This window comes from Seriola aureovittata, chromosome 3, assembly GCF_021018895.1.
Source record: "Seriola aureovittata isolate HTS-2021-v1 ecotype China chromosome 3, ASM2101889v1, whole genome shotgun sequence".
Lineage (NCBI taxonomy): Eukaryota > Metazoa > Chordata > Actinopteri > Carangiformes > Carangidae > Seriola > Seriola aureovittata.
Window position 1 is genome coordinate 29,095,495 of NC_079366.1, and position 105,276 is coordinate 29,200,770.

At 42.2% G+C, this 105,276-nt stretch overlaps 2 protein-coding genes across 2 annotated transcripts; one reads left to right on the forward strand and one right to left on the reverse strand.

Annotated features, from left to right (window-relative positions):
• Positions 1-661: 661 nt before the first annotated feature.
• Positions 662-79,128, reverse strand: lcor (ligand dependent nuclear receptor corepressor). The gene is made up of 7 exons (XM_056370962.1): positions 78,983-79,128; positions 33,686-33,751; positions 28,756-28,835; positions 24,100-24,232; positions 15,542-16,033; positions 11,270-11,360; positions 662-5,758 (listed from the first exon to the last, which is right to left on the reverse strand). Exons 1-7 carry the CDS (start codon positions 79,077-79,079, stop codon positions 4,612-4,614), a joined length of 2,106 nt encoding a protein of 701 aa, XP_056226937.1. The 5' UTR covers positions 79,080-79,128; the 3' UTR covers positions 662-4,611.
• A 2,559-nt stretch (positions 79,129-81,687) lies between these two features.
• On the forward strand, positions 81,688-97,613 carry LOC130165948 (MORN repeat-containing protein 4-like). The gene is made up of 5 exons (XM_056371150.1): positions 81,688-82,603; positions 84,061-84,135; positions 91,798-91,912; positions 94,197-94,306; positions 95,846-97,613. Exons 2-5 carry the CDS (start codon positions 84,069-84,071, stop codon positions 96,001-96,003), a joined length of 450 nt encoding a protein of 149 aa, XP_056227125.1. The 5' UTR covers positions 81,688-82,603; positions 84,061-84,068; the 3' UTR covers positions 96,004-97,613.
• The last annotated feature ends 7,663 nt before the right edge of the window (positions 97,614-105,276 follow it).

The following is a 105,276-nucleotide window of genomic DNA, read 5'->3' on the forward strand; positions in this document are numbered from 1 at the left end:
CTCAGTTAACAAAAAAAACACCGTGTTCGTTCTCAGACCAGGGTGGGACCAACGTGACTTGTTACCTCCAGGGTGAAACCAGACGACTGAATCCCAAAATGTTTTCACTTCCAGAGGAAGAAATGAAAGGTTTGCAGCCCTCCAATGCTAACCCCAACCACTGCTAGGAACAGCACTAGCTACAAGCTGTATAATCCCCATGGGTCTCTTGTCTTTTTTTTTTGTCAATCTGTGTGTTGCTCATTATCTACGTCCTTCTGTAAGATTTTGTTGTTGCAAAAAAAAAGAAAAAGAAAATACCTGAAAAGGTAGGTAGGGTGGCAAATATTGGTCAGTCAGACACTTGAAGCGTCTCCCTCCTCCCTTCGCAAGAGGGAGGTGAAACAAAGAAAAGAAAAACAAACATAATAAAAGAAAAGAAACAGCGGAGGATACTATATTTCCCAGAGTATCGGCTATCCCTTCGCCAGGCTCCCAGGTAAGGGATACATAAAAGTACGAGGCACGGAAAGGAGTCATTATTCTGAGAATGAGGTATAGCACTTGGTCTCTGCTGACCAAGCTGACATATAGTTTATATATATGTATATATATATAAATATATATGTATATATATATATATATATATATATTATATATATATATATGTATACGTCTATAAATTACATCTAGTTCAGGTAGTTAAGTCTGCGCCATTTTTCCGACTGACAAATATTGCTGCCCTTCCCATTGGCTCGATCCTGAGACATTTACAGTACTGAAGGCTACTGTCGCACGCCCGCGTCAGGAAACAACTGCGTCTCCAGCGCAAGCAGCGCAAAGTGAAAATAAACGTAAAAAGGATAAAAACAACAGTCTGTTGAAAATGAACTGACAGTGCCATCTTGGTTTTTTTTTTTTTGCAGATCACTGTTGTGGTGGTGTGATTTTGTAAGTTTAAGATAATCATCTCAGTTCATTACTACATTTACCATTTGAGTATCTGTTAATATATATATATAAATAGATATATACTGCTCTCTTAATTATATAATATAGTATGAGGTTTCTTTAAAAACTGCAGTGAGACTCAGTTGTAAGAAGGAGGACTTTTTGGACAGGGGGAGCTGTTAACCACATGACTATAAACAATCAGTAGAACCCAAGAAAGAAACAAATGGAATGAAATAAATAAACCTTAAATGGCATGCACCTCAGTAGATAAGATCAGGCTGAAAATGGGACTTTTTAGAATAATTTTAAAATCACTCATATTTTTAGAAAGCAGTGAGAAATTTATAGCCAAATGTGCAGTCAGGGTCCAGACTTTATGGAAGGACAGAGAAAATGTTTGTAAATGATTTAAGGATTGGTGTGAATTATACACAGAGATCATTTGGCCCTCAAGGAATTGCCCATCAGGGGAATCCAGCCTAAGTGCTGTTGGAGTTTATCCATGCAAACCTGTGCATTAAGTTCCAATTGCATTATATTTCTACACAGGGAAATCCATGCTTTACATGCATTACATGACACAGGCAAACAGGCCGATTGCCATGGTTGGTTTGTTCTGTCTGCGAGAAAGTCACGTTTATGTCAAACTGATATTCACAGCTGGCTAAGTGGAGCAGCTATCATGCCTTTTTATAAGAGGCGTGTTCATGAGAAGTGCTTTAGTATCAACACTGGGGCTTTGATCCTGTTTTAACTATCAGATCAGTGCATTGTCCTTCGCTGGGTCCGACTCAACGCACACAAAAACCCTTTAGACACTTCAAATGCTCAGCATTGTCAAAGTGTTAGTCGCATTTAATGCATGACGACCCCCGGCAGTATTGTTGTTCCAGGGGTTGTTTTCTAAAGCTTTTCCCATTGGCCATGCATACCTGCCAATCAAGCCAATGGAGCTACAACAAGGGGGGAAATAAAGATTGTATACAACAGGTAGTCAATGAGTCTAATTCTCAACGATTCGAGCGTCTCTGGCTCAGGATTTATATATCGAGTTGAAATCCTCTCAACTTCAATTCTTCAATTGGCCTGACAAAATCAAAAATCAGCCATTAACGTGGTGCATGCCATTTTTTTTTTTAAAGGAAAATAAACAAAGAAAAAAAAAAATCAAATAAATAAAATATACAATACATTTCAAAAGGAGTGAATCATCATCATTTCAATCTGAACAGAGAGGTACAATTCTCATGTTAAAAATCTCACAGACTGGGTGAGCACCAGGCAGTGTCAGGAGCGAAGAGCAACATTTACCACAGAGCAGAAAAACATGACAACCAAAAGCTTTTGTCATCTCCTTCAATCTTTTCCTGATAGAAAACTCTTTTTTTTTTTTCTTCTTCTTCTCTTTTCACCTGTGTCCTCTGAGGGATTTTCATTCCCCGTCTGGCAAAAAAAACAAAAACCGTGATGATAAGTTTTTCTACCCCTGGTGCTTCAGCGACGAGGGGAGGGAAACCGACAAGACGACACTACACAAAAACTGAACTTGTTCAAGCTGTTGACTTTTTCTTTTTTTTAATCTGTGGAGGTAATTGAGAGGAAAAAAAAAAAAAAAGAGTAGTTTGGGTCCAAGCTGCAGCTTTCTGAAAGTCTTTACACACTAAAGCTTTTTTCTTCCATCTCTCTGCCCTCCTCATTGTTTCCTGCTCCATATCCCTCAGAGAAGATCTACATCACATGCATAACCTCAAACAGATTTCTCTCTCTCTCTTGCTTTTTTTCTCTTTTATTTTTGAAAAAGTGCTATTTTAGAAGTTCAGCGCCACAAGTTCGTTCCCCCCCGAAACCCCAACGTCAGTGTTTTCTGTTGTTTTTCCATGATTGATTAGCGGGTCTATTTGCCACGGCGCTGCTGTATTTTTACTCACATGGCCCATCCATTAGCAAAACATTAGTGAGAGATGTGTGTTGTCCTCCTGTCTGTCTACTATAGGTCCAAGAGGAAATCGCCATATTTGAAACCCACATCATCTGTCTCAGCTACCCTGAGTTTAAAATGAGGAGAAAAGGACATAACCCAGAATCACGGATTGGCTTTTACATAATCAGTCATAATAACTTATAATATATTAAAATCTGCCTTTCCCTCACCTCTATCTACTACCCCTCCCCACTGCATATTGCCCACCCACCACCCTGAATGAACACCCCTCTATAAATGCACATTGTTGTAGTAAACTGCCTCTAAAACTGTCTTTGACGTCTGAGGGAGAAGAATTTCTTTTGAAACTCATCAGCTAAGCTGCTTCTGCTTAGTTTGATTAGAAAAGGAAAAAAAAAAGAAAAAAAAGAGAAAAACATCAGAAATGTATTGTTGTTAGTGAAGACTAGCTAAAACTCATTAGCTTAGGCTAGCTAAAGCCTTGTATAGGAGCTAGATAATCATAATGGATAGCAGCAGAGTTTCACATTCTGATCCTAAAAGGCCTTCATCAGGCAAAAGATCTCCATGAGGGGATGAGCTCACTTCAGTTGCCGTTTGGAGGGCAACCTGAAGGCGTTTCTGGCATTCCAGGATCAGCAGTGAGACACTGACGGAGGTCCATGAGGTAGCATTCCACCTTAAAAACAGCTGATCCATCATCAGATTACCCCTCAACTTGTCCATTGGCAAAAAAGAGGGTTAAAGAGCCTCCCAGATCTGATTATGGATCAGCATATGCAGGCGACGTGCACCCCCTGACCCACTGAGAGGTTGCGAATGGGCTTCAGAGACAGACCATAATAAGTGCATGATGCAAGGGCAACAATGCCGAGGTAACCTGGTCTGTAAGCGCTAGACCCAAAGTGTAGTGCAAAAGAAAGCAAAAAATAAATCAAACGAAAAGATAGAAGAAAAGAAGTCAATTATAGAAGTCAGTAGTGTCCACGAAACTCACAAACATGCATCCCTGAATGACTTTTGTGTGTCTTTTTCTCGTTCAAAAAGGACGGGTTAATGTTGCTTTCATCCGCACAGAGAGTAGCAGAATATCTTAAGGAGGAAAGAAAAGGTTTGTAGTTAAAGCGTCATGGCTACCTGGCAATAAGAAAATGGGGTTTTGATTTGGAACCCTGGTGATGGATATCGATGGTAATGATTAAACCTTACAGTTCAAATGTAATAGACAGTTCACTTACCAATTTTTTCAGCTAGTAATCCATGAGAGAGGGGAGCGATAAAGGGATTAATTTGTGAGTTTTTTTTTTTTAAGGAGTTAATTTTCAACCTTCCCCTCATTTTCTCCCCAAATTGGAATGGTCCAAAGCCCGAACTGCATTTATAAGCAGAAGTGGTTCAGTGTATCAAGTTCAGAAAAAGGGGCGATTGGGTTTTTGGGCAAGGGATTATCAGCATGCTTAAGGAAATTTCATCAATTGTCATTTAACTAATGTCTTTATCTGCATTTGTTAAGCCCCTGGATATAAAAGCTAAACAAATGCTTGTACGGCGTCACTCAAGAGACGCTTGTTAAAAACCGTCCGATTAGTTGTTTCTCTCCAGTTTAAGAATCCTTCTCATATTTATCCCTGCGTTTGTGCTCACCCAGATACTGCAAAGTAAATTGGCACAAATAAAGCCCCATCCGTTTTCAAATTACTTAAGTCATTTGACTGAGGTTTACATGTGTAAGTCGTTTAGTCGATTGGTTTGAAATTGTCATCAATCTCTTCTTTTACATTGTCCTTGAGCTCTGCAGCTGCCAGTGGCGGGCCGTCGTCTCGCGGGGTTGAGGTGGGCGTGTTCTCCGACTCGGTGGGAAAATCCTGGCCTCCTGCTTCCATCTTCATCATCAGCTTGAGCTTCTTCTTTGGGGGGTTCTTCAGGGTTCCCATGCGCTCTTTGACCTTGTACTCCAGGGTGCTGTGCGGGATGCCGTACATGTTCTGAGCCTTGGACACGCTCATCTTCCCGCTCATCACTACTGCTATGGCCTCCTCCAGGATCTCGCTGTTGTACTGGCGATAACGGCCGCGCTTCTTCCTCGGCTGCTTGGAGTTCGGGTCCCCTTCCACGTCGGAGGTGGAGTACGCTGGCCCAGAAATGGAGTGCTCCAATTCAGAGCTCCAGTAGTCAGATGCCCCATCCAGCAGGCTTCCAAGACTTCCTCCCCGGCGGTTCTGCTTAGGCAGGATGGCTCTCAGCTTCCGGCTCAAGGTGTTGTCCCCGTGGCCACCACCCCCGACCCCCATGGTGCCAAAGCTGTACAGCTCAGAGGCATGTGAGTCCCAGGAGAGATCCATGCCCCTAACTTGCGGGATCTTCAGGTCGACAGGAGGTGAGTGGCCCTGGTCTCTCTTGCCCTCATTGTGGTGGTGTTGGGCCTTGGAGACCTGATTGTGGTGATGGTGGAGGGAACTCTTGATGGAGAAGGCTCCGTGGTGGTTGTGGTGGTGATTCTCCAGGAATGCAGGCAGGTCTTTGAGGTCACTGAGGGCCCCGCTCAGAGCTCCACTGGCCTGTTTTAGCTTCATCAGGCTCTCCAGGTGGGCCTTGCTTCCCCAGAAAGAGGAAGAGCCCTTCTGGCCAAGCAAGGAGTGGGACTGCCCGTGATTGAGCAAGCCGGCTGACTCTAGATTAGCCAATGAAAGAGCAGCAGGTTGGCTCAGGAGGCGGTGCTTCTGGCTGAGGAGCTCCTCCTTGATACGCAGCGAGCGGGCCAATGGGGGCTTGAAGGAGTTGGAGCTGACATAGTTCTCCCTTAGTCCGTCCTGCAAGCTTCTTTGCAGCAGGCCATCCTCCTCATCCACCTCTGGCAGGGTATGCTCCACTTTCAGTGAATGTCTGGATGGAGAAAAAAAAAAGAAAAGAGGATTTATTTCAGTGACAGAGTTCATGAGACCAGGGTGCTGTTGAGAATTAAATGAATAATAATTGAACTTTCTACCATCGTAGCTATGGTGGCAAAAAAGGACCTTTGCTTAATCATTAGTTCAATCAGAGTTCACCAAAATCACTAGCAGCAAAGCAAAACAACAAATGAATTGCATTTGAGGAACTCAAAAGCAGCAGCACCTCTAAAGTTAAAGATTGTGCTGTCATTACAGCTGTATTTACCTATAAAATGATCACTCTGTCTCTGCCACAAGAGTAGAGCGTCGTCGTACCGGCAGCTCTCTGATAAGTAGCCAAAGCTTGTCAAAAATGCCACTCGATTTGTTGCTAGTTGCTTTTTTGAAAAGAAAAAACCTTGCATCAAATGAGCTAAGTTAGAAACCCTGTGGGCTTTAAATGGCCCCCTGTTAATAGCCCTCTAATAATAATAATTCACTTTAAAAGGTCACAAGCCAAAAACCTGAGAAGCCTGCATTAACCTGTCCCATGCTTTGTGATTTCTATGTTAATTTATTGTTTATATTTTTTAATTGAGTTTTCTAAGTTGCCCCATGTCAGATGAATAAAGGTGTATTGAGATGAAATTAGAACATGTAATGCGTCTTCATGGCAACAAGCACTGGTCTGCAAGCATCTTGCATTTCAATGTCTCAAATTTCTGAAAACCATCTCTGCCGCTGAAACATACACTTACATGCAAAGTGCCTCCACTTGAACTGCTGCAGCCAGTGCTCCTACTGCTAAGTAACTATAGCAACAGTGGAAAGGCTCTTTAAGAAAATGTTCCCTTAGGTTCATAATAACAGGAAATAGCCTGTCTGTCAAGTCAGTGGACGGCAAAGGAGGAGAAGAAACTTGAGGGAAATGCGGTATCTCTCTTTCGGAGACACATGGTGAGCTACAGTGCAGCTGACAGTGCAATGTGGGGAGTCCTCAGCACGAGCTTTAAGGCAGATTATCACAGTGGGCGGTCTTGAGCTCATTGAAAACAATACAGGGTTAACGAGAGGCTTTGGAGTCTACACGCTAATAGAGTGTTCTGTTACAGTAAGCATCCAGTCGTCGAGGGACGCTGCGCCAGACAGTAATGGTGGATCTGAGGATTCAATGTGAGCATGCATTTGTGAAAATAAAAAGACCAAAGAAATGCACATAACAGAAGGGAGATCCCCAATGAGATGGATTTAAAGAGAGTCTCAGCATCTGGGTGTATGATCTATGTTCCCCAAACAACAGCGCAAAGTGCTGATGCTCAAATGGCTGTTGAAGGATGTTTAGTTTTATCTGGGAGCTGATATTCAGTTCATGAAAATTTGTTTTTGTACTGTAGATTGTACTGTATTCTTGTTGTTTGGGTAAAGTCAGTATTTACACCACCATAGGACATCAAAAACTACTCTTTTTCTTTTGGTTTGCACCTCCTAAATACCTCATGACCAACATCCTGAATAACAATAATATTATGAATTACTACAGATATTTTTTCACATTTTCATGAAAACGTAAAAGAATTTTAAATCAAAGGCGACTGACTTGTAATGCACACACTAACCCGCTGTGTGCTCTGGGGATTGTTTGGCTGTCAAAGACGAGCTGGTGTTGGTGGGGGCTGAACTACAGGCTCCACCTCCTCCTATGGTAAATATTGCATGACCTGATCATTAGACACTCGCAGGGAGGCTTGGGGCCTTGGGTCCTTTGGGGCCTTAAGAACCCTCAGGCGGGAGACTGAGTCTTGTCCTGAGGGGGCTGAAGGTACGGTTTCTAATTTAGATTTTACACCGATTGTGGAAATACTTCAACAGGCAAAAGGTTTTACCTGCGGGGCCCTCGCAAATGGAGTGTGTGGATGCGGCTAAGATGTTGTGTTGAAGTAAAAAAGAAAGCCTGTGTGTATAAATAGCTATTTCTACACAATCACAGTCTCTTAAGCACCTGTCTACAAGTTGACTCCATTAACTGGCCAGTAAAATGTCTTTTTTGTCACTCTTACAAAACCTTCACTGATACAGAGTATTCAATGCCATAACAGATAAGAAATTCACTAGGTTTATCACAACTTGGGTCTTGGTTTAGTACTTTTGACATTACAACACTGAGATCTGGAAACATGGCTACACCCCGACACAAAGGTCCAAGGTAGCAACACCAGCAATCAAACTCAATCAAATTGAGCAAATCAATGTGAAACAAGGACATTGTGTGTCTGAAATGGATCGATCTTTACAACAGGGATGACCAATGGCTAAAACACTAAAAAAGTAAAGTGTAATAAACCAGAAATATACAGTACTTTAAAGCTCCCAGTTAAATGCCAGCTCCATGACTGAAAATCCATGGCAGCTGTTGCTCCATTGATAAATCTCCGTCTGTTTGTTTCAATCTAAAAGTGTTGTCGTCAGCACTGTTTTGTAGCTTTGTATCTGCGCAGCTTTAGCTCTCACCAGGAAGAGCCACTCATGTGGTGGTCCTTTGAGGTGCTTGTTAACTGTAATGTCAATGCAACACTTTTCACATCTCAGTTCAGAAAGCAGTTGGAGGTGTATTCACCGCTGGATCAAAGAGGCGCTGCCCACATGGTGGGCGCAGGTTTTTCCGTGCCCACACTGCAGCCTTGCCGCACTCCGGGGTTTGGGGCTACTCTGTGTATCGAACCTCCTCTAATCCATCTTTGACCTACAGATCAAAAGTATTCCTGGAAATGGCAGCCTCGACTAGCGTTGATTGTTTATTCCCTCCTTGATGCAAGAAACGAGTATGATGACTACTGATTCAAACATGACTTTAAGGCAGAGTAGATGTTCATCAATAAAAGATCAGACTGCAACACAGAGCTTTGTCAATTAAAGCATTGACGTGGAGACAAAAAAAGAAAAGCAGTCAAAACCTCCGCCATGTGCTGTTGAACTCTCACTCTGGGGGCTGAGGATAGGGTCTGACTTACAGATACCTGTACAGAAGTATGTACAACCTTGCCATGAACTGATGGTAGCGTAGGTATCGATCAGCTGAGCGAAACCAATATATAAGAGATGAAAGGTGGGAGGCATCGGCAGGACTCACTCGAGGTCAACTGCAGGGGGATCAAAGTATATGCCCCCAAAATGTAGGAAGACGTACTGTGGGCAGGTTGATTTCAAGACCTGCAGTCGATTCTCTTTAAGTCAACACTCCCAACTGCCAACAGGTTGTTTATAGCCTTTCAAAACAACATTTGATTAGAGTCATAGAGAGATGTACGATGGAGACAAAGGAGAAAAGATCAAACCCAGTTCAACAGTTAGTATCATTCCTTTATCAGTTTGCTATCTTCTGCAATTTTATCATATAAAGTGTCTGACGATTGGGCTTCATTATATCCCGGACTGTTGTGATTAACCCATACAAGTGTATAAAACCTTAATTAACCGAACTAACCGACATGAGCAAGATTACGATTAAGAGAGGTTCTAAATGTCGGTTTTGATTCTTTTTCTGGTTAATTAATTGCCGGGCCCCAGCTGACAGATTTTTACTCTTTCAGTGGTTTGGAATAAACATCTGCAGAAAGTCAAACTTCATTAACAGAAAAACTAAAATCCACCAACCAGTCAAGTTGCAGGAAATATGCTCACAATCTCCCCTTCCTGAATTACAGCGAGTCACATTAAACAATGGCCAGAAACGTGTTTTTGTGATGTCACAGTGAAGTTCACCTTTGACGTTCTGGATATTAAGTGTCATCACTTCGTCATTTTTATCCTCATAGACATTTGTGTGAAATTTAGTCCCAATTAGTGTACGAGTTCTTGAGCTATGGCCGGAAACGAGTTTTGTGAGGTCACACTGACCTTGACCTTTGACCTTTGACCACCAAATTCTAATCACTTCAGCCTTGAGTCCAAGTGAATGTTTGTGCCAATTCTGAAGAAATTCTCTCAAGGCGTTCCAGAGATATCGCGTCCGTGGGAATGAAATGAACGACTGGAAAACCCCAAAAACATAATGGCTCCGGCCACGGTTGTCGTGGGTAACCATCACAGTATCTACAGAGGAAGAGCTATGTGGCTGATAAACATGAACATCTGCGACAGCTTTTGTGTCTTTTCTGTACACACACACTGCATGAACTAATATCCATGGCTAGAGAAACATTTGCATGCATCTTTCAGTGAGGTATCTGAAGAGGCGAACAGAACACTTGCAGATGTGGTGCAGTGTCCATCTGTTTGGTGGTTTAACTCGCTCCCTGCGGAGCTGAAACTCAGCAGCCGATTCACTGTTTTGCTCATCTTCACTTCATGCATCTTTTATGAAACTGTTCAAGGATCTTACTGATGCTTTTGCATCCTTACTCCTGTTCAGCACATTTGATTTGTTGTTTGATTTGTGCTGAAATGCATTCAGGTGCTGTGAATAGAATATCAGACACTTTAACGACTTGTTTAAAGGAAAAAGCGACGAAATTGAAATGATTTTGTTTAACAACGTTTTGCAACCTAAATTTTGGATGTTCCCCACCAGCACTTGAAAGCACCACAGACACCGCTACACAGAGGCAATATCCTGCATCCACAATCATGTGAACTGGCTCTCAAAGTCAAAGTTTACATTCAGAAGTGGCGTACATTTTGAACACTAGTTGACAGACCTGACAGTCACTTTACAGCTCTAATCTTTTATCGCCCTAAATCAGAGCTATTCATTTGAAAAATCACTATTCAAACGTTATTGGTGACATTTGGTATTAGGTAACACCTGAAAACAAGGCTGTCTTACCATAACTACACCTGAAACTGTACACTGCAGCTACAGTGTAAATACAGTACAACACCTTGACTGTTCCCCTAGAAGCATAAGGCACATCACTCTCTTTTCCCAGTCTTTTTTAACACAACAAAAAGACGTGTATAAGACAGTAGTTTCCAAACTTCTTTACTTGTGACCCTTTGAAGTGTAGAAATCTCTACTTGCGATCCCTTTATTTTCTTTAAAGGGATGTATGTGAAGTGTAAGCAGTCTAACCAGAGAGCCTCTTCTCAGTTTGTTTAGTTTGAGAAGGTCTAGAGGTCTGGTCACGGTAAAGCTTTCCAGTATTTCACAAGCAAGTGCTGCCAAAATTTTTTTTTTTTTTTCTTACATCCTCATATAAAACCCCTTGGAGGTTCCTGGAAACTGAGGTTGAGTATCTACATCCCCATCTAAATCCTATTCACAAACTACATGAATTACTAATGGTTGTCATCTCCTCAGTGGTTGTTGGCTAAAAACGAGAAGCCTGACTGCGTTTTTTTTCGGCATCTGGAAACTGATCAGAATCATCAACGGCTCGGGCCAAATCTCCTCACAGCATTTAGCCTTAAACTGACGAAAAGCTCTCTGGGAGGTGCGGCACGGCAGCAGTGACCGCTTTAACCTCAGCGCAGCAGACTGCACCCGCTCGGCTCACTGTGGCCAGTTTGACTAATCCTGTTGTCTTACCCTTTGACCCCAGACGCAGGGGAGAAGCCGGGGAAGGTTTTGAGGCTGTCTGCGCTGTGGGTCTTCTTGGTGGAGAGGTCCAGGACGCCGTCTGAGGACGAACACACACAGGGACAAAAAAGAGAGCTTCAGAAAAGACATTAAAAAATGCAGGAATTCACATATAAATGCTTCTGATTATGAGTTTTGAGTTGTAAACTGAAGATTCCTCATTTTGTGAGCTTATTAAACAGAATGTAATAAACTGCATCTCAAGTTTTTGGGACTAATTTGTCTAATTTGGTGATTTGGCTTTAATATTTGAGCTGTAGCAAAGACGAATACTGAGTAAGGATCCATATTAGTTGTTCACAAGACTCGAAAAACGGTTAATTATAAAACTAATTAACAGTCTGCCAGTATTAAATGAGTGAAAATCTTAAGTAATACCAACACAGCCTCATAAAGCAAATTGATTTGTCGGCTGTACCGGCCTAGCAGAACCATTGTCAGGAAATTTATTCCACATGTTCATGACTCTATAAATGATTTTTTTATTATCTTTATATATATATTCTATCTGTTTACCAGTGCTAAGGTTAAAGTGAAAGATCAATAAACCGGTTTCTACAATCATCTTGATGCAGTCATGAACACGGCCCATTTTCAGCCACACTCTTAACACAACCCTGTGCATCGTTTTTATCTTGTCTGTTGTTTCTTGCCACATCCTGAAGATGATGATGATGATGATGATGATAATGATGACGATGATGATATTTTCAGACCTTATTTACCTTATTTACTTATCTTCGCCATTGGTCCAGTTTCTCACCAGACACGTTTTAATGTATGACTATACATCGGTAATAATGTTTTGGATTGCAATCACGATTTGATTAACCTGAGCGGGAGCACTGTTACCACGGCAACCATATCATATTCCCAGTGTGGATGTGAGACCTCACTCAGTTTAAATTCAGCGCTGTGTATTAATCTTGTATGATAATCAAAGTGTTAAGAGAGTAGCTGTGTTTTTTTTATTTTATTTTAAAACATTTTTTCATTAGAAAAGATGAAAAACAGAGATATTTCAGATATTTGTGTGTGTGTGTGTGTGTGTGTGTGTGTGTGTGTGTGTGTGTGTCATATATGATGCAGTTCACACTCCGTATCAATCAGACTTGCAAATGAACAGTGTTTACAACATTAAACATTTGAGGAAATTTACCTCCACAGCAAGAGATCACTTCTGTTTGAACAGTTTATTAATGAAATCATCATCATCTAATTCATGTTAACAGCTTCTGCAGCTGCTTATGTATGTATGTATGTGCGTGTGTGTGTGTGTGTGTGTGTGTGTATGTATGTGCGTGTGTGTGTGTGTGTGTGTGTCTGCACATGATAATGACTTCTGCTTTTGTGTGGTTGTGTGGTGACAAAAAAACGAGACAAAAACAAGACTCTAGAGTTTAGTGTGTGTGATGAGGGAGGTACTCTGTGGGACAGCGGTGAAGTCTTGGAAATATGGCAACATGCAACGTGTGAAATCTCAGTTTATTTGTGAATATGTTTGTCAGGGAATCAGGTCACCACACACATAAAACTGTGTGAAAATGAGTTTAAACTGAGCTGTTCTTTAAAAAAAAAAAATCTGGTTATTTTTCAATGAAATGTGGAAAAACTATGATTAAATATGATCAACATTATAAATATTAAACCCTGGTTGTAATTTTGACAGCTCGTGTTTACTAGGACATCTTCCGTGACCAGAAAGATGTATACGATTTCAGGTTTTTTTCACAAAAATATATTTTACAGGCCAAAATGAAGGTAAATAACTTATTTGTCACTTAGCTTATTAGTCTTACAGATAACACGCCACCTTTTTAAGAACTGAAATAACCTACAGTTTTTACAGAAATGAAACGTATACAGATAAAGACTCGTTCCTGCCTAACTAATCATCAGACGCTTTTTGTTGTTTGATCAGATGGAAACAAAAACATTAGGTGATATTAAAATAAATAAATAAAAGCTGAATCTGGTCATGTGAACGGCAGCGTGTGTGTTCATACAACACACACATGGTAATAGTTTAAAATTAGTAACTTGGTTGAATTTTAATCAAAATGCACTCGAGTCAGAAAAATGTCCAGTGATAACAACCATGATTAATTATACATAACGAGTTACACTAATGAGGGCCTCCTCTGAGCTAATGAACATGTTAATTAGCATCTACATCTACATCAGTGTGCTTGTTTTCACATAACACATTGGTGGTAGTAATGAGACATCCCTAAATTACAGTATTCAAGATTTTTAGGGAAGAAAAAACAAAAAATAAAAACAGTTTCCTCATCAACAGGCAGATTTACGCATCAACGGCGCTCGCAGGTCTGATCAGTAGGATGGTTCGGCCATGTTTCCTGTTGTAGAGTTACTGAGCTCACTAGACTAGAAAATCTGAGTTTCACAGCGTTTGGGGTCAGCACGAAAAGTAAAGCGCTGTTTCTAAAATAGCCTGTGAGACCTGGGCTCATGAGAAATGGGGTAAAAAAACAGAAAGAGTAAATGTATGGACCCTGTCTGCATGTTCTTAAATATTAAAGATTCTGTCATTATTTTAATTCATGTAGGTCAGAATGTGAATTACACAACAACAACCAAGGGGTAAACTTTTTCTCCAAGGTGAAATGGTACGGTCCACTTTAGGGGTGTCTGAATTCCATGCATGATTATGGGAAATATATTGTAATATTTACAGGTAAGAAGGATATACAAATGCTTCAGCCCCTGTTTTTGTTTTTTGTTTCATTAACCTCTTTTTAGCTCATCAGTCTGTGAAGCACTTTGAACTGCAGTAACCTGGATTAAAAAGTGCTACACAAATAACGTTTGATTGATTGACTGAGAATGAGTGGGGCTGAAACCACACAGTCAACGTGCCATAAAGCCAAAACTATGAGCAAAAAGAGGTTAAATAAATTCAGAAGAGCTGCACAGCTCTGTGAATTCATTATCACACCCTTTCACATTCAATGTAGTCATTTGATTCATTGATAATGTAAAAGACATTGATTCCTGGAGCATTAAAAATTGTAATTTTTCCTGAAAGTGCATCTACTATGTAATTTAAACGAGTGCGTGTATATGATCCAGCTTTGAGGATAATCTGTCAGAAGTCATCTAAAAGGTGTTTCGTGTTTGTGTGTGTGAGTGTGTGTGTGAGAGAGGGAGGGAGATATCGTATGAGCATGCGGTGGATGTAAATGCCTAAATCTTTTTTGCAAAAAATTAAGGAGGCTTACTGTAAGCAGATTCCAAAAAGCTGGTATTAAAAGTGGGTGACTAGTCACATTGTGGTGGCGGGTTGAAACAGCGAGCTCTCGCTTCAACCCCGATGGAAGCGCCGACCACCTGCTGGTTTAGTTTGATTAAACGGAGATTGAGTCCTGAGCTACATTTCAGAGCTCGGCGTATTGCTGCCCGCGCTCAATCCAAAAGATGATAGCTTTTCAGTTATCTGTTCATGAGCTGAATGTGTACGCGTTGAACTGGAGTCTCCATGTGTGGAAAATGAATCAGCTCTTCAATAATCTGTCTGTTAACAGTGTGAAGGTGATTAGATATTTTATATAAACCAGAGTTTTATCATCTGATGCACAACAGCAGTTAACAAAAACAAACAAAAAAACTTTCTAGAAACTTTTATGTTATGTTAAATATGTTAATGCATTTTCTTAACAGCTGAATTTCATACATGTGACAATTTAAAAAGAGTAAAAACATGTGATTCCCTTCAGCAAATATGTCTCTTCAAAAAGTCATCTTTATTAGCTATCATTTTGATAATCTGAATTTTTTGCATTTGTATTTATATCTATTTTTTCTTGTGTGTTTGCAAAATGCTGTTGTTATTTGTGTATTTTGTAATAATTATATTATTTTTAGAAACTGAATTCAGATGGACTACCACCACACTATTTCAAAAATGTAATTACATATGATGAAGTGCAGTTGACATGCTCCAAATAAACATCTGTGTGTGCAGCTGTTTTAACAGCAATGTGAGAACTGTGGTTACACAGGCACTTTGAGGGGACTGTCGTATCCAGGGACAAAAAGCTTGTGCGATGAGGTTGTTGATTTATTTTTGGGATTAAGACGTTGTTTTAAGTGTCAACTTTGTGTTAGGTTTAAAATAAAAGCTGGTTTAGACGTGGTGTGGTCATGTCTTAGACACAATGTCCCCATAAGTGACAAAAGCGAGTGTGTTATTGCTCTCACCCTGCTGGCTGGGCTCTGTGTCCACCTGGTTCTTCTTCACGGTGAGGTCCAGCGGGCCGTCCTGGTCGGCCATGAGAAGCTTGCTGAGGACGGGATTCTGTGCAGAGGCAGCAGCCGTACCCCCTCCCCCTCCGCCGTTACTGGCTCCCGTACCGTTGCTGCTCTGGGTGCAGGTGGGTGCTGAGGCGGCAGCAGCGGCAGTGGCGGCGTTAGCGGAGGTGGGGCTGAGGCCAGGCCCCGGGGTTGGGGATGGGGAGGAGGAGGCAGACGATGGAGGGGAGTTTGGCGCGGGCAGGGGCCCGGGCGGGGAGCAAGGGGCCGGGGCCAGAGACGCCACTCTCGGCAGGCTTTGGTCCTTCATGGTGCCGTTGGGCAGGGGCAGGTCGTCCTGAGTAGTTTTTGAGGTATATTCGGCAGCGAACTGGCGGATCATTCGCTGCATGATCTCACGAGCCACTAGAGGAATGTGAGGGTCTGAGAAACTTGGGAGTTCTGCGGAGAAAGAACACAGTAGAGCAAACATGTCAGCATCCCATCCTCCAGAAATTTGTTCAGTCAGTGCCGTGTTCCACAGCTTATTTATCTCATTTCATCCTGAAAATGTAATCCTGATGCTTTACTGAAATAATCCAAAAATCACTTGGAAGCAGCGCTTAATCCTGCCTATTGACAGTGATGAAAGCACTGCGATATCCGCCTGTACAGCACATTGTTGCCCGTAATTCTTCAGATGGGGCTCATCAATAAGTTAATTGATTGTCGAATCGACAAAAAAATTAATGACAAACAATTTCGTTAATGATTAACTAAGTCTCAAATATGATGATTTCCTTCTCTCTTTGAATATTTTGGGGTAATGGACTGTTGGTTGGACAAAACAAGTGATTTCAAGATGTTGCCGAGTATTTTTTGACAAAATTGTAATCCATCTTTTTCACAATTTATTGGCTAAATGATTCATCAAAAACACAATCAACAGATTACCAGTCTCTCAGTGCCTTTGCCAGGAAATCTTGTTTCAGAGCAGTTTGCATTCAAAGCTCTCTATGACTGTACTTGATACTATAATACATCCTACATTTAAGTAACTAAAGAGTAAACAATGGAACAACGTACAAGCTGTAAAACAAGATGGCAGCGAAAGGCTAGAGGAAGATGGCGATCATACGGTATTGAAACGTACTGAATCATAGCAAACCACATGATATCACATTATAGCACAGCAGACTGAATCAGAAATCTTCAGTTTGGATTTTTTGGTCTTGCATCTCGTCATTTAGCGAGGACTCATTGTGTCTTTTTACTAATACAGGACTGGAAAAACATTAGCGCCAGGATTGAAAGTGTGAGGCAGAAAACACAGATGTCAGAAATGAACTTTCCATTATCCCCTGCTGTGACAAAACAAACCCATATCAAACACTGGTCATGGATCCGAATGGTTAATACGCTTTGAGCAAAACAGTGACAGCGATGACACTCATTTGTTATTAATGCATTAATCTGGCATTGTCCCAGATAACTCTCGGTCCAGTCCAGTACTGATCTCTTTACAACCAGCAGCTCTTTATTTGGATCCTTTCATGTTTGCAACCCTAAATCCTCCAATCAATACATTAGCCCAAAAATCTAATCCTGAAGATATGATGATATAATCCAAAAAACCACATATATATTTACATACAGTATAGACTTAATCCTGCCGACTGACCAAGGTTGAAGCACCATAAAATAATATCATTAGTAAATGCTGCTGTTTTCCAGCCGTGCCTTCCCAGCATGCTTCCTGTTTTTAACTCTGCACTGATTGGTATTTCATCACAGTTTGTGCTAAAGGAGAAAAGTTAAGTTAATGTGCAGAAAAAAAACAACCTGTAAAACCACCAGTTAGCTACTGTACTTGAACATTTGATGCTTTTCTGTGAGCTGAAGACAAAAGGTCACGTGCTGATGAGGAGCTCAGGCTGACAGTCAGTTTTAATTTTCGGTTTTTCCATCCTCGTTTCATTGGCTTAAATTTATTCCACCACTGGAACTTAAGGAACCACATGCAAATAGATAAAACAAAAGCAAATTCAAAAAACATCTTCGTCAATTTGAGCTGGAAGTACTCACAACACAACGGAAGTGTTTCCTGGGGACACTAAAAAGTGATGGACCACGCGGGGACAGTTGTTGTTCAATGCTTTGTGAGTTTTGAAGTTAAAAGCATTGGACAAGTGCTTATAAATGTGTTATAATACATCCATGCAAGTGTTAGTCAGTGGTTTGTCTATGTGCATTTGTTTTCTTAAGATGCGGTGTGTTGAGCTCTATGGGCCACCGTAGTTTATTCCTTAACTGGCACTTTTTTTTTCTTGTGTTAAACATTTTGCGACTGAAAAATAATTATTTAGACTCACAGCAAACTTTAAGCTTACAGTATTCAAATAAAAACACAACCCTTGTTTTAAGAGTATTTAGGCACGTGTCACAATTTCACTGAACAAAACTCTACTGAACTTTTTTGGAAGATAAAACCAGTTTCATGTGACACGTGCATGGCAATCAGCTGTGGTGATGTGGTGATAAAAGAGGCGGGTAAACGGTGTTATTACAGTGTTATTATCTCAGTGTGTGGCATTTATAACCCTTTCATTTCAGTGTCAGTTTTAGCCACAGACCTACGTAGGTGCTGCTGCTGTTTGTTGTTTGTGATGGGTAACTAAGAGTATAATCCTCTGCTAATGTTATCTGACTTCTGTGCTTGTTGCTCCACATAACGTGACACTGTAATCCCTGCTACTGAAATGATGACTTTTTAACCTTGAAATAAAGAAGCCTAAACTGGGAACTGAAGCATCTGTTGTAATGTTGTAGTGTGTATAGATACACTACCACAATGGAACAGCCCTTAAATGCTATGAAAACCCTTGAAGTGTGTTAGTTTGTTGGTAATGTGCCTTAATTATACAGCTCGATTCTGACAGGTGCATGCTGCCAACTTGGGAAATCTCCTGGAGGGAAACCCCAGCATGCAGTGACTGCATGTGGTGTGTTTGCTAGGAAATGGCCGTTGTGTAACACTACAGGTTCGTGCAAAAGGTACACAAGAGTTCAGGCAGCTGCATTCTTTAAAAAAAAAAAAAAAAATTCCTTGAGTAGTTCAGGAACTCTGCCGTGCACCCGGAGAGAGGAAGCGTCTCGAGGCGGAGAGTCGACAGGAACAAACGTGTCGCCAAGTTCTTATCTCTGTGTATGCAAGATTGTGCTGCACGGCTGCATGCTTGTTCCTGATATACTGGGGAAGCGACATCGTGTCACATTGCATCCTGGGTATTTTGAGGAGCTATACCCTCCTATAGCTGGAGGCCAACGGTGTGTGCTTACATACTGTAAAGCACAATTCTCAACATATTTTTTTATGAGAAAATTTTCCAGTGAATGATCACAAGACAAGGTACGAACAGATGAGACGACCCCGTTGATGACATTGGACATGGAAAGTAATGCTGAATTTAAAAGAAGACACCAACAAGAAGGAATGTGCTGAGGACAGTGTTTCAAATGTTATTCAATGTTTGTCCAAAGTAAGACAAAATTAAACTGCCAGATTTCTGTTAAAGAAGTTTTGTAACTTTCTGTCAATATGTCGGATTTATTGTTTGCTGTACCTGGAATTGGGAATCCTTACAAGATCAAGGGCTGCAACTGTTGTGTTTATTATCAATCAATCGGGTGATTATTTTCTCGTTTTATCAATTGGACATTTAGTCTGTAAAATATAAGAAAATACATCACTGTGTTTTCCCCTTAAGCTCAATTCAGAAACTAAATCTATTCAGGACAATAAAAGAAAATCCGCAAATGTTTCGTTTGGAGACAGTCAAGATAAATTCACAATCAGAATACATGCTATAGATTATTTTTCTATCGATTGACTAATCAATTATCAATCAATTAATGTACAAATCGTTTCAATACTAACAAGTAAACTTTACTCTTCTTCTTAATTTAGTCTAAATCATATTATATTTCAGGACTGTATTAACAAACATGGCTGTGCAGCGTTTCTGCTGCAGAGATTCTGTCTGCTTTGACGGTATCTGTTGTTGTCCTTTTTGAGTTTTAATACAGCTCATTGCACAGTATAGTTGCTGTCATTATATCATCTTGTGTCAGACACCAGACACATGTTTTAAACGATACTGCATCAATATAAAAAAGATCACAAACGCAGTGCTGGTGGCAGAGCAGTGACGTCACATTACAACACATTCCTGAGTCTTATTCCAGCCTGTCGGTGAACGTGCGCTTGTTTTACAATGTTTGTGTGCCTGACTGTGTGCTGACAGGTCCGTTACTGTATGAATGGTTGTGAGAGTGTGTGTGTGTGTCCCATCATGCCTGTGTCACTGTTTATCTGTCTATATATAGCAGCTCCACAGGCAGCTCTGCCTCTGTGAGTGAAGCCAGATTGATTAGGGCTGGGCATTGATTGGACAGACATTGGACAGACATGAATTTAAGTGTTGGCAAATTTCTGCAAAATAAAAACTGAATCAGTGTTTCCATCGACAACCTTTACTTAAATTTATTGAAGAGCATATGATAAGATCAATATGTTAAAGCTCCTCCAGTGTAAAGGTCTGTGTCCATGTGTAGTGTGATTATAGATCAGCTCTAGCTTCTATATTAATACTGTGAAAGTATCAAAGCCTCAGTCCACAGAGAAATGCACACAGCCTGTATTCAGAAACTGAGCCTTAAAACCAGCCGTCAGGACTTCTGGAACTTTGTGATGTCACAACAAAGCAGTCACCAAGCCCCGCCCACCTGGGGACCCACCATCCAACCTTGTAGGATTTTGTTTCTCTAAGTGTTTATTTTAAATCTGCTATATTTTTATTGGATCACTCAGAAAACAGTGAGCCAATAAGAAGAGAGGCTCAGAGCCTCCTCTCTTCTGATTGGCTCACCGACCTGTTGTTACTAGAGCTCCAGAGAGAAGCCTGAGAGAGGAGATGTAAAACTACACTGAGATGGTTTTGGTTCTTAAAGCCACATATATATCTTCTTATGGATAAAACTTAAAAATCTGAGAAGTGTAAAATATGGGACCTTTAAATGGGAAATCAGGACCCTCAAGTTAACTAAGCAGTTTTTGTTTTTTTTGGTCAACTAAGACATTCAAAGTTAAGGGTGATGAATTTTTAGTGAAAATTATGTGAAAATTTGGGGCAACACATTAATATTCTCAGATCTGCTTTGGTTTTAGCACTAGATTTTAACAGATCATTCTACATGGCTGCATTCATCAGTGAAGAGAACAACATGACATGTGTTTGTGTTTTCAACTATTTTAACCAATCAGCTACTTCAAGAAAAAAAGTCGTCAAGGTTTTACAAGACCCTACCAAAGCTCTCTGAAGATGATACGTAGCGGCTTATATCATGTTTTTGTTTTTTTTTTTTTAGAAAGCCTGTCCACATTGTGGTTGACATTAAAACATTCATGTCATGTAAACCTAAGACTTCTGTTCACAGTGACATCCTGATGTCCATGTGAAAGGTTGCTGGGGCAGGGCAGCGTGTTACACAGCTAGTGTGATAATGTTGCCCGGTGTGGACTGAGGTATAAGAGAGCATAATACTTTAAGTGGCTAAAAGCAACTCAAGTGTGAAGTGCGGAGTCAAAGTGTGCATGTGGGGAACAGGTAGTCTGGCAAAAGAGCTCTTTAAAGGAAATTACACAGTGGGGCTGCAGCCTAGAATTTGTAAGATAATGGGTAAATGCGATAATGCGGTCAAATGCAGTGAGGAGTGCAATGACCTATATATTGGGGAAACAAAACAACCGTTAAACAAACGTATGGCCCAACACAGAAGGGCAAACTCTTCAGGCCCTGTCTCAGCTGTCTACTCCCACCTAAAGGAAAAGGCACACTCCTTTGAAGACAGCAATGTCGAAATCTTGGACAGGGAGGACAGATGGTTTGAAAGGGGAGTCAAGAAAGCCATCTATGTAAAAGTGGAGAGGCCATCGCTAAACAGGGGAGGGGGTCTGCGACACCATCTATCCCCCATCTACAATGTCGCCCTTTCATCGGTACTCAGGAGAGTCAACAACATAACCTCAGACGACTCTCAACGATCGTCATCCACCAGGGGCTCACCTGACCCTAACGACGGTCGTCCACATGAGACCACAACAATGGTCAGGTGAAACCAGTACTTTCACAGGTACCCTGGTGGACCCACCCACAAGAGGTTAAATACCTGGGTCCTACTCCACTTTCTTGGTTAGACTAGTGCGGACTAGAGAGACCAATACATAAGAACTGATGAAGCCGCTTGGATAAGAGGCGAAACGTCTTCCACAGACAAATACAAGTCCAGTTGCTTTCGATTTAATCTGAGAAAGAGATAAGATAATGGAGAACAGAGGCCTTCTTTGATGATCACATTTTATGATGATTTTAACAAGTAGCACATCTAAGGAGCAACCTGGGCTTTGTTTTCTCTTCCCTGTGAAGATAGCTCAATTTTTTCACGTGACAAGGATTTGATATTTATACAACTAAAAAGCAATTTTAAAATCTGATCCTGAGCCATGCAACCTGACCACGATATTGTACTGTGCATAATTTGTCAGCTTTGACAATTGTGATTGTTTAAAACTGTTTATTTTCACAATGATTCTGTCGTCTTAGTCCAAATGAGAATAAAAAAAAAATTTCTGCAGGTGTATCCACGGAAACATTTGTTTATTAAATTAACTGTTCATAAGACTTTGTCCTTATTTTTGTGCTTTGACTCTTTTTAAAAGAAGCTGTCAACTTTTCAGAGGATAACTCTTGACCTCTTTATAATGGATTCCTCTCTTTTCATTGGTACCTACACATTTTGGACAGTTTTCATTCCCCTTCTACTGCGTCTGCCTCAGCATCAAGGTCATTAAACTGACTCTTCAAAGAGGCATAGAAATAATTTACTGTGGTATAAGTGCCAGCACCTTCACTTAAATGCAGCTGGAGTTGGAGCACAAAAACATCCACCCAATGTCAAAAAAGCCAATGAAAAGAACTTGAATATTTTGATGATACGCAGTGAAGAGCATATTCGAAACTCCTCTTCTCCTTAGTAGAAAATGTCATGGTTTATGGACATGTCTTCTGAATTGCTTGAAAGATAATCAGAGCCATGGTTGCTGTAAGTTTGCTGTTAGTTTGCGTCAACCATGCTGCAGTTTTATATTTGGCTCTTAACATTTAGGCAGCAATCCTCATGTGACTAATTATACAAAAGTCCTACAGTGAACCGGACATCTCCCCTGGTCTGATTTTTGGTCCCTATAGTCAGCCTGTATGTGTTATGAGATCTCATCAAATTCTGATTAACCCTTGAAAAGGTTCAGCCTGGCTCTGATTAGCACTTTGATAACCGATCTTTATTAGTTTTAGCTGTGTTCGTGTATTTTTGGCATAATTTTTGTGGCATTTCCCCTCTGGGTTTTGTGTACAATCAAAAGATGTAACAAACCCCATCCCTTCTCTCCTTTCTCCACCCTCCCAAATTCAGCACTAGCATCTCATTATACCACTACCATATAAAACAACCTTCTGCAGAGTTTCCCATATGGCCTCTCATAGTAATCATGGCACTGTTAGTAAAGGGTCGGAAAAGTGGGTCGGCCTCTTTGGCCCAGATAAACCAGTTTAAGGTTTACCTAGAGGGCAGAAATGGCCTTGTTCCAAATCTAAAAGTTTGAAAAAGTTACATGTGGTGTCCCACAGGGATCAATCCATGGCCCCCTTTTTATCCAGTTAAAAACTGCACAAATTCTCATGCTATGCAGATGATACACAACTTTATACATCAGTCCCTAACAGAGACATGTGTCCTCAACATGTACATCATGCATAGTTTTTCACGACTCAGTGAATTTAAAACTAAAGAACTACCTGACAGACTTTGTAGTTCACATTTTTGTAATCATTAAATTACTGTCTCTGGTCTCCCTACCCCAACAAAAACAGACGAAAGTGATTATTCCAAAGCACTTTGATTTTATAAAGCAAAAGGATAACAAGAACATTTGATATCAACACTGTTTGGTTTGGTTGATCATAAGAGATTAAACTGGGTCTTTTAATCTTTGGAGACAGTAGGCAGTTTTGGGGGTGTAAAAGTTTTATATTGAGTATTGCAGCAAAAAGTAATAAGGATTCCTGCTGTGGCCAATTCCATTATTTTACTAAGATGTCTAGTGTCAACTCCACTTGGGATGGAAATAATTAAATGCAAGTAATGTCTGGAATATACGACATTGTATACTCTGGTATCATATTTCTTTATAGGGTTCATTTTTGTGAAATTCTCTTATATTCACTGATTTCCCAAAGGAATTTACCAAATTTTCTGTCTTAACCTCCCTGAAATGCGCCTCTGGAAATACCTAGATATTCTAGATATTCATGACCAGAGGGAATGTGGTAATGAGGAATGAAATGACTGATGAGGACTGTGTGTGTGTGTGTGTGTGTGTGTGTGTGTGTGTGTGTGTGTGTGTGTCTTACCTTTTCTGTGGAACACAGCATTGAGGAAGTCTTGGGCCTGTCTCTCCAGCCGGCTGAACCGAGACTGCTCCTGTTTGACGTCTTCACAATCCGACAGCACCTGGCTGCCTCCACCGTTCTCTGCGACGTGGTCCTACACAGACAGACGCACACACACACACACACACACACACACACACACACAGACACACAAAGACAAATGAGTACGTAAAGGTCTGGGGTCTGTCAAAAATAAATAATACCCTTTCACACCATCACATCACAACTTGGCTCCACTATGAGTAACTGTAGACGTCTGTAATGGTTCTCTGCAGGTACATGCTGAAAATAACAGATTATGCTCCAAGTCTATGGGTGCACATAGTGGATATTCAATTAATTTTTTTTATCAATTTACAATAATATTGAATAGATAAATTCTTACATTTGAGAATGTGGAACTAGCGATTTTCTTGGAAAATGACAAACAGTAAATAGCAGAAATTAAAATGTTTGTTATGTAATTTTCTTTTGATTGACTAATCAGTTGATTTTAGCACTACATAATTGTTTATCTTTTATTTTTCCTATGAGCTGATATAATTTCATTCTGCTGATTGACAATATATTGCAGAAGAGTCAATTGCCAATTTCTAGTTTTTTTTAAATTGTATTTATTTATTATTTTTTGGGTGGCGGAAAATGCATGAACAGTCTTAATCTGGTTGTGTTTTATTTTCACACTGAAATACACACTCACTTAGTGGCATCATTTGGCGGCAGTGCAATGCATAAAATCCTGCAGACACAGGTCAGGAGCTTCAGGTAACATCAAACATCAGAATGAGGATAAAAATGTGATCTCAGTGACTTTGGTTTTTTGAGTATTTGTGGACAAACAGGCTGTGTGTGGCTGACAGAGCGACTACGGTCACTCAGATAACCACTCTTTACAACTGTGGTGAGCAGAGAAGCATCAGAATGAACAACACGTCCAACACTGAGATGGATGAGAGAGACTGGAGACTGGAAAAACGTAGCCGGGTCTGATGAATCTGGATTTCAGCTGAGGCAGCAGATGGCAGGGTCAGAATTTGGCATTGACAGCATGAATCCATGATCCCAGTCTGCCTTGTGTGGTGGTGTGATGGTGTGAGGAATGTTTGCTTGGCATATATTGGGCCTCTCAATACAAATCAATCAAGGTTTGGATGCCACAGCTTATCTGAGTGTTACTGCTCGCCATGTTTCATCCCTTTATAGCCACAGTTAACCGTCTTCTAATGGCTGCTAACAGCAGGATAATGCTCCGTGTCACAAAGACCTGAGAGTAAAAGGAGGCGCTACACCACAGGGAGGAGTGGTGGCTGGACATCTCACTTCTCTACTGACTCGCCATTGTTGGAGGCGGACCTTTTCAAGCCGACAGCCAATAGGATGTCCAGGGTCCAGAGCCTGCCAACAAGGGATTACTATGAAGGAGACCATGTGAATTCAGCCTTTAAGTTGTAGACGGGATTAACACCACTGTTTGTGTTGTGGTTGTCAGCTGTAATGAGAGCGTTGCCATTGTTTTTACAACATTGAACAGGGTATTTGAGTGTGTGTGTGTCAATGGTAAGAGACAAAGCAACAAACAGAGATGAGTGTGTTTAAGGCCCCCCCCACCCCCACCGAACCCCCCCACCCCACCCCACCTACTCTTTATTTTAACCCACTCAGCTCTCTCGCTTTCTGCTGGCAGTTTGTGTGGCTTCAGATCAATGAATCAATGGATCCCGCCTACTGAAGCTCCTGGCATTTCACAAACAAGCAGAGGGTAATAACAGCGAGACAGAAAAAGCCTTCAAGCCCTAACAGATGAATAAAAGATGAAAATTGTATTGAGTGAGAAGAGGAATACAATTAAGCCTGTTGCAAATTTCGTCTTCATGTCATGATTTGCGCACTATGAATGGCTAACATAATTACTGACCAATCAGACAATACTGCAGAAAAGATCTTCTGTAATCCCTGCAAGGCTTTGTTTAATTGATTTTTCTGTGATTTATTTAGAATTTTTCTTTGCTTCCATTTAAGTCTTATCTGTAATTACTGTATTGGACGAAGGAGCTTTGTTGTGCTTCTGCACATTTTTCTGTAAAAGCTAAGCTATATATAGCAAATATAGCAACGCTATCAGTGAGCGCTTTGGCAGCACAAGGGCTGTTAGCATGATTTTATTAGCATGAGACGAGAGATGCAGGGAAGGGAGACGGAGAGCGACAGATGGGGGTTGGTGGAGTGGGGTGGTGGTGGCGAAGCCGGGATGTTTTTAGGAGACAGATGGCCGACCTCAGAGGTCAGACCGGGGTCAAGTTGAAAAACAAGTGACGGCTCAACAGCCGAGGGAAGGGCGCCTTCTCCTCACTTCCTTCCTTTCTTCGCTCGCGCCCTCTTTTCCTTGTTCCATCATCACGCTCCAAAAATAAAAGGCGTTGATGGTAAACATCCCAAAAATCACTTTAACCACAAATTAACCAACGACAAAGAATTTAAGAGAACAATTTAAAAGCCAACTTGGTTCTTTGACTTCTGTGACTTCATCTGCTGATGAAAACTGTGATACAGGCCAAAGCTCCATAGGAAATGAGTAAGTGGACTTTGAGAAGATAAGAAAAGTAATTCCAGACTAAAAGCAGCAGATTTTGTTTTTGAATTTAAGTGTTGGCAAATTTCTGCAAAATAAAAACTGAATCAGTGTTTCCATCGACGACCTTTACTTAAATTTATTGAATAGCATATGATAAGATCAATATGTTAAAGCTCCTCCAGTGTAAAGGTCTGTGTCCATGTGTAGTGTGATTATAGATCAGCTCTAGCTTCTATATTAATACTGTGAAAGTATCAAAGCCTCAGTCCACAGAGAAATGCACACAGCCTGTATTCAGAAACTGAGCCTTAAAACCAGCCGTCAGGACTTCTGGAACTTTGTGATGTCACAACAAAGCAGTCACCAAGCCCCGCCCACCTGGACCCACCATCCAAACCTTGCAGGATTTTGGTTTCTCTGAGTGTTTTAACCTGAAATCTGCTGTATTTTTATTGGATCACTCAGAAAACAGTCACCAACTTGTTGTTACTAGAGCTGCAGAGAGAAGCCTGAGAGAGGAGATGTAAAACTACACTGAGATGGTTTTTATATCTTCTTATGGATCAACACTTCAAATAAAACACAGAAGAAGAAGAAAATATGGAGCTTTAATTAACAGAGCAGAAGTGACTGATCCCTCTTTCATTACTGCTTCCCACCTGTCATGATTTTTGTGTTTTCTCTCGTTTTTTAATGAGTGTATTTGTCTCCAGGTCCACATGTACCCTGTGGTGTTTATAACAGCCACTGTGGTGATAGTGATGGGGGTGGACGTGCAACACGGGCCCCCATCTGGAATCAAACAGGGACCGCTGAACAGACGGACAGCATTTCTTTTTGTTCTTTAATTTTCCACGGAGTGGAGGTCTGTAACGGAGAGTGGCTGCGTCACATGAATACTTTGTCCACGGCAGAATAAGCAGACGCTGGAAGCACCATGTCCATGTGTGTTTATATTACTCCAATAAACTCATTATTATTCTGTTCTGATCACTTCTAGGCCGATGAGAAACTCTGAGAGGAGGCATCGGCTTCTCTGCTGTTGTGGGAGTCTCACTAATTTACACCCATGTCACCTCCTCCTCCTCCTTCTGCATATGTGTACACACACACACACACACACACACACACACACACACACACACACACACACACACACACTTACACAGTCACTTCCAAATCATTATGTAGCATTCCTTTCATAAGCCAAATTGGGGTCAAGAGCATGATGGTTGAAAAACACAAATAACAAGTATGCAGGAGGAGGAGGAGGAGGGAAGACAAAGATGTGGAGCTTTCAATGGAAATCTCAAAATGGCGGCAGACAAAAACACAAAATGTGTGGTCAAAAGGAAGGGCTTCATTCACAAGGTCAGCTGAAGTTTTTCTATTCTGAAGAAAGCAGCATTTGTCTCATTCTTCCTAATGGACACATGGAAAAATGCAATAACAACACAGTGATCTATATTTTTAATTTTGCTATTTTGAAAATTTTATTATTGAATTATTTTACATTTTATTCAAGTATATAATATCTTATAATAGTTACTGATCATTAATTTATAGGATAAAAATGTCTGCCGAATGCTGCACAGTTAATATTTTAAAACCAATTATTAATTATGAGGTTTAAGTTGTTTAGAAGTGAAACAATTTCTTAGTTAGTTGTAAACTAACTGAACACTTTGTTTAAAGGAGTAGTTTGACATTTTGGGAAATATATTCACTTGCTTTCTTGCTGACACTTTTGAGTCTGAGCTTGGTTAGTATGACATAGCTTAGCTTAGCATAAAGACTGGAAAGTGCAAGCCTGAGTCCGTCCAAGGACTTTGAAAAAACACTATTGGTACCTTTACATTTTTTTACTAATTAACACATTATTTCTCATTTATTTACACAAACAAATGTGCAAAGATAACTCCAGTCTGTATGCTAAGCTAAGCTAACTGTATGATGGTTCTAGCTTCATATAAAGAAATAAAAGTGATATTAATCTTTTCAGAGATCGTCTGACAGTGAGAGAAAACGATGACGGCGTCTCGTACCTTGACTTTCTCACGTCTTAAGCAGCAGAAGAGACAGTTTTCGTCGAAGGACCAGTCAGACACTTCCTCGGGCTCGCAGTCTGGATCACACAGGAAGAAGAAAGAAAGCAGAGGGTTATGTCATGACAAACTCCAGCTCCCATAATCCTCAGTGTCTCCCGACTCGAGCATCATGCAAAAACAAAGAAGCAAACGGCAAAAGAAATCCTCCTTTTCTACAGTTTCAAATTGTGTATTTTGTTTGCACTGTGTGTTTATCGACTGCAGCATTAATTCAGATTAAATAACTGAATACAGGATGAATCTTAAAAACTGCTGTAAACGAGGTGTAGATGAATCAACGGAGAAATCCCAACACGCCGTCTGTTTTCACTCAACACCCAGTAAAGTCTGCAGGGACTGACAGCTGAGGGGCCACAAACCACAACAATGAGAGCTTTAAAAATATTCACTTTTAATTGCAGCCAGTGATTAAGTTACAGCAACAACTAACTTCATGTATCAAGAATGCTGCATAAAAATCAACCACATCTGCGTCTGAGGACTCAGTGTTTATCAGTCCTGAGGGTGGTGGAATATGCATGATCCTTCACTTCCCATTAAACTGTGAAAATCAGCAAAATTTAAGTCATGAGGTGATAATTTTAACAGCCCTCGTTCACACTGGAGCAGCGTTACCTGGACAGCTGTTTCCTGTCAGGAAAATAAAAGCCAGCATCTGCGGTTCTTGACGAGGTGAACAAAGTCTAAACAAAGTTTGACCTCGAATAAGAAGTTTGTGTAGAAGTTAAAAAATCCTGCACATGTTCCCCACATGATTAAATCTCGAGATTTTGCTTTTTCTGCTAAAATTATTTTCTTTGCAGCATCTTTAATGCTTGACCCAGAAAACCTAACCTATTAGGTGATACAGGAAAAGATATCTTTAGAACTGTTAAATGAAAAAGTTTCATTTGGTGATGGAATATATAGATATTTTTTCAAATTTATAACATATCGAACAATTACAATTTTGTTTTACGGAAACACACACAAAGAAATCTTGACACAAATAACATAGTATGTATCTTGGTCACAATTCTTTAAAAAGAAAACTCATCTAACTGGAAAATTTTACAGTTTTACAATATAAAAATAAACTTCCCAGTGTTTTCTGGTTATTACAAACTATGTAATAAACTCCTGTTATGTCTTGTTACTGATTGGCAGACATATACACCTACAGTATATCTGCAATAAGATAATACTGGCTGAAGTATCCACCTGTGTCTTATTTTGAAATACCACTCCATCAATTTACCATATTTGTACCGATCCATGACTTTCCATTAATTTGTAAAATTTGAAAAGGTGTAATCCAGTTGGTGAAACATATTTGAGTCGTGTACTCTCGGCTCTGTACTCCCTTCAGACTTGATGTTGGCCGTGTAATCCATCATGACCGAGTCTGTGATGGAACACACAGCCCCAGGAAGTTGATCATTGATTTTCGAACCACATGGAAATAAGTGGAAACAATGGCCGCCTGGAACGACTGAAGAAATGCATCCAAAAAATCTAAATCTAGATCGAACTGTTTAACTGCACATTCTGCACTTTTGACCACGCCCAGCTGTGATGTCACAGTGCACCGACTACACCCTGAGTGCACATCTACATCACTGAAGCACGGAGACGAGATAAACCACTTGAGGTCAGCAAAAAAAAGGATTATTAGCTGCTGTTGAGTCAAATTTTGAAGAAATAAAAATCGCAAAAAATATCAGTGTACGCCTTTAAAAACACCAACTGATGTCTTTTGCAATTATTACAAATCACCGTGGGAACCACACAAGGTCTTCTGGGCTATTCGGTGTGTTAGTTTTCTACCTGAACTCCTTTCTTCTTTACGTGTGTGTGCACACAAGTTCTTACACGCTGCGTTCTTTATAATAATACAGCAGATCACATCTGCGTCTCTTCCAATCACAGTCCCACTTTCCTTTCACATTCCTGCGAGACATGCAACAGTCTATTACTCTCTCTTTCTCTTGTTCTATCTCTTCCTCTCGCTGTAATGAAAAGGTCAAAGGTGAGCTGTGCTTGAACCCCGTGGTTGTGCCACTTACAATATCCCTGGGAAGGCGCCAATTAGCTCCAGTCCCACAGCTAACGTGACCCCCCACCCTCACAGTAGTCAAGTTTCTGGTGTATGTGTGTGTGTGTGTGTGTGTGTGTGTGTGTGTGTGTGTGTGTGTGTGTGTGTGTGTTAGTGAGTCTGTGTAGTTAAGTGGAAGACAACAAAATCATCAACCACAAATATATCGATATTTAAACACAACGTGGTCACATGACACTGGGAATTCTGGGAAATATAGGAAATCACTAAGCGCTGATGTAGAGCACAATTTGAGGGAAAATAATCTATAACAAAATAAATGTTATGTTTTTCATTTAAAAGTGTGAATATGTATATCTATGCGTTGTCAATGTATGTGTGTGTGTGTGTGTGTGTGTATAAACTTTACTGCCTGCTCTGCTCTGTAAATCAGCAAGCATGACTGCTTTATTATGAGACCGTGTGTGTGTGTGTGTGTGTGTGTGTGTGTGTGTGTGTTTGTGTGATTGTAAGTGCAATGCATGAGTGAAAATATCAGAAATATTCTAAAAATGCCTTAAGTTGGTGGGGGAGGTGTCACATGACTCCAGGACGCCATGTTGACCTCGTTTCTCCGAGATAAGAGGAGAGAAAAAGAGAGAGAGAGAGAGAGAGAGAGAGAGAGAGAGAGAGAGAGAGAGAGAGAGAGCGAGAGAGAGAGAGAGAGAGATCTGGTTGTTTAGGTGAGATTGGGCTTCGCTCGCTTCACTCTCATGACGTCCATATTTGATCTGTGTCAGTCAGAGCAGGGACGCCGCTCTGACAGAATCAGGTGGCAGTTCTTGGTGATTCCTGGTTTATCTTAAGGTGGTTGTGAGTGGATACTGTACATCCTTCACTCGGGGCTCTGGGGCCTTAATAACACATGATAACACAAACTATTAACATGAATAATAATGATACGCACTGTTATTTCCCTCAGTGCCGTGGATTACAAAAAATGTTTTACACATGAACGAAAGGGTGAATAAATGACAGAATACATGAATGAAAAGACACAGAACAGCTTGTACAGCATCCACAGATCCAGGTTTGTCTGACTGAGTGACTGAGTGACTGAGTGACTGATTGACTGAGTGACTGATTGACTGAATGACTGAGTGACTGACTGAGTGAGTGAGTGACTGACTGACTGACTGACTGACTGACTGAGTGATAGAGTTGCGTGCTCAAGTTCCTGCTGAACGCCACATGACTGAGTCGTGAAGTTACACCATTGGTCAGTGCTCTCTCAAAATAAAAGAGCTAACAGCGCTAGCAGTTTGTATTAGAGGGCGTTTACAGCCTGAAGTGTTGGCAACTATGTGAATTTGTCGTTCGACTTAGAGACTTTGTTTCCATTGACTTCTTGGACAAACTTTAACTACAGCTACAGCTAACTTCGTCTCTGAGCGATCATTTAACAAGTCAATGTAGCTGAAATCGTAGCAAAGTTTTTGTCTGTAGTTTGTGCGTTTGGTGATTTTGTCAGACGATGTTGTGGTTATAAAAATCTGGATTTTAGCAGCAGCTTGGAAAATGGCTTTGAAGTTAACATTTAGTTGCAATGTGTCGCGTTTTAGTCTCTATTACAAACCGAGCCGGAGAGAAGCAAACAGTTAAAGGTCTGAAACCAGCTGACACTACTGCAAACACAACTTGATAATGTCAGTTTCAACTACGTCCTCAATTACAATGACCACATACTAGGTTTTGACCCAGTCTTGTTTTTATCAGGCTGGATCACAGCTCTGTGGATGGTTCGTCCAACACTTGATCTAGAATGAAAAACAAGTTTTTAAGGGTGGTAAGGATGTAAAAAGATCTGATTCGGTCTCACCGAGTCTCCTTTTATGTTTAATTTAGTGAACTACTTCCTCATTCTGGTTCTGACAACTCACCTAAGAATCAATTTGCATATTAAACTACTAAAATGAACACTGAAGTGCCGAAATAGGCTTGACTGATGCAAGGCGGAAACTAAATTTAAGAAACGCTTGCAGTTTGTTGTTGATCTGTAACATTAGTGGCCGACCTTTGTTGAAAAGGACAATACCCGACCAGACAGACTGGTTCTGCTGGGGGCCAGTTTCTGTTGGTGATGGTCTGACCCTGACTGCTGTTTCAGCAGGTGAACCTGGTCACGTTTCAGCCAGCTCATCGAGAGTCAGACTCGATCTCTGCCTGGTTGAGACCAGTAAGAAACCAGTAAGAAACCAGTAAGAAACCAGGGCAGGAGTTCCTCAGAAACGCGCGCTCGTGTTCGCGACGTTTGTCCGGTTTTGCTGGAGTTTGGCATCAATCAAAGGTCGCTGTTTGTGCATTTTAAGTAGTTTTGGCAGCTGTGTCAATTCTGCAGGCGTGGCAATAAAATATCTTCAACACCGATCAATACATTGATGAGGAGATGCTGCTTTGCTTAAGATCCATACGGCCTCATACAATCTGTGTCAACAATGATCCTGATTTACAGCTCATGCAGGATAAATGTTTTTTTAAGTACATGCAGTAAAAACAGCAAAAGCAATCAAATTCAGTTCAGTCCTTGTAAACAACGCTGTTGAAAAAACAATATTATTTCTAATTTAACTCATTTATTCTTTGATTTGTTTCTTTTATTTAATTCATCTTAGCAGCTTCCAGTCATTAGTGTTTTATTAACCGTAAATGACTTTGTAATTTTGTTTTGAAAGAAAAGTTATGGAAACATTCTGAAATTTGTTTTCTGTGTATATATACTTACAGTATATCATCGTGTTATTGTGTTATTATTAATAAAAATGTATATTTGTTTGTGTGTTTGCGCGTGTTTACCTTGGAAAAGGGTGATATCTTTGACTAGTCCCGGCCCAAACAAGCCTTCCAAGATGCTTTCAAAGCCTGTGGGAAAAAAAGAGTAGAGATGTGATATTAAGGCAAGGTGACATGTTTACCATCAAAACAACAAATATGACAACAGCTAAATATGACAACAAAAAAAAAAAAAAGGCTGTCACACAAGATGAAATAATTCCACCACTGTGTTTCCAAATGAAATATTTAAACACAAAAATCATTTTAAAGGAATTTGTGAACCGTTATTTTATCTTATGAAGGGTAGAGAACATGAACGACAATGACTTTTCCCCCCAGGGGCATTTTTTGCTGATGCACATCCTCCACTGCTCTCACCTCGCGGCAGCAAAAAAAAACAAAAACAAAAATAGCAGCACAGAGCGGTTTGTATCTTAAATCATGTAAATAAACATGTTTTTATATTTTATGAAAACTGACAATAATAAAAATAACACACACACACACACACTCACTCACTCGTGCATACAAACAATGGCATGGAAGCTCATTTTAGGAACACACACACACACAAACACACAATGATGTGAGAGCACAAAAATCACAGAAACACACACACACACACACACACACACACACACACACACACACACACACAGACAATAGACAAGGCCAGTGCAAAGGGGTTTTTGGGCGCACAACACACAAACAGACACACACCGAAATATCTACAAAGACAAGGCTGGGTGAGCAATTATTATGCATATACACACAATAGATGCACACACACACACACACACACACACGCCTATACAGACTGGGTGTGGAGGCATTTATTAGTCAATGTGCACAAAGGACTTTCTCTCTTACACACACACACACACACCCTTGTCTTTCTTCCCACATCTTAAAGCAAATGAACGCTTTACCTCTAATACACCAAGCTAATGTCACTCACTTTATATTAACTGTAAATACCCTCGTTCTGCTGTTGCTTGGCAACCACATACAGAGAAACATAAATACACATTGCAATTTTCAACCTGACCCCCCACCAACCTCACCCCCCCTCCCCTCCCCTCCCCTCCCTTCCCCTCCCCTCCACCTCCACCGCCCCCAACCTCATCCTCCATTAAATGGAAATGGAGGTAGACAGAGACAAAGACAAGTGTACATGTGTGAATGACTGTGTGTTCATTTCTAGTTGGAAGGGAAAGGTTAACAGCGCACACATGCACACACACAAATACACACACAAACACACACATAAACACACAAACACAGTTCAAGTGTAGACACTTGTCTCAGTGTAAGGATGAATGTTTGGGGCCACATACTTTACACTGCAGAAATAAAGTAGCTTGATAAACCACAAGCTGCAGGGAAACGTATTAGTCTGTCAAAAAATCATTACAGCCGACATCATGACAGCGGCATCATCACTACTCCAGCTCCTGCAGCACCATCGCTCTGCGCTCACACACACATACACACACACACACACACACACACACACACACACACACACACACACACACACACACACACACACGCTGGTTTCACACAAACGCTTTGGCCTCAATTTGACACTGTTTACATCCACACCAGATAGAACAGTGTGGCTATTTTTAATAAACTGTAGTCGAGTTCACATATAGTCAACATATTTATTATTTGTTGCTGGATCAGTGTCTGAGCCTCAGCGTCTTCAACATGAGGACTTACGGGAGAACAACGACAAAACAATAAAACATCTGTCATTGTACTTTTTTTTTTTTTAACTATCTTGAAATGACGCTGGAGTGAAAGTGTGTGGCTGCAACATCCTGTGGACGTTTTCCAGCTACTGGAGGGAAAGTGAAAACAATCAGCATGATACTGAAATAAACACAGGAGGATGAAGAAAGCAGCTCGTTGCTTTACCCATCAACACAGTCGGGAAACAGACCGGAGGTATCCGCTCATGGAAAACACAAATTACAAAAACACTCACTTTTCATTTTTCCCTATCAGTTTTTCCACTACTTTTCATGATGCATTGTGGGATACAACAGTCCACTATATAGGGCACAATAATTCTCACTATACTTTCAGACAGCACTACAAAATGGCAAAGTGAGAGATACGGACACAGCCGATGTGATTTTTGTTCGGGCTTGTACCAGCCAGTCGTGGAGAAAATGAATTGTAGGATGGAGCGTCTCCGTAGCAACACAACGCCTCAAAAATAACTGCAGCTCCTGTCGTCTGGATAAATCGCTTGGTCGTATTGCGATTTAGATAATATTTCGTTGTTTCATTGTTCAGCCCAAATCTTATGAAGTTTTCACTGCCGTCATTTTCTAAAGACACTCACTTCAGTTCATTTCAGTGAGGACGTGCACAGAGAAAAGTGTTTGGGATAGTGTGTGTGTGTGTGTGTGTGTGTGTGTTCATTCAGTCCTTTCAGCTGGTGTTGGCCAGATCCCAAGAACCAAATTAAGTTGCATTATGCTTTAAATTCAAACATAATGTAGGCACATTAACACACACACACACAGACACATATAGACACACACACACACGCACACACACAGACACATACACACACACACACACACACACAGGGCCTGCACTGTTGAAGTTAACTTTTTGAGACGAGACGATGGAGAGAACAACATCCTCCACTTTCACATACCTGATCACCATGGAAACCAAGTGACCGCTACACACGTATATTAGGAATCAAATCATACCAACCACGACTGGATTACACATGCTTCACACATGATATCACACTGCCAGTTGCACAAATTGAGCTTTTAAAAAATTTATTTCATAAGCCTTAAATGCAAAGAAAAAAAAACTAATTTTGGGGATTTTAAATCGGCTAAAGAGAATTCATCAACCGCTGATTTAACCAGTCACTGATGTCTTCGTCGTGTCGCCCAAACCTTCTGACGTGCACGTGATATCCCGCATTTTTCCTCATTTCTCAAATTAGTACGGTATAGGGTGCGTAAGGTGAAAAAACACCCGCCCACACACACACACCTATACAGGCACATCACAAACTTCCCTTAAACCTGCACATGCAAAATTCATGTGGCCTACAAAGGCAGCTTTGAGAACAAAAAAACGGAAGCTTCAAAGTATTTTCAAAAGCTTCAATTTTTTCCCCCTCTTCTTCAGCTGCCAATATGCAAAGAAATACCGCTCTCCTTTCAAGTCAGGGAGGGGGGGGGGGGGAGTGATTAGGGTTCCAGCGCTGCAGCGTGAGAAATCAGCGCTGAGAGTCAAAGTTACACAGACCCCCGTGCTGTTTGGGCCACGAGATGGAGAGTGTTTTCATATTTAAAGGGACAGTTAGTCACAAACGCATCTCCGGCAGCGGCCTGCGGAAAGTGGAGGACGTCTACCCCGCGAGGCCGAAGCTGCGATTGGACGGATGAGATGGGAGGATGTGATTGGGCAAAACCAGATTAGGGGAATGTGATTGGCTAGATGAGATAACAGCGACAAAGTCTCCCGAGCCACAGGCAAAAAGCTCCAGATATGTAGGTCAGTCAGTGAACGCACTCTGGGCCCAAAAGCATTCACACATGACATGGTAGAGAGAGAAAGCCCCCTCACACACACACACATATTATGGCATCTGGGATTCTGTCAGTGCGTTACGCAAAAATGCACGTGAATATATACACACGCGCACACACACACACACACACACACACACACACACACACACATGCACAGAGCTGTCCCCAATCTCTGAAACCTCCATTGTGTCACTTCGTTTCACTTCACAGAGTCCAACAGTGCAGCCGAGAGCAGCATGACACAAACTTAAGAGACTCACACATGCACAAAAACACACAAAAAACACACACACACACACACACACACACACACACACACACACATATACAAATACATGCATGGAGGGAATCACAAGACACTGAGCTAATCCATATCTGCACCAGGAAGGGAAAACAACATGTTGTAATGTATAGTGGTGCATATCTGGTGAATGGCACAATGAAGCTGCTGCAGATGTAGGATGTGATAATAAAGCAGAGGTCAATTATGTAAACACACACACACACACACACGCAAACACACACACACCTGACAAATTGAGTATTTAAGCACATGGTTCATCTCCCAACTGACATGTTCACTAGAGCCACCTGCAGGCAATGAGTGATACAACTGCCAAACTCCCGTCGGGGTAGATGAGGAAAACAGAGTTTTTAGTGAAACCGTGTCACAACAGACACAGACTCCTGCTGTGTGCCGTGAATAAGGTAACTATTGTACTTTATATAGCCGCAGCTGAAGCCTACAGCCGCGTTAACATGAAGCAGAGCTTTGATCAACTGTCTCATTGCAGCAGAACGACCTTCTCTCTCTGTGTTGTTGCTAACGGGGTAAAAATGAATCATCAATCACGTTCAGCACAGTGAAAACCTAATGAGTTGATCTCAGTTTAAAAGGAAAGTGAAGAAACCAGGTGCCATGAAAAATGTAAGAAAACATAACTATTATTTTTAAGGTTTGTTTACTTTATATAAAATGTAATAGTATTTATTTTGTTAGCTTGATACAACATATAAATGTTGAGTAGATTTAACTTGTTCTTTCCAAGAGTTGCCAGCTTAAATAAACTGAGTTGGTGTAACTTAACTGGGCAGTTTGTTTTCTCAACACGATTTAAGAAAATGATCGTACTATACTATATTTATCAGCAAGGTTCCTTCTTATTAAAGACTTTAATAAGTCCACACCTTTAAAATAAATCAATGCAATATAATTACACAGAAACTTAACAAGAACACTGACTTTTGATAAGGATTGCTTTAATTTGATTATTAAGAAGTTAGTAATTTACATGTAAACTCACTTTATTGCTTATTTTGTAATGTTTATAACAACAACATTTTTTTAAAAAAAAATTTTTAAACAAGTTAAAGGCTACAAGTTTCTGGCCATTACAGACATTAAAAACAGTGGTTATACATATGTAACTACTCTTCTATGAATTGTAAGGTAAAGCCAGATGTAATATCCTAAGCACTAAAACGGCTTAAAGAGAGAAGATGTAAACAGACAGAGGAACAAGTATCTGACTAACTGACAGTGGTCACTGGATACCTTCAACATGATATATGTGCTACAAGCGAATATCTTCCTGCCCGTTTTACAAAAGAGACCGATGGGAGTCACTGTGCGAGAGGAGAAAGAAGAAGAGCCATTACTCATTTTCTTTTTGCATGGATAACTTTTCAGAATAAGACCAGGAAACGCTAGATTTATCTGCCTGAGTGTGGACACGGCAACAGGGAAATCTGGCAAATACGACATGAGAAGAAGAAAAAAAGAAACACTCCCAGTGCTGTTGCACCACTGCTTTGCTGTCTGTTGAGAGCAACTGAGCTGCTCAAAAATTCATTCAAGGCATACTTGTCAAATCAAAGTACACACACACACACACACACACACACACACACACACTTGAAGAAACAACATCTCTCCCATTTCCAACAGCCGCGGAAAGGAACTCGACACTGAAGGAAGCAGCACAATCAATCTGAGAACGAGCAGGGAGGGGGCGAGGGAAGGAAAACAGGGAGGCAGAGGAACATGGAACTAACATTTGGCTTTCTTGTGACCGCTGGACCACAGCTATATATAGTGCTGCATGAGCATTAATAATTTAGCATGACCAAAGCCCTTAGAACAGGGCCCCTCGCCTGGCCTTGATCAAATCAATACCTAATTAACCCTAACAGGGGTCTGGGCTTTAAGGGAAGAGGAAGTGAGACGACATGCAGGAGAGGGAGAGAAGGGGAGCATCAACAAGCCAACTCAACACAACACCTTGGACCTGACACAGTTTATGGTCATTGCATTAAAATTCTCTATTCCTGAGAAGCCCGACAGGTCGGGCTACACGTTTCTTTACAGGGCTGCCATGGCATCGCTGCGAATCAAGAATCAAGAGACTCGTCAAGACATAAGGAGGAGGCGGGCAGAGCAGAGCTGCAGCAGTGGTATTATGATATGCAGGTTATAAGGTCTGCCCTAATCAGCTGCATGAATATGATGTGCGTGTTGCTAATCAGCTGGACCAATCAGTTGGTGTATGAGCCTCTCATCATGATGCAAACAGCTGTCAGGTAATGCAAGCACTACCTGCCTGAACTACGGCCCGTTGTCGGCCCATATATGTGCAGTTAACGTACATGTTAAAACAAGCCACTGATTATTTTTCTAAGGGTTAATAAACACACATGATGTGAAATGAGGTTAAGCTAGCCCTAGGCTTTGTGTAGCCAATTGATTATGTTAGCTAAAAGGCCTGACACATATGCATGTGAAACTCTCCCCTGTAGCAATTTTTCCCTCTATACATTTTTTTGTTGTTGCATAAAGCAGTAAGATGCAGCCTTTAATGTGTGCACTGACAGCGCTATAGCCTAAAATCAAAAGATATATCCTTTATAACACAAAGGAGACACAACACAGAAAAAGTGGACGCAACCGTTTAGCCTCACAAAAATGCTCCAGGCAGCAGTTTTACCCCACAAACAATGAACATAGCCTCACTGAGTAGTTAGCATTAGCATTAGCGTTAGCATTAGCAGCGAGTGCCCCTTGCCGACATCTGATTGTTGATTAATTCGTAGTATTTCTGTGTTTTACAGACATTGTGAACAATAAAGTTGTGGAAAGAAAAACTCTTTGATGTTTATGATCTTTGAACTCTAAATTAGCAGCAGCCATTTCCCCATGTAGGTTTCCTTTTCTCATGGATAAAGGATTAACATTTACACATTCTGTGTAACCCTTTGCATTTTGAGCAAGACATCCAATCCATACTGATGGGACAGTGAGGAACATGTTTTGGAATGACATGGGGACATCACATGACAAGTCAGCAGAAACACTAAAACAGAAATTTACTGGCAGGCTAATCTATTTTCTCCACACACGCTCCATATTTACTGTGATTTGGGTTCAACTCGCAGCTCACAGTATGTCTAATGTGGCTGTGAGAGGAGAATGATGTGTACAGTTAATTTTATGGTTAATCGTGTTTATGGCTGAGTATGTTCCTTTGCATGGCCATCATTATTAGGGCCGCCATTTTAACGCACCACCCAAAGGAGCATGAACAGTCCTGCTACGTCTGTTGTTTACACACACGATACAAATATGAAGATTTAGATGTTCATTAATTCACAGATTTCAGCTGCTTTGACCCTTTTGTTATCCAATGAACCAACACAAGCTAGTTCGCTAGGTACCCAGCCTGAATTAGAAGCTAAGGTAAATCTAAATAATTTGTTAAAACACTTATCAACATAAAAAGAGCCAGATATTTTTATCAGTAGTTGGTGGATCAAAGAATATTAGAATTACATTTGTCAGGTGGCCACAAACACACCTCCTTAAGGATGCTAATATTGCTTTGTAATGTTTTTAGCAGTTGTAAGCTAACATGCTACAATTTGATAAGCTAAAAACTAATTGCTGGGAGTTTTGTTGGGGTTTTCTATTAAAAAGCTAACAGTATTGTAGTTATACCTACTTGCAGTCTAATATAAGCTAACATAAGAAGATAAGTTTAAATTGACAGCTACATTTAAACTGTCCCACTATGTACATTTTAATGGACACCTGGCTAATCAGAAACAGGTGTTTTCCACCATAGGAAATGTGTAAGAGCCACTTAAGCACATATTTGTAGTTGCTAACATGTTAGCATCCCATTTTGTGTGTGTTCTAACACATTCATACAACAGTTTATGTATTAGCCTAAATGGTGTATTAGCCTATAGATGGAGTATGCTACGGTTAAGGTTAATATTATTCTGTTTTTAAGTGCTGGACATTGTACATTGGGGTTTCACAAATTAAACTGAATTCTCTGGAACATGAGTCAAAGCTCAGACACTTTGCATATAAAGTGAGTTTATAGTTTGGAAAATGGCCACTACAATATCAACGAATGAATCTTAAGACTCCATGATGGTTGGCTGCTAACTTGCTAGTGAACATGCTATCTCTACTGCTAATTTGGTACCTGTTGTGTCTTCGTATCATGTTACTGCACTTAGTAATGGTGTGTTTTCTTTCTTTCTTTTTGTCTCTGGACTGAAACCAATAGAAATTTTTTGGCGCTGGTAGTTAAAGTGAATCTGTGTCTGAAAGCTTCTCACCCAAGGTTCGTGATAATGTTCTCACATGTCTCACAAGGACCAGCTGTGTGCTTTGACTGGATGATGTCTGACTGACTGACTGACTGACTGACTGACTGACTGATTGACTGACTGATTGACTGACTGACTGACTGATGGAAATAGATAAAGTTCTTTTTGACATAGGTGACTGGAGATTCAGGGTCTGATTTCAGGGCTGCAGAGGGCACACAACCAGAAAGAAAGGACACAACTAGCTTTATATGTGTTGGAGCAGTAGATTAACTAGCTCAATGTTTATATGGTGAAAAACATCCCTGATGCTTAACTTATCAGTATGATGCAGGTTATCGTTAAAAAGTTATCAACATAATTTGCAGTTGCCATTAACGATCATGAAACCTGATGATTTTTTGCTTCTTTGTTGGGAAGTTAATCTATAAAAATGAATCACAATACAACTTTTTATCCAACTTTGTCAAGTATAATGTGTATTTCAATCAATAAGTGAGATATGAAATATTTTATTAACTCATGTTTTGAGCAGCCACACTCTTCTGTTTGGATTTTGTTTTGTTTTGTTATGTTAATTATGAATTTCCCCTAGGGGATAAATAAAGTATCAATCCATCTAAAACACAAATATCAATACAGTTTGATCATGACTATTATCACAGAAACATGGCGAGCTGATCCCACTTAAGGTTCATGATCAGATCAGAGGATGTTTTTGATGCCTTTCACTCTGTATATTATATTGTATTAAATTATAACACTGGTCAGATGTTTGATAAAATGCAGGTAAAGATCCAAATATCTTCAACGTCATTTGGTTTAAACTTAAACTGTGGCCCAAGGAACAAGTGATTAGTTGTTGATGTGGATGCACTTTCAAAAAGTTTTAATCAAAAAAGATTTTCTAATGAACTACTACACTTACATATGTGTTGTATGCAGATTCAGATTAAACATCCTCCATTATTTTTTTATTACTAAAACAAATATTAAACCTCTCTGTGAAAGTTTCTGCTGAAACGAACAGAAGACACAGTATCAGTAACGAACTTCAGTCAGTTCACTCTACTCACGACCACAAGCCTGTGGTTTGAAAAAAAACAAGCACTCCTCATAATAAAAACACTTTTGGATGCAATTTTTCAAACCCAGTTCAAATTCCTGGAAAGCGAGAGATGATTTAAACCGGTGAAATGTCTGAGAACTGCAGCACAAAGACACACAGAGCAGCGAGAGAGCCGTGATACACAAACATCACAGCGGAGGAAAGATCAAGATCAGCTCAGTCCTTTTTTTCTCTGCAGGAAAACAAACTTCAGTGGAACTGTTGAGCCATTTTTGTGTGTGAGAGAACAAATACAAATATAAAAGCTTGTTTACCAAGAGTCACAACCACCTCTGGTATAATGTGTATGTATGCATGTGCGCATATGTGTGGGCGTGCGTGTCCTGGGGAATGAGGAGGAAAATGAATAAAGCAAATATGTGCATGATTGGCCAAAGGCGTGGTAAAACACAGAGAGTCAAACAAACTGCAGGGAACACACACACACACAGACACACACACACACACACACCAAGCCTAAACGCGGTGTGTCGATTCAATCTGACGGCTTCTCGGCAAACCAAATCCCTAATCTCATCTCATCTCTCTCTCTCTGAAGTATCCGGTGATGAGCTCAAAGGAGGCTGATGTGCGCTGGCAGCTATTTCTGTGACTAACACACCACCATCACACACACACACACACACACACACACACACACACACACAGGCTTGTTAACGCAGCAGAAACACTGTAAAAGCAATCAGAATTGGGTGTCGTTTCTCAGGAAGGTGAGTACACACACCATCATACCACACATCAGACTGTGGATTTGGAGATTTGACGTTGTTCCTCTGCAGCGTGGAGCCAGTCACACTTTCGACATTTGAACATGGTCATGGCTCCGGGATAGGAGGGAGGAAAAAAAAAAAAAAAAAAAAACTAGGTCGAGCTCTGTGATTGGTTGACTAATCACCCCCCTAACATCGAAGCAATGGCACAACGGATGACTGCATGTGTGCAAAGAATCACTCTCCTCTCCTGCTGTGCACACAAATGCACACGGGGCATGTATACGCAAGGCTCATTTTGAAAAATGCAAACCACCGGTCAAGGCAAATTTGGGTTCCTGTTTTCCCCATAATGCACTGGGGCAGGCTTGGGTGTGGTGCTCCTCTAAATCTGCACTGCCACCCTTTTATTTCTTTTCTGTTTGTGTTGCTCATTTCTGCGGCCGAGCAGACGTCACAGCAGGAGGAAAGAAAAAGAAGAAATCAGTCCAATTACTTGTCTAATTATCTAATTATTTCATTATGTGGTGGAGAGCAGGAAGGAGGATGATGATGGTGCCTGTGCTTCCTTTCCCCCCTCCCATCTCCGCTCCTGGTAACGACACCTGGACATATTTCAAAGTATTACCTTTCTGCACAGGCCCCTCTGCTGTGGACTCTGGGCGCCCTGTGCACGTTTTACCTCTGCATCCTCCTCATCTTTAATTAATTAACCTCCAACACAAACACACAACCCCACCCCCACCCCCAACACCTAGCCGCCCCCTCTCATTTACCCCCTTCTTTTTTTCATCTTCTCTCAGATGAAGAAGAAAGCGAGAAGCGAAGGAGATAAAGCCACATGAAAGTGCTAACGAGAAACAAATTAAAACAATTAAAGGAGAGATGGGGGGAGTTTGTGTGTTTGTGCAAATGAATGAGTATGTGTGTGTGGCAGGAGGATAGTGGTGATTAACAAAGTATTAAAGAACGAGAGTGGTAATTGGTGTATTCTTTTATTCCCTGCCAATTAACCTGCCTGCTAAAGTGGTAAACAACAGGGGTGTGATGGAGGGAACAGCCCTGGAGGAGGCAGACAGGAGCGCCTCTGAACTGGGATGAACTGGAGAGTGTTGGGTGCCTTCACACCCTGCGGTTCATTTCACCTCTGAAGTGTTTGTGTGTTGAGGCGGGAACTCGGCGCAGCGATGCTCACAGGTCCATCGTCACTGAGGAGCCGTCTCAATCTTTAACACGGCACAGTTTACGGCGGAGTTTCTCAACCTTTGGGTCGAGGCCATGTTTAAAGCCGCTTCCTGTGCAGACAGGGTCATGGGTGATGTCTTTACCTGATTTACTGATTTATTCGTTAGACATTGAAAAATAGACTTTAAAGATCCCATCCAGTGTAAAGGTGTGTGTCCATGTGTAGTGTGATTATAGATCAGCTCTAGCTTCTATATTAATACTGTGAAAGTATCAAAGCCTCAGTCCACAGAGAAATGCACACAGCCTGTATTCAGAAACTGAGCCTTAAAACCAGCCGTCAGGACTTCTGGAACTTTGTGATGTCACAACAAAGCAGTCACCAAGCCCCGCCCACCTGGACCCACCATCCAAAACTTTACAGGATTTGGTTTCTCTGAGTGTTTCTGCCTGAAATCTGCTATATTTTTATTTGATCACTCAGAAAACAGTCAGCCAATCAGAAGAGAGGCGCAGAGCCTCCTCTCTTCTGATTGGCTCACCGACTTGTTGTTATTAGAGCTGCAGAGAGAAGCCTGAGAGAGCAGATGTGAAACTACACTGAGATGGTTTTTAAATCTTCTGATGGATCAACACTTCAAATAATAATAATCCCTTTATGTTTTGAAGTAAAATACAAACTTATGACTTACTCAAATTCACATGACACTATTATTTTAGAACACATAAAAAAAGATAAATAGCCCAGAAAAAAAAAAACTGAAATTGTTTCTATAAAGAAATGCACATTGGGAAGAGAGAAATCAATCATCATAACAAGAACTGAGGAGAAACTAGAATCGGATTATTGTCTGCACAAATTGAACTATTTCTCAACTGTACTTTTTACTGTTTTCTTGCAGCTGTTTACTGATGTGGAGCACAGATAAAAAAAAACAACGTGCTTATTTAAAGATGAAGGGACTGAAAATCTGATTTGTTTTGCGTCTTTTCTGCTGCCAGAAATCTCCAAACTTAGCAGGATGACAGGCCACGAGGCGTCTGTCCAGTACAGGAGCGACAGCCGAGTCCTGTGACTTCTGTTTACAGGCCTGGATTCCCTCGCGCACGGTCGGTCTGAGTCTGAAGAAACGTTACTAAAATGTGTGATCCCACCTTTCTAGAAGCTTCAGCAAAGCCGTGAGACTGAGGAAAAAGATGGAGGGGGAGTAGGTGGCATTTTGGTTTACGTGTTGGTTTGGTTGTTTTCAAGCCAAGTGATTCTCCTGATCGCTTCTAGACCGCAAGAGCCGGAGTCAAGCGGTCAGTCAAGGTGTATCAGCACCATCTGGACCAGCAGCTCTCAACCATCTGCCTCCGGGTCGCCACGACAAGCCGGCAGCGTCTGCAAATTAACTTTGTGGTTTACCTGCCAACAAGCGCCAGGAATAAGTTTTACAGAACAGATTTCAGCTCTTCACACGTTCACTTTATGTGGTCGGCCGTCATTTTCTTTCTATTTTTACATCCTCACACCTGCTATGTGTCACCACACGAGAGTGACATTAACTCTCGTCACACGGCGTCGGACTCAGCGAGACAACTGAAAAACAGATGCTTCTGTTTAAAGCCGTTTCATGAGTTTTCGGTTTAGAGGAAACACCTTCCAGCTGGTCATACATGTGACTGAATCGGACAGAGCAGCGTTTCTAGCATCAGTTATAGTCCAGAGACGCTCTGGATGAGGCACAAAAGCTGATACGACACAGTGAAAACAACAGGATGGCTGGTGGTAGATGTCTCCCGAACAACTGTGCGGTGGAAACAAATGACTGGCAAAGCTCAGCTTCAGGATCAGAGGAGGAGAGTGAAAATCAATAGATGTAGGCCACCTGATAAACCGGCACCTCTGTGTAAATCATGAGGCCCATTACGGCCCCGTTCGGTCAGCAGGGACCTAGAGCCAAGCTGAAACAGCCCTGGCTTTAAAATGATATCAACATTAATAAGAAGTGAAGGTGACCCCCCCCCATTAATTCATCAAACAACAAAGTTTTGCCAGAACTATTGGCACATTTGAACAAATCATTATTGATTCATTTTTGATTGGTTTTCCTGTAAATCTATTTATCTTCTACAGCCTGGATCAGCAAGTCATTTCTTTCTAATCCATTAGATGGTGAGTCAGAACATAATCAAAGACTAATTTAATAAATTGATTGATAAAAATGAAACTAGAATTCTCTTCTCACATCATGTTTCTGCTATTTGGGATGTCTGTCAAGCGAGCGACAGAACCCTCCTGCCAGAAATTTTCAGAATAAAAGCTCACAATAGTTTGCAATAAAGCATTGCTGCAAAAATAAATAAAAAAAGATCTTTCTCAATTTTATTTTGTAGGCAAAATCACTAAGGAGGAAGTGATTCTGTTGGTAACTAAGGTTGAAGATCTATTTCAGCACCTGTGCAACATGGATAAAAGTATAATAATCATTCTTCAGGCGACAGTAGATTCCGTCAGTCTCATACTGTGAGAATAAAAATCTAAATAATCTGACAAAATTGTTAAAAAACAATTTCCCAGAATGCAAAGCGACATTTTCACAGTGCGTATTTGGTCCGAAACCCAAAGATAAAAGCTGTTTGAGAAGCTGGAGCAATAATTTTTGCTCAGCAAGAGACTTAAATCATTAACTGATTATCAAAACTCTTCACAATTAACAATCGACAGTTCACTGATCAACCAATCAGCGAAAACTGTTGACGTCTCGTGAGCAGCGGGACATGAAGGGTTACGCTGTCATTAAACACGACGTCAACTCCAGACCAGATCTCACTGACAGGTATGAAAACCCTCTCATTCACACCGTGAACTCTCCCGTTACTGTTTCTTCTTCGTGTCCTTGTCGTGTGAAGCGCTTTTGAGATTTAAAAAAAAAAAAAAGAAAGAATCAAAGCACTTAATTAAATGTGATTGACATGTAAAATGGGTCAATGTCTTGCTTGTGTTTGCCGTGGCCTCCTGAAGGAGCTCGCGCTGACACATGAACTGTGCAGCCAAAAGATTAAATAGCCATGAAAAAACCTGCACCACACTCTGCTGGATGTGTCATTGAGCATTCTTTGAAGAAACTTATTTAATTTTCATTCGTGTTTGAAGTACTTTCGGACCTTTGATCCAACTCTGTCGACACAAAAAAACATGCGTCCATCCCTCCTTTTTCCCCGTGAAAAAGACAGGAGTCTCTCATTTCTATGACCCAAACATGTCCCTCTCCACATAACTGTGCAGATCTTTCATTACGCTACAAGGTTGATCAAAAAAAAAAAAGGAAAGCAGAGAAATAAATGTCACTGAGAGTCAACAATAAAACAAGAAATGAACTGAACTGCAGATTGCAGTTTTGTGATGCTTGGAGAGCCGGGTAACATTTTTCTTGCTCATCGACCTCTCTTCAAATTCCTTTCAGGCAACGAACAAATTATTCACAGCAGGGAATGAAAAGCAATGAGGGCTGGGGGGGCGGAGGGGGATCTAAAAGATAGAAAGAAGGTTTTTAAACTGTTATTGAGACAGGGACCTTGTCTTTTACAGACTATCTCGCTTCACCGCACAATGGCCCCCAATAAGCACTCTAGACTCTGTCATTTCTAAAGGGCAGCAATTTGCAATTCACGGGAAACTGAAGCCTTTCAGACTGAAGAGGGTGACACACAGCAATCACTCCGGCCTTGAAGTTTCCTCTTTCACCTCCGTTTTTGGCTGACATTGCCCCCCCCCCCAGCGCTCCTAATGGACGCCAATCAACCACTAGCCGACCACCACAACACCGTTTTTGGCTCCAACTCCCTGTTGTAAAACGACGGCACCCGGTAGGGAGTTCTTCAGCACAACAGTGATGCAATATTGTTATTTACCAGAGCACCACAGGCTTCTGCATCCCCCAGAGGAAGAGAAAAGCCTTCTGGGAATTATAACCATTTCCATCACGTGTCGTAAGAACAGGAGAAAGCAGGAAAGCTCACTAACTAGTTCCCAAGAGTTGGCATGGCAACCGGTGGAAGACCAGCCTCGATCGACTTGTTAAAACTGAGCAACTGAAAATAATTGTGGCTTGTGTAATTTGCTTTAATTAAGGATGACTAGTATTGGGGAGATAATTGCTTACAGTGCAGAGCGCAGTCCGACACGGTGCACAGAGCCGTTCGTTCCGGCAGTCAGGGACATTTCCTCAAGCCTTCGGTTAAAGGTTCACGTCACCAGAAATTACAAAAACAACATGTTCTCACTTATGTCCGCTGGTATCTACTGATGCGGAGGTGGAGAACTTTGCTTGGAGCATTAAAAACTACAATTACCACCGTCAGTTTAAATCCATGTCTGTCTAGACTCATATATGTAGTGAAGACTTAGAAGGGTCTACTTGGTTGAATTATCCTCAGATCGATCCTTGATCTGGATCCTTTTAGACTCAATTCATTTATGCATTTTGAATTAAAAGTCGAGTCGGGTTCGGTTCGAATCCGGTCCAAAGTTTTGGAGCTGTGACTCTTTCCAGACGGGCAGTTTCTAGAGAAAACTGACCCTTTAAAAACCTGGACTGGCTGTTAGAAAGCCTGTGCATCAGTTTCACACAGACATGTCTCCACAGAGCGGATCACAGCGGGGTGGGGTGGGGGTGGGGGGTGTTAGCCTCTGAGCAGATGAGACGATTGGTTGGGGGGGGGGGGGGGCCTTGCAGGCTGCTGATCCCGGTTCATCGCTGCACCGACTGCTTGTTCTGGCGACACCGTGGGGAAGTTTGTGTTTTGTTGGCACTCGAGAAAACAATCACATGTTGAACCTCCTCGTTAGCGTCAAAGAGCGACGAAACCGAGGCCTTTGTCCGCTTCATTATCTCCTTACATGGAGCCTCTGAGCCCAATCTTCCACTGGTAATTACTATCAAGTTCTTTGTAGAGAGAGGTGTGGATCTGATGATCTAAATTACCTTTTTTTTTTCCAAGAGAGTAAAGCATAATGGCTCCACTGTGTAACAAAACAAAACAAAACAAAAAAAAGCGTCCACGGCACAAATGAGGCGTTCTGTCAAATGAGAAACATCCGGGCTCGGATGGAAAGCAAACGAGGCTGACATCTAATCTTGTTAGCTGAGCTGGAGTCGCCGGTGTGTGTGTGTGTGGTGTGTGTGTGTGTGTGTGTGTGTGTGTGTGTGTGTGTGTGTGTGAGCCGCTGTGTCCTGCAGCATTCACAACTTCAGCATTATTATTATTGTGGCCAATCAGCAGCTCGTTCTCGAAGAGCATGAGTCACTTTCAGCAGCTGAAGCTGAGTCCAACGGCACCAACGCTGCGTTACAGGGATGAGGAAGTAATGTAACGGACAAATGGAATTCGTCACAGCGGTCTTTCTCCATAATGACCACGGTATCCCATCAGCCCCGCCGTTAAAAGAGGCTCACACGGAGCTACACAGCAGCGCTACCACGACTAATTTCATATCTTTCGATCTGTTGTTCTTTTTCTTTTAGATCAGTCAACTGCTCTTTCAAATGTGGAAAATAATGAAAGATTTGTGAAAAGATCCTGAAGCAAATCCTCAAAACTTACCAGAAAATGTTTGGCATTTGCGTTTGAAACGAACTTTTTCATGATTAATCGATTATCAAAATAGTTGCTAATTGATTTTATGTCACTCATTAAGTGGTTAATTGTTTGTGCCGTCGTCGGGCAACTTTTCCCACTGAAAGCAAAACTGTCGCAAAATCCACAGACGACGAACCCTCGAGTTTCAGCTCAAAAATGTCAAGTTTGCTCATAAAACGTCTCGTAATCTCACAAGGAGATCGCCTCTGAAGGCAGAGCACAGTCTTCTCCACCTCCACTCACCTTTCCTTTCTCCTGAGGGCGACAACAACACACAGAGTTTTAACCTGTTGACTCTCCTCACTCTGATTTCTCCCACAGTTTCAAATCAGCGATGTTCTGGTCACAAGTCAGCTTCTCTACAAATGAGGCCTGACATCATCATTTTGCATGTCGATGTCACTCGTGTGTGTGTGTGTGTGTGTGTGTGCGTGCTGTCAGCAAAGTAATGAAGACGACACACTTCACTCTCTTATGTCTAATGTTTTGTTTTTTCCAGACTTTGAGTTTGGAAACACCATCCCAACAATTAATCAAAGATCTGGAACTGAAACAAGGAAATTCATTTTCCCCACATGAGACAGTCCCAGGATCGTTTCGTAGAAAGGCTTGATCCACTGATTTCACGCTTGGGAAAGTTGTTTCCTGCTCAGTTTACAGTAAACAAAATGTCCAGAGGTGAAAACAGCTCAGACCAGTTCTTCTGCTTCCAGGAAGTGGAAAAACAAATGAGGAGAAAATATAAAAATAATACAGAGAATTCAGTTTTTAATTTTTTTTACTAACTAGAATCACTGCTGCGTGGTTGTATCCCTCCGCCAACCAATAACGTTGTAGGAAGCATGGTCACATTCCTCCCTCTGTTTCTGAATTAGATGATGTCACAGCGAAGTTGACCTTTGACCTTTGGGCACCAAACTCTAAACAGGTTGTCCTGACGTTCGGACTGACAGCGTGAAAACACAACGTCTGTCTGTGGCCGACACGGAGGCAAAATAAAAAAACATAACTAATGAGCTCTACTGTGTACACCACGGTAACCACTGTAACCACGGTAACCGCGGTATAGCATCCCCAACCTTTTCCCATGTCTTTGAAACACTGCGACCGATTCATTTCAGAGCAGAATAAAAGCAGAAAAAACCTTGGTCAATAACAGCGCGAAGAAAGACTCGATGGAAGGATTCAAGTATCCAGATTAAACCACCGACCCTGGTCCTGATGCAACAGCCGACAGAACGACCACATTTGGTTTGATCTTTTTCAAATCGAGCTGTACACACACACACACACACACACACACACACACACACACACACACACACACACACACACATATCTAATGAGATTCAGTGACTCACTGCCATCACACACGCAACTGAGTAAAGATGCAATGCTTCAACACACAAGCCTCACACACACACACACACACACACACACACACACACACACACGTGCTGCATCAAACACACTATTTGTTTTGATTTTTGCGCAGCAGCAGCATCAGGCAGCGTTACTGCACTTTACAATCTCATCTGGCCCCCGCTTGACCTAGATTTCACTTGAATTAAAACTCACTCTGACCAGAGGGGGAGAGAGAGAGAGAGAGAGAGAGAGAGAGAGAGAGAGAGAGAGAGAGAGAGAGACTGATCTGCAGTGACAACATGCTTAGTGAACAGCTGAGCTACTGGAGAGCAGAAAATCCAATTTGTGCAGGCAGGACCTCGGCCACCTAACGCACCGAGGGGGCTTTTCAGTCAGCTCCGACCCCCCCCCCTCCCCCTCGTACAAACACAGCAGCGTAGGGGTGAGGTGGATTTTTTTTTCTCTTTTTTTTTAAGCTTTTAATGCCAGTGATTAAAGCCGGAGGCGAGGTTCGAGGTTCTCCGCTAAGCACAGAATAAATGTGTTTCATTTTTTTTACATCAGAGTGGAGCAGAGTGGACAGATGTGAGGCGTCCTCCGTCCACAGCAGCTGTTTCATCTCCGCTGGACGCATCTTTTTCTGACTGTCCTAAAATTTTAAAGAATTTCTATGTCGTATTTCTGCTCTCTTGTTTCCACGTAGCCCTGACTCCTGGACGCAGCCTGACGTGAGGGCTGCTCTCCACGAGCTTCAGATCTGACACTGAACTAATGGATAAAACTCTGAACTTGGCGTCAGGTTTAAAGGATGTTTAAGTTTTTTTAGTATATTAGTCAGAGATACACGAGAACAAAGACAAAGCTGCTGGGAAAAAGTCATTAAACACAAGTGTATTCCCTTTACCAGCCCGTACGCAGCCTGATCATTAAATGATGGATGGTGGAGCTGCTTCATTATTTGGGTTGTTTTTTTAATTTACCTCTGACTCTCGACAGAACAAAGAGCTCGTGTCGCCTGCAGCCGCTCACTTGTTTTCCTTCTTCCCTTATTTTTGTTTTTACCTCTTCAGGTGCGAATGAATTCACGTGTCGGGGGTAATTCACAAAGAAAAAAGAGTGAACTGCCTCCCGGGGGCAAAGTGTTGCTGGAGGGATCAGAAGGAGAGACAATGTTAATATCAAGTCGCTTTAAAGCCACAAAAACTACAACTTTGCCAGTGAAGCAGCTGCAGGACGCGTGATTCTAAGTTTGTTCAGGAGAAGACGATTAGTCGATTAATCGATCGGCCGGAAATTCATCTGCAGCATTTTTGATAATTGATGAAGTTTCCCTGATTCCTGCTTCTCTAAAGTCTGTTCTCCTTTTCTGTGTAAAGTTTCCACTATTTTCAGACTTTTTATAGACAAAACAAATGATGATATTTATATATATATATATATATATATATATAAACATAATACTAATAATAATTCAAAAAATAACTCAGATTAATTGACAATGAAAACAGCCTGACAAGTGATGACAGTAAACCTCGACAGTGAGGATGCTTTTTGTTTTTGCTGCTCTGTTGTTTTTGTTTGATCTCAGCCGGTTGAACCTCTCAACAACCAAACACAAAATTTACTTCTTCTCATTTGCATATTGTTCAATTTCTGTTGCACATCACGTTACATGGAATTAGCTTGATTTGGCTTTTGTGCAAAGTGACTTGCATTAAGCGCGTTCTAACGCAGGGTTGAGCATGAATGCGCTAAACCAACAACAAAAATGAGGCTGCTTACACATTTTTCGGTGAACGGTGAACTGAACGTATCCGGCTGCAACGAATGAACGGGAACATAAACCAGAAGGTGGCGGTAATGCACAAAAAAATCTGTACAAAAAAAACATCAAAAGGAGAAGAAGAAGAAGAATTTCCTGTTCCTGCTGAAGCCGTAAGAACCTCTGAAGGACTTTTATGAACGAGTCTTTGCAGATTCCAACGGAGGAAATGTCATATTTTATGCAAAAACAAAACGAGTTTGTCAACCACAGCCAGAGGCAGGAGACGCAAAGCAGGCAGATGTTTGAGGCCCCTGAAGGCCACAATTTACAATGACAACTTTAAACCCCCTTAAATCTCCCATAAAGACACTGTGCAGAGAACTGATGACAGTCTGCATGTGAGGCATTCAAGGAACATCTGTAAATTGAAACATCAACCGATGGTCTGCATGTGGGGTGTTTAAGGGATTTCATCCACATCAGCAAACGAACTGACGCCCCCGACCGTTAGTTTAAAAGTATTTTCAAAGTACTTTCAAAAGAGGAAACCCACCAAAATAAGAGCACAGAAAAAGAGTCAACCAAACCACATCCTTGTGCAGTTTGAGACACAGCAGGGTGTCGGTCAAACCGAGCGCTGACTCTGAATGTGTGAACCCCCCTCTGATGTTTGCCTCATTGTTCACCACCGACAGACAAGAACCTGCAGCCGCCGGGACGCCCTCCTGTTTCTGTTTACTACACCTTTGATTGATTATCGTTTCATTATTGCCAAATACAAACCCAGAGCTCCTCTTATTGATTTCTTTATTTTCATTTCATGTTGTTTTCAGCGAGTTTGTGTTTGTGCTGCTTTTCTGCTGCGGGTGACTAAACCTCTTTAGCCGGCCCCCTCTCTCCTCTCCTCTCCTCTCCTCTCCTCTCGACCCGCCGGGGCACGTGGGTAAATTCCTTATGAGATTTAAATGTTGGATGAGACAAAACAAAGACACACACACACAGGGCTTATGTGATCATTGTGGAGCTGTATTTACAGAGTGTGTGAGAGGGTTAAGGAGAGAATAACACACAGAGGGAGGATGGACTGAGCGTGACCCTCAGCTGAAGACACCAGGACAACAACACAACCGGAGGAAAACACACTCGTCTTCCTTTTTTCCGCGCATCTTTTACCCTCCTTTATTCTTATTGTACCGTCTCGCTCTCCTTTTTTTTATTCCATTTCATGCCCTTTACTTTCTTATTTCCCATGAAAATCAGTTTTATTCATGTTTTCACTCTTTCTGTTTAATCCTTTTCTCCTCACACATTGCGCTCTCTCTCTTTACGCCTCCTCTACCTTTTAATCTCTCGCGCCTCCCTCTCATTAACGCGTTTTTTTTTTTATTCCCTCTTTAATTCCTCTTGTTCATTTTCTTTAATTACTTCCCTCCCGCTCCGTTTCCATCGCTCCTCCTCTTCAGTTTCTTCTCAACTATAACCTAAACTCTCCTCCTGTCCTTAATCCTGTGTTTGCTTGATGTTTAGTTTTTATTTGTTCACTCTGTAATACGATCTCACTTTCTTTTATTCCCTCACTGAATCATTTTTCACGTTATTTCCTCTTTATTTGCGCTTTCTGTCCGACACGACGTTTATTTGTCTGTATTTCTTCTGTCCTTGAGATTTCCTGCCTCCAACAATACACCTGCTTCATCTCAGAGGGAAGAACAGGCCTCTGCAGGTTGCTCAGATTATTTTTGGAAACTAAGAAAACTCTTAAGGCTCCACATCAGCATCTCACTGAGGCGCTGCACCACTGCAGAGGGGTTTCATTCATATTTACAGCAGAAAAACAGGCTGCAAATAACTATTCATTAATGTGCCAATTATGTTCGCAATCAATCGATGAACGGTTTGGTCTGTGGTAACAAATTACATAAAAGCAAGCATCAAGTGATGCATCGAAATGTCAGGAAATATTAATTTATATTAATTAAACAATAAATCAAAGTATAAATTGGCCAAGTTCAATGTCTAAAGGTAAAATGCGTCACAATAAACCGTAATGAAGCGTAGTGGTGCTACAGAGACGCCCGGACAAATCACACTGACACATGTTTGTTTGGTACAAGACCAACAAAAAAATCACATTATGATCATTTTTAGATTTTGACTCCAGCTGAAACTGTGACTTATTTAACAATATCTCTTGTTGATATCACTCAGGCCGTGATCATCGATACTGATCACATGCTGCAGATTCTGCCTGCGCTCAAAGATGAACCGGAAAAACTCACAACAGAAAAGCTGGAACCAGTGGATTTCTTTTTTTCTTTTGCTTCAAAATAAAAGTGAAAAGATAATCCTTCATTTTCAATTTTTTTTTTAAATAAATTGTTTAAACTCTAAAAGAAATTTGCAAAAAAAGACTTTTGTAGGAAGCTCAAAATAACGTTTTCAGATCTCTAAACTCATTTCTCACTTTGCCTTTCCTACGACTTCTGACGTGACACGTGACGAATCAGTTTCAGCCGAGGATGAAGAAGGATTAGGAAATTAAAATGTTATTTAAAGTGTGTTGCATTAGTGTCGTAAAAAACTGCACATCAGAGTCATTTGCTGCTAAAATACCAACAGTGTGCGATGATCGTAACCACGGCGCCACCGTCACCGTTGGTTGCTGCATGTTTGACTTTGACAGTCTGAAGAGAAAAGTTGCATTACATCAGATTTTATATCAGAGAGGAAGAAGGCGTCCGCGTCTTTCTCCACGACACAAAGGATCTGATGGAGGAGCGATCCTCCACCGAGGGCGAGCGAGACAGAGAGAGAGAGAGAAACGGTCCTGCTGTGAAGCTCCATCCATCCGTCTCCTCCCCCTCTCACCATAAACACACGGTGGAGGCTTTTACTGGGGCCTCATGCTGACTGACTGATTGACTAACTCTATATTTATGTATGCATGTGTGTGTGTGTGTGTGTGTGTGTGCATGGGTATGTGCACTAAATGGGAGCTATAGTGAGCCACGTGCTTCGAGTGGCGAGCAGGGATAAAGAGCGAAACCCACAGAAGCCATACTGGTGTTAAATCCAAAAAAAAGAAAAGAAAAGAAAAAGAAAACCTGTCCAACAGTCGTGAACGTCCGGCGTGAAGCCGACGTGATGTGAACGCTACACTTTTATAGGTAAACCACCGACCGCAGGATGTTACCGCCTCGCAGCTGCTGCACGTCTCCGCCATCCAGACGCGTCGCAGTTTACTTCCATGTCAGTCCAGACTCTTATAATATATGAAGTGAAGACTTTTGAAGGAATTTAATAAAAAGGTATTTTCTGTATTTTGTGTTTGAATTCTTGAGTTATGGCCAAAAAAATGTGTTTTGTGAGGTCACATTGTCCTTTTGACCTTTGACCACCAAGTTCATCCTTGAGTTTAAGCGAACGTTCGCACCACGTTCCTGAGACATCACCTTCACAAGAACAGGACAACAACCTGAGAACATGATGCCTCTTGCCACAGCTGTCGCCGGCGTGGAGGTGTGCAAAATAGAGAAGAAGAAGAGGAAGAAGAAGACAGACTGCAGCCTTCCTCTTTTTATTTTTTTCACAAACATTAAATTAAAGCTCCATATTTTCTTCTTCTTCTGTGTTTTATTTGAAGTGTTGATTTATAAGAAGATATATTTGTGGTTTTAAAGAACCAAAAGGTTTTACATCTCCTCTCTCAGGCTTCTCTCTGCAGCTCTAGTAACAACAGGTCGGTGAGCCAATCAGAAGAGAGGAGGCTCTGAGCCTCTCTTCTGATTGGCTGACTGTTTTCTGAGTGATCCAATAAAAATAAAGCAGATTTCAGGTAAAAACACTCAGAGAAACCAAACCCTGCAAGGTTTGGATGGTGGGTCCAGGTGGGCGGGGCTTGGTGACTGCTTTGTTGTGACATCACAAAGTTCCAGAAGTCCTGACGGCTGGTTTTAAGGCTCAGTTTCTGAATACAGGCTGTGTGCATTTCTCTGTGGACTGAGGCTTTGATACTTTCACAGTATTAATATAGAAGCTAGAGCTGATCTATAATCACACTACACATGGACACAGACCTTTACACTGGAGGAGCTTTAATGTAAATATCACACAAACAACATAAAGACAACAGCCAAGAAAACAGTCACACACACAACTACACGAAAGACCAGAGAGAAAATCAGCTGTGTTTTTGTCTTTTGAGTTTCTTTTATGGTTTTTTGACCCTGGGAAGGAAGGAAGGAAGGAAGGAAGGAAGGAAGGAAGGAAGGAAGGAAGGAAGGAAGGAAGGAAAGAAAGAGTTGTGTATTGTTTAGTCAGGGATAACTGAACGTTTCTGACCTGTATTTCACTCACATTGAGTGATTTAAAATAATTTATTTGTGACCTCAAGTAACCTAAAACTGTGGTTCCCAACCTCTTTGGCTTATTACATATTCAAATAAAACTGTTTTTTACTTTACTTTGGACACCTTGTCAAAGTTGTATTTCTTAACATAAAAACTAAGGCACCACATCTACAATAGATGGACCCTGGAAACGTTCCAGCTCTCCGTCAGTGAGTGAGCGAATGTTTGTCTGCACTAATGTTTTTTCAGCACGATGAAGTTTCATTGGATAATTTGAAATCAACAGACTCCCTGACTGCAGTTTTATGTGATTACATGTGAAACAGAGGTTTGTTATTCAGACATGACAGGCGTCTGCATCCACTGGCCAAATAGAATTAAATCTCTTCTCTAAGTTTATGTTCAGTCTTGGCACGACCTTAAATAACATTAAATCTTATTTAATGCATTTGTGTATTAATTGTTACTTCCCTGCACCCATGTTTGCTTTATTCATTCATGCTTCAGGGGAGTCAATAACAAGTCAATAACATTGATTAAACCTGGTTTAAGAAGTCAAGACAACGTTTTATAACATCTCAACATGTTATACTGTATGTGACTGTTCTGCAGGATTACAATGAAATCAACAATCACCCGCCTTTACAATAAATTCATATACTGTAATAAATGATATGAAGGAGTTTTCTTACTGGTCGAGAGTAAAAGAGCAAATTCTGATAAAGTCATAAAACAAAACTTCTAATCGTTTCATCTCTTTAAACAAAACTGTTAATAATTCTTTAGAGAATAATATTCAGAAAATTATTTAGATTAAAAAACACAAAGAAATTCAACTTTAAAATCTGCTTGATGATCTACAAGATTCACACCCTTTGGGCTTTTATACTATCTATAAGATAAGAAATGTTAATTCTCAGATTCTAAAAATTCATAATAGATAAATAATATAGTCTTGCAATTTAGTTTGTACAGATAGATATCAAAAATATGTCACAAAAAAACATCAGCATGAATATTGCTCAGTTTGGAGTCTTGGGTTATTTCCTCTCTATCTTTATTGAGTAATAACTATCTACAAAAACTAATTATATATTTTATATTATATAATATACTGTACATACATTTCTCTGATCTTCAAAAGAAAAGCTCATATTAAAAGAGAAAGTTGAATTTCTCCACAGATGTCATTGAAGCTCTCAACCCTGTTTGACGTTTGTTGGTCCAACAACATGAGGCATAATATCCTGAAACTTTATAAAACCCAAACACACACACACACACACACACACACACACACACACACAAACTCATGCATATCAACATGAAGAGGAAATAAAGGCGCGCTGCTGTTCCCGCATGGAAATACAGTCGTACAGCAAACAGGTTCCTAATTGGTTCAGAAGAGCGGCCTTGACTTTTAACCTTTGCGCGGGTCAGAGGCCGAACACTTTACACCGGTCTCACTCCGCTGGAAGGCGCCGGCCCCCGTCAGCTCCGAGAGGCTGAACCTCAACACTGTGTGAGCTCTTTTATGGAGAAAAAGGATTCTAATGGCTTCAATTTGACTTCTATCTACTATCTGAGCCTTTTATCAAAGGCGTCTCTCAGCGGAGGAGCGGCTGAATACGACTCGTACATCACTGACAGTAAATCAGCAGCAGTCAACAGGGGGGAGTGGAGCGGAAATGCAAAGGCCGAGGAAGTATTATGAAGAAGCAGCAAGAGATTTTCCATTCACGTGAATGGGAAAGTGGTATATTATATATACATACTGTACATATATATATATATATATATATACACCCGGTATACGTAAAGATTAGCATGAACAGCTTCAGCCAGATGTGAGGTTGAAATCTGGGTGAGTTAACGAGGTCAGGAGGCCCAGAGCTGATGGAACAACAGCGATACTTTTGGACAATTGGGTGTGTGTGTGTGTGTGTGTGTGTGTTAAATGTATTTGCAGTCTATATATGTGTGTGTGTGTGTACGGGGGGGGCTTCCTGTTATCATATGATTTTCACATGAAGTCGTGCTGCTTACATCTTTGACAGACAAAGGAGGCAATTCACGGCAGGGCACATAAAAGGAAGATGTTTGGTTTTAATAACTGAAATTCCCCTTAAAAACATACACAAAGATGACTGTGTTATAATTGGGAGCTGGCTCATCTTTACCAACCATATGCCGCATTACTAGCTTCATTTTTATGCTGATTTCTGAAGACGAAGACTTTAGTCTCGCATTCAAGTTTGACTTTGAGCTGAGGATTCATGCTCTTGTCCTCAAACTCATTTGACCATAAAAATCAGTGGCCTTTTGTTTTTCTTTAAAGGTCTCATATAGTCTAAAGGTCTGTGTCCATGTGTAGTGTGATTATAGATCAGCTCTAGCTTCTATATTAATACTGTGAAAGTATCAAAGCCTCAGTCCACAGAGAAATGCACACAGCCTGTATTCAGAAACTGAGCCTTAAAACCAGCCGTCAGGACTTCTGGAACTTTGTGATGTCACAACAAAGCAGTCACCAAGCCCCGCCCACCTGGACCCACCATCCAAACCTTGCAGGATTTGGTTTCTCTGAGTGTTCAGAGCCTCCTCTCTTCTGATTGGCTCACTGACCTGTTGTTACTAGAGCTGCAGAGAGAAGCCTGAGAGAGGAGATGTAAAACTACACTGAGATGGTTTTTATTATATATATAATTATAATATATCTTCTTATGGATCAAGACTTCAAATAAAACACAGAAGAAGAAGAAAATATGGAGCTTTAAATACATTAAACTTTAATGTGAGACTCAATTTGCATTTATTTAAGGCATATGTTGTTTAATCTGGATTAGCAGAGTATTCCCCTCCGATTCTTTCTACACCTGAATGGACAATGCAATATTTGCTGGGCTGCCATTGTGTGTTTGTGCATCTGATTATCTAACTGCACCATTTTGACACCTTATTAAATTCCTCCTGAGCCTTCCAGCAGAAATGTGCTTTGTAATTAATTTTAGAAATGAATCAAAAAGTTTTCCACACAACACAACCATCAGAGCCGTTTACCTTGCTGCGCTCTGCTGTGAAAAAAACAAACCACTCTATAGCAGCACCGTGGCTTCAACGGTGGCAACTGCTAATGGTTGCGACTCAGCTTGAACATCTTGACCACAATAAAAAATAAAAAATAAAACACAGCAGCGGTCTGGCTCCGTGAGGTTGAAGGGTTTTAGTTTAAAAGCATGTTTGAGAGGGAAATCTCAGCAGCGGCTCTGGTAATTACTGTGGAAATAACCGTGTTTCCACGTTTCTCCATCAAAGAGCAAATTCCACCGAACTCTGGTGGTTTAACTTCTCACCTTGCAGCAGTGATGTAGACGTGTACTCCACAGTACACTGTGACATCACTACTGGGTCAACCCTTTAAAGCAAGACCAGAATAAGGACAGTAAGAACCCGCTGACATTCATCTTGTCCAGTGCGCAGCAGGGACAAAAACACAAGAGATGACACAGATCAGGAAGGAAAGACAATGAGCTAAACGCCGCTTATGTGTGTTTGGTTGTTTTCATAGTTTGAATCTGGGACATGAAATCATATTTTTGTGCCTCGCTGCGTCATATGATCCAGTCGACATCATCAGCAGGAAGAACAAAAGCATCAATCTGCTTCCAGGAGACAGGGACGTCCAAAGAAAAAGCACAAATAAAAGCTGTAAAGATATTAGCTTCTTGTTTCTTCAGACAGCGTGAGATTTGAACGGAATCTCCCTTCATAACAATATCAACTTTTCAACAAGTCATATTCAAATAACATGAAATAAATAAATATAAATGGATAAATAAAACTACAAAAGGTCAAAGTTGAACCACAAAGTTGTGGCTCTGTAATGGACACGATATCCGACATTTAATATCGTGATACAGTCCAGCACAAATATATCGGCGCAAGAACAAACAGGTCGTCTGTGCAGCAGGTTATTATGACATCATAGTTAGGTTTTGTTGCTAGGCGACATCTAGTGGCCGTAGTGATTATGAGCGACAGAGTCCACGTCAGGAGGAGGTTGTGGTGGACGGATTTATACTGTAACCATGACAACAAAGACCGTCTATTGTTGAGAGAGTACTGATATGAACCCAAATCGCGATCTTTTCCCTAAACCTAACCGAGCCATGACCGTCATTATTAGTAACCATGGGTAACCATGACAACCGAGGTCCGGTACGCCTGCTGCGACACTCCTGTGGGTCGAATCAGAGGGTTGAAAAAAGCGACGTGTGCGGTGGTTCAGATTTAGTATAGAATCCAGGTTTTCAACAGGAACTCCATTTTTACTTTTTTACTTTATTTTAATTTTTTTTATCTTATTTTGTTCCTTAGATGAGTAACTACTTGAGTTGTTTTTCTTTGTCAGAGGAGAAGCGATAAAATGATGCATCCAGGAGGAGCTGAATCAAGGGCAGCCGGACTGAGTTGTAGACACTTGAGGATGTGTCACCTCTCGTCCGAGAGTCTTCTTCAGCTCCACGGACATGAATCTGCTCATGTAACCTCCGGCCTCCGTACGAGGCGACACGAAGCCGCTACTAGATGTTTACACGCAAGGAAGATGGAGAGAGGGAGAGAGAGAGAGATGAGAACTCCTCACCTGCACTGCCAACACACACACACACACACACACACACACACACACACAATTAAAGGAGCACCCCATGTTGAGAGCTTCAGATGTGAAGCCATTTTGGAGCTGAGCCAAAGTGCTGCAGTGATTTTAATAGGGGGGGTCGACCACGTGACACACACACACACACACACACACACACACACACACACACAGATATGACCATATGGCTGCTTTTAAGTCATCTTACTTCACATTCACACATGTGCACACAAGCACATACATGTAGGTCTTTCTATAGTTGTGAGGACACTAATTTACATAATGCATGTCCTAGACCCCTAACCTTAACCATCACAGCTGGACCCTGAACCTGGACCTGGACCTGGACCTGGACCTGAACCTCAACCTGAACCTGATCAGAACCTGGACCTGAACCTGGATCTGAACCTGGACCTGAACCTGAACCTGAACCTCAACCTGAACCTGGTCAGAACCTTAAACACAAGTCTTCAGCATCAAACAGTCCTTTGCAAACAGACACAATGTCGTTACAGCAACGGTTTCAAACCAAAATCTGTCCACACAACCATAGAAAAACATGTACACATACACATACACACACACACACACTCATACACACACAACCCCCACACACACTGTGAACCTGCAGTGAGCACACCCAGCGCAGAGGAGGTCTTTAAATGGAAATATCTATATGTTACTGTTGGTCCACAATGAACACACACACACACACACACACACACACACACACACACACACACACACACACACACACACACACACTGTACCCGGGAGAGCTTTAACAACTGGTCATAAATATTTCCCTTTTTGCAAATTAAAGGTCAGGTTGTGTACTCTCTTTTCTTAGTTTGACAGTGTGTGTGTGTGTGTGTGTGTGTGTGTGTGTGTGTGTGTCTGAGTGCGATAAAGCAAGAGAAAAAGAGAGAGAGAAAGAGGGGGAGGGGACGAGGAAGAGAGCGCAGCTCTGGAGTTCAATATTGACACAGCAGCAGAGGAGCCTCCTCACATTAATATTGAATGATATTATCACTAATATGGAGGAATGTTCTCTTGGTTAGCTCCACCTACAGCAGTGTGCACGCACACACACACACACACACACACACACACACACAGAGGAAGTTGTCCCTCTCCCTGTGTTTATAGCTGTAACTATCCTTGACCTGTTCCCTAAACAGCGTCCTGCCCGACCGGTCCTCACAGTCCAAAGGTGGACAGTACAAAGAGCCGCTGATACGCCGCAACACACCTTAGTTCACAAAATGTTCACGACTCATTAACCACATCCAAAACTGAAGCTCTGCAAAAACAGAGCAACACAGACGAACTGACGCCCGCTCAGGTCACCTGAACTGTCTCAGATAAATCTGGGTTTTCATTTGTTTCCATCACCAGCAGCCGGTTAGTTGAGCTTAATGTCTGTGACACAACCTCCAATAAAAAGCACAACTTCTTCATTTCTTTCTGATCCAAAATGATCCAAAACTGAAAAAGATCAGTTTTCAGTCAAACTAGAATAACCGCCTCGCAGCTGTACGCCTCCATGTCAAGGCATCGAGTGTGTTTTATCACAGCTAGTGCATGAATTCTTGAGTTATAGCTAAAAACACGTGACCACCCAAAATCCTATCAGTTCATCCTTGAGTCCCAAGTGAGCGTCATCCTCAAGGTCTTGCTGAGATATCGCGACCTGACCAACACAGTGTCTGCGGGCCACAGCCGCCGGCATAAAAAACAGCACAAATACTCAACAAAAGATAACGAACCGAGTACCCACAATGCAAAGCTCGGAGGTCTACGGCTCTACGGCTCAGAGAGTTCCTAAACCTGAACAGAAAAATGTTTCTCCCAGATAAGAATAAGATTAAATGATGCTTTACACTAACCTAGCTTAGAGTGCAAAGCATCATTAATGTTGCTATAGTAACTTAGTGCTTTAATATTAGATGTGCAGTGATTTTATAAAAGCGCACCAAGAGGCTGCGCTTAACACGGCAAAAAGAGATGCTCAACCTCCAAACGATGAACAGACAAAGAAAATAACAGATATGCACTAAAAATACACAAAAAGGTAGAAGATGACACTTGAAAATAAACCAGTTCTGATACAGAATAAAATCTGAAAGAATTATTTTCTGCTTCTGTGATTTAATGACATTTATTCAGCTCCACTGAATCAGACGAGTTATGGTGACAAATGTAACGGGTGGTTTATGACCCCAGTTTCTCTTTTACAAGTATTTTCTTTTATATGACTCACATGAGTTTGTCCTTGTGGTTCTGATCTCTTACACTGATTTATACAGCTTTCAGCTCTTTGGAGTGGAGCACAGTGCTTTCATTGTTGTGGCAACAACTGGCAGATAAAATGTCCAAATTACAAACGGCTGCAATGAGAATTAGCCATAAAGAAATGTGTTTCATGCAGCTTTTTTTTAAATGAGGGAGAAAAACAGCTACAAATTAGAGTCACATCAGAAAGAAACAGTGGTTTTATTCACACAGTCCGAACCTCAAACTTCTGGTTTTTTTATGTGGAGAGAAAGCGTTTAATGTGTACTTCCAGTATCAAACCAGGCTGAGCCATCACTTGTGGAATTACACTTTATATTTCTGTATTTAATTTAAAGCCCCTCCAGTGTAAAGGTCTGTGTCCATGTGTAGTGTGATTATAGATCAGCTCTAGCTTCTATATTAATACTGTGAAAGTATCAAAGCCTCAGTCCACAGAGAAATGCACACCTGTATTCAGAAACTGAGCCTTAAAACCAGCCGTCAGGACTTCTGGAACTTTGTGATGTCACAACAAAGCAGTCGCCAAGCCCCGCCCACCTGGACTCACAAATATATCTTCTTATGGGTCAACACTTCAGGTAAAATACAGGAGAAGAAGACAACATGGAGCTTTAAAAGAGAGGAATCTCAGCGCTACAGCATCATGACGACAGGAACCTTCCCCTCCTGAACAAAGCCAGGTCCACAATCAATGCTTTTCCCACTTTGGTGAGGAAGGTGTTGACAAGGAGTCCTGACCTCAACCCAAACCTCCAACACCTTGAACCCAACATCAGTGACTGGCCTCACTAATGCTCTTGTGGTTAACTATGATGTCCACATACTTTTGGCCACGCGGTCTACACGGCTTCCATCTGCAGAGTGATGCCGCACCACCAGTCAACTTCACTGTGTCAAAAGACACAGAACACTACAATACCCATGAGCCCCATCAGCTGTCGCTATGGAGACGAGAAAAGCCAGGAGTGACTCGGAGCACCAGCGTATTGGTTTTTGCGAGTGGGAACAAACATTGTTCATGTCATTTAAAAAGAAAACACACTACTTTTTTTTTTTGAGGGAAAATACAAGCAACCGCTGTGGCAGAAGATAAACAAACAAACAAACAAACAAACAATAAAATAAACAAATAAACTCAACACCAGAGTCGATCCAAAAATCCAAAATTAAAGGATTATACCGCTGAAAAAAAACTGAGCATGTGCTGCTTTTTCTCTCGACTATCGGTCGATCCATCAATTGACAGATTAATTATAAATGAGAATTTTCCTTCGTTGTCTTGAAATTGCTGAAAACACTCAAGAATATTCTATAAGCCGAGAAAAATTTTCAGCTGCACATTTAAGACGTTTCTCACCGCAATGCTTCCTGGGAGTCGTAGTTGACTGGTCTCCTCAGAGTCGACGCAGCAGCAGCAGCAGCGAGAGCTTCACATCCAGTTTTTGTACAAACTCCACTGACGAGTCACCCCCTCACTGACTTTAACCTCCAGCCAAATATAACTCCACCCACTTCACCACCCTGCTGTGGCCTTTTTTTTTTTTTCTTCTTTCCTCCACATTTTTTTTTTTTTTTTTACAACCATTTCTCTCTTAGATGATATTTCAAAAGGAATTTGTCCTTCTGGTTTTGACGCTTACATTCATTACCACGGGTCTCCGCTCCACAGTGCTCTCAGTGTCGTGTCGGAGCTGCGGCGGTGGCGGCTGAAATCTCCAAACTGCGCCACTTAATCAACCAGAGAGAAATGTGTTTCATGCAGCTTTTTGGAGGAAGGCATGAAAAATATCTACAAATTACAGTCGAGTCAGAAAAAAAACAATCTTTAGTTTCTTTCACACGATCCAAACCTTTAACATCTCCTCAACCTTTTTTTTTTTTTTAAGCGTTGAAAAAGCCATTACTTTGAAAACACTTACTGCACATAGATCACAATTTATCTCCCAGTTAGAATATTGAATGTGCAGAAATTGCACTTTGATTTATTATTTTTTGTCTCTATTGTGCAGCTCTACTTGAGTAAATAATGAAATCACATGCTTTCACAGTACATGTGTGTGTGTGTGTGTGTGTGTGTGTGTGTGTCAGCTCAAAGCATCTGAGAGCTATCCACGTTTATAATATCTGAACATTTACATGGCACAACCACAGTGGCACGACATCTGTACTGAAGCGTAAGAGATGATAATATTAGTGAAAAAGAAGAAAAAGTATGAAACTCGACACTGACGCGTTTGAAGAGACACGGACTGAGAGGAAATGGAGGAGAAAAAATAAAACGAACCTGCCTACGCCACAATTAAGTCTGAGACGAAAATGTCTGCAGCTGAAACTGCAACACACTCATGTGAGGGTGGGTGTTAGAAAGTCTTCCAGGATAAAAAAAAAAAAGTTGCTGAATATAAATGCCTCTGGGCAGAAATGAGATGAAAAAAAAAACAACTCAGGAGATCTTTCAGCGAGCGGCGGCTGATTGATTCCTTTCCTGCTGCCTCCAAAAAAGCAGAGCCTGTGGTGACACTGTGACATAATCATGATAAAATGTCAAAATACTGAAGGCAACATGAAAGCAAGTGCAGACATGTGTGGAAACAATATGAAGGAGCAAAAATTGGGGTTTTGAGGAAGGAGAGGGAGATCAGGGCTGAGAGGAGAGAGGAGATGAAGAGGGAGGGAAGGCGAGAAAGAGGAGAGACGAAGGAAAAAGGATGAGGAGAAAAAAAGGAAGGTAAAAAAAAAAAGTGAAATGAAAGGTGAAGACAAAAAAGAAGAGAAACAGAAAAAGAGAGAATTAAAAGAAGGGAAGGAGGGATGAGAGATGGAAAAGATGCAGCAGAGAGAGGAGGAGATAAAAATACAAGTGACATTTCTCCTGGCAGCGACGGGAGTGACGACGGCGGCGGCAGAGCGGCGTTTGTTGCTTGACCTTCAGTTTTATTGGAGAGAGAGAGAGAGTGTGAGTGTGTGTGTGTGTGTGTGTGTGTGTGTGTGTGCAGAGGCCTGGTGGGCTTGACACCTAACTGAGGGTGACACGGTCACACACAGAGGAGAGCTGAGAGCCCCCAGCTCTGCCAGCCGGCCCGGCCCTCACACAGCACAGCTGGCCCTGTCACCTCCACTTATCCTGCTCAGCTCCCAGTCAGCCTGTACAGTAACTCTGTGTGTGTGTGTGTGTGTGTGTGTGTGTGTGTGTGTGTGTGTGTGTGCGCAGTGCTGGGTACAAGCCAGCTGCAAAAGGCTTGCGAGCATAAAGGTGCATTAAATTAAATTTTACTGTCCCACTGCAGCAGGCGAGCGTATATTATCTGCAGGGTTGTCAGCTGGTCCAGTATCGACGACTGATACCTGCCGTTAAGTCCGAGCGTGATGGAGTTTAACCGTTAATATTACGCAGAGCGGCATCAGGAATGTGATCGATTAATTATTAAAGCAGTTTTGTTTTTTAAAAACAAAAACAGAAAATAATTCTCTGGATCAAGCTTCTCGAACGAGAGAATTTGCTTCACTTTCACCTTTTTGGAAATTGTGATTAGGAATTTTTTCCCGCTCTTTGATTGATCAGTGGTCTGACAAAGATCATTATTAGTTGTGACCCTAATCAAAATCCAGTGTCTGTTCCTCTTATGGACTCTGAATCTTTTTGAATCATTCATTCAAACTATTCAGGTTTTATTTTCAACAGTTTGGAAAATCGAAAATTTAAAACAGAAAAACGGAAAAACAGAAAAACAAAAACTGAAAAATGGAAAAATGAAAAAATGAAAGTAACTTTTTATTAATGTAGATGAAAATGACTTGGAACCACAAACATCTCATCTACTTCCTGTGTTTCTGAACAGCCTCAAACATTAATTGCAGGGATCTCTGCTTTTTCACAGGATGGCGGTTCAAGCTTTAACACTGCAAAAATACATTTGCCACTTCCAGGCCATTAACAAACACTGTATGTGTTACACTCTCCCGGTGAAACCTGCGTCGTCTGCCTGAGACGACCATTACCGCGTCCTCCACCTGGTCCTTAAATAAACTAATGGAAATGAAATAAAGCTAAATTAGCTGATGATAAGAGGTTGAAAGCAGCATCAAAGCAAATGGAAGAATAACATCTTCCACCTGTCGTCCGTAATAAAAGGGTAAGCCAGACTTCTGCCTTCTGCAGGTCATTACAGTAATTATACTAATCATGATGGCCTCAGAAAAACTGCACTGACTGATTTTATGACATTTTAATTTTGCACAGAGCATCTTCAGCCCCGCGGCTCCTGTTGTTCACTGTTGAGCCAACAGAAAAACAGCGGTGCAGCGTGCAGGGAAACAGCAGCAGTCCTCATTTTATGCACAAATCGACCATTATGGAGGCCATTATGTGTTCTGTCATCTCTCCCTTACCTCAAGGTGGAGACTCTTTGGCACACAGAAGAGGAAATGCAGACTTCTCTATTCAAAACTCAACGAAACGAACAATAAGCCGGGCACTAGCGGTACAAGCAGGGCGAGGAACATGCGAGTGCACACCTACATGTGAGAGCAGAAGGCAGTCTGCAGGAGAAAATAGATGAATGACGGACTGCAGGTTTGTAGACAAAGAAAGAGAAATGGCTGGGAAGGTGGGAGTTGAGGTGGGCAGCAGGCGGTGCGGCAGAAACCGGGTCTACTGCTCGCTGGGTCTGATGCCTGGAAGAAACCCAGCTCTGGTCAACCTTAATGTTGTGTCGAACGATTGATCAGCGTGACGAGCACTTCAGGAACAGATCATCAGAGAAGGAATTTCTTGTTCCTAATCCGTTTCATTCTGAGTCATGAAACCTTTGGTGATGTCACACACTTATTGTAAACAAGTCCCAATGAAAACCAACATGTATCCCTGCGGGTGTTGTTTGTGTATTACACTCACTAGATCACCAAATGTGTATTAATCCTCCGCTGAAAATAGTTCCAAACAAATGGAGGCACCACTTCCTCCCGTGTGAGTAGCGCTGACGACAGACTACAGCCTGGTGGGTGAATATGCTTGAACTTATTTTGAAAGGTTTAACAGAAGGAATCAGCGGTTTGAAAATTAAGGGAAGGGAAAATCTTTTGAGAAGCGACTGACCTGACTTCTACATCCGCCATGTTTTTAGAATTCATCCATTTAAACATTAAAAGAGCAATAAAAAAGGGGAGATGCTGTTGAGGGGTCCACTCTGAGATTTCCCCAACGACAGCGAACGCTTCACACAGGAGGCGGCCTGTACGAGCGGCTGCTGCGTTACGATGACGAGGAGGTCAGTCTTCCCCCGGGGAGGCGCGAGTCCGACCCCGACGCAGCGACCCTGCAGCTTCATCACAGGGGGACGATCCTCCATTCTGCTCTGCACACAATGACTTCTGTGTGTTTCCAACAATGCTGACATCGCTGACCCCCCCCCCCCCCCCCAACTCCAACCCCAACTTAAACTCCAACCCCCCCCCCCCCCCCTCTCTCTGCAGCCGTCATGTCGCTGAAAACTTAGCTCGCCCTGACACAAGACGAGGAGGCAGGGGGTTATTTACACCTTGCATCTAGGTTAAAGTTTATATGCAGAGATAAGCAACAGCAAAGAGAAAGAAAGAAAGAAATGAAATGAACAGACAATAAAAAAAAACAAGAGGCTGGAAGTGAGAGCGGGGATGTTGGCGCTCTCTCTCTTTACTCTCTTCCTGCTCCCTGTGTTCATCTTGACGAGCCGTCAGGCAGAGAAAGACCAAAACACACGGGGAAGGAAGGAAAAAAAGAAACGAAAGAAAAAAGAAAAGGGTTTGCAGTAATGAAAGCTAACTGAAGCAGATAAAGTGAACACACACACACACACACACACACACACACACACACATCATGAAGCATATTTCTGAGCCGCCCTCACTCTCCCTTCCCCTCACAGGGTTCTCTCATGTTTTTAGAGGATTCCCCCTTTTAAAAAAGGCTGAATATCATCATCTCACTGCTGGTAATAACTCCCCCGCTGGCTTCTTCCTTTTCTTCTTTTACATGAGGAATAATGAAGCCGGAGAGACGTTCCTCTTCCTCTAGCTGTGGAGTTTACTGCTGCTGGAGTTGTTGGTTAAAGGGCCGAGGCAGAAGGATATATGATGTCCAAACAGGTTTATCAGGGTTTTCTGGTGCAAAAGGTTTCCAGTATCTTTGGGGGAGGGGGAGGGGGAGGGGGAGGGAGGGTGAAGTGAGTGAAGGACTTTAACATGAAAGCCAAAGCTGTGAAGATTTAATCCGTATAGTTTTTTATTTTACAGTAGATGTGTGTTTTCCTCTGGATCTTTGCGTGAACAGAAAACGGTTTTTTTACATGATTAAAAAGATTTTTTAAAAAAAACAAAGAACCGATGTCGCATCTTTTTTTCCTTCTTCATCTCACTCATCACATCTCATGGCAACTGCAGTAAGACAGGAGCTACATGAAAAAGACGAAGTCAGAAGGCGGCGTCCGCTCCGTGGGCGTGCACGGACCCGCTCCTCGTTTTAACCTTCCGGATTCAGACGGGAACCATTTTTCTTCTTTTATTTTTGGACAAAATACGTCGCACATCTCGTCTATTACTGCGTTTTTCTGTTTCGTTATCTGTGTCTGTGTTTTTTAAACATCCTCATTAAAATGAAAATAAAGCCATTTTTGTTCCGTTTATTTTGTTAATTTCTATCTCGTCTTGATGCTTGAGTTTGGACGTCGACATCTGGCTCCTATTTTAGCACATAAAACATATTTATCAAGAAACTACTGTGTGTTTTGTATTTTGAAATAAGATTAAGTCACATCTAATGAAAATAAAGACGACGCTTTATAATTGTTTGCTGTGTTTTTAATCCAGTGTTCCTGTCTGTCTGTGTGTGTGTGTGTCTGTCTGTCTGTCTGTGTGTCTGTCTGTGTGTGTTTCTGTCTGTCTGTCTGTCTGTGTGTGTCTGTGTGTCTGTCTGTCTGTCTGTGTGTCTGTGGGTCTGTCTGTGTGTCTGTCTGTCTGTGTGTCTGTCTGTCTGTCTGTGTGTCTGTCTGTGTGTGTGTCTGTCTGTCTGTCTGTGTGTGTCTGTGTGTCTGTCTGTCTGTCTGTGTGTCTGTGGGTCTGTCTGTGTGTCTGTCTGTCTGTGTGTCTGTCTGTCTGTGTGTCTGTGTGTCTGTCTGTGTGTCTGTCTTTCTGTGTGTCTGTCTGTCTGTCTGTGTGTGTGTGTCTGTCTGTGTGTCTGTCTGTGTGTCTGTCTGTCTGTCTGTCTGTCTGTCTGTGTGTCTGTCTGTGTGTCTGTCTGTGTGTCTGTCTTTCTGTGTGTCTGTCTGTCTGTCTGTGTGTCTGTCTGTCTGTCTGTCTGTGTGTCTGTCTGTCTGTCTGTGTGTCTGTGTGTCTGTCTGTCTGTCTGTGTGTCTGTCTGTCTGTCTGTCTGTCTGTGTGTCTGTCTGTGTGTCTGTGTGTCTGTGTGTCTGTGTGTCTGTCTGTCTGTGTGTCTGTCTGTCTGTGTGTCTGTCTGTCTGTCTGTCTGTCTGTCTGTCTGTCTGTCTGTCTGCGGAGGGTTTACCTGCGTCTCCGTGAACACCCTTGGGTCCAAGGCTAAATCATAATGAAATCCATTCAGTCTTTGAATTGCAAATAATTGCCTTTTGTTTCCGTGTCATTTGTTGTGCTAACCTCGTCTGTCATGTGTCCTCGCCGAGCGCTCCCTCCTCCCACCCTCCCCCTCTCCGTCTCCCTCTCTGCATCATTCCAGCTCCCCCCCCCTTTGAGGAACTACATTTCCCAGGGTGCACCTGTGGGCACGCTGCCATGCCTGCCAGGTGCAGAATCTTTTTTTTTTTTTTTAAAGTCCAGATTAAACACAGCCCGCTCTGAGACACTTTAACTGAACTGAGGACTTTTTGTTTTAGTGTCTTTTATCTAATTCCTCTCATTAAACATTTAACATCTCGATTAGCTGCTGCTGTGGAGGAGTTTCATACACATCTCATTTTATATATTCTTCCTTTAATGACCGAGAGCAGACGAGTGAAGCCACGGACTGTCCCTTTAACTCCCGACCACGACAGCTTAACACCGCTTAACCCTCTCCTCAGCCCTATTACTGTCTCATTAGCTGGCTCCTCTTGTTTGGGAATACTGAGGTGCCACTTAGTATTAATTAATTGTTAATGACAGTCAGGCTGACACACACTTTTACTTTAATTCCCCCAGTAGTGAATTCACAGGGAGAGAGGCAGAGACTGGAGGGTTTCCACTCTCCTCTGTGACGGCTAAATGTCCTGTAAGACTTAAATCACTACACACACACACACACACACACACACACACACACACACACACACACACACACAGCCCTCCATGTCATTGATCAAATACTCTGAAAAGCAAATTGCTCAAATATGACCTTCCACACAAAAGCGGCCATTATTGAGGAACCAGGAGGAATTCACTAAAGACCGAGCCCATGCAAACATTCCTGCTGCTCTAAAGCCTCAACACCTCTCTCTCTCTCTCCCCAGCCCTGTGTGTGTGTGTGTGTGTGTGTGTGTGTGTGTGTCTGTGTGTGTGTGTGTGTGTGTACTCCAAACACAATCTCCAAACCGTGCATGAGCCCTCATGGCATCAGTGTCAAAGGAACTGTACCGAGGAGGTCAGGTAGCTCATATAACAGAAGAAACACACACACACACACACACACACACACACACACACACACACACACACACACACACACAATGCTTACATAAATTTTAGGTTGAGTCAGGGACGCTGTGTCCAAAGTGTGGTTTAAGGAGGTGGAGGACTTTGGTCTCTGTGAAGGGAAGAAAAGGAAGAATCGTGTCGCCTCTAAAACGATTCTTTTTCTTGAGTTTCACATTAATAAAAAAGTTTTTATTTTTATTTTTTTAAAAGCGACATTAACAAGAGGACAACTCAGAAAAGACGAGCTGTCAGTTGGTTTGTTTCCTGTTACCAGCAGGTAAATCACTGACTCCGCCTCCAGCAGCTGCAGCAGCTGCATCATCTTTATATCGATCCGTTTCTTCTGTGGTTTCACAAAACCTCAAAAATAATAGTTACAACCCTCGCAGAGATTCAAAGGATCCCAGGGGAAGAAAATGACAAAAACACTGAAAATAAAGTCAAATTAAAGTAAAGAAGTGCGTTTTTCTGAAAGATGAAAAAAGAACAACAACAACCATAAAAAAGTCTTTCTGGGAGTCGGGAGTCCGTCTTCTCCTGAGACTCACAGACAGTTTGTTCTTTTGAAGCTGTCACACTTCATTCTTTGAACTCGCTGAACTCACGCGCTTCTTTTTCTGAAACATTTCACTTCTTTCACAACAGCCAAAAAACTACAAAACAAAACAAAACAAAACAAAACAGGATGAAACAGTTTCCTGCTCAGAAACAACTAAATTCAAGGTTTGAATCCTTCTGGCACTTTAGATAAATGTGTGTTTGAACATGAGGCAGGACGTCGCTGGAAAACAGCAGAGCAGCCAGTGGACGTTTTTCAGAATAAATAATGGTTCACACACACACACACACACACACACACACACACACACACACACACACCTTCTGTCGACATCCACTCAGTGCCAGTGGTGTATTTTGCTTTTCCACAGATTGCAGTCAAAACCCCCCCTCACCCCAAAGAGAGCAGCCCTCCTCCCACGGGGCTCCTGGTTGGCATGGATCGGCCCCCGAGATAGCTCCACACACACACACACATTACGGTCGAGCAGAGCAGTGTGTGTGTGTGTTGTGTGTGTGTGTGTGTGTGATAAAAAGGGTGCATAGAGATTTACAGTGCTGGCACCCAATCTGGTCAAATGGGTGGATCGCTGCCACTCTCCCCACCAGCTCCTGATAAATGTGCCATGTTTTGTTTTCCTTTTCAAAAAGCCCATGAAAAGAATTAGCAAGATGTGAAAGTCGAAGGCAGATCTCTCGGGGCGTCCATCTGTCCATTACTGAAATAAAAGCCGACCGCTCGGAGAGGGGAGGGAGGAGGGAGGAGGGGAGGGATTTTGTTGACTCGATAAGACAAGGATTTGACTCCAAGCAGAGGAGGCAATCGAGGGAGTAGATCGACAGATAGACGGATAAACACAAGTAGATTTGTTCATTTAATGACACTCGACACCAGAGCGGATGATCCTGCACATCGTGGTTTCACGGTGCGACTCGCCTCCGACCCGTTCGCTCCGCTTAAATGTAAAAATGTAACTTCATGTTGACCTGAGGAAGAGGAGCGAGGAGCTACAGCTGAAACATTCAAGCCCATTCAAAAGACTTCTGCTTCAATAAATGTATCTCATGTATTTGTTTATTTGATAAGCACAATGTTTGTTCATCAGTACAAAACACATGTACTGTAGCAAACATGCTCATTTACCTCCACAGCAGTCACCGAGCCTCCGACTTCAGATAAGCATGTGATTGAAGACTAGAACATATGAGTCAATAAAAAATCCCCGAGCGGTGAGACCTGAATAAACCTGTCGCCAAATAGTGACACGCTTTACTTCCTGTTCTACGTCAGCAGACGGTTGTTAGCCACACAAAGACGGACGAGGAGCTGAACGTCCTCTGTCAGGACACACCTAACTTTTTATCAGTACGTTTTCATGTAAACATTTTTGGGAAATTAAATTAAGAAACCATTAAAAAAAACCCACATGTACTGATGCAGTGAATGATGATCATCTATATCATCATGCAGCATGAAACCAGCCGATGCTCCTCGCACCAGATGACCACTGTTCCGACATCGAGTCCCTGTAACTTCGCTAACTAATCCAACAAGTGGTGTAATTACCTCGTGCACGGAGCGGCTCTGTGCACGGAGCGGCTCTGCCTGTGAGAAGTGTTGGACGTATAAGAAGAAGAAAAAAAAAAAGAAATGTAAAAAAGCAATCTGCCACTCAGACTCACACCTCGCTCGCTCTCCCTCACAGTCTGTCTCTCTGCAGCACTGCCACAACCTTTCAGCAATCAAATTAGCTGCACTCTCTTACCCAGAATATGTGCCAAAGGAATCAGCAGTTGGGCTATAATTGCTACCAACTAATAACGTTAACCTTTCTATGGCATATAGGCCCTACTTTATTAGCGGAGCAGCACGGGGCAGAGAGGCCGGGCGGGCGGCGTCCACGAGCTGCGTCCCTCTGCATCGCTATGAACTTTAATAAACTGCAAGACGTTCCGCCTCCGTTTCCTGACCTTCCAAAAACCAAACGTCTCCAACACAGTCATCATTATATCCTCCATCACAAGAATCATATCTTGTTTTCTTTAATGTTATTTTATTTCTTTCAGTGTCTTATTTTGGAGTTTGGAGGCTTTTCATGTATCGACGCTCAAATCAAGAGCAAATCAAGAACTGTTTTATAACCTCATGTCTTTTTCCAGTTGACGAAGAAATACTTTCATTATATCGTTGAATACATTTTGCAAGAAAAAATGCCAAATATTCTTCAAATAGTTTTTGTAAAGATGTGAAGCTTTTTCTTCTACTTTTCTGTCTGTAAGCTCGATGTCCTTGGGATTCAGACGGTTGAAAAGACACAATAAAACATTTTCTTTGCTCCAACGGACGACGACTTTATGGCATTTTATCAGTCAAACAGCTAATCAGATAAAGCGAAGGATAATCATTAGTTGCGGCGTCAGTGATGCTGTTTCCCAAATGTGACAAATGCTAATATGACAACACAATAAAAACACTTTCCTCAGAGTTTTAAGTCTTTTTCGGACTCGCAGCACTTTGGAAAGAAATCGTGCAGCGGGTCAGAAGGCGAATCCTCTCCGGTCTCAGTCTCTCACAGTTTGACAAACAAACAAACGTCAGACTTCGATTCTGAGCTGTGAGAACCTAAAAAAAAACTCGTCACGCTTTGCAAACCAAAGAAGAAGACTCACTAACCAACGCAGTCCCGTCTCCGTGCAAACGCACACATAAACCACGCTGAGCCGCAGCAGCCGACCCCCAGTTCATTATTGTGTTTGATGGCATTTGAATGCCCTGCAGTAACATTGTGATATTACTACACTGATTCCAAGGTGCACAACAGTGTGGGCTTACAGCAGGTTCATCACGCTTATGGTTTCTCTATTGACTTTAGTATCATTATAGTCTCTCTCTCCGGGGACGTACAGTCTTCTCTGAGATATCTGTTTATTACAGGTTTGCATGCGGCTCGGTTTCATTAGAGGTGACTGCAAACGCTCCAGACTGTGTGAGACTTTCAGGGAGGGACCGACATCCTCCTCTGCTGCTTTTAACTCAAACCCAGTGACCTACTAAATCATTAAAACAGCACTAATTAGGCTGTAAACGCAGGTGAGAGAGAGAGAGAGCAGCGCCATCGTGGGTAATGAAAACTAGAAAAATAGGTTAAAGCTGCACTTTTTTATTTTATGTGAGAAATCCCTCGTCCGGCGATCGATCCGACCGCCTGGTGCTGATACTGTTGACTGTGATTCCTTATGGCTTTATGCTGATCGCACCAACCGGAGGTCAGAGATTACCCAACCTTCTGATTTAACCACTGCATCCCCTCATTAGGAGGTTTTCTCACTAAAAAGCCTCGCCATGCAGCCGCATCGGAATCAGGCCACGTGAGTTATTACAGAGCGGTCGGATGGGTAAGTAGGTGACAGGTCAACGCGCAACATCTGGACACAGAAACGCATCCAAAAACAAGTGGAGCCACAACACCCCGACTCTGCTGCTGCTGCTGCTGCTGCGGTGGAGGAGGCGGTGGAGGAGGCGGTGGTGGTGGTGGTGGTGTTGGTGCTTTAACCGCTGATAAAAGCCAGATTAGGAGCCGGGCAGAGAGCCGAGGAAACCCAGAGAGGTTAGGAGATCAGAGGCGAAGAGTGGACGATAATCTTGCCATAACATCGGGGATAGGTCAATGTAACCGGATTAAAGTGAGCTAATGAAATACACCAGATATGAGGGATTGGGGGTGGGGGGGGGGGGGGGGGGGATGTATGGAAGAGAAAATCTAAAATAAAAGCCAACATGAAGTAATGGAGAGAGCAGGAAGGAGGTCAAAGACTGAATCTGTTTCAGTTCTTCACTGTAAAACAAAGACTGACACATGTCATGGCCGCTGCTGTAAACTGAGAGAGAGAGAGAGAGAGAGAGGAGAGAGAGAGAGAGAGAGAGAGAGAGAGAGAAGCTGTCCTGTCATAAACATTAAAAATAAAAAAAACATAATCATGTCTTGTGACAAACAAGCAGTTTCCCACCGCGTCCAGCGGCGGCGTTTCAACAAGTCTGAATCCCGGTTTACAGGCGAGCACCGCGGCGTTTCTCCCTGCCGACCCCCCGCGCCTTTACCCCCCCCCCCCTAAAATACAAAATTATTTCCACTGACATTTTCCCCAATGCAGCAATGCGCGCTCCCAAAAGCCGATTTCCAGGGCAGTGGAAGGTGGGGGTGGTGGGAGTGGGGAGGAGGCGGCGGAGGAGGGGGGGGGGGGGCGTCATGTTTGGAGATTGAGAACGCGCACCGCCCTCCCCCCTCCCCACCTTTCCACAAAACTCAACACCCGGAGGCGCGCACGCGGGCACGGGCCGGCCTATAGCTGAGGAGCCGATTGGCCGAGGCGCAGCTCCATCTGCCCACGTGACATGCCCTGCTTACAATAAATAAACAGCTATGGAATAATATATAAAAAAAACACCGTGGCGGCTCCAAACCGCAGATTCCCGTCATGAAACCACAGACAACCGTCAGACAGGTGACACACACTCAGTCCGCAGGTGGAACACCCGGCGACATGCCCGACCCCTGCCAGCAAACTTGGAGCAGAATATTTTTGGATGTGTCCGGTGGGAGGCGGGCACCGCCAGGCAACAGCCGTGCGTAACAAAAAATGACAGCTATAGGTTTTCCAGTGGACATTACACAGCCCCGGCTCCGAGCTCCGTACACTCCAAAAAAAACACACACACAAACACAACACAGTTACCGGCGCCCTCCGACCCCCCCGGACCACGCCACACACACGCACACTCACAATGCCAAGCGAGCTTACCTACACAGTGAATGAGTTTGTGCCTCCAAGAGTCAAGTTCCTGCCGAAAGCCGCGCCTCTCTATCGTGCATTGCTGCCTTTTGCACAGACTCGCCATTTTCTATCGGCCCCTCCCGTGGGCGCGCACATACTGCTGGGTGCTTCCCTGCGCGCACGTCACCGGTGGTTTTTATTCTAGGGCTGGGTGGAGTGAGATATGAGGGGGACGGGGCTGCAGCATCCCCCTTTCTATAGCGCTTATTTGTCCCACCCACCAAAAGCGCCCCCTCCCCTCCCCTCCCCTCCCCTCCATCCTTCCCAGCATCTCTGCGCGAGGATGTGCTGTCATTGGTCGTTTAATGGGATGTTTGTCTGTTTTAATGTTGGACAGGGCGCAGCACATGGCGCCTGTGCTCCAAATTTGCCATGGCTTAAAGCTATGTGTGTCAAAGGGCGCGGGTGCGCCGGGGATTTAAAATGCGCATAAAGACACTGCATTGTTTAAATTAACAGATGTGTTACAGTGCGGCTCCCTGCACAAGCGGAAGCATGTAGACTGTAGATGCGATGTTTACAAAGACGCGTTGTTTTCAAAAACTGCTGGAGTGTCATTTTATAAAAAATAAAAGAGCCTGCAGCTCCTTGACGTGACTGTAGCTCCAAACATAGAGAGGCTCTCCTGAAAATCCCCTCAGGGGGTCTACCAGAAACTGTAAATTCAGCCAGTGACATCACTAATATTCATGTATTCAGAAGAATATTATTTAGCCAATTAAGGGATTACCACAAGTCCTGCTTCAGTGGATTAGCTTTTGTTAAAGAAATTAATAAAAGCTCGACTCTGACTCTGTCGCCTGCATCACTAAAGAATTATCCAAAACTTACATGAGGTGTTTCTATTAGAAATAACCTGTGCTTTCGCCTCCAAAAAGTGTCTAAAAATGTGTATTAATCGGATTTTGTATCATATTTTCTGCAATATGTATTTAAATGAAGTGTTTCTTTAAGAGAAATTTCAATTAATATCAACAATCAGCAGCACAACACGACTAACTAAGGCAGTTTATTAGGAAATACAGATCTGTAAGTGTCGGCGTTTCGTTTCGATTTTTGCTCTTTTTCATCAAATTCTGGCAGAAAAATACTGAAACCTCCGGCTCTACAAACATCTGCATGAAAGGTTTTCAACTCCCACAATACCACACTGTAATACCACATGATGTCGGCGTCTTCAGTGGTAGCTGTGACCCTGCGTATAAGTCCAAGGGGGGGGGGGGGGGGGGGGGGGATTACTCACAATATAGTTCTTATGCCCCTGTGTCGGCAACAGCTGTGGCCAGGACGCTTCATGTCTTCAGTCCGTCCCGTTCAGGAACACCTTGAGGGAATGACTTTAAATTGACTGCAAAAAATCACTTGGAGTCAAGAGAATGAACTGATCAGATTTTGGTGGTCAAAGGTCAAAAGTCAGAAGTCAAAGGTCAAAGTCGCTGTGACCTCACAAAACATGTTTGTTATTTTTTTTTGTTTTTTTAACTCAAAAATTCATGTGCCAATATATGAGACAATTTCACAAAAATGATGAAGTTATGAAATGATATATTCTAACAGTCAAAGGTCAACTTCACTGTGACATCATAACGTTTTGCAAAAAAACTAAATGCTGTAAAAGGAGAGAGTGTGACCAAACGTCCGCTGGTAGTTCTTCATCGCAGGCAAAGGTGCATGTGGACCAAGGCCACATATCACAGCATTTATAATGTGAACTATTGCAATGTACATTTATCAATACATATGGGATTCAAATACAGCCAACTTGACTGCAGGGAAACACATGCAAAACAGCACAGAGCACAAACATCAATGCAATTAAAAACTTAATGAAAAGATTAAATTCCTCTTTAAAAACTGTATCAACGCAACTGAGTTTGAATGGAGCCCTCTGCAGTTTAATATCAACAAATTTGGTAACTGAATATGTGCAATGTGTCTTTTATCACGTGACTTTGCAGGAGTTGATGCTTCTAGCTTGTCTGCCCATGAAAAACAGATCAATTGTTTTCTCATATCCTTCAGTTCTCTAGCTTTAGTTCTCATTTTCCATTATTTCAGACACTGAATACCTGCCTCCTCCTTTAAAAAGGCCACTGGACAAGATGATGCAAAAAAGTCCAAGATTTCATTGCTGTCTTTTTTTTTTGTGGCGTGGCAGTGTAGGAAAAGTCTTTGAAACAGCATTTACATCATCATGTAGTGAGAGGAAATAATGTACAAAATCTATAAGTGGACAGTTAAATGAATAAATTAAATATATATATTTTTAAATTGTCATAAAAGGTCAATTTCAGGAGCTCCTTTAGTGGGACGTTTTAAGGTGACTAGGTTGCCTGTGAGTCACGATCTCATATGATCAGCCCCTCTTCGTGTGGGTTTGGCACCTTTTGGCGCATGACGCTTGACACAAAAGTGTTAATTAATTAATTAACAGTCTATTTTCGATTAGCCAAACACACGTAAGTGCAGTGGTGGATAGCAAAATTAAACATCTGGCCCACATATACTTCCACATCTGGGCAAATATCGGCTGTTATCCTCTCGTATTGGCTGACAGCCGGAAGATTCTCTATGTGTGTGTGTGTGTGTGTGTGTGTGTGTGTGTGCGCCAGAATCAGCCCAGATGTGGAAGTAGTATCTGACGGGCACGCTGTATATGGGCCGGATTCGGGCCGTGGAACCGAGGCGTATATTGGGCCAGAAGAAAAAAAAAAAAGGCATGTGGCCCAGATTTATTTAGTTTATCTATTGAATTTCTGTCCAAAATAAAAGCAACATCACCCGCACGGGTTTGATTATTGTAGCTTTTCATTAAGATATTATTGATATACCACAGTTTGGGCCTAATAATAATCAAAACAAAGTAGCTAGGGCCTTTATCAGATTAATCCTAGTCCCGTTTTCCCCCAGAGAAACAAAATCAGGACAGCAGAGTTTTGTTTTATTTGGGTCACCTTGATTCTTCTTCTTCTTTTTTTTTTTTTTTTTTTACCCCTCAGCTTTCTAGTGAATTAAAGCCTTATTGGCTTTGAATCCATATCACCTCATTTAGCAAACCCTCCACCTCGGTGCAGCTGTTTTAACGCACTGGCGGAACGATAAATCATGTTCCATAAAACTCGCCAAAACGCGGGTCTAATCACCAAATTGAAACATGAAATGACACAGTGTCATTAAAGGGAACCTCGCTGCCGGTTTATAATCCTACAGAGACGGTGGGCAGCACATAAAAATTAAAAAAAAAAAAAGAAAAGGCAAGGGCAAACGCTTTAACGGAGGAGCACTTCGGCTAATTAAGTCGTTGAACCCGCTGCCCTCGACAAACATGTCTCCCGCGTAGGGGTTGGACGGAGGGGAAGCGCGACCAATGGGAGGGCGTCTTGAATCGAGGTGGACGCGTGGCAGCCAATGGCATCGCGGCACCTTGGAGAGACGCTGAGGCAGCTCTGCCAGGACACGGCCAGATACGGAAACGGCAAAAAAAAAAAAAAAAAAAAATAGCCGCCGAGAGGAGCAGGAATCCTCCAACTGCCGCGTTGTTTTCAGTGATGTAGAGAAAAGGGACTGAGTTACTCTTTAATAAAACAGGTAAAACGTTTATTTTTTATTTCTCCAGGCCTGCTGACTGTGTGTGTGTGTGTGTGTGTGTGTGTGTGTGTGTGTTTCGGAGGCTGGCAGCGTCATGCCGGCAGGATGAAAGGGATTAGGGCGCCGTTACTGTGGCAACATTAGATGGAGGGATACACACTCCTCCTCCCGTCCATAATCTGACAGCGTGCCTGATGGCATTTGAGCAATTATTCAGCCTAATGAACGGGCCTTAGATGTTTTCTGTCTTTATTGTGAAAGCCTAAATGTGTCTTTGATGCTGCTGTCTGCAGCGGTTTGTCTGTAGCCTCATTCTGAGACGGCAGAAAAGGAGGAGAAGAAGAAGAAGAAGAAGACGAAGAAGAAGAAGCTACAGTGAACACAGCCGTTTTTACTAACCAAGATGTGTTTGAGTAAAATAGGAAATTTGAAGCGTCATAAATCTCAAATAAATGAGGTGTTTTGCTTTCATACTATTGTTTTACCAAGTCAGGAGAGAGGACCAGAAAGCACCTGCTAGCATTTTAATCTGTAACTTCCTGTGTTCCTGTGTTTATACATCTTATCTGCCCTGGTATACTGTACCTCACTAAATGGCCTAAAGTAAATGGACACCCCTTGTCCTGTTCAGACTGTTTTTTATTTTTAAAGCTGTATCCCTTATTAATATCAGTGAAGGGAAATCTTAAAGATGCCCTGTGGAGTTTTTTAGTAAACAAATAAAGAGTTATGTCAACATCTCACCTAACAGCGTTTTTGTCTATCTTTGAGAAATATTTTAAATAGTTTAAACGTTCATCCATTTTGTGTTTGTGCATGATGCAAATAAAAATAAAAGACCCACTTGTTTTGTTCTTGCTTTGTTTTCTTTTTGTTTTTATTTAACTTTATATCTCCATAGCACAATGATAAAGGGGAATTTAATGCTATAACATACCACTGTATTTTAGACGTGTGACATGCGTTCCCAGCTGTGTGCCAACAGCTTTGACAGTATTTTCAGACGTCACCCTGGGCTCTAATAATTGGTATTTTTCATAGGTTTCTGACATCTTGTACGATAGCTCAAACAGTTCAATTGGTAAATAGTAAAAAAAAAAAAAAAAAAGCAGTAGAAGTGTCACACTAACTGCGGGACAGGTCTTTTCATCCAACAGTTGAACAAACGGCCTTTGTTATGGTTTGTCAGACCGAAGTGGGATCGACGGGGGTGTGCAGGTTCTGTGGAGCCCCTGTCTTTGCAGTCTGAGCCAGATTGCTCCGCGGACACGCTGCGGCGTTCAAAAAGTAGCAATTAAGCCACGGCGGGTTGAAAAAAGGTGGACACATTATTTGATGAACTCCCAGTTTTCTCTCTCTCTCTCGCTCTCTCTCTCTCTCTCTCTGTGTCACAATGTCACAGCTACAGGTGAAAAAGCTCCAGGTCTTGATGATGGTTTTTATGTTGTGTGTTCCAGCCGGACCCATGACCCTGACACGAGGATCCTTCACCTACTCAAATGGCGAGGAGTACCACGGCGAATGGAAAGAAGGCAAGACCGACTGACCTCCTCAATCACTCCGCAATCCATCCTCCATCAATCGACCACATTTGCATGCGCAGCAGAATATTTTTGTTATGATGTGATTAAAAGAATTATGCACGTAAGGCCGAGTCCAGCGTAAAAAAGCCACACTTGTGTTCGATTCATGTGATAATGCTGTCGGCAGAAGTGAGCGCGATCACAGTAACACATGTGGAGCGCTCAGACTTTATTTGCATTAACAGACACCAGGTGGGACATGTGCACATCTGTGCGGTGTTTCTCGATCCGAGGTCACTTTGAGAGAGTGGAGAGGAAGTCAGCGGCGGGCTGTCATTGTCGACGGGGTCAAGAGTCAAGGAAGCTGACGGCGCAGGGGTGGAGTGCACTAGTTTTTAGAGGGTGGATTTTGCATAATATTTCAACATGTTCACTGGATGATTTAAATAAACACTCGACTCGTGAGAGAAATTAGTTTAGAGGATTGTCGTTGAATCAGTAAATGACTTACCTCCGGCTCTCTTTGGATGGTGGCATGTGAATCTTCTCTGGTATCTGCTTCTCCTTGAAACAACAGTGATTTATCAGAATTACATCAGGTAAAATAAATTCTCTTGATGTTGATAGAACTTCAATAATTATAGTGTAAACAATTAAAGAAAAAAGTCAGTTATAGAAGCTGCATGTAAAAGGAATTAGTATTAAAAACGAAACATAGAACAATTTTAAATGTATATATTACATGCACATGGATCGTTGAAGCTTAACCTGGTTGTACTAATGGTTAGCTATGGCAGCCATATGAAGTAGGGATGCATATACATGGGAATCGATGCTTCTAGTCAGCGATCACCAAAACAAAACAACACGTCAGTCCTGTGGAACTTTTACAAGTTTTACACAACCCCGTGGTGATTATGGCGGCAGCAATGGAGGATGTTAGTTGTCGTTGTGTGGAGAGCGCAGACGGAGGTGGTTGGGGTGGATGGATGGATTTTAAAGCTGATAGATATCGGCGTTTATTTTTAACCACGATCTTAACAGCATGTTTATTATTGTAACCGTGACGACTACGGTCTGGTGCGGCTGCTGCCTTCTTCAGGAGACGCTCCCATTGGTTATCTGAGAGGGTAGGGACAAGATGGTGGTTTAGGTTGGAGCACTTGTTGTAGTAAACTGAATATCTTTGGCTTTTGAACTGTTGTTTGCACAAAAGCAGACACCATCTTGGATTGGGTGGAGGGCACAAAGCGTTGGCTCATGGGTACAGGTCCATCCACCAAGCAGTCCCTTGTGAGCTGTCCTCCCAGGCCCTGCTTTCTTAATCCGGGCAAGGTCAGTCCCTCCCAAAGACGTTAATCCACAGAGGCCTTAAAATTGCTCTCAGTGTAGCCTCTCACCTGGGACCAGCTCCCAGAGTCCTGCACCACAATGAGGGGGTATTCTCAGAGGGGTATAAATCCAGTCTTTACAGGATTGGAGGAATAGTTCATTCCCCAAAAGAAAATTCATTTGGTTTCTTTCTTATTCCTTCAACCTCCTCCAGCGCAAAAAAGATATTCTTTATACGCGCTTGACACACAACATTATAAATATGAAAATATTGGGACTAGTTTAAAAAAAGCTTTCCATGTGAGATCCGGTCTAAAAGCAGGATGGTGGTGTGTGATTGGTCCGGCTTTTCTTTAGGACTCAGACCTACTGTTACTACTACTATTAATTTGTAACTTTCTAAAAACTTTCTCTAAAAACGGCTAGAACATATGTCATTGTGTTTAATATTATCCCAAATGTTTCCATCAATTCTCAAACCTAAAGAAATTTGTGTTGAATACGCTGCGTTTGATTGGGTCGCCTGTCCCCTGCACGTGTGCGTCGGCATTGACGGAGAGACCCCCGGTGGCAGAGGTTACGTACTGTGCGTTTAAAGGATTTTCTTGCAGGACTTGACGAGTCCCGTCATTTCCTTTCCATGCAGACATGATCCATGTGTTATTGGAATACAGATACAGTAGCTAGACTTGATTTATTGATGATTCTCAGGTTCAAACGGTAACATTAGTAAATGTGAGGAATATCGTGCCGATGGAAAGTTGCCCACGGCAGCTTGAAGGAATGAAGGGTGGGATTTCATGTCAGACGTGTCAGGAACAAAGTGGGTGTCCTCCTCTACGTGAGTCACGTAGGAAAAAGTGGTCGGGCTTTTAAAAGAAGCTGCACCCTCACACAAACAGATTGTATCTAATACGCAAAAAATAAAACAGAAGAAAGTGTCAAACTGAAGTCAGTAACCACAGGCAGATCTACACTCACATGCATGCACACACCATCTGGTGCCAGCGAGCCCACTGAGACACGATATCACACTACCTAAACCAGTATTTGCAGGCTGACAAAAACACTTGGACAACCTTTAGGGCAAGGTTAAACAAAGAACAAAAGTTTGGCACCAACGCGGGTGTGAGGCTGCGGGGAGAAACATATGGTCTCTGCACGGTTTGTAAAAAACTGTTAAACTGGTTTGGCTGTGATACACAGATATGTACAGGTTTAAATATACAGCAGTGTGTGTGTGTGTGTGTGTGTTTTTAGCACAGACGTTTCTCAGAGATGACTCCACTAATAGAGCCGGTGCAGCAGCTCTGTGTTGGCTGTCAGGATTTCTTGGCATTGTGTTGATTCTTTTGTCACATTTATTTGTATAATTTTTTTAATCCAACAACAAAAAAAAACAACCTATAACCTAAAATACTAAAGACTTTTTTTGATGCACTTTAGACGTTGGCTTAAAAGCTCCAGAAGTGAGATTGTTTTTCTGAATTAAAGTTTCCTATGGTCAAGAATGACCTTTGAACCTTCGATATAAAGGTTTATTCTAAAACTGAGCGTTGACTTTGGTAAAATACTCTAAACTCAAGCTTCTATCTAAAGTATTTCACAACCTACTTTAGTGAAAAAAACTACAACCTTGAGTTTTGAGTGTTTTATCATATTTTCTAAAACTGTTGGGAACTAAATTTACTGTAAGTTTTGCAGTTTTTGTATTTTGTTAAAGCTCCATATTTTCTTCTTCTTCTGTGTTTTTTTTGAAGTGTTGAACCATAAGAAGATATATTTGATGTATTATTGATATATAAGATATATTAAAAACCATCTCAGTGTAGTTTAACATCTCCTCTCTCAGGCTTCTCTCTGCAGCTCTAGTAACAACAGGTCGGTGAGCCAATCAGAAGAGAGGAGGCTCAGAGCCTCTCTTCTGATTGGCTGACTGTTTTCTGAGAGATCCAATAAAAATAAAGCAGATTTCAGGTAAAAGACACTCAGAGAAACCAAATCCTGCAAGGTTTGGATGGTGGGTCCAGGTGGGCGGGGCTTGGTGACTGCTTTGTTGTGACATCACAAAGTTCCAGAAGTCCTGACGGCTGGTTTTAAGGCTCAGTTTCTGAATACAGGCTGTGTGCATTTCTCTGTGGACTGAGGCTTTGATACTTTCACAGTATTAATATAGAAGCTAGAGCTGATCTATAATCACACTACACATGGACACAGACCTTTACACTGAATGAGACCTTTAACATATTTTTACCATAAGAAAATCTGACCATATCTAGATATTACTTCCTTCTAGATGGTTCCCCTTTCACCCATTTCTTTGTAATTTTTTTACCTGCTGTTTATAGATTTTTAATGAAATAATTAACTGTACAACTCCTTGTGTAAACAGAGTGCAGCAGCTTCACATACCTGCTCCTAAGATATTCCCAAAAATATGTGTCATTACACATTCTGCTGATATTTTAACACTGTTCGTTGAAATAACACCACTGACTTCACTACTTTGTGTGTGTGTGTGTGTGTGTGTGTGTGTGTGTGTGTGTGTGTTGGGAGGGAGCTGTTGTCATGAACACAGATTGATGCGTGTCGTGCATCGTGTCTCCGCCGGCCATGCGTGCAAAGTCACTGTTTGCACACAAACATGTACGTGCATGTCGGACAGAGGTCTGCGGTGTCACATGAATAATGCAGAGGAGCGCCGGCTGAAGACAGACCCGGGGGCTATCAGGTTACAGGAAGTAGGTTGGAAACATCCACACAACAGCCGGGACACAGCCAGAAGCCATTTACTACTGTACTTCCCCCATGCGGTCATTTAACTTCTGTGCATTACCGCTATTGATTGACATAAGAGCCGGACAAATTCAGCTAAACCGTAATTAGCCAGAGACCGTGACCCAACACGAGATTGGAGAGAGGCGTTCCAAAGGAGCTGAGCAACAGATTAGAGACTGTCTGCAGGGATCAGATCCAGGGAGCACTGTCCCTTACTGCTGCTGCAGCCCACTGATAATCTGTCCCTTCACTAAAAAGTAAACTGTTAACTTCATAGCGCTCTGATGCCACTTGATTTCATTATGTTCAATAGCTCCATTCACACAGCTCTTCCAGTGCTCGCTGAAAGACACTGCTCTTGGCGTTTGCGGCCAGACGACTGCGGCCTCCTCGACACTCCGCAGAATCCGTGAAATTTCCGCCTCAGGCTCCCACACGCTTGTCAGGGGTCCTACAGGCTGAAGGGTTGAATTTAAGAGCCTGTTGACCTTCTTCTTTACCCATATATATATATTATATATATGTGTACTTAATCGAGTGGGGGCTTGCGCACACATTTGCACATATGGATGCATTGGAGGAAAGACTTTGAAAATGGAAGGCAGAGCTCCAGATTTAGTTTGGGCCAAATCTCTTCTCCAAATCTCCTGTGAAAACCCTGCTGAGATTAGGCAGAGAGCAGCACTTTAAGCAGCCCTGACAGATGGACTGCCTAATTTACTTTGCCATTAGCTGGGAGCAAGGGACAACACTCACTAGCCTCACCCTCGCCTCCCCTCCTGTAAATCCCAATCTGCTGTCAGGGTTCTCCCTCCATATCTTCTTCCTCTCTCCTCTTCCACCAGTTTCATGCCGCCTGGGAAGCTCTCAGCAAATCCTGTTCCTCGCTTACAGCTGCTGTGAGGAGCCCAGGACCTCCTCAGCTCGCGTCCAACCGCGCCTCATATCCAGTTATTCTCCTAATTCCCGCCGGGCCTGATAAAAGAGGTCGGCGAGGAGAAGACACTCACTCCTTCCCCCTCCCTCCTCCTTCGACCGCCACCCTCCTGATCCCGGAAAGTAATCGCAGAATTAGGAGGAAAATTGGGTCTCACATCTGTGGCCCACCTTTTGCCTGCTGGCACCATTTAATAATAATCTCCTGAACTGCTGAGTTAAAATAATAATCTGTCTTCTTAACCCCCAAATGTGTTTTTTTTTTTTTTTTTTTGCAAAACTCCACACCCTCTCATAAAGTTCTTAAAATCATGTGGCGTTCACGCTGAGGTGAAACCTACAGTACGTCTCTGACCTTACTGGACAACGGCAATAAACCATTTCATATATATGTTCCTTTCAAGACGTCCAAGGACACTGAACAAATTGAAAGACATTCATGTAACATGACTCGAGTTCATTGTGTTACACTAATCGAGTAGCACACAGCACGTCGCAAGCTGTAGAAAAACCTGGATGTGGCGTCCGTGATTAGTGTCGCCACGATAGCAGAATCGGGGACTTTGATACGATACCGACCTAAATATGCTGAAACCAAAGCACGGCAAAAACCTGAAAAGTAGACTTTGAAATTCTTTTGATAGCTTTTGTAGATTGTAAAACATTTTTTTTTGAGAGAGAATCCGTTCGACCGTACGATGATGAAGTGGATCGAGCGTCAGGAACAGAGTGAAGTCGCGGAAGCTCCAAGCCGAGGACCAAGACGTGTTTCGGCTTGTGGGTGACCCTGACCCACAAACCGAAACACGTTAGTCTCATACATTTCTTATATTTACTGCAAGTGTTGCTGGAGTCGTGCCAGGAACCTTACTTCGCTTGGGTCCGAGGCGAAGACCAGAAAGACGAAATCCCGGTGGATCAGAGTCCGAAACTCAGTGTGAGCTTTGGACGGAGCGTACCGAATTCCTTCGAGGTGTAGACGGTGAAACAAAGTCTGATTTGCACTCTCAGGATGACCATAACACAAATATGTATTGTCATTTTTAAATCAAGTCTGACTAAATAGAAAAAGTAGCAGATCAATCAGTCGACTGCAGACTTGTGCCAGGGAGGAGTGTCGAGCTGAAGGGCGACATTGTGACCGTATCTGAACTGTACCAGGCATCAAGGTCAGGTGTGTGGCAGCTCCAATGACATTTGTGCTGGTAAGCATATTATTCAATTGAGCCATAAATGGGGATTTACTTTCCGCCACTCTCCATCGTCTGATATCAGGCGAACCGCCGGTTGTTTTTCTTCCTTTGTGCACGAACAAACCATTTTGAAAACATGATGGAAAGTGCTGGAATATTTCATGTCCAGTATTTTCTTGCCTAAAGTTGTTTTACTTGTTGCTTCTTTTTTTTTTTCCCAGATGAAATGAACACAGGATGTTATTGAGGGTTTAAGCCGTGTGAAACTTTTCCCTCCGAAAACGATTATGTTTTCAAGGATAGAATCAGCTTTGCTTTTTCATACTGAAAGAATTCAGCAAGCACTTTTATTTAAATTGGATTGTAACCGCGCGGTTGTTATAGAGAATAATTCCATTTCCAGCACAAAGTCTAAACGATGCAACGACAAAACAAAAAAGATTGTTTTGGTCTCCAGATTCTTGGCTGTTCTGGTTCAAGTGTGGGACGCAGACGTGTCTATTGACTATGAAGAAGTGTTGATTGAATGTAATATTCTTATTTTCATCACGTATCCTTGGGGAAAAATAATAAACGTTTTGTCAGTAACATCAAAACAGGATATTTTCTATACCATCAATTCATAACCAAACTGGAAGGTCTACAAAAGCTGAATGAATGATTTTTTTTTTTTGACTTTGTAAGTAAAGTAAGTAAAGTAAGTTAGCAAAGACGCCTCACAGCTGGACTCTAAATCTAACTGGATATCCAATGGGATCATTAGAAATGATAAATAAACGCATGAAATGTTGCTTTGTGCTACATTTATTGTTGTTGTGTTACTTTGTTGTTCAATTTGTGACTGTGTAGGAATTAGTCAAACTGAAGTTTTGACTTGATGCTAAGTGTTAATATAAATAAAGAATTATTTAGTAATTAACAGAAAAATTACCAGAGAAAACACAAAGTTTCTGAATCACTGGAGCTGAATCTGGTTTCACCCTTAAATTTCTTACATCCAGAAAGATGGAGTTGAATCTTGTAAATATTCCCATAAAACATAATATAGATTCATAGATTATAGATAGATAATATAGATTTACAATGACGATTTCACAAAAATAATAAATAAATAAATGTAATCAGAACTGTCGGCCAGTCGGCATGCTTTCACACAAAGTGCATTTCTTTAAGAATCATCATCATCATCATCATCACTTGAAAACTCGTTCTTAACTTTCTGTTCTCCTCTGCCTGATTTAACTTTCCATCTCTGCAGCTGTTGACGTGATTTCATGAGCTTCTCACCAGCGAAGTTTAAATCCATGTTTTTATCATTTGTACATAAACAAACTGAACCTAATCTGACAGAAGCAGATCATCTAATGTATGTAACTCTCAGCTCTGTGTGTGTGTGTGTGTGTGTGTGTGTGTGTTTGTGTGTGTTCTCCAGGTCTGCGTCACGGCCTGGGTCAGCTGACCTTCAGTGACGGGACGTGCTACACGGGACAGTTTGAGAACGGCCTCTTCAACGGCTGTGGGATGCTGGTCTTCCCCGACGGCTCCAGGTGTGTGTCTCACTCTCTGTTGGTCCGTCCGCCACAAGCATCAATGTTAACTCCTTATCCGGTCTGACGCCACGTTTAAAGAAAATACATAATATACTTATCAAGGATTTTAGTCACTGGACGTCTGGATCTTCTTTATTCGGTGTTTCTACCAGATTTAATCCCCCGGTTTGTTTGCTGTTTCCTGCTGAACCATCCTGCAACAACTCCCATGATCCCACACTGCTGCACAACGTCCCCCAACTGCATCTTTAGTTTTTGTTTTGCCTGCGAGACGTCGCGTGGCATTCAACAAAGCAGCATTCAGGCACTTAGCATCAGTCTGAAACACGTCTGTCTGTTATTCTGTCCATTATTTGTATGATTTAGTCTGTAAAATGAAGAAGCCAACTTGATTCTTTGATGATCAAAACAGTGAAATGACTGTAAATGATTTTTCTGCCGGAGTTTCATCACTGACACACAGTGTGTTATAAAATCCAGTCGGTTAACGACGTCTCAAAACCTGGACGGTGGTTAAAAGTGAGTGTCTTTTGTGTCCTTAGGCGTAATGAAAGAAGTCAGTGCAGAATGTGAACTAGCTGATCAGTGTCACACAAGAGAGAAATAAGGCGGGAGAGAAGCGGCGGCGGCGGCGGCTCGCAGCACAAAGACGGAGCTGCAGGTGGTGTGTGGTTCAATAAAGAAAAAAAAAAGGAGAGAAAAAATTCTTTCCAACTTCAGAATTGTTTCGGCGCGTTCATGGCTGCAACACGATGAATATGTGATTGTCAGAGGCGGTTTCTTTCTTGCCGTGGTGTTAGCCGCAGTCATTCCAGAGCAGACGGAAACATCGGCTTTTCATCTGCTCCTCTTTGTTTAGCGAAAGTTGAGCGGTTCAAGTACAGCCGAGGAGGAAGAAACCAAAGTGGAGCCTGTTCAAGGCCGCGCACAGTGTTGTTACTTAGGGAGGAAAAAGAGAAAAAAAAAAGCCAGTTGATTCATTCTTCAAATTCTTCAGGGGCTGTGGAAACACTAAATCGTGTTTTTTGAGGTGTTGAATGAATCTCGGCCTGAAAATCTGTCCTTCCGCCGTCTGACGCCTCCATGAAGGTTGTGAAAAGCTTTTTTAGCTCCGTCGTCGAGCTGCAGGACGATGTCAAACAGCCACGAAGGCTGAACCGCCACTGATGTATTCCTGCTTAGGCAACATTTCACTGGTGTTGTTGTTGTTGTTGTTGTTGTTGTTGTTGACGTGGAGCTTGTTCTGACTTTTCTTCTGATTATTTTCTCAATTAATCAAATGATTGTTTAATAAAAACTAAGAAAAATAATCCCACAAAACTTGTTTTCTTTAACCAATGATCCAAAGTTCAAAATGATCTTGAATAAATTGTTAAAACAAAATGAAAAAATGCAGCAAATCCTGGAATAAAAACGAGAATCAGAATAGTTATAAATTAAAAGTTTCATTTGTGTATTTAATAAACCACCTCACGTGTTTTGTATGATGCATGAATTTGTAAAGTAACACGGAGTAAAAAGTTGGCAAGAATATTTTCCCTCTGAAATGTGGTGAGGTAGAAGAAGAAGAAGAAGAAGAAGAAGGAGGAGTATCGTGAAAAGATAATAAAGTTAAACAGTTCTTCCATCCATCCCACATGACACGAGCTCTACTGTCTTTAATGGTGCACAACACATCAGCTTCTACAGTTTATAATGTCAGCTCTCTGATGACTTTCCTCCTCACATTAAAGAACGATGCTGCACCAAGTTGCAGCATCGTGAATCGAATCTATTCATTTGACTAAAATCCCCAATTTCCTGGTAATTTCCTTGTGTGTTCCTAAAAGCGTTCATTTCCTGTTTTATTTGAATTCATAATGTACAGAATCAGGCCCGTGTGATATTACTATTATTACTGTTTCATATCTGGACTTAGTTTAGCTGTGACTTCCCTCCTCTCCAGTCTGATGATTTTAAACGAGCTGAGAAATAATTAAAACAGGAGCTTCTGTCATCAGATAAATGATTCCATCGATTAGCAGCTTGTGTGATGCTTTTGTCGAAGTCTATTTGACGAAAGTGAAAGTCACAAACAGTTTCATGCCTGAGAGTCCGAACGATCAAGGACGGCGTTGTTTGTTTGTGTGAAAGTATTTCCTCAAGCTTTTGAAAAATGTCCCTCCTCGCTCTCCCTCCGCTCTCTTCTTCTTTCTTTTACTCACAATTCTTAAATAACTACAAATGAATTGTTATTGTAGAGTTCAACGTGCTAACGTCGGTTTCCTTTTTGTTTTTTCAGGTATGAAGGTGAGTTTGTTCAGGGGAAGTTCCAGGGCGCCGGCGTCTTCGCTCGCTTCGACGGGATGAGGTTCGAGGGCGAGTTTAAGAGCGGATGTGTGGACGGCCACGGTAAGATCTCACCACGCCACTGACCCTCCTCGTTCAGACCCCGTCTCATACACACCTCCGTTTAATCGTTTCATTTCTTCAACAGCTGCGAAAACTTTTCACCGTTCAATCCACCGAGGATGAACGGGATGAAACAGCTTCCTGCGTCCACTTCCTGCGTCCACTTCCTGTCTCCAGGAAAACACATAAAACACGTAAAACATGAACTAGAGAGTCACTGTGTTACCTGCCCTGACTCCTCTGTGGTCACCTGGCTGAGTCACAGACTGTGCGCGGGGTCGTCCGCTCGTTATCGTTAGGACACAGCGTTTCCTCGGCTTCGTTTCCAGCTGCTCATTTTTCAGTTGTGAGCTTTTTTTTCTTAATAATTACTTTAAAGCTTGTGTCACTTTACACAAATGAAGTCAGTCTGTTTTTTTTTTTTTTGGAATAAAAGCCGTCGCCTGTCTGTCACTTTGCTGCAGTCGGCGCTCTTTGCTCCTTGTTGTGAGACGAGCATTTTAATACTTTTTAATTATATTAAACAGTGAAAGATGTTAATTGTCTGGTCTGAAGCCCCCCCCCCCCGTGTCTCGGCTTCAGTCTCTGGAGGCAATCAACACGTTTTTTTATTTGAAGACTTGACGGGTGGCAAGAGCGGAACAACGTGTCGCCGTGACAACTGGCTCATTTTTTTGTTCTTTGAAAAAATAGAGATGGATCTTAAAGTTTCCTCCAGTCAGACCCGGCAGCAGCCTGAAGTCAGAGGAGCGTCGCCCGAGCAGCTCGCAGTCAAACATTAACCTGAGTTCAGGTAACGGTTAACACACGAGGGGAGATAAAGGTGATGAAGCACAAACTAACGGCTAATAAAACCATATACTTTCAAATCGGAGGCTGAACGTTTTAACGTTTTAACATTTGTTGCGGCTGCAGTTCGGCCCAAATAGTGAACAGACAAAACAAGCAGGAAGAAGAAGAAGAAGAAGAAGAAGAAGAAGAAGGAGAAGAAGATGACAGGACGTCTTTCATGTATACGTTAAAATCTTACTTTGCAAAGTTTAATCTCTATAAATTATTATTCATTTTTTCATTAGTGAAAAACACGTCATATGCTGCAAAGTAAACCATGTAATTCCTGCAGGAAAAACAGCTGATGAGATTTGAACTCGGTGTTTTCAGTCTCACAGTTTCCACCATTTATAAAAGTCTGACTTCCTGATCATTTGTTCTGTCTTCGCCTGAAGCGTCGAATCAGATTCCAGCTCCGTCTCCTAAAACGTCTTTCATTAGTTTTTCTTCTTTACATCCTAAAACATGATCAACAGTTTTACAGTTAATGTTTAAGGTTAGAAAACGTGTCAGCGAATCGGTGAAGACCTCGTCACTTCTCAACGGAGCTTCTCCTGACCTGCCAGCAGCAGCCTGTTAGCTTAGCTTAGCTTAGCTTAGCATGTTCGACAGGGTTGACGGGATGAAGTGAGGGGTAAATATTTTATGGTGTCTGGTTACTTTACTTTGCTGCGATGAAACAGACTATGAGGAGTGTGTCTGGTGCAGGGCTGCTGACGTTTGTGGACGGAGGCCCTGGCGGCGGCGGCGGCGGCAGCCACGAGGGCGTGTTTGAGACCAACCAGCTGATGAGGAGAGAGAACAGCCAGGGAGCCGTGCAGAGGGCGCAGGCAGCGGCCGCCAAGGCCCGAGCTCTGGCCATGTGACCCGGACTACATCACCCACAGTGCCCCAGTCCCAGGATCCTCCTGCTCCCATCATCCTCCTGCTTTAGCTTTTTATTTAGTTATTTACGAAAAGAGTCATTTATTTACTTTGGTTTCTTTCTTATCCAGTTTCTTTGACTCTTTTTTCAGATTTTGTTCTTTTTACACACATTTTCATTTTTGTATCCTGCAGTTAAAATGTTTTATAAAAATCTCTCTCTCTCTTTTTATTAATTTATTTTTTGCATTTGATTAGAAAAGCCACTGATTCGGGATCAGCTGAGCCAAACCCAGATTTACGGTTCAGTTAACACACTGGTGCTAAATCTGCTTCAGGGTCAGCTCACCTGACGAAACACAACTCTGGATTCAAAAGTGCAAACGGACGTTTTTCCAGGAAACACTGATTCTCATGTGGAAGCACGTCTGGAGCTCGGAGTCTGAACTGGGATCAGTTTAAAGTTTTTCAGAGGTCTGGGTCGAGTGGGGGTTTGATAGTATTTTATAAAATCTGAATCTGATCCTTTGATCGAATCTATCACCGACTCTAATTAGACTCAGCTTTCAACGTTTGCAAGTAATTAAAGTTATAAATAACTAAAACTCAAAGAATCAATTTAGATTTTTCATTATCTTTTGCTGATGAGGAGGAAGAAAAAAAAAATTAGTGGCTGCCTAATTAATGTTTACAACTTGTACCTTAAAATGAGATGAGCAGCAGAAGATGGAAAGTGTTGATTAAATGCGTCTGACACGTTGAAATAACAGCTGAACTTTACTTTGCACAACTTATTATTAACAAGCTACTCGCAACTCGTGCAGGTCCCAATTCAGAAGTGTCAGGTGAACACGCCTCACTTTATTCATCTGAGGTGCATGAAAACTCGCTGTCTAACACACCGGCCTGCGGGCGGCAAATTAATATAAACAAAGGCCTCCGATAGAACTGATATAAAGTGACGCAAAAACTGAGACGCCTGCAGATGTTGCAGAAGTTTTGATATCACGTTGTGAACAGGAAACAGCAAAGAGATTTGTTTTGTGAATCTAGAAACTCGATCCAAAATGGAAGCCAGCGCTCGGTGCCCGCTCCCGGACACCAGGCGTGTTTCCATTATGCACAATTTGAAAGTGTGGACTTATATAATGCTTTAATGAAAGCAAACGACACCGGCAGAGAGTCCGAACCTCGTAGACAACGTCCTCCGAAGGGACTCAGCTTATGTTTCCTGTTTGTACCAAATGTGTCTGTAAAACTTAACCACATTTATCCCAGTTTTAACTCGGACTTCGAGACGCGTTTTGACCTTTAAATCCCTGAATCAGTACTTTTCTGGGTTTCCTGCCTTCCTGTTCAAAGAGAACACACATTTGTTCTGACATCTGGCCTCTTGTTGGTGCCCTGGTGTCAGAAAACATCCTCTTTACTTTCAGTCAGCGAGTTGTCAGAAAGGTGAAGATCTGGGCTGAAGAATTTCTTTTCTCTCTCTTTTCACTCAGTGCCATTAAAGCTCAGGCTGATCACACATCAGCGGCAACATCCTCCTCAGTGCCAACCACGCAGTGCCAACAGGCTGCAGCTGATCCAGAGTCAGTGGCCCCCGCATCAGAGAGAGAGAGGGAGGGAGGGAGGGAGGGAGGGAGGGGCAGTAATGAGTGCAATTTCAGTTTTGGAGGTGCAATTTGATAATAACGTGCATTGTGGGTCACGGCGAGGCTAATCTGACGAAACAGAGCCCGGGTGTCACAGCACCCTCTGAACTCCGAAGGTTTCATTCCTGAAAAACACGCAGACGCCTCCTTCTCACAGGAAAAGGGATATTTAAAAAAACATGCTCATTAGGAACAATGTGCTTTTACCTTAATGGATTCATTCACCAAAACAAGACGTAATGATTATTGTGATTATTGACGGTGTTCTTTTGTGTGTTTCTGGAATGAAACCTGTTTTTTTTTTCTTCTACTTTTCACATCCTTGATTAATGATGTCACTTTCAGTGTTTAATGTTTGTGTATAAATGACCAAAAAAATCCCCCCCCTTCACCCCCCCCCCCCCCAGAAGACAGAGAAAAAAAAGAGGTGTAAGTGTCACTGTTGTGAAGTTAACAAAGCTTGTGATAAGCTCTAACTAACACATATTTCACGCATGTCGTGCCTGCTGGGAATCAGTGTCTGTCTGTTTAATGAGACTGGTGAGTAGACGTGTGTGTGTGTGTGTGCGTGCGTGTGTGTGTGTGTGTGTGTGTGTCGTACTGTGGGTTGTGGGATGCGGGGGTGGGATGGGGTATTAAATGGGAAATGGAGTTAATTGTCAGTTATGTGATTATCTCACTGTACGATTAATTTAGGCTGTGGTTCGGAAGGGGAGGGGGGAGGGGGGAGGGGTGGGGGGTGGGGGGGTTTGATGCGCCCCCCTGAACAATTTGACTGTGACATCGAAAACAGCTGGACTGACGGAGGCACCACACCTTTTAATTGGCTCTGGGATCCAAACAGAGACAGTTAAATGGAGCTGACTGTTGCCGTTGGCTGAGGTGGTTTTTCAGATGTGTGTGTGTGTGTGTGTGTGCGGGGGTGGGGGGGTGGGGGGGTGGGGGGGTGGGGCAGGCGGGTGTGATGATGGCGTGCACTTCAATGATCCGTCTTAGACACTGTGTTATTACCAGGCAAAAAAGAGAACAACCTTGTGACTACAGTTCGTCCTTATTGTTTAACGCTGTTGATCTGAGTGGAGTCACTGAACCCTTTAAAACGCACCTTAAAATCTCAACTTGAAAAGTTGCCATGTGATATTAAGACGTGAGGTTTTTCACTCGCTGTGATTGGTTCCATGTTTCACTGTGAAGAGTCTCCATGAAGAAGAAGGGTGCAGTCCAAATCCTCCCCAGAACAGGGAGAGACAGATAATACTTTTATTCTGAAGGCTGCTAGCAGCTTCCTCCCGCCTCCAGATGTTGTGCTAAGCTAAACACATCTTGGAAATAAAGCTGGTATCAATCTTCTAATTCGACTTAAACTTAAAAGTTCCTGTGTATATTCCTATTAATGATAATCTGTTCCAACCTTAATCTCAATTAAGATTTGGAATAAAAACTCTTTTAAATGTGATTTCAAACAATATGAGGAGACTTGATGCTTTTTAAACCGTGTCTGAGTTTGTTGTTTTTCTTCTTCATTGAGGCTCCGTCACTGTTTGTTTCACACACCAGGTCGTTTTTCTATCAAACCTCTTAAGTTGAATGTAAAATTTTATTTTTTTCTCTTCAGGAGAAACTGTTTATAGTTGTGTCACTTAGTTTTACACACTCTCACACACACACACACACACACACACACTCACACACTCTCTCTGGAGTCTGTGGCGGCAGAAACAAAACCAAACTGTTTCCATCATCATCACAGTAACAACAACAAACTCTGAACAGGTGAGAGACTGAAAACAAAGAAGAAAAGAAAAGAAAAGAGGGAATTTAACGAGTGCCTGAACAAAAACCTTCTTCTACTGTGCTTTGAATACTTTGAATACTGCCTGACTGTTTTACTAACTGTTTCTTAAGTGTCACTGTTTAGTTTTTTGTGTTTTGTTTCTTGTGTTTGTTGCTTCTGAAGAGAAGTGCGGGTCGTGTGCGGGTCGTGTGCGGGTCGTGTGCGGGTCGTGTGCGGGTCGTGTGCGGGTCGTGTGCGGGTCGTGTGCGGGTGCAGGACAGTGTTTGAACAGTATGTGTTACAGTGTGTTGAGGTTACAGCCCGATGACTAACGACACCGGTGACTCGCCGCAGGCCTCCGCGTCTGCTCCGGGCGCCGGGCGACTTTTAGACGGAGGTGAATAACAACTTTAGCTACGTTCACCTTTAAAGCCTCTAAAAGGATTCGGTTCAGGAAATGTTTCAGTTTTCAGCAACAGAAGGAAAAGAAATTGTTCAATTTAACCAGATAAAAAAAAAGGTCCCACATTATCTATCTGCCAACGTTTTATTTTGAAAAACACCATCGCTGCAAGAGTAGCGTTATCAAAATAAGAGGTTCAGTTTCAGGGGCAAACGACTAACTTTACGATAAAGTGATATGCGAGTCTGGATAAGCTTTATCAAGTCGGAGAGACAACGACCCTGATGATGTCACAGTGATGTCATCAGGGTTATCTAGGCTTGGACATGAAGACTGCAGATGTTTAAGTGTGAGTTTTGGAAGAGGCTGGGCTTTACCAGGCAATAGAGGGTCTAATGAGAGATGCTGCTGAGTTGCATCATGGGAATTGTAGGATCCAGCGGTTTGGGGACTGGGGTGTAAAAATCGCTACTACTAAAGCTACTGATTGGATAGATATCGGCCATTTTTGATGATGTGGTGTTACGTTTCGATAAATGTGTTTTTCCTCATAAAAGATTTTTACAGCGAATCTTGTGGTGGATTATTACAGCCAGGCGTCCTCTTCACCGCCTTTGTTTCCACGTTAGCGCCGCCTGTCCAACAACACCAGGGCAGAATTGCACCTCCAGATCCTAAAAATATTGCTGTATAATTTAACTCAAGAAACTGCATCGCATCGTCTTCATTGGCAGATGGAGTTCGGTCAGTCGTTGTCTAATGAAGTAGAAAGTATTAACTGTTAAAGAGCAGAGACGTTTGTTTGTGTCGAGTCAGTCACTTTCCAAAACTTGAAACATATTTTTTAGGGAGTTACAAGTGAAGAGAAAATCTAGATGATGTGGAACCTTTTAAAACGCGTCTGTTTGCCGCGGGGCGTTGTCCCTCTGTGGCACCTTTAAACACCTTTAACTCATCTGAGGCCTGCTGTTGTCACAAAGCCATAAATGTCACTTCTTTGTCGTTTCTTATGAATTTGTTGCAAGACGATGATGTCATGAAAAAAAACAACAACAAAAAAAAAATCAGTATTTGGTATTTTGAATGGAAACTAAACCACAGAGGAAAAAAATAAAGACAATGCATGAAAATGAACCGGATTAGGAGCTTTTTATTTCCTCCTTTGTGTGTGTGTGAGAGAGAGAGAGAGAGAGAGAGAGAGAGAGAGGCTGTTGGGAGACATGAAACACTGAAACATCAGAACAGTGAGAGGTACACACACACACACACACACACACACACACACACACACACACACACACACACACACACACACACACACACACACACACACACAGACATATAGAGGGATTTTGAACTCTGGTCACACATCTCGGCAGGTGTAGCGATTATTTGTGGAGCTCGGCTGTCAGAAAACCCCCACACCTCCCCCCCCCCCCCCCCCCTCCCTCCCCCCCGCCACTCTGCTCCACTGTCACTAAAATAGCTTTAAGGTGTGTTTAGGTTGGACTTTAACCCCGCCGCCTATTTCGTCTCCTTGGAAACCGTCCAGAGTTCCCTTAATTTGTATCATCTCAATCCCAAGTGCTGCAGCAGTTTTGCCTGTTTGCCCCTAATCATAGAGCCTGTTGCCATGGCAAAGTATTTAAATATGCTCTGCAGATCATCTTCACCTAACACACCACAAGTAGCAGCGATGAATGAATCCCTCCCTCCCCTAACCTCACGGTCCACATCTGACTCCCTTGTTTTTTTTTTTTAATTTCATTTTCAGAGCATATGATTTCTCGTCGCTCCTCTCCTCCTATTCTTTCCATCTTAATTCCTCGGGGAGGGATCGCCTATTTTTCTATTTCACGCGTTCCTTAAAGAGAGAAGGCTGTGTCTGTTATCTTATCAGCAAAGCTTCACGGCTCCCAAAAGCTTTGGCCATGTTTAGAGAGGAAGTGCACACGGCATACTGATAAGAGAGGCCCGGCTCTGCAGGGACGCACAGTGTCACTGCACACGCAACTGCCAGAAATAAAAACTGGCAGAATGAGGAAAAATAAAGAGGGAGAGAGAAAACACACACCCAGCGTGGATTTTGTCTGATTTTAATTGCGCTGGGTTCCCATCGCTCACAACAGCACATTTGGGAGTTTGGGAGTGTGTGTGTGTTTGAGTGTAAACATGCATGCATGAGCGCGTTGGGGGAGGTATATAATAGGTGTATTCATCTGCTAAATAAAAATTTCAGCAGCTCTTACTCTTCCACTCTGAGCTGCTGCAGCTCAATGATGAGAGGAGGAGGAGGAGGAGGAGGAGGAGGAGGAGGGTTACACAGATACATCAAACCAATACTGGCTTCTTCTTATTAAAAATCATATATCAGTTGCTTCTGAGCCTGAAAAGAAATCACAAGTCGGCTTTCAGAGGCTCGGGGACCACTGGTGGCTTAGATGCAGTTTTATTTTCTGAGAGGAAAAACATTCTGATCATATTTTGAAGATCAAAAGATATTTTGGGTTTAAAGATTGAGAAAAACATCTGTGTCCTTGAGCGTCTGCTGGCTCGGTGAATTGTGGCCGAGGGATTTTTTTGTTGCATGTCGCTCTCTATTCTCTCTCTCTCTCTCTCTCTCTCTCTCTCTCTTACTGCATTTCCTGTCTGTGTCAGAACAAGAGCAGAAAAGAACAAGGGCTAATGTCCAATAATGTGAATGCAAACACAGCGAGGTGCAGACAGTGTTGTGCAAGTTCACTCTTGACAAGAGCTCAAAGTTCAGCTCGCACAGATTAAATCGAACGCGTTCACGTTCATAGTTCGTCAATTTTTGAATGTTGACCTAAGTTCACAGTCCCCCCCCCCCCCCCCGTCCCCCCCCGGCCCCCGGGACTGTAAAACACTGCAGAATCACAGAGGTTGCTTTTGAGAGTGAAGAAAAACCAAAGTGAGTATATGATTCAACACTCACACGTGTCATAAAGCAGGAGAAAACAGGCTCCACCCCCCCGGCTTCGTTACGGACGCTGACTCAAAAGTTCTGCCATGATTTCAGTTTGCTCAGCGGGCGCCGTGAAACACACTTGTTCTTCTTCTTCTGATGTTTTTTGGCGGTTTTGGCAAACAGCCACACTATGCTACACTGGCCTGCACTGAGTTTGTTTCCGGTTCATTTAAATAACATTTATTGAGTCATGTGACTGACTTCGCAAAAAAGAACATTATTTTGGGCAAAAAAATAACGACTAATTTGTTGTGAAAATAATCGTTAGTTGTGGCCCAGAGTACGACTTAAAATCATTCACTATATATACAAACACAAACAGATTACTTTACCCCATGTTTGCTATTCTGTTTAAGGAGCCTGAGTAGTGTTTGTCTAGTGGCAATTATTTCACTCAAAAGCATTTGTACTGGAGTCAAATTATCTCACAATGCGTGCAGTCAGTGGTCAGTAACTGGCAGCTAAATGCTTTTACACATATGGAGAAAAAAAAGGCAATTTTAGATGATTGATGGATGAAAAAAAAAAAGAAGAAACGAGCTGAATTGTCTCTGAAATTGTTATGGATCGTGTCGTTGGAGACTCTCCGCACTCGTCCTCGACAAAGCGAAAGCGTTTCACACTCGTCCTCGGTCTCACCAACACATCGACGGGTCACAGCGGTCGCAGGTATAAACATGTTATTGTTGGAGAATAATTGTGACTTTTGCATTTATTTGATTTTGATTAAAGAAAAAACCTCAACGAAAAAACCTCAACTGATCCACACGTTCATTTCGGTTCCTACATTATTAAGTCAAATCTTTATTACAGTTTTCCCTCGGGCTAGTCATCACAGCGCATCTTGATTTTAAGACCAGGACACATTAATTTTATGGTTATATTTTAACATTTCAACACATCGCTGCTGCCGTCTTGCTGCAGGTGCTTCAGGCAGAAAAAGAAAAGGAAAAAGAAAGAGAGAAAGAAAGAGGGTTGTGAGTGTAAATGTTGGAGGAGGAGGAGTAACCCTTGAGCTCAGCTAACAGACCTGAGGAAATGAGGGGGGGGGGGGGGGGGGGGGTGTGTACCGAGGGATGTGAAGACATGATCTACATATTCAACATTTTGAAGCCTGTCGAGGGAAAAAGAAAATCTACATTTTGATGCTGAGAAACTTCAACAATCCGCAGCGTTGAGCAGATTTCCAGTTCAGAGAGTGTAAAGTTCTGCATGTGAGGCGGCTGCTTTCACTCGGGTGTTAAAACTCTGCAGCGCATTTTGTCCTCGTGTCCTCGCAGCAAGTTTTCCAGGAACCTTTTTCAGGAACTTTACTAAAAGGCTCTAAATTCAGCTTGTGGGCTGTAGATCCGAAGTCCCTGAGGTATCACGTCCCCTTCCAGGCAAATGGTCCAAGGCCTGAGTAAAACCAACCGGCTGAACATAGTAAATAAACCAGCAACTAAAGCTACAGCTACACTACTACGTCTTCCAGCCCCTAAAACAGAGACTTTTACGAAACGCTTCCGGACCTGTTTTAGTCTTTTAACGTTACAACTGCAGAGCACGCAATCTGCTTCCTATTTACACCCGCATGCACGTGCACAGTGCACGTCAGTGGTCATGTGATATGCATTTTGAGTGATTTGAGTCATTTATGGAGCTCTGAGCTACAGTTAATGCTAATGTCAGCTAACATGACAGTGAAAATGCTAACGTGCTCATTGTTCCTCAGGTATGTTTACCTCGTGCACCGTGTTAGCGCTCTGGTTTCAGCATGCTAACATCTGCTAATAGGGGTTCGTTTTAGGGTTGGTCCAACCAGCTGAAAGAACAACGTTACCATCCCTAAAGTCATGCTGCTATTGTGGCTAAAAATAACATCCCTTTTTTCTTGATGCAATTTCCACAGAAAAATTGTTCCGGAAAAGCTGCTGCTGTAGAAAAAGGCACAGGAACTATCAAGCTGCACATCTTCAACAACAAGTGCACAGGTTCTACTTTCTATAGTTAGAGCTATGACAGTGAGATGCAGAGAACTGAACATGTTGGATTTACAGCAGAAGTTGATTAACGGCAGTTAAGGGGCGATTTTATGGACTTGTCTTATGGATGTCCTCCAAAAGCTTTTGAACAATCAGTGGCGTCTTTTTTGTTTCTCGGCTGAGCACCGTCTCCGTTTGAGGCGGGAAGTAGGTCATGTAGCTGCTCAATTATGCTTAATTTTAGATCTGCAACACCCATTTTAACTAGTTGTTAATCAGGTTGTCTCCACCTCTGCCGCTCACTGCTGCTGGTCGCTCTCTGCTGCTGCCTGATTGGACCGGCATCCAGCTGCCAAGCTCCATCAAGTCTGAAATCCCACTGTGAAGACTGAGCCGCTATGACTCTGCAAGACGTTGTGTTTTCTACAGCTCCTCTTAATGGGCCCAGGAACTCTGCACACAGTCTATCTACTACATCTCTTTCCTGATC

Coding starts and splice junctions, on each gene's coding strand:
- lcor (XM_056370962.1), bottom strand. CDS start 79,079: ATGGCGAGTCTGTGCAAAAGGCAGCAATGCACGATAGAGAGGCGCGGC. Junction 24,233..28,755: donor TAAGACGTGAGAAAGTCAAG/GTACGAGACGCC, acceptor CTGTCTGTGTAG/GACCACGTCGCAGAGAACGG. Junction 16,034..24,099: donor TGCTGTGTTCCACAGAAAAG/GTAAGACACACA, acceptor CTTTCTCCGCAG/AACTCCCAAGTTTCTCAGAC.
- LOC130165948 (XM_056371150.1), top strand. CDS start 84,069: ATGACCCTGACACGAGGATCCTTCACCTACTCAAATGGCGAGGAGTAC. Junction 84,136..91,797: donor CCACGGCGAATGGAAAGAAG/GCAAGACCGACT, acceptor TGTGTTCTCCAG/GTCTGCGTCACGGCCTGGGT. Junction 91,913..94,196: donor GTCTTCCCCGACGGCTCCAG/GTGTGTGTCTCA, acceptor TTGTTTTTTCAG/GTATGAAGGTGAGTTTGTTC.